This window comes from Gasterosteus aculeatus, chromosome 13 (genome assembly GCF_964276395.1).
Source record: "Gasterosteus aculeatus chromosome 13, fGasAcu3.hap1.1, whole genome shotgun sequence".
NCBI classification, from domain to species: Eukaryota; Metazoa; Chordata; class Actinopteri; order Perciformes; family Gasterosteidae; genus Gasterosteus; species Gasterosteus aculeatus.
This window is the reverse complement of record NC_135701.1, coordinates 17806611-17927609: the sequence shown is the minus strand read 5'-3', so window position 1 is coordinate 17927609 and position 120999 is coordinate 17806611. Positions and strand designations below refer to the sequence as shown.

The 120999-nt window shown below is 47.2% G+C and overlaps 5 protein-coding genes and 1 long non-coding RNA gene across 23 annotated transcripts; 2 read left to right on the top strand and 4 right to left on the bottom strand.

Moving 5' to 3' along the window:
* The first annotated feature begins 8828 nt into the window (after positions 1-8828).
* Positions 8829-20793, top strand: npffr1l2 (neuropeptide FF receptor 1 like 2). Its single transcript, XM_040196543.2, has 4 exons — positions 8829-9116; positions 17104-17457; positions 17788-17887; positions 18831-20793. The coding sequence occupies exons 2-4, from the start codon at positions 17118-17120 to the stop codon at positions 19837-19839; spliced, it is 1449 nt and encodes a 482-aa protein (XP_040052477.2). The 5' UTR covers positions 8829-9116; positions 17104-17117; the 3' UTR covers positions 19840-20793.
* A 5734-nt stretch (positions 20794-26527) lies between these two features.
* On the bottom strand, positions 26528-65463 carry tet3 (tet methylcytosine dioxygenase 3). 7 transcript variants are annotated; one of them, XM_040194851.2, is made up of 12 exons: positions 65286-65463; positions 61707-62539; positions 55368-55427; positions 40472-43346; positions 38662-38752; positions 35836-35929; positions 34958-35166; positions 34663-34813; positions 34458-34547; positions 33986-34123; positions 33475-33829; positions 26528-33320 (listed from the first exon to the last, which is right to left on the bottom strand). In XM_040194851.2, the coding sequence occupies exons 2-12, from the start codon at positions 62070-62072 to the stop codon at positions 31429-31431; spliced, it is 6321 nt and encodes a 2106-aa protein (XP_040050785.2). In that variant the 5' UTR covers positions 62073-62539; positions 65286-65463; the 3' UTR covers positions 26528-31428. The 7 variants fall into 7 exon arrangements, with proteins under 7 accessions (XP_040050785.2, XP_040050787.2, XP_040050789.2 ...); XM_040194853.2 differs by lacking the exons at positions 61707-62539; positions 65286-65463 and adding an exon at positions 59833-59993; XM_040194855.2 differs by lacking the exons at positions 61707-62539; positions 65286-65463 and adding an exon at positions 56067-56625.
* Positions 48799-51747, top strand: LOC120830298 (uncharacterized). The gene is made up of 2 exons (XR_005713894.2): positions 48799-50458; positions 50752-51747. It is a non-coding gene; the product is annotated as an uncharacterized LOC120830298 (long non-coding RNA).
* Positions 65464-66280: 817 nt separating the features above from the next.
* ap3m2 (adaptor related protein complex 3 subunit mu 2) lies at positions 66281-73045 on the bottom strand. 4 transcript variants are annotated; one of them, XM_040196032.2, is made up of 9 exons: positions 72912-73045; positions 71261-71553; positions 70990-71161; positions 70385-70522; positions 70044-70129; positions 69756-69889; positions 69422-69629; positions 69175-69319; positions 66281-67867 (listed from the first exon to the last, which is right to left on the bottom strand). In XM_040196032.2, the coding sequence occupies exons 2-9, from the start codon at positions 71531-71533 to the stop codon at positions 67767-67769; spliced, it is 1257 nt and encodes a 418-aa protein (XP_040051966.1). In that variant the 5' UTR covers positions 71534-71553; positions 72912-73045; the 3' UTR covers positions 66281-67766. The 4 variants fall into 4 exon arrangements, with proteins under 4 accessions (XP_040051966.1, XP_077943348.1, XP_040051967.1 ...); XM_078087222.1 differs by having other exon boundaries at positions 71261-71581; positions 72912-73006; XM_040196033.2 differs by having other exon boundaries at positions 72882-72985.
* Positions 73046-75042: 1997 nt separating this feature from the next.
* Positions 75043-98700, bottom strand: kat6a (K(lysine) acetyltransferase 6A). 2 transcript variants are annotated; one of them, XM_040195268.2, is made up of 17 exons: positions 98230-98700; positions 95240-96845; positions 88476-88584; positions 87723-87838; positions 87167-87248; positions 86894-87008; positions 86472-86785; positions 86140-86252; positions 85363-85478; positions 84807-84948; positions 83931-84092; positions 83423-83516; positions 83066-83297; positions 81957-82149; positions 81167-81874; positions 80829-81090; positions 75043-80728 (listed from the first exon to the last, which is right to left on the bottom strand). In XM_040195268.2, exons 2-17 carry the CDS (start codon positions 96017-96019, stop codon positions 77355-77357), a joined length of 6912 nt encoding a protein of 2303 aa, XP_040051202.2. In that variant the 5' UTR covers positions 96020-96845; positions 98230-98700; the 3' UTR covers positions 75043-77354. The 2 variants fall into 2 exon arrangements, with proteins under 2 accessions (XP_040051202.2, XP_077943346.1); XM_078087220.1 differs by having other exon boundaries at positions 80829-81087.
* A 10495-nt stretch (positions 98701-109195) lies between these two features.
* On the bottom strand, positions 109196-119427 carry cdca2 (cell division cycle associated 2). 8 transcript variants are annotated; one of them, XM_040196133.2, is made up of 15 exons: positions 118726-119427; positions 118419-118602; positions 117998-118134; positions 116565-116730; positions 116038-116192; positions 115461-115607; positions 114611-114740; positions 113784-114091; positions 113310-113361; positions 113124-113198; positions 112640-112782; positions 112378-112443; positions 112094-112165; positions 111041-111188; positions 109196-110884 (listed from the first exon to the last, which is right to left on the bottom strand). In XM_040196133.2, the coding sequence occupies exons 2-15, from the start codon at positions 118600-118602 to the stop codon at positions 110004-110006; spliced, it is 2664 nt and encodes an 887-aa protein (XP_040052067.2). In that variant the 5' UTR covers positions 118726-119427; the 3' UTR covers positions 109196-110003. The 8 variants fall into 8 exon arrangements, with proteins under 8 accessions (XP_040052067.2, XP_040052069.2, XP_040052068.2 ...); XM_040196135.2 differs by having other exon boundaries at positions 116059-116192; XM_040196134.2 differs by having other exon boundaries at positions 118800-119350.
* Between the last annotated feature and the right edge of the window lie 1572 nt (positions 119428-120999).

Here is a 120999-nt window from a genome sequence, read left to right as displayed (position 1 = left end):
GGCTGTCATGATAAAGTTGGGCGGGAGCTGCTGTTGGTTCAGTGGAAGTCACTCTTTGTTCTAAGCAGCTCACCTTTTATTCCCAACTTTCTTTTTTTACTTTCTACACCTGCTCTATGTTTCGCTGTGCCGAGGTCTCAAGACATTATAAACGACAGAATACAATGCGACAGCTTTATTTGGCACCAAAACCTAATTATGCCATTTTGTAGAAGTCTGTGTTTAAAGATAATTTTGATTGCTCTTTGCAAATTGCTAACCTTAAGGGAAAAGTTAATTAAATCACGGTAGTCAATGTAAAAGTAAAAAGCCTGTTGTTTAAAATGTATTTCTTTTGAATCACTACTTGGATGATGTGTTGTGCTAAGAAAACATCCTTTGCTCGCGGCAGAAGGAGACATTTGAATGTCACTTGCAGCTTTCTTGCAGAACTGAAACAGAATAGCAATCCTTTACTCCTAAAGACACAAGGCATCATTCAATTATTCCAGTAAACAGGAACTTCATTCAGGGGAGTGAAACATTTTTCTCCAGCGTTTTCATTGCTGTGCTTCATTGTCTTGTATTGTCATATGTAGCACATAAAAAACAAGCATTCCTAACCATTAGAAATTATTATCATAGGTACTCTTCAACTGTGAGTGACGGAATCTAAAACAAAAATCCAGAGAATCACATTGTATGATTTAAAATATATACAGTGCATCCGGAAAGTATTCACAGCGCTTCACTTTTTACACATTTTGTTATGTTACAACCTTATTCCAAAATGGATTAAATTCATTATTTTCCTCAACATTCTACACACAACAACCCACAATGACAAAGTGAAAACAGTTGTTAGCAATATTTTGCAAATCTGTTAAAAATAAAAAACGAAAACATCACATGTACATAAGTATTCACAGCCTTTGCCATGACACTCAAAATTTAGCTCAGGTGCATCCTGTTTCCACTGATCATCCTTCAGATGTTTGTGCACCTTGATTGGAGTCCACCTGTGCTAAATTCAGTTGATTGGACATGATTGAGGAAGGCACACACCCGTCTATATAAGGTATCACAGTTGACAGTGCACATCAGAGCATAAACCAAGCCATGAAGTCCGAGAAATTATCTGTAGACCGCCGAGACAGAATTGTATCCAGGCACAGAAAGATTTCTGCAGCATTGGAAGTCCCAATGAGCACAGTGGCCTCCATCATCCGGAAATGGAAGAACTTTGGAACCACCAGGGCTCTTCCTAGAGTTGGCCGCCCAGCCAGACTGAGCGATCGGGGGAGAAGGGCCTTAGTCAGGGAGGTGACCAGGAACCTGATGGTCACTCTGACAGAGCTCCAGCGTTGTTCTATGAAGAGAGGAGAACCTTCCAGAAGGACAACCATCTCTGCAGCACTCCACAAATCAGGCCTGTTTGGTAGAGTGGCCAGACGGAAGCCACTCCTCAGTAAAAAGCACATGACAGCCCACCTGAAGGACTCTCAGACCATGAGAAACTAAATTCTCTGGTCTGATGAAACAAAGATTGAACTCTTTGGCCTGAATGCCAAGCGTCGTGTCTGGAGGAAACCAGGCACTGCTCATCACCTGGCCAATACCATCCCTACAGTGAAGCATGGTGGTGGCAGCATCATGCTATGGGGATGTTTTTCAGCGGGAGGAACTGGGAGACTAGTCAGGATTGAGGGAAAGATGAATGCAGCAATGTACAGAGACATCCTCGATGAAAACATGCTCCAAAGCGCTCTGGACCTCAGACTGGGGCGACGGTTCATCTTCCAACAGGACCCAACGACCCGAAGCACACAGCCAAGATAACAAAGGAGTGGCTTCGGCACAACTCTGTGAATGTCCTTGAGTGTCCCAGGCGGAGCCCTGTCTTGAACCCGATTGAACATCTCTGGAGAGATCTGAAAATGGCTGTGCACCGACGCTCCCTATCCAACCTGATGGAACTTGAGAGGTTCTGCAAAGAAGAATGGGAGAACCTGCCCAGAAATAGGTGTGCCACGCTTGTGGAATCACACCCAAGAAGACTTGAGGCTGTAATTGCTGCCAAAGGTGCTTCAACAAAGTATTGAGCAAAGGCTGTGAATACTTTCTGTATGTACATGTGATGTTTTCGTTCTTTATTTTTAACAGATTTGCAAAAAACAGTTTTCCCTTTGTCATTACGGGTTGTTGTGTTGAATGTTGAGGAAAATAATGAATTTAATCCATTTTGGAATAAGGCTGTAACATAACAAAATGTGGAAAAATTGAAGCGCTGTAAATACTTCCAGGATGCACTGTATATTTTGCAGTTTATTGCATGACATAAGTATTGGAAAGTGTGAAAACCTACAAAATCGGCAGTGTATCAAATACTTGTTCTCCCCGCTGTAGACTTGAAACTTTGGAAAAAAGAATGTTTGAGACAAAGGGAAGTCACCTGTCGGTAAAGGCGAAAGTTCCCTTTACTCATCAGAACATGTTCAACAATGTTCTTTTTATTGAACAAACTGGAAATGCACTTTTAACATCATTGTGTTCATTGCACATCCTGGTAGAGATACTTCTCGTTCATTGGGACAAAAGCAAAGAACAAGCGCTTATCCAGTGGGCTTCCTTACCAGATACTTTTGTCTAAGATGTGAGCATAAAATCAATAATTTATTCACCATTACAATAATTAAAAAGCAAAAGCAGCATTCTTGTACATTTAATATCTTCAGGGTGTATTATCAAGACTGGGAGATACAGAGAAATGGATTTTGTTTTAGATGGTGGAATATATTCTAGCGTTGCTAGAACACCAGGTGTTCTAACAAACATTACACTATGAGGTTTTGTATAAATAATTATCACAAATGTCCATGGAAGTGAAACAAGAACAGCTGGAAACGTCTTAAGTTCAAAAGATCACCTTTCTTTAACGCAGCCTTTATAGGAAAAAGACAACAAAATGATTTTATTAAAATATCCCAATCCAAGACTTAAATCTCATATAATATTGATATAATGTAGATGTGCTTAATAAAAGAAAAGGAACTCTGTCAGATCCACCGGTTTTACCACAAATGTCCTGTTTTCGAGGGGCGGGAGTAGCGAAGGCTCAATGCAGTTTACTGTATCATAGGTTACTCTGACAATTTGCTGTGTATGAATCTGGAATATTTTACATTTTTGCAATTTCAGAATTTTATTTCAGAAAGCATAAAACATACCTCCATTAATGCTTTTCATTTTGGAATCACTGTCAACGTGGCATGTCCTAGTAAACCCGGGACAGGGCCACCGGTTTAGACGAAAAGGCTCTGTGAGAGGACTCAGCTGTGGGAGGACATATCTGTTGATCTTGTTGAGCCACGCGATTTGAGCTTTGGAGGAAATGTGTCCGCCAACACGCTGGAACCTTTAAGTGCGTATTGTTTCCGAGGGTTTCCTCTCCAAAAGGCTCATTTGATGGTCCATCTGCTGCGTTCAGCCAAGCGGCAAACAGATTCCAGATCCAGTCCAAACATCCCCGTGTGTCGACACCGTGCATATCAAGTGGATTCAGGCCTTTGACAACTGAACACTACTGAATGACATCGTCTGATGAAACATTTGTTTGTCGCAGTTTATCTTTTATTTAAATGAGGGATTAATGATGCCAGGTCGAGTTTACTCTGTTGACATTCAGATTAAGTTACTTTGTTCTTTGTTATAATGCAGCCAATGATAAAGACTTTCTTTTCAATTCAAGTATTTACATTTAAAAGAAAGAGAAGGTTATGCTGAACTACGATTTTCCTTTGTTTTGCTTCAAGCAGCTGTTATCTGTGAAGGGGTTTATATTCTATCCCATTTCTTTGTGTAAGTAAGGTGAGCAAAACATCAGAAACACCTCAATGCAATGAAGGCCAGTGCGGCAAAAACTGCTGGCTGCCATCTCAATAAAAGATATATAGTTCAATGAACTCTTTGATAGTGTCAATGAAATGTCTTATTTTTGAAAAGGTGGAGTTTATAGCGAAAATGTGTTTTCTGATGGGATTTGGGAAGTGTTCTAAATGTACTGACAATACATTTCTGGTCGTGTTCAGTGGCTGAATACAAGGACTAGTCTGGGTGTTTCATCTGGAGAATTACATCATATTTAAGTCCATCGTTACAATAATAAAAAGAGGATCTGAGATTTCAAAAGAAACAAGCTTTCAAAGCGGAAAAAAAAATGGTACAAGATTTTTATTGGCTGCCGCAAACACGTATCATGATAAAGCCTCAGATACTAAGAATAGTATGTTGTAAAGACAGCATCACCGTCCTACGAGTTGCCGTGTGGTGGGATCCCCTGACGTCCACAATCCGGATCCGTCTCTGAGCTCTACTTGCGCGAATTAAGCCCAATTGGACCTGTTTATTTTCTTGATGAGCAAAGCTGTGCCAGTAGTTTTGGTTGGCTGATTTAACTTCTGAGTGCTGAACGTAAAAGTATATGTAGCCCGCGGGGAGGCACCGCAGGGCCTCACCGGCAGGGACCTTCAGTAGCAGACGGCCACGGAACACAAGAGAGATTGGATCAAATCAGGTGCAAATCAGGCAACAGAACAGCACGTCTTAAACGACATATATACTTCCATTGGACGCCACACTGCGGGGAAGACGCCTCACTCGTCTGTTTTCGATGTTCTAAAGCGATGTTGCTGATGTCCTCACTCCATTTCCCTTCGCTTTCCTCCCAAGAACCCGTCTATTTACTCCCACCCACCTTCTCACTGGACGCTGGCCTGAACAAGCACTTCCTCGTAGACAGACTAAACTCTGGTGTGCATTATTCAAGCAATATGGTACGAGAGGCTGTACTTTATCGCCCAATAATGTAACAGTTCGGGGGTGTTGTTAGGCCCGACGCGCAGCGGGTTCAGCAAGTGCTACAAGGACTTCACACGCTCCTCGTTTGTCTGGGTTAACAGCTCGTGGAGGAGGGAACGGAGTTGAGAGTGTGATGGAAGAAGAAACAGCAGGTAAGGGCTGAAGGGGAGGCCTTGCTTTAACGAGCTTATCTCACCCCCTAATTCAGTTTGGGCCTTCAAAGTGCTGAGAGCCGCCGTCGCTGGGGGGGGGGCGGTTGTATTTTTTGACGGCTACCTGTGACAGCAATTGAAGGTTCCCCTTCAAGCCTGCCTTTGTTTCGGTGGCAGACTTGACTGCATGAGTAGACCGAGATTAACTCAACATTCTGCAACTGGAGCGTAGTCAAAGCCTCACGATGCCAGGAAGTTTTTATTTATGTTCTCTGCTTGTAGAGAAACAGACAAACATGTTTGAACGTGTATACGTTCTGAAGATGAGCCGAAATCTTGCTGAAACACATGAGCCAATAGGAGTATTATCATCAATAAAAATGAGTAATTAGGACATACATCTCTCAATTATGTACCGTGTCAGTTTCGACTTGCACTGTATGCAATAGAAATCAGAATGAGAAGAATTGTGAGTAAATACATACAGTCAAAAATGGGTTAGCATAGCACCCCAACGGGATTAATCAATCTCACAGGATTGAGTCATGAAATACAGATTACACGTTTGTGAGCGAATGTGAGTGAATGACATGCATTATGGTGATTGGTTACTTTGCTGGAGGCATTCCAAGGAAATTTACTGCTTCCAGATAACGTCAGTCCCCCCTCCGGACGATGAATACCCCGGTTTCTTAAGAGCCGATATGCCCTCACTTTATTTTGAGCCATAGTGTTTCATGTTGCTGTATAAGAAGCTGACCTTCTAACATATTTCTGGATCGGAGGGAAGGGTGACATTTTAATTGTATGAACTAAATATGTTTTGTAAATGCAAATCTGTTGGCGACAATGGAACATTGTTGAGCTTTGTGATCTTCTATCCAAAAGGCAGAGTCACGTTGTTTTTATACAAAAAAATTGGTTGGATAACCCCGCCCCCCTCACTGTGAAGAACGAGCACTGTTGCGTTGAGACGAGAGGTCCGGGGAAACGATAGAAACGCACACTTCCAAACTGGGCGAAACAGGGACCAGGACTATCAGACAAAACAAAAGCCGACCCAAGATTAACTAAAGAATCCACAAGGAGACGAAGGACACCTGGTTTAAATAGACTGGGGAGGTGCAGCTGATTGGACACAGCAGGAAACAATCAGGGACACACAGGGGAAAACACACCAGGGCAGGAAGTGAAGTTAACCCGGGGACACAAGAGGCAGGAAAATACAAAAGAAGACAGAAAACCAACCCACACCGTGACACGCGTTTGACATTTCCTCTGTGGCCGGCCCCGCAACAAAATACGTCTGACTACATAGCTCAATCAATATGAGAGGATGTTTATGCGGAACGAATCCGAGTGAAGTCACAACTTGAATCACATAAACAATATTCAATCGAGTAGAAACCTGGACCTCAGAGTGCAACCAGTTTTCTATATAATTAATCGCACCAGAGGTCTGGCGATTTCCCGAAAATCTACCGCCCCCCAAAAAAAACGTTTAACGGCCACGTGCAATGCTTTTACGATGGAGTTTGACTTCACAGCCCACAAACACGCTCGTCCTGTTCTTGGTCCTGTTGTGTCAAACAGGGGACCTCTATGATGTTGCAGATGCAATGGAAAAATAACACCATCCCTTATCTGTCAACCCTCATCCTATTCAGGGTTGCACGAGGGCCGGAGTCGATCTCAGCTGACAGGTTGCAGCAAAAGGTCGTCAGACTACCACAGGGCTGAGACTCAGAGACAACCATACACACTTATTTTCACTCCTGCAGGCAAGTCTGAAACGGCAGGAGGATAACGTGCAACCTTCACACGGAGGTGTCCGGATTAAACACTGCCCCGCTTTTACTTTGTAACTACCAGCGCTATTAAGGTCACCATACTAAACAACTAACACTATACCAATAAGGGGATGGGCCTTCAGCGTCACTGTATTACTAACTGGAAAACCATGATATTCAAGTTTTATACCTTTATCATTTCCATCCAGTCTGTGCACACCAGGTGTCCTTTGTGCTGGGGGCAAAGCACATTGCACAATGTCCCAAATTATCACCAGCATTCAGTGCGCTTCAAGCATTGCGAGTCCACCCCTGCGAGAACAATTTGGGTGGGAGCATTGTCCCCAAGAGCACAATCTCTCCCCCCCCCCCCCCCCCCCGTGCGTCTCTGCATGTGACAAACCGCCCTAATTAGCTCATCTCAAGCACCTGTGTCTGTCTAGCAGCAATCAGGGGTTGCTGTGGTGATGGCGACGGGTAAGTGGCAGGTCTTCTCATGGAATTTAAACCCGAGGTAAACATATAGATGTCTCCCAGACCAGGCGAGAGCTCTTTCTCCCGGCGCCTTTTTCTTTTGTTTTACTTTATAAAGTCAATACTTTTGTGGGAAATGTGTCAAAAGAGAAAAATGCGAGCGTGTTACACAGCCTACGTAGTTTGCTCTTCTCCACAGATTTGATAAATGAGAAAAATTGCGAATTGGATCTTTAAGTGGGATGTTTTGATGTTTGACCCGACTATCCATGTTGAAAAGACGCTGAATAACCAGAAAGGCTTCGGAATGGTACAAGGTCTGCAGCAGTCATTGAAGCAGTGGCTTTAAAGCAATGTTTTATGTAGCTTTGTTTGTTTAGTTTTGACTGCGTTAATTCTGCTGCTTATTTCTGCTTCAACAATCTCTGGATAACGTCTTTCCTGCTTGGTGCAAATATTCTCTGATCTTTTGTGTGTCTGCAAATGAGAACATATTCAAATTTCAGATTCTTATTACAAACTATTAGATCCCTTGCTGATTGTGTAGGTTTACCAAAGAAACAAACAGGCTATAATTGTTTCTAACTGAGAGACACCAAGTATAAAAGAGAATTTGGTTATATACGTTTTGGTTGTGTACCTTCTTGAGCAGGGGGACCCTGCGAGCGCTGCAGGGTTTGAAACCTCCACGGCGTAGTGTGTTTCCAACGGTTTGGTCCCAGCTGCCTTTAGATCATTAAGAAGTTCCTCCTGTGTCGTTCCGAGCTGACCCCTCACCTTTACCCCCCCCCGGGGCGAGATCTTGCGTGGAGCCCCAGGCCGGGGGGGGAGATTAAATGTCATTTCGTGTGCCATCCATTTCCAAATAATTGCACCAACAGTTGTCTCCTTCTCACTGAGCTGCTCGGCTATTTTCTCGTCGGCCATTCCAGCCTCGTGCAGGTCTTCACCCTTGGACAGCTCTTTGGTCCCACGGGGGGTTGGGATCTGATGGACAGATTCTATGGACCGGTCTCCTTCATCAGGCGACAGGTGGAGATTTGGAGTACTTTCTTTAAGCGAGAGGACTAATTGCCCGTCTGTGGGAGACAGAATCCTTGCTTGTTGTTTGAGGATCAAAAACTTATTTCCCACATTAACATGCAAATCAATATATCCAGGTTATATGGGATTTTCTTTCTTTTTCTTTTTAGATTCTGTGTTTCACAGTAAAATAAATCATTACAATTATTGACCGTTTTTCCAAATTGCAAAATCAGCAGGGGGTAAAATGATTATTCCTTCCACTGTACCCGAAACGGTAAACGGTTGTTTTCTTTTGATACGCGTCGTCTTTAAGCCACTTCAGAGCCTTTCCAGCATGTGTGACGGTGCTGGAAGTGCTGACGCGCCGCGACGTAACGGACCCTTCTAATAGAACTTTGTAATGTTTTGGTAACCTTCATCATCACGCGGTGGCGCGCATCCGCTGCGCGCTCCCCTTTGGACTGAGCCCCTACCAACACGCGCACATGCACGCGCGCCGTGGTCCTTTTAAGGAAGGTCTGAGCAGCTCATTTCCACAGCTTCACGCAGAGAGTAAAGCTGTTCCAGATGTCCCACCTGCCCCCCCCGTCGTGGAGACGGAGTGGAGCGCGCCTCCGTGCCGGCGGATCGCGGGTCTGACTCTGTGGTCGCAGTAAATGTTGTCTTTCAACTATATCCTAAACATTATTGGTAAAACTATACGAACTGGGTAAGTACTGGAGAAGCCGTGGACGACGCAGAACCTCGTGTTCATTTTTTTATTTATTCTTTAATTAGCTCATTTTTAATCGTCGCCTCTTGGCAGCAGCGCGCGTAAAGAGCATCTGACAGCAGCGAGGTAGGTCACTTCCACGCTCCTAAAGCCCCACTTTGTTGTCTTCTCTCATCAGCAGCATGTTGTCTTTGGTCTCTCATCCACACGCTGCATATGCTTTTCCTCAAACCAATTAAAGTGAAATAACTTTCGGGATATCTGGCGTCCAGCGGACCTGTTTTGTTGGACCAGTTGGACGCTTTTCTTTGTACAAAACGATCCCAAACCTGACGAAAGGGTATTTTAGAAGCTAACTTAATAAAGTCCGCCGCGTCTTTTCTCACCAAGCACCACTTGTTATTTAGCTATTTGTCCCATTTACGAAAACGGTGGCGGGTTTTTTAGGGAGTTTGGAGTGAGTGGAAAGCAGCCAGTTCTATATACAGTAGTTGGCTAAATGATTGATTTAAACATTGGTTTTAATGATCATGCTGTGCCAAAGCCGCTCCCTTCCTTCAGCACAACGCTTCATGCTTCAGATCTTCTACAAAAACAAGCAAGAAACTGACTGTGACGATGGACACAGTTTTATATTCGCTCCTCAGTATATTAGATTTGGAACAAAATAATGACCATGAGGTTTAATGGTTGACTTCCAGCTGCTATTTTGTAGTATTTGTATAAGCTCAGGTCCGTCTTTGTGGATGCCACCTGTGGAGCTTGTTTGTGCCTTCAGCCTTCCTTTTGAAGACTGACATTGTTTGCACTTTCACATCTTATTGGAAACAGGATGCGAAGACGACACATTTTCCTAATAAGCTGAATTTAAATAATAAGGTTCTTACGTTTACATTATTTAAAAGATGGGATTTAAAAAAAGGATTTGGCTAAATAGATGGATACTTTATTGATCCCTCAAGAGGGACATTTTGGAAATCCCACATTAGTTGGTATTCGGTGACATTTAAAGGTTTTAATTTTGAAAATGTGTGACTATGATCAGGACGTTGGTTAAAGCATTGAACTCAGTGCAAAGGGAAAATAACATTCTTATATTCTTCTTTTTTACACCAGAGCAATTTCTTAAAAGTGAGGCTCAAGGGTTTACAAGTGTTTGATGGACTCATGGCAGCTGTTTGTTTACGTCAATGAGGCATTGCTGTTTTATTGAGCATGTGACACATGTCACATGCTCAATGTTGATGTTGCACGTGTTGACACTTCGCTGTGGTTTACTCTGTGATGTAATGGCTGCAAAATCCCAATCCACGTTCGGCTTCGACAGACTCAGGAGATTCCAGCAGAGACGGATGTCTCTCACGAGACGCCGTCAGGTGACGGCTGACATTTAGTGAAGTTCAGCAGCTCCAGGATGTAACTCAACAAGAGATCCTCACTGTCCATCTTCAGTTTACGGGAAAAAGACACTTTTGCAAGTCAAATTCACAAATTCAATACTCTGTGCATGAAATTAGAGCGTAGATAAATGCTATTTCAGGGTGAACTGCTTCTACACTTTTTATATTGATCAGCCTCCACGTTGCCTCCTCCACCAGGCAGTGACAGCGTGAGCTGACTAATTGTGCACCCTGAAATGGATCATTTTCAGAGGAACCTCACGAGGTGACATGTGCCCTCCTGCGTCCACAGAGAGCGGAGAAACAAAGCCTTGTCACTGGCACTCCGGGAACTGTCTTCAAAGCCATTATTGGAGAAATCGCTGTCTGGACGGGCAAAGGACTTAATTAGCCCGCAGCCTTCCAGCCTCAGGCAGGTCGCCACCACCTTAAGCCGCTGCCCGGTAATCTTCACCAAGTCTGGCTGAACCTCGGCCCGCCAGCAACCAGGCTTCAATTGGGCCGAGTACTCGGTGGCAGACATGAATCTGTGATTGGACCCAACGTAGACAAAACTAGGTGGCGCAGCCGTATGAGTGTGAGCACATCTTCACTATCCCGGTAACTCGTTACCCTCGGTTTCCAGCTTCAGCGACTCCACTGTTGATTTCCATGCCGCAGGAGGGTAACTGTTTTGCTGACTAATCACCTGGCAACAAGCTTCTTGCCTCAACAGCGTCTAAAGTGTCAATATCCTCTGTGGCGGTCTCCATTTATAACCCCTGATTTGCAGAGCACCGACTGGAACAATTTTCTGACCCGCCCCTTTTGCTGATTGATCAAATGTTAAGATTCAAAGGTCTGGTCCATATGGAGTCTCAGCACAAACCTCCCTACGGGGGACACATTCTTTATTAACAAGCATAAAAAAAAGATTTTTTTAAAAAGCAGCACAATGAATAATCAGCAAATGACAATACAAATGCTGGATTCTTTTAAAAACCCTTTGAGATCTTACTAAAATTCCAAATTTGAATCTATTGTGTAAGAAACTGTTGACTTTCCAGATTAACTATGAGTTGTGATATAAAAATAATGTCCGCACACACACACACACACACACACACGCGTGCTAAAACGGTCAGGGTGACGCCTTGTTGAAAGGACCTGGCAACACCTTATGGCTCGTAACCATAGTAACCTGCGTGGGCAAGTCAAGAGAGGGCGGAAGAGATGCTGCTGACAGAGAAAAGGGTTGACTGAGCAGCAAGTCCCTCAAAGTGCCTGACACGTCCCTTTTATACTTTTAAACAACTTTCAATTAGTCCATCTTTGGGGACCGGTTGTGTGTCCACAGCAGGAACGCGCTGCTGAGGCTGACCAGTCCACGCCACCCGTAAAAAGGCTCCCAGTGCTGACAACGGAGCTTCAATGTCAGCCACAGACTCTCACTCTGCCCAGTTTCTAAGGGATTTGCACGACACCGGAGTTTAAAATAAAATAAAATATGCTTTCATGGTTATAAACCTAAAAGGGCTTTTTAAAGTCGTCCGCCTTTGGGATGCTTCATGTTAGAAGGCTTTGTTCTGGATGTTTGGAGTCGGAAATTAGATGGAAAAACTATTTAGATGTTCCCCGACTCCCCGGGTAGCGAGTCTGGACCGAGCAAGACAACATTTATTTGCCGCCTCCCTGTTGGCGTGATGCATGATTCCTTAAAGGAAATACGGTATGAAGCGAGTGAAGGCAATGTCACTTTGAAGTATGACTATGATATTCAACTAAGGAGAACGAAGACTCATGGACTTATTTTTCTATTCCTCTGGGTAACTTAGTTTAGGTAACAAGTTTTCTTCTTTTTTTCATTTATGAATTGCTGACTCTACAATCAATAACTTTGTTTGTTAAGACGTACATACAATCAGTGTAGGTCTTTCGGCGCCATTAACGTCATGCTTATCTTTTTCCTCCTGAATTTGACATTTCTATCCTCCCAAAGGGGGAGCTTTAATTAGTCTACCGCAGCGTCCTGCCTTTAGGTGGACACACGTGTAAGCGGCCGCTTTGAATATTAACGAGCGCACAAACGCCACATTAACATATTGCACTCCCTGACACCGTGGAGGCATGTTGCACCGGCGCTTTCAGAGAAGCACAAGCAACCATCAGGACTCTTTGATGAGCGGTGCCACCAGTGGATCGCAAGACATCGCAGTCGCAGCGCCGTCAGATGCCATGTAGCCACATGCTTTGTTTTAAGTCCACACTAATCAAGCGAAAAATTGTTCTCAGCGGACGTCTAGATCTTGTTATTACAGAAATAAGCTGGGCAAACAATCGTGACCGCTCAGCTTGAAACAAGAAGAAACCGAACTAAATACAGTAGTGAATGAGGACTTTTGGACCTTTGGGCCTGGGTCCACATGCAAAACCTACACTGTTGATCTTCAGTGGAGGTTTAATGTTTTTCATCGCCGTGGGTTGCTTCACGAGGTTCTTCATCTGATGGGCTCATGTGCATTTGAGAGCAACTTTTTGTGATGCAATGGCTGCAAAATCCCAATCCACATTCGACCTTGCAGCCCACTGTGCTGTTCGACAGACCCAGGAGACTCCAGCAGAGACGGATGTCTATCACGAGACGTCGTCAGGTGACGGCTGACATTTGGTTAAGTTCAGCAGCTCCAGGATGTAACTCAACAGGAGATCCTCACTGCCCATCTTCAGTTTACGGGAAAAAGACACTTTCGCAGAACCCATTCAGTAATTCAAGACTCATCAGATTAGAGAGTTTAGTGCTGCTTTTACACTTTTTGTATTTACCATCAACGTCGCCTCCTCTGCCACGTTGTGACAGCATGAGCTGACTAAGTGTAAGGAACTACGGTCTGTTGGAGGATCTCCTCCAGCCGCAGAAAGCCACAGCCTGTTGAAGAGGTGTCTAGTCCAACTCCCGCCACGACCTCTTTGGTCACTACGATTCCTTCTGGACCCAATTGGACCGAAGACAGCGGGCTGCATCCTAACATGAAGAGAACAGAAAAATGGACACTTTCTAACAAGAAGAGAGCTTTAATGAATCCACCTCAGCTTCAGGCCTCGATGTGCACATGTAAGCTACCACGTTGAATATTAACCAGCTCATAAACAGTACAAAAACATATCGGACCATCTGGCACTCTGCAGTCATTTTTCACCAGTGCTTTCACAGAAGTATAAGGGGCTGGCGAGCAATGCCACCTGTCGATTGTAATACGAGTCGTGTCTTACGTGTTCACATTCACACAGTTACGCTTTTTGAGATCTGAGGTCTGTTTTTACTGCACAGTAAAAGAGATGAAGAATTGTAATTCTTGCCCAGCGTCCTGGCTTTGAAATACAAAACCAGGACTACGGGCCAGAATTACAAATCCTCTATGAACATTTGGTCTGTTTCCTGATCCCTCATTCCTGCCACGTTCCCAAAAAAATAAAAGTGCAGCACAAACATTTTTCCACATGGAAAAAAACTCACTGTTTATGTCAATTATGTCGATTTTTAATGTCAAATACCATATAATGTGTCCTCGGCCCAGCCAGCAAATTCTTTCAACATTAGAGAGGTGTTAGGAGTTTCACAATTAGTGTTTCAATAAAATACTGGAAGTTAAACTGAACTGAACTATTGATCACGATGTTGGCTCTTGCCCTCCGTCAACACGAACCCACTTGATCCACATCTCTCTTTCCACCCTGGAACACACGGCTGCTCACTGCGATCAACTGCTGTTATTGCATTGCCTAAAGTGATAATTAGGAGTTGGTTGCTGTTAAAACGTCCTTTCGGGGTTTAGCTTTATTGACTTATGAATATGTGATTTTATTTAAGAATGTATGTCAATCATAAGCTAATACAAGCTGCTGGACAATGTGTGCACATTGAGCTGATTCAGTCTCCATGGAGATTCGCCCTTCCTCATTTGTGTCATTTATTTTTTCTTTTCATGTTCAGCGTCAGCCGGAGGAGATAAATCAAGACATCAAGTGGCTTTGTCGTGGTTTCTCTGGGCTTTATTTATTCGATTGCTTGTCTTTTTGGAATCCCGGACTCATGTCTCCTGTGTTTGTTTGACTTGTCTTAAATTGATGTCTTTCACCAAATCATATAGCTGCATAACTCTACTTATGTCTTGTCCCCCTTTTGAGTCCTTCCCCTCATGCCTCCTCTACAGAGGACAGGCTTACAAGTACAAAGCAGACCAAAGAGAGACTATAAATTCTTATATTTCTAAAAAATAAACAAAGCACTGTACTGTGAGGTAGCGGGAGATGAGCTGATTGCACCATTTACACATTCATTAGGATCCCGTTAGTTAATGCAGATACTCTTCTGTGGGTCTGTGTGTAACTGTACCAAAATAAAAAAGGCATTACCTGGGAAAAAAAAATATATAAAAGCATATAATATAAAACTCACAGCTGTACAGTATAAATTGTACACGCCATAATTTGATTAATTAAGAAGGAACATATTTATATTGTTGAGAGTTGATATCTGGTTACTATACAGTTGCGGACAAAAGTTTACATTCACTTGTAAAGAACATAAGTCTGATTTTTAGACATTGTCACAAAAAACATTCATGAAGTTTGGTTCTTTTACGACTTTATTATGGGTTGACAGAAAAAGTAACAAAATCTGCTGGGTCAAAAATATACATACTGCAGTGCTAATATTTGGTTACATGTCCCTTGGCCATTTCCACTTCACAGTTAGACGCTTTTGGTAGCCATCCACAAGCTTCTCGTTTAATCTTTGACCACTCCTCTTGACAGAATTGGTGCAGTTCAGTTAAATTTGATGGCTTTCTGACATGGACTTGTTTCTTCAGCGTTGTCCACATGTTCTCAATGGGATTTAAGTCAGGACTTTGGGAACGCCATTCTAAAACGCTAATGCACGGCAGCCTCTCAGTCCATGGAGATGCAAAACACGCTTGACTGTGGACACGGACACCTGTGTTCCAGCAGCTTCTAATTCTTGGCAGATCTGCTTTTTGGTGGTTCTCGGTTGACTCTTCACCCTCCTGACCAATTTTCTCTCAGCAGCAGGTGATTTTCTTCCTGGTCGTGGCAGTGACAAAACAGTGCCGTGCACTTTATACTCACAAACAATTGTTTGCACTGTTGCTCTTGGGACCTGCTGCTGCTTTGAAATGGCTCCAAGTGACCTCCTGACTTGTTCAAGTCAACGAGCCGCTTTTTCGGATCCATGCTGAGCTCCTTTTGACTTTCCCATTGTAGCGTTTGTGGGCGTTTGTCTCCAATGAGCCCTATTTAAATGGCCTCAGAGTCACCAGCTGTAGTCACTCATAAGCACTCACAAGAAGTTAAAAGGCCATGAGGCTCATTTCATTGATACAACTTTCTAAGTCAAGTCATTCATGTTGCTGTATGTATATTTGTGGCCCAGCAGATTTTGTCACTTTTTCTGTTAACCCATAATAAAGTCATAAAAGAACCAAACTTCATGAATGTTTTTTGTGAATCACTTCCAATCACTCTATCAGAGAAAAATCTGAGTTATTATTACACGTGCTTTACTCAGTGTTTAAAAAAAAACGGATCTAGACGTGAGTGTCTTCTAATCATACAGCGCTTTTTCTGGTATTATGTCTATTTAAGCGTCTTGTGACCTCTTTTGGGTTATGAGTGTTTGAGCCAACTGTACATTTCGTGAATATCAGCTCCCTACAAAAGAAAGTAATGATTCTTCGGCTTCTCCTCATCTTTTAGCCAGAGAAATTAGGCATGCATTTTATCAATATTGGCTCTTGATGTGCATCAAAGGGAAACATAAGCAGCTCTCTTCTGTACCAGCTTTAGTTTTTTTTCTAGATCTTCCTGAGGAATAATGATGACATCATATGTCGTGTCAAAAGGGAGAGCGTCTCTTCACCACTGATAGATTTTTCCATCATCTTCGCCACCGGCGAGTCAAAGCATTTAGACAAATGATCATCTAAAGTTACTCCTCGCAGCTCCATCACCGTCTGGTGTCACACAGAATTGTCACCGCTAATCAATTTCAATGGGGGGTCGAGGAAGTCAATTTCCGGCCTTTATTCACAAAATGCTTCGCTTGAAGCCCGCTGGAGCCTTCAATCAGCGGTTGTCATTGTCAAGTGTACGCGATATTGATTCTGGACTCTTGACAGCACCGCAAAAGGAAATCTATAACGTGTGACTAACCTGGCCCCCACATCTGTGAGGTGATTTGTTTTTGACTGCACTCTTTGCTCTCCAGCTGCTTGTAGCACCGCATCTCATTATGGTTGTAAGTGACCATTATATTCAGATTTCTTGTAGTCCACAGGTGCCCCAGACAATTATCTCTACATCGGTTGCACTGGTGCAGAAAAGCGAGAGGCCTGTGAACTCAACACGGGAGTGTCGATCATAATCATGATGCAGCACGTCAGGTCCGCTCTATTTAAACCCAACACAACAATTCCAACTCTATTTTGTTAAACTGATCTTTAACATAGAAAGTGGGAGGTGTGGAGGGTTTATTTACACACTTCCTTGAGAACTTTTTTTCTCATGTACTGATTTAAAAAACGTAATAAAGCAACTTTCTTATCTGTAAGACTTACTTTTGAACATGAACTCCATTCAGACCGTCGATTCAAAATAAATAATAATCACGTTTTGACCTCTGACCTCTCCTTCTCACTCTTTCATCTCCTCTGCAGTGTTCCTCTGAAGAATGGATGTTCTGGACAACATGGGCGAGGAATGGATGGAGTTGGAGGCGTCGGCCAACAAAGGGGCCATCATAAACGTCAGCCTCGGCTCCGCCAACGACACCAACATGACCTTTTTACCCTATTATCAGCACTCCCTGTACGTGGCCGCCAGCTACATCCTGGCCTACTTATTCATATTCCTGCTGTGTATGGTGGGCAACATCGTGGTGTGTCTGATTGTTTTGGAAAACCGTCGAATGCGCACGGTCACCAATCTCTTCATCCTCAACCTGGCCATCAGTGACCTACTGGTGGGCATCTTCTGCATCCCCACGACGCTGGTGGACAACCTCATCACAGGTAGTCCCCCCCTGTTTACTAAGTGTGCTACTGGCCGCTGTTTTACTTAATTAAATAGAGTGACTGATTTCAGCCCTGTTCTTACGCGGGCTTTGATGTCGACTGCGCTCATATTCTGTATGTAACTTTGTGACTTCTCTGCAGTTCCGTTTGCAAGAATATCTGTAGCTTTGAATATGTTCATTCCACATTAAGGTCACTCGGTGAAAAGTTAAGCAATCTTTTGAATTACTGGATTTATACAAATTTGAATAGATTGACAATGATGTTAATGTATTGCCACGAAGGACTCGCCTGAGTGCAACTCTAATGATTTTTTTTTTTCAACAGGTTGGCCCTTTTCCAACATTGTGTGCAAGATGAGCGGCTTTGTGCAGGGAATGTCTGTTTCCGCCTCGGTCTTCACTCTTGTGGCCATCGCTGTCGAAAGGTTAGAATTTGATTCGATTGGTTTTTTCTCTAATTACAACAGCATTTGCCTTAAAAAGTGGAATATTAACCATTTGGTGAAAAGTCAGTTAGTCCTGCATAAATAGCTGTTATGTTGTCTTCGCTACGGTGTAGCAACCGCAGCTATTCAACTAGCTAAACTCTTCCTCCTTCCTCCAAATGGCGAGTTGAGTCATAGTAAGCTTCTCAAGCTGTTTACTGTGGCTCTTTATATCATGTCACAGACAGAAGAGTGAAAACTGTAACAAACACAAGGTACAAAATTGTTTAGTCCTACGTAAACATATGTGAATAAAACGTTTTTAATTACAGTCATGAAATCCACTTTTACTGTAAATATGCATCTTAACTTTTACATTACAATTAAACCAATGAAATTATCAATTTACGACATTGCTTCTGCAGCATTTACTATGTGGATTGCCATTGATGACGAAAGCATGTTGGCTAATTCTACCTTCCCTACCCTCTTTCTCTAACCACTAACAGGAAACTAACTCCCGGAACTCCTTAGGCATGAAACATTTCAAAATAAAAGCTTGGACAAAATAAAAGCCTAATGCCTAAAAGGCAGCACATCTGTACAGATCCAAACTTTCTTATTAAAGTGGGGGTCACAAAATATCGTTCCGAGGGCCGCAAGTTTTTGAGATATTTCAGTCCAAAATCCCTCTGACTAGATCATAAGGTGGCGCAAAGTACCAAACGTTTGCTGATTGCAGCTTTTTACTAAGTATTTTCTCTCTTTACTTTTTCCCTTTTGATTTTTGGGAATTTTTAACACATGTATAATCTGTTAATCTGAGATGGGGGTTTGTCATGATCCTGAAGAAGAAATGAGTCCTAGTTATATTTTACATGTTGTTACTTTCCTTATCCATAGACATGTAGCTGACCTGTTGAACGGCTCTTATCCACCACAGGTTCCGCTGCATAGTGTTCCCTCTACACCCCAAGCCGAGCATCCTCGTTGCCAAGGCCGCCATCGTGTTGATCTGGGTGCTGGCGATCGGGATCATGTGTCCCGCGGCCGTGGCACTGACCGTGGACAGAGTCCCTTACCACATCATGGTGCACAACGGCGACTTCAACCAGACGTTCCCCCTGTACACCTGCTACGAAAACTTTGCCAACCCTCACATGAGAAAAGTCTACACGGCGGTTCTGTTTGCTCACATCTACCTGGTGCCGCTCACCGTCATCACGCTGATGTACGGCGGCATCGGAGGCAAACTGTGCTCTTCCGTGGTGGCCAACAGAGAGCCGCAGCTGGCCGACGTCGCGGCCCAGGCGAGGCGCAGAAGGCCCGGTCAGCCAATGATCTCCCAGAAGAAGGTCAGGGTGATAAAGATGCTCATCCTGGTGGCTTTGCTCTTCATGCTGTCCTGGCTGCCGCTGTGGACTCTCATGATGATGACTGACTACGCGGGCCTGGACAGGCAGCAGCTGGACCTTCTGACCAGCTACATTTTCCCCTTCGCCCACTGGCTGGCTTTCTCCAACTCCAGCGTCAACCCCATCATTTACGGCTACTACAACGAGAACTTCAAGAGGGGCTTCCAGGCCGTGTGCAAGACCAGGCCGATCTGTTGCCTCCCCCGGTGCGACCTGTGGAAGAGGATGGCCAGGAGGGGCCGGAAAAAACGGTCCGGGCCGGCGCCTCGCGGGGGCGCCGACTTCAGGGATGTCATTAGCAACTACAACCAGCTCATCATGGGGCTGAGGAATCGAGTCCACAACGTCAATGTGTCCACAGAAACGGCCGAGATAGACGGAAGCGGAAGGGCGGGCTGCGTGCTGGTCCATTCGGAGGGAACTCTTTCGGAGCAAGGGTTAGAAATGACGGTTGTGAATAAGAAAGGTGGCAGTGGGGAGGAGTCCGAAAAGGTCAGTTCAATGGCGGCCTCAGTGTGTCAAGCATGGGACAACTAAGTGTTCACAATACAAGCCAGAAACGAATAAGCAAAGCCATAGCATGTTAGATTGTGGCCTGAAGGAGGAGACTATTGTGAGATGTTTAATGTGGTCACTGTTTAGAGGTGGTTACACGTTTCAGCCCCGGTTCCTCTGCCTATCACGTACAGCACAGATAATCAGATAATGATGATCCCACTGGAGCGGGGGGTTATTCTAGATTTGTAACATATTCCAAAATGAAGTTGCCTGCATGTCATACATCTCATTTGGTGTCATGCTTATTTGGTGAATTGGTTCAGTCATATGCAATTAGTGTTAAAATGTCCATATTTTACTGTGACCATATTTTATTTGTCCATATTTATGGGGAAGACGTTGTACATAAGAGACATGTTGTGTTGACATTTTGAATGGCCCATCAAAATCCATTCACCGAGGTGATCGCAAATTAATTGTCGTTGGATTCACACTGTAAACCTAAAATGAAATACGAAACAACATGAAACACATTTGAATACGGCGGAAAAATAACGTACACCCAGGCGGGCTGTTGAAGGCAAACAATTTTTTCTCACATGACATCCCATCATCACCCATCCCATTTCAGCGCCCTTTCAATCGCAGGCCAGAGGCCACTGATGAGTGACGCCCCGCTGGCGTCTTTAAAAGCCTCCGCCGACACAAGACCCACATACTGATTGAACGGCCTCGGACATACCATCACTTCTGGGCGGCGTGCGGCTGTGTGCAGCTCTCTCAGCGTGTTGCTTATCACATTCCTGTTTGTTCCTGCTGTCACACTGCGCCGCCTCAGCAGGGAGGGAACCACCGAGTCGCGCTGTGCGGCCGCGTGCTTCTGCAACATTTGTTGTAATTTCGTCCTATTTTTTTTTTTTTACATTAGTGTTGAAATGATTCAACCAATAGACAAATTGTCGGACGGACGGAGAATAAACTGATCACAACTCAGTGTTGTTCAGTTGTGAAAAATTATAACTATTTGCGTTTCATCGGGTAAAGCAATTGTTTTTTGTACTTGCCAGTATTAAGCTACTAACTTAAGTATTTATTAAGTTGAATAAAGCACTGGGACTGTCCCTTAATGACCTTTTATAACTGTCACTCATCACGTCAAACTTTACTGTGAGCTCAAGAGATCCCAGGAAATGTGCATGTTCTTTCTCTCCTTAACAAGAAGGCCTATTTAAATAGGTAATGCATCACAGTAAATGTCTTTTCTTAGATTATCTTCTCAGCTGATACTCTGCACTACAACTAACCCAGACGAGAAGTGCAGGAGCAAAAACTGTTCTTAGTTGATGGCTCTGTGCAAGTAATATGATTGATATTGTAATATGAAAAAATCTAAAAATGTGCCTTTAACCAGTGTTTCCACTCTAGAAGAGTTGACCTTTGGTTCCTTTAGGGTCCATAACCAAAACTGAGATTTATTCAGCTTGTTTCATGCCTAACTTTGATGGATCATAACAGAACATTTTAGAATAGAAGCACGCCAAAAAAACAAGCTTCCTTTCTATTTACCACAGTTACTTCACCAGTGCTGCTCTGAAAAAGCATTAAAGCTACTGGACAACCACCTTAATACCAACTTCTCCCCGGAAAAGAGCTCACGTGGTCAAAATGCTACGTAAGCAAAAAGCACAACCTTTCTATTATTATGATTATTACACAGCTATTATTAGCTAGGAATCTCTGTCAGTACGTGGGTACGACCTTTGACTTTCTTAAAGCCCCTTCAACTTTTATCTATATTAGGTTTGGCTGTTGTACCGTTGGGCACCCAAGGACATGCGGTGTCAAATATGGAGACACGCAATTTTCATCCCATTTCTTTTAACCGTGCAACAGAACTCGGCCCGACCTGTCACAGGTCTATCTGGTGAATGGTTCGATGAAATGGTTCAAAAACTCCACCTTCTGTGAACTACCAATGATCCATTCTGCGGTGTTTCTCCAACACCCAACCTGGCATAGTTTCTGCGTGTGCACAGGCAGTTACGGCTGCAGAAAATAGCCTGCTTAAGCACTGCAGTCAGAGGCCCAATTACCAACAAGCAGCTACTCTCACTGTGTCTTCTCCAAGTAGTTCATTGAGGAGTAAAAAGTGCATTAACAAAACTGTGAATAGGAGGCATGATAACAATAGCGAGACAAAAAACGGCGCTACATACATCGATAATCCACAAGAGCCACAACCAAAGAATCGGATGTAATAATGGACACGGTCGTCAGAACAGTTGAAGTCTTTTGGATTTTTGCCACTTCGGGCATCTTTGTTGTTGATCTTCAATGGTGTGGTGTAACGTGAATGCGTTCGCGAGTTGTGGCAGCAATATTGTTGTTGTTGTTTTTTTCACTATATATTTGTTTGCCCTGCCTGGCAAGCATGATGACTATTTACGTATCCCAACAGGGAAAATCAGTTGCTCTACATGTGCTGTTTAGATTTGCATTGGAAATTGTATCGTGGCAGCTTCGTTGTCAAGGACAAAGGATGTTTGTGCCACAGTGGGTTGTAATTTACAGTTTTCATTTATTTGAATATGCTACTGGCATCAGAAGACTGTGCAAAAAGATTTATTTGAGAGAAATGGGACTAAACATGTGTTTCAGACTACCGTCTGACCATTTATTATTGTATTGTTGTTCTTTCTGCCTTTCTCTTGCTGTGTAACTAGATGTAACTTTGTCGTTTGGCACTTATGTGTTGTTTTTACTTTTCTACTATGAGGATTTTGTATTTTGTTCTAAAGCCCTCTAATTTTTGTTCAAATATCCATCCGTCATTTCAGCCACTTTTGTGAAAACCTGTTTGAGAAATGTATTAGAGAAGCAAAAAAACTTCTCTGTTCTGCTGCATACTCAAACAAACCAGTATTTACCTTTAACATACCGTGAAACTGCTTGTAAAATACTAAATATATCCGCAGCCTCATCAGTATTTTGGCATTATGCACTATCACATAGTATGCAGGTGTTTAACCAGCAATCAAATATTTAAGTTTGTGTTGCTGTACACGTCACAATCACTGCTTTTGTCTCAAGCTCATGGCATTTTATTTAAATTCAGTCAATGGTTTTTATCATCATCGCAATTGTCGACCTCATGAGGTCACCGACAAAAGCCTTTGTGAATCACCGTAGTCAGCAGGATTCATCCTACTCTGTATTATTAATTATACTACGCTATCGTGCCGTATCTATTTTTCGGGGGGGTTTCATGTCCACGCACACATGAATTGTTAATGTGTGTATCCGATTGTGTGCAGCAATCTGCAGCGTGTTAATATTCAATGTGTCCCCTATCTGTGTTTTCTTGTATACCTGTTCCTTTTTTTCCTGTGTGATGGTCAATAAATAAATGATGAAAGGCTTTTCTGTCCATGTTATTCTGAGCAGGTTCAGATTACTTAAAATAATTATTGGTCCTTTGTATCTCTGCCGAAAAAGCTTCATCAAAGCTCGCTGGAATATTCTCTCACTGAGGCTGGGCACATTCTCCATTAAAACATTGTTAGAAACAGAGAAATGTACATTTTCTGGTTGCACGAATATTAGCTGAATGCGCTGCTGTGCTTACGTTTTTAGACTTCAACAGTACACCTAAGCCATGTGGCCTTGTATAGCGCTGAGACGGCATCCAGCTGCAATCCGCAAGAGGATAAATGGACAGAAGCCAAAGAACACCTCATTATTTCACTTGCAATCTTATTTGCTGAAAACTGCTCACAGAACAAAGACGACATTATAGCACGATCAGTGGAGGACCGTCTCTGAGTAGCAGCAAGTAGACAATGGAAAGCTCTGCAGACATAACTGCCCGCGCACAGCGGTAAATTATACAATTACACTCCACCAAGGTTGCACAAGTCTTTCTTAAGGAAAGCGAGCCCGAGTAAACAGTGTTCACGAAAGTTATGTAAACTGCCGTAAAACGTGTTACGAATGCTGAAATCAACAGCATGACTCCTGTTTGCAGGCAACAGCGTGATTACTATGTGTACACTCCCTGTGACACTGCATCATTTCATGTCCGCCATGCTCTGCCAGCCAATATGCCACCGACTGTTTTGACCCCTCTCCCGCTGTTTTATCTGCATGAGGTAGAGGATAATGGGTACTGAACACTATAATTAACAATGTGTGGTAAAGTAGAGACACCTATTTGATAACATTAATTTTAAAATATGCCACAAACAAGTTTCTGGGTTTTTCCTCTGGCTCGACGGCTCTCAATGTGGCGGCGGCTTCCTCGGCAGGCGTGTAGGAGGCCCCTCGCAGGACCACCATGGTTACTGCCCTTCATCACTAACATTGTTGGTGACCTATTGGCATTCAAGTCGAGCCTTGACGTTGTGCAGATTGTGTGCAGGTGAATTCCCAATATAAGTGACCATTTCTGCATTTTGGTCATCCTAAACATCACTGCAAATTTGTACCTAATTTTTAAACGTTGTCTGTTTTTTATCTTTTCAATGACTGTTTTGTCTTTTATGTTTCAATCAATGTTCTTACATTTTTTTAAATCTCTGTGCTTGTTGCCTTGTTGCTTAAATGTGCTATACAGTTAAAATAGAAATGAAGGCTCATTATAGTGGTCTGCATTGGACTATGGTGTTTTGGTACAGTAACACTAATTAGGCTTTACATCGTGCACATGGAATTCAAAGAGAGACAATGCAATCTGCTTTCAGCTAATTGGAATGCACAAGATGAAATGCTTAATTGGCTTAGAACATAGTCGTTGGGTATTGGTCTCAGCGGCACATGAACAGTCGAACCTCATTATAAGACATAAAACCTACAATTCACAACCACCTCCCCATTTTAAACATTATGTAGTTGCAGTATTTTCAAACTAAATTATGACAAAAAGCCCAACATGTCTCTGTGTCTGTGAGACAAAAAGTACTTACATAAAACTTGACATGTCACAAGGAAGATATGATTTGTATCAATACATTTGATTACAATACCACATTTGCACTTTCCCTTTCTTCAAAATAAAGTCTGAATAGCAGAATGTCGTGCGTGTGTGCTCTCACGCCAGTGGAAACAGCGGTTGAGTGCTGGGTTAAATGCAAATGTCAAATTTAATGGATGTACCTGATGTTCACGTACGAGCATTGTAATACAGTTTATGTCTACAAACAAAACAAAAGAATCATTTAAAATGTGGTAAAAAAGGCTTGTGACTGTGTTTACGACAGTCAGGCGGGGTTCCCTCTGATCCATAAGTGACAAAGAAAAATGTCAGTTAGCTACCTGCTATTAAGTTAAGAGAAGCAGCCAGAAGGGATTTGCAAATTACTGTGTAATTACTGTGTAATTACTGTGTAAATACTGTGCAATCAGACCCATGAAAAAAAAAAAATGAAGTTGCACTCGGCTCGAGCGAAGGTCTGAAGCAGGCTGAGACAAAGGATCTCGTCCCGGTGTCACACCAGCGACCAGCACCACATCCAAAAATAATCTCAGTCCTTTTAATTTGGCAGACCGATGAACACAGGCGTTGGACCAGCGGCTCCCCGGCACGGAGGGCTGCACTGATGAAAGGGTGAAATATTTAGCAAGCTCGCCCCATTTGTGCCATCGGACCACGAGTAACAGAAACAGCAGAGAGGCAGAGAGGTACCAGGGGGGGGTTGGACTAGGAGCAGAGCAGCGAGGGCTCAGGCCGGCCCATCTGGACAGAGGTGACCGCCACGTCCTGCTGAGCTAAATGTCAATTTTCCAACAGCAATATGTGATTATAAGGAGCCACGATAACGCTCAGTACAAGAGGTGAAGTGCCGGCAGGAGCGTTGGCAGTCATTGCATTTGACCTTTTCCCGACTCTAGATTGAGAAAAGCAGAATGAGGTTTCTAAACCTTACAGCCGGCTCGGAAATATCTTAGTGCAAGTACAGTGTTTTGCAAGATAACTTTGGGAAAATTAATCACGATAAAACATCTTTTTTTTTTTTTTATTAGAAACTTTTGGATAATTATAGCATACAAAATGAAAATGACATAACATCCTGATTTGAAAACGTTTAAGATTTTTTATTGAAATTGCTTTTTTAAATGGATTGGAATTCAGATATTATGACTCATTATTGATTCTGAAAATAACGATTGGTCTGGAACTTTCATGTCCAATTCCCTTCATTCTACCTTTGCACACAAACAATGTTCATCTCAAACAATGTTTTATTAAATAAAACATAACGGATAAAAATATCCGTTATGTTTGTAACCAAAATGTCACTATAGTAACCTGTCATACATATATATATATATATATATATATATTCAGTGTGGCTGTAGAACCAGTTTATTCTGGTATGTTAGTATGTTTTCCAATTAAGGATGAAGCCTTAGTTGTCACCTGTTTCCATTAGGGAGAAATGCCTCTCCAGCTATTATAATGATATTATGATACAATTGTTGACAGAATAACATACGTTTTAAGCATTATTCACAATTGCAATTAGCGCAAAAAGCAGTAGTAGGATGACCTTGTTGAGATCATTAGAACTGTGTGATTTTATACCCACATGGAGCCGGAGGAAATAAATCCTTTTTCAAACCAATTTTCCGGAAAACGCAATGGTGGATTCCCCTTAACGCCAGTGAAACATGGAAGGGTGGCAAGTTGATCACCCAGTGTAATAACCCATTAAAATAAAATGAACCAAAGTTTTCACTTCAATGTTTTTATTTATCGCGCAACATAAAACAATATTGTGGTTTTTTTACCACATACACTATGTATTCACATAATACACCATACAGCTACAAAGAGAGAGAGACTGAACAAAAACACTTTTTTACATACTGCATCCTTGACATGAAAATAAAGAACCAAGAACAATCCTAACTCAAAAAGGAAAGTAGCTGCCAGTTGTGTAGGTTCATTTTTTTTTTTTCTTTAATACGGGCCGGGGTTCAAGTCTCCATCCCAAATTTGGAGAGTGTTCATTAAATTAGGTTTTCAGCAGACTTCTAAATGTGGGCCATACGCAGTGAGATGCATCTGTATATCTATGTTTGTGTGCGTGTGAGAAAGACTAAATATACACGTGTCAAGAATAGGAGAGCGGTTGAGTAAAGGAAGTGCGTGACCAGGGAAAGGAAGGGGGCAAAACACAACAGATATTCTTGTATTGTTCAAATATCTTCATCATTAAGTGTACAACTTGCTTAAAGATCATTTCAAGAGCCTATGATACCAAAAATGAAACCCAGGTAACAGTCGTCATACAATATGACTCTATATTTCATCGTTGTTTAAAGGAGCTCAAGTACAATACGGAGAGAATGTTAATAGATTGTAATGAACTGTTTGAGTGCCCGTTGAGTTGCATCGTAACAAAAGACTCCACAAAGTCAGCACCAGAGCAGCTTCTCATACTGCGAAACTGCTTGAATCAAAAGTGTATTTCTCTCGACTCTCGAAGAGCTCAGAAAATATTTGTGGTAATTATTTATCCCTCACATCTTTAGTCTTTTTACACAGTGAATTATTAGGTGTTAGCATCATAGCACCAGCTGACCGATCCCCCCCCGTCTTTAAACGAGCTTGGGAGGAGGCGCTTCTCATGAAGACCTCTCGTGAAGTTGGACATTTTAAGATGTGTCCTCAGCACCCGTTTACGCATTTGTGTGCGTGTGTGATGGGGTCCGTGCGTTATGCTTGAAGAGTAAAATGTGCCGTTACTGTACCAGTTCCGGGCCCAGCACCGGTCAAACCACTGTGAGCCATAATATGTGTATCACACGAGTAATTATTCCAAACCAAACACTCAAAGTTGTGTTCCGAAGGGGCGTCATGATTCTTAAGCCAAGTACATACTTACTATTATGAGTAGATAATCATAGATACATCTAAACAAGCAGGGAGTCTCTTACCTGATAGTCTAACACAACTGACAAAGATCGCTAAAAACATTCCCACCTCTGCCCGGCTTTAAACTTCACTCCTTTGGATCGGGGGCAAATTTGTAAAGGGCAGCTTTAATGGTATTAAGGGAATAGGGTAAATATTCTGGGAAATATAAGATGAGATGAGGCGATGTATACCCCTCTCATTTCCGTAAGTAGCCAGTTAGCTTAGCTCAGCGTGAAGGACTGGAAATAGGGGGCAGTGGTTAGTTTGGCTCTGAGCAAAGTGCTCGAGAAGCACTGCTGATGAATCCGCGCAAAAACCAAACGTTTTAGTCCATGTGCACACACCATCGTGGCAGGGCGCGGTCACTTCCTGCGGTCTCCGCTGGTTGCCTGGTTACGCGGACGGCCTATAGACTCGTAACCAGCGTAACCACCATGAAACCAAAGGTTGACTTGGTGAAGCGTTGGTTTTTGGACCGATGAATAAATGAAATGTACGGTGTTAGTGGGGTTTAGAGGTACTGGTGGGTGGGTTTTGTTGCCTGTTCACAGAGTCGGTCTACTTGCCCCCCCCCCACCCCATTTTGCGTCTTCATGCTAAGCTAAGCCAGCTAGCGGCTCGCTCCAACTTCCATTAAATCTTCTTGGGGAGTACCCTTCACTTATTTTGACTTTTGCCAGTAAGTATGTCAAGCTTGGTTCAATGTTACATTAATGAGCTGATGTATTTCTTAGTAGAAAGTGACAGGTCTCAGTTACATGCTGACAAGGGGTTACAGTACTTACAAAAGAAAAAACAGCAGTGTTACTAAGCACACATTTACACACAACACATTCGGGACCAGGTGTTGTTGAGGGCTGTCAGAGACTTCAAAATACCCCCTTGTCATTTATGGTTTATTTACTATCATCACAAGTTAAATAATCTTACCTAAATATTTTAATATTTACATTTTTATCTCTCTCTTGAGAAAAAAAACAAAACAAAAAAACTAAGCTTCAAGTTGTCAATAGTCGGCTCTTTCTTTTTGTTTAAAATCAAGATTAAAAGTGCTTTTATAAATCTTTTCTTCTCTATGTACAATTTGTATTAGCTATATAAAAAAAGATGAAAAAACAATAACATCAAAGACAATCATTATCATCATCACCATGTAGTAATAAATAAGAGTAGAAAAACCCAAAAGAAAACAGGTTAAAATGAGTGTGGAGATTTAGAGCACACAAAAGGACATAAGCATGATTTCTGCTGATTGTGACCAGTGTCTCTACAGCGCGAGGTAGAGAGCTGGAGACCTTCGGGAGAGGTATCGCGGTCCTACACCAAATGCCCGGGGCCTTGGACCAAACAACCACCGGGCAGCCAGGAGTCTGCCTCTATCCAATATTAGCCGCTCACTTTCATTTCTGACAGACGCCGCGAGGCAACCGTGTCCCCGCTCGAATACCACGAATCAAACAGCCCCACTGTCGACGCCCGATAACAACAAACGAGCGGCTCACAAGACTCTTTCCAGGCCGTCAAATAGTCTCTCTTTGGTTTTTCTCTTACACGCAACCATGTGTTTGAGTCCCTTTCACACACGCAAACCGAGAGATTCATTGACTCTTGCATTTGACGCCAAGTCCCAGGTCTCCACTTCTCCATTTCACTGTTGTCTATCTCTGTGAATAGGCTTACGGGCGATGCACTGAACTTACTGTGCTTTCTCTGCCCCGTACAGAGCGCCGTGTGAGACAAAACCCACATTTCCATAATAATTTGCAAAAAGCACCTTAAAATGAAACCGGTTGTGAGGCCCAGCGTCAGATCTGCCGCCGCGGGGCGGCTCCTTTGATTGACTGGCTCTGTGGAGACGGGGCGCCCGCAGAAGGACGCGTCTCTCTCCCTCTCTCTGCTCTAAGATGACAGCACCATGCAGAGGAAGGAGGGGGCCCTTCACAGTATATCAAGTGTAGCAGGAGAGCACCGGAGAGTGTGTGTGCGTGTGTGTCTACGTGAGGGTGTGTGTGTGTACTAGCACCAAAAGCACCGCTGTCCCAAACACCATTTCCCTCTGCACAACCCCAGGACGGGCTTCCAAAAGAGCACCCGCTCACATCCGCGCCGTGAGATCCACTACATCACAACGCCCATCCGCGGTCCGCTAACGGGCCTGAGATCCCCCTCTGCTGGCAGCGGCTTGTTGAAGTAGCGAGGAGAGGCTGCTGGTTGCCGGATGGAGCTCACGCGCTACACGGTTTGTTTGTACACACCACTTTGAAGCGGCAGCCACTGCTGCCCTCTAGAGTTTACACTGCGAGGTGCTCCCGCATACTTGAATGTAATAGGAAGATAAAGTGTGCCACCTGTTACCCATCTACGTGCCAGTTGCCGAACTGGGTGGAACGGCATTTGCAAATAGCGTCACTTATTTTTGTCCCCCAGCGGAGTGCCAGATATGTACAGTTTACAGGAGCACGTGACAGGATTTGTGAAGCAAATCTCTCGTCGCCGATGTCTTAAAGCAATAGAGCTCCTCATTCTGACACTCCACCTCGGGCAAAACAAATTCACTTGCTGATAATAGTCGAGCCGGGTTAGAGAGCACCTAAGTTCAGCATCAAGTGCCATGGAGAGTAGCGGAATGAAAATCAAACACAGCTGGAAGTTGAGCACCAGTCTGAAGGGGTACGGAGGAGGAGGAGCACGTCATCCGACGGCAACAGAGGCAGCTAAATCTTATCCAAATGTGTTTTAAGGGGCAACTGGAATTTTTTTGCCGGAAGGCTGAAGTTCACATTTTCCCAGGTAACGGGGAAATGTGAACGGATGCAAATACAAAGATACAGTATATGCAAATTCCATGCTATAGAAAATATAAAAATGGCTGTTGGAAGGCTTCGCTACAGTGATACTGTATTTTGTGTATAAGAAAGCAGGGCTGTTGGTCAACGTATTCGTGATCAGGAATAGTAATAAAACTAGAAAATAGAGCCCCAGGTTGACAATAATTGGAATTAACTTTTACAGAGGGCTTCTTGCCATAAAATCAAAGATACACATCTGTACATCTTTAAATAGAGATTGATATCTGAGACAAGCCCACTGAAAAACCCTTTTTTCAGATGCGTACATATGATTTCCATAATGTTGATTTGCTGTCTTACAAGGCCGATAATGGCTCCTCCTCTAAGTACAGCTGGAAGATTGACAACAACAAACAAATCAGAAACAAAAAAGGGTACACGTTTTCCAAACATGGAAAAGCAATTGTCTAAGTCTGACAGACTGATTGATTTAAAAAAAATATATATAACCAAAAACAATCACATCATTAATAATAACATTAATGAAAACAGCAATAATAAAAAACAAACAAGTCTTCATTATAATAATACCTGTAATAACAACATTGACAGTAACAATAGCAATCATAATAATAGCGCTAATAATAGCAATAATTAGAATCATTAAAATTCTATGAACAAGAAAAAGCAATGGAGATCCTCTACAGGGAAGAGAGAGGAAGAGCACCACAGGCAGTGTGTCTGAAGCCCAAACACCTGCCTGACATGAGGTAAAAAACAATAAAAATGTCCCCCCCCCCTCTATTGGACTGGAGGGGGCCAGGATGGAGAGACCAGACTGTGGGACGGCTGAGAGACATTCGCCCTGCTCTCTCCGCTGCACCGCTCTGTAGCCGTCAGTCTTTCTGTATCCGCGTGACCTCAGACAAAGTGGCTGTAGGGCCCAGTGAGGCGGGTGAAGGCATAGGGAGACGCAGTCACCGTGGTGGAGGTGTGCAGCGTGGGTGCTAACCGCGTCACTGGCCCCTCCCTCTTGTCTTTAGATTGTCCCGGTCCTGGACTGGCACCTGCCGCCGTAGCCCCCCACTTGCGTTTCTTCCCGAGGGCCTTGATCTCCTCCTGGGAGAGGCCAAGGAGAGCTGCTTCCTGCTGCCTCTCCAGTGCTCGCTCCGCCAGCAGCTTCATTTTAGCTTCCCAGACAGCCAGGCCGTGCATGGGCTGGTTGAGGTTCTTGTGCTGGTAGAAGACCAAGGAGATGCGGGTGGGGTGGGAGCGATCAGGCTTTCTGAGCGGAGTGGTAGCATGTAGTTCCCGACGGGCACATTCAATCAGGATGGACCCGTGGGCTGGTGCTACGGCTACACCACCAATGTTGGGATCCAGGAAGTTGTGCTCGCTGTCGGACCACTCCTCTTCGTCGTACTCCTCGCGGCCTTTGGTGCTCTCAACGTCACTCTCGGCTCGGTTGGGAGTCCAGCAGGCCTGATCTGACTGCTGCAGGGCATCAGGGAACAGGCGACCCTCGGGCGTAGGAGACGGGGAAATGCCCGCCATTGAACCTCCACCGGACTTCCAGGCCTTCTCTTGGAGCCCCAGAGGGGTGGAACACCGACTTTCCCCGGTCTTGGACCAGATCTTGTCTGCGTAGGCCCCTGCAGGATTGCTGTGCTTCAAACCAGGGCTATACGCCGCGGGCCCCATGGCCCAAGCATTTGGCTGAGGGCTAGGAGCAGGGCTGGCCCAGTGCCTGGGGGTGCCTGGGCCCGGGGTGCCTGGGCCCGGAGTGCCTGGGCCCGGAGTGCCTGGGCCCGGGGTGCCTGGGCCCGGGGTGCCTGGGCCCGGAGTGCCTGGGCCCGGGTGCGTTGTGACTGAGCTTGAGTGAGCGCTGCCAGGCTGCGGTGTACCTGTCTGAGGGGTGTTTGAGCGCGGGGTAGAGGGGCGCGTGGACCCTTGGTGCATGTTACCGGGGAACGCTGTCCCTAGGTGAGGTGATGGGGATGAAGAGGGAGGTACCTGGAGTGATGCCGAAGGAGCAGGGGAAGGATTTAGGGCATTTGAGCCTGGGTAGGATGTCCACTGCGCCGGGTAAGGAGAGGCCTGCCGCTGCTGGGGATGCTGGTGAAACTGCTGCTTGTCCGGGGTCAACAACGAGCCCTCGGGGCCTTGTTTTGGATGCAGATGGCCTTCCCAGTTGGTGGGAACGATACTTCCATTAAACTTATGCCCTTGCCAGGCTGCAGGCTGGGGGGTGTTGCTCGGTGTCTTGGCACCAGCCTGGCCGTGCGTTGTGCCTTCATAGACCGGCACGTCCATAGGCTCCTGTTTGATGACTGGGGTGCCTCTGTTGGACTGTTCGGAGCACACGGAGGAAGAACGGGACTGGTTGTGGTCTGCGTGCTGGGCGTAAGCGCTGAGGTTTGGTTGGTTGGCTTGCTCTGGGTGGCTGGGGAAGGACTGGGTCAGTCTGGCCTGAAGGCTTTGAATGTCAGGCTTCAAGTCAGCCTGGGCAACCTTGCCGCCTGCTTTGGGCGAAGAGCCATTTCGACCCTCGTAGGTCCTCAGCTTAGGGCGGAAAAGTGCATTGGGGGAGTAGTTGTAGTAGCCATAGTGCATCGCGGGCAGATTGTGGTGGTAACCGTTTACTGGGTCGGATGCAGAGGGCTGGCCAGTCGGGGGAAGGCCTCCCCTTGCATAGTAGGCAGGGTGCGGATAGATGTTGTTGAATGGGTCTGCTGCCTGCACACGGTATCCATCCATTGATCCATTGAACGGCTCTTTCTTGATGTTGGGCTTCACCTCTTGTTTTATAATTGCTGAATGTTTGAAAAAAAGGAAAAGTAAGTTAAAAACTATAACTCATTGAAGTTCTTAATTGTTTTTGTCTTCTGCTGTATTTGGGTTCCCGTGGTACATTTCAAATCATTTGCCTTGTCAAAGTACATTATGAGTCCAAAACAACCAACCAACCTTTATTGTCTTGGAGTTGAGGGGAACCTGTGATGCAGACCTCAGCCTTGACGATTGTTTTATCCGGTGTCGCTCCTGCCTGCTGCATGAGTTTATTTTTCTTCTTCTCCGAATTGGCCTTCTTGGCCTCCAGTCTGCGCTGTCGGCAGGACTTGGCAGGTTCGGGCAACTTGCGCACCTCACGGCGAAAAGCCTGAAGCACGTGGATGGCTTTCGTCTGCATCTTGAGACGCTGGGCCTCCTCACTGCCGAACTCATCAGTCTGGGAGATCCTATAAAGAGGCAACACATGGAGCTGCTCATCCTCTGGAATCTCCTTCACTGAACGGTTGTCCTCCTTAGTCAAAGTACATACCTTACAGAGAGAGAGAGAAGGAAAAGCAAGATGCAATGTAAACTGTTCCAAGCTACAAAACATCAACATTTTAAATCAAATAATACAGCCGTTATTCATCCTAAATACCCCCAAAACATAAAAGATGCGTTTTATCAGTATGGTGAGTGATCTTACCACTGTGCAACCATTGTAGAGGTTGTGCTGGTCCTTGTGAGCGTGGGCACAGAAGTCCATGCAAGCAGTGACTCCAGAGAAGGGCCGGCCTTCCTTCGAGCCCAGCCTGCACTCCGGAGCCTTCGACTCAGTCTCGCACTGAGGGAGAAAAAAATAACTTTTATTTTCTTACATTTCACTTCACAGGTGTGATCAGTTTAGTCAGTCAGTGTCAGAAGATTACGCTCTGGTTGAAATGGTGTCATTGTGAAAACATGATATGTAGATTGTTGTTGCAAATAATATGGAAGTAAAAGTCACACGTGAGTAATATTGACTTACATATTTTATTATGTGGATTCAGAATCTGTTAATCTGTCTGTCACTGACAGCTTTTATTTCTCCACTGTGCTGAACTCACAATGACCATTGTCCATAAGAATCATACCTTTTCAGTACTATTGCATTCCTACAAGTGGCCTTTGCAACAAACCTGGTTACTGTAGGCCTTTGGTGCGAGCTTCCGGTACAAAGGAGCCACCTCGGTTGCCAGATACTGTAGGTTATCCCTGAGTTTGTCCTCCTGACGAGCACAAACATACATCCCAGGTCAGAACAAAACACCAAAACAAAGAACTCCAACGGTACTTCATTTTAAACGTATTCCCATGTGATGCATACAAAAAGTAGCTCAGTACCTCTTCAGGGTGATCTCCTTGTAGTCTGAACTTGCGGGGTATTTTGCTCCGGGCGTATTTGCAGCCATTGAAGTACATACTCCAGGAGCAGCCAAAGGAGAAGGAAGCACCAGCAGACTCACTGTCCTTACCCTGACACGCGCAGGTACGACTGCAGGGGGAGACAGCGAGAGTGGTCTCAGCTTGGTGCATGTCTTACGTGTGACCCCAGCATTCTTTAACATGCATTCGCGTCTCACTGTGAGAGTGGGAACCACGAGCACCGTTCCCTAACAGCATCGGATCAGCTACTCACTCGTCGTTGAGGCCGCAGCGTCGGCTGGTGGGGTTGCCGTAGTTGGTGAGGGTGCCACTGAGCTCGTGGTACAGCTTGTCAGCCAAGGCCCTCGGGACACCTTCCCAGGCCATGATGAGGATGATGATGACAGCGTTGGCACAGTGGTGGCCCGCGCGATGACGCACCAGACACAGCAGCTTCTCTGTTTCGCTGCCTCGACGGATCACCTGACAGGAAACAGAGCTGGTCATTATTTTGGTTTTTTTCTTTCTTCCTGGGTTCCTCTAACCCTGGGAACGGGATAACAATCCTATTTTCTTTTTTTAAATATATTTTTAGCCAAAGAGAATCGTACTTAAAAGATATACTAGTGGACCAAGAATATACATCTCCAACACTTTTGTTCTGGATAATAAGCCTGATCTTATTCACACTCCCCAACTCTCTCTGCTTCTAACAAACAGCAACACTCCCACTCCCACAGTGGGTGAGCTGTTTTGAATCCATAAAGTCATTAGCAGGATGCGTCAGGGTGACACAGGAGGGGGCCTGACAGTCGTCACAGAGAGTGAGACCTCCTACTTGTTTAGTCGGGTTAGGTGACAAACTTGGCTTGATGTCTCTGCTGGACTTCTCGTTATACACACACACACACACACACACACATACTGCACTGGTGTTGATTGGCTGTCATTGTTTTCCTCTCTCTCACCTAAACACTGTCAGGCTCGGACTGAGTCGTTGCACGATATCACAATGTTCTTTTTTGAGTCATCGGTCGTTATTTCAACATGTCAACTCAACAAAGGAAGCAAAAGAGAAAACTTCAATGATACCTGCGCAGTTCTTAAAGAACTTTGAACATGGCAGATGTAATGTGAGGAGATGCTACTTACCCACTTGGCGATAGGACATCCTCGTGAGCTCTTTCCCTCTCTGCCTGTGTAAATCACCTTCTCAATCCGGATGGCATCCCCCTTCTCTCCATACCTGCAGAGGAGGAGAAAAACACTTCAGTTCTTTGTCTTGTCTGATTCCTGACTTTTGGGCTCCGGCACGGCAAGCTGAAACTCAGGTGTCCTGAACCTAAAACAGGCGGGGTTGTCTTTCCCTGTGGGTCGGGGGCCTAAAGGGGCCCGCGAGCTGACCACAAAGGGTTTGCTTATCGACTGATCAGACACTTTGCATCACTTCTAGCAGCTGCCTTTAAACAATGAACAGACCCCTGTCCAGCAGCACAGGTGCTCTGCAAACACATTCACCCCCAAAAGAAGATTAAAACAATACGCCTACATTGCTGTGTGGGAATCTGTATAAACTTTTAAAACATTAAACGTATGGGATTAGTAATTAACTTAATCAATGGAGTCTCTTTGTTGTCATTGGCCGTATTTTTGCCCGTGTTGCCCTGAGTCGCTGGTATTTGGGAGCCTTTGGGAGAAGCAGCGGATGTCGTTTCTGATAAAGACGGGCCGACCTCTGCAGCACTGGCTGCTGAGGAGTGTTCACAAGCCTCTGCTTGGATTCACACGAGCACGGCAGAGTAAACCAGAAGCCGCAAGCCGCCGACACAGTGCCAGCCGCCCTGTAACTCTGTGCTTGCGTTTGCTGTGTTGGGCAATAGCGGTGCTACAAGTATAGCGGCGTAACTGGTCGACTACATTTCCCAGTAGTGTGGTGGTAACGTCGCCTTCTAATGGGATCTCTTTTCGGTAGCTTTTATTAATTAAGTAGAACAGCAGCTCCCGCACGAGTATTTCTGGCTGATTTCTAAAGTCGCTGTTAGAATTAAGGGTCCATTGACAGATTAAGTTTAATGAAACTTCCTCAGCTCACTATTCTTTCCAAGCATCTTGCGCTACACCATGTTTTTGTGTCCACATGTGCCTCCAAAATGTAAATCCAGTTGTGTGAATGTGTCCTAGAGCACCTGCCTGAGCAAATACTGGAGTGTGAGGAGATTAAATAACAGTGGCCCTCACCCTCGGTGCGTGTGTGTGTGTGTGTGTTCTCGGCTCTGTTGGTAGAGAGTGGGGGGGGTGTATAGGAGGAAGACGAGATGTCAGAGGTTGCATTGAGATGGGGATAGGTCATAAGAACTTGCCGGGAGTTTGCTCACGGCTTAAATCAGTTCTCCTGCGTGCTTGATACGTGCCATTGTGAGAGCTTCAGCCCTGAGTAGATTCGGCGTGACAGTGAACAAAAGGGGCTCTTTCTGAATGGAAATCCCCCGAAGGTGGCTCAGAGATGGGAGGTGAGTGGGCTCTGTCACCACAGGGGTGGCCCGCTGGGGTCAGGGGTGGGCCAAGGGTCATTTAGGGACATTGGGGCCTTAACTTCTTATGTCATCTCTCAAACAAAAAAAAGGCGCATCCCCCCCCTCAGTCATCCTGTGCTCCTCTGGGGCTAATGGTCCTTTTGAAATCCAGCCTTTCAGCAAATAAAAGCTAAATTTGTGTCTGACTACAACATTCAGTCATGTTAACATGTAGAATAACACAATCAGGCATCTGGGTATAAGATGAGTGTTCACTCTTGGGGAACAAACAAGATATTGAGTCAACCAGGCTGCGTAAAGTAAAGCTGTATCCATAGAAATGGTAGAGCACAGTAGGAAGATGTTTTAGTAAGAAAGTCCAGCAATGATTCAAAGATGTGGTTATAAAAATAAAGCTAGACGACGTTCTGGTGTTTCCTCCTAAATTTAATAAATACTAATCCTATAAAGAGCAGCTAAACTCGGCCTGTCTTTTTATTACCACGTCTGCTGATGCATAGCAGACAAAGTAACAACAGATTATTGGATGGGTTTAGGGATCATCTCATCTGTTTTTCATTTAAAAAGAGAAAGTTCATATTTCTTCACCACCAATTTTATTTGTTAGATTAGATGTCATAAAAAGAGTTTCAGCTGTTTTTCAGCTGAGTATGTATGAACATTACTTGCATCTTGTAACACCAAATGGCAGCCTAACTGATGCTGAGGACATAATATAAAACTTTAGTAGATATTAGTAGACAACATATGCATCATCTTTCCTCCCGTGAGTCTCTCTTCCTCACTCTCTGTAATTGTATATATATATATATATATATATATATATATATATATATATATATATATACACTCCCTTATTTATCTCATTCCCTGCTATCATCTCCTGCCACCCTTGTTTTTCTGCCTCTGTTATGCTGATGATGCTGATGTTTCCTGTTTCTCCTGCTGGATTCTGGGTCACAGATTCCCTGGGTACAACATGAGCACAAAACGAAGGGAGGCGGAGGATGAAGAGGGGGAAGTATGAGCATGACGGGGATGAGTCTCCGTTCTGTGAGCAGAACAACCTAGAGCTGAACACTGAGCTGGACTTCAGGAGGAGCCCCCTCAACACTGCCCCGCCCCCCATCCCCCTATCCTCCTTCACCACACTAAACAACACCGTGTCTGCTGCGGAGACCTTCAGGTTTCCAGGATCCACTATCTCTCGGCACCTGAAGTGGGCCTCCATCATCAGCATCATGCTCTTGGATTGGTTTTCTTTTTGTGTTGTCCTTGTTTTGATTGTTTCATGTTGTATATTTTTCTTGATTATTTGTAAAAAAGAGACTGTATGTACAGTACGTGGAGAGCAAAGGACAAACCGTAGTAAAATTCCATGTTAGCCAATAAAGCTGATTCTGATACCGATGACTCTGAGGGAGGGGAAGAGGAAAAGACTCACCTGGTCTCCATCAGGTTTCGTATGGAGGCTACGGTGGGTCCTGATCCAAGGTGATTGTAGTACGGTCCTTCATCTTTCTCCAGGATTTGTTCTAGAGAAAGAGGCGGTAGAGGGTGAGGGAAAACACACGTAGCTAGTCTTAAAAAGACGCTATGGCCAATTCCACACTTAATTGTACATTATTATTCACAATAAACAATGAATGGTAATGGTAGTGTATATTCAGCCTGCTTTGTTGTTATGAGATAGTAGCAGACGTAATATCACATGTAGGTTTCATTTCTTATCCTACACAGAGGAAGTGAAGCAAAATGTGACTCACTTTATTTGCAAGGGCCATGATAACAGCTTTGATCATGTATCTTTTTTATGTGATCTTTTCAATTTGTAGAGCGACAATATCAAAGAGGATATTAACACTCAACTATGTCACCAAATGTCTTTTGCGGTGATTCAACATAGAATTTATAAATGTTTATTTGTATTTCTCTGACTCAGATCCTTATGTACTAGTGCCTGCACAGAGTCCCGCGTGAAGCCGATGATGGTAAATGTTTCATTTAAGTTGAACAGCTTAACAGCCCCTTGACTTCAGTGAAGAAGGAAGTGTCTTTGCTAGAAATCACATCTCACTTCTTGTAGAGTTTTGTAAAACATCAAAGATTGTCGTGTTTTCTGATGTGTTTCCTCAAAGACCTCCTCTCTGTGGCTGAAGCTAAATCATCTACGGCGAGCGTGGGACACACAAACACACACATGAACACGCAGACAGAGGGCTGAGACTGCAGGGTGTGGTGCTGGTCTGGAGCGTTTTGAGGTAGTGATGAATGACCGTGGGAGTGTTGTGAGGCAGTAGGGTGTGTCTGTTTGAGCATCTGTGTTTATGTTGTGTATGACTGCGTGTGTGTGTGTGTGTGCGTGTGTGTGCGTGTCTGTATTCAACCGTTGTCCTACACACGTCTATGGTCTTAACCCATGTCCTCTGACCATCAATCTGCGTGTGTGTGACACGGCTCCGTTGAATGTACCACACCGTAAACCACTTGCTTATATTGCAAGTAATGCAGAGTTGCTCTCGGTTCCGTACACAACACTTATTCCTCATACTGTGGCGCACACACTCTGGATAACCACATTATCTAAAAGCTCTGAATGTAAACACTTTACACTCTCTGCTGATCATCCACAGTGTGGACACACGGTCGGGGTTGTGCGTGTCTCCAGTTGAGAGGCAACATGAGGTCACATTCCCCTGTTGGTGGAGCGAGGCACCAGGGCGTGGCTCAGAGGCAGGAAGTGGAGGAGGCAAAATAAATTCTTGCATGGAAATTGTGTTGTGTGTGTGCTGTGCACATTGTGGCTGCATACTGTATCTGTTTGTGTAGGAGGAAGTCTAATTCCAGCGCAGGGTTACGCTACAGGGAGTTGACAGGGCAGTGCGGAACCAGGCTTTACTATAGAGACTTATTATCTGCTGGTCTCTGAGTAACACACAGCTAGCAAGTGTTTCACTGCAGCTGCTCTCTGCTTCAATGTTTAGGAACAGCAATGGTCTACTTACTAGATCTTAACCCTTCGTAACACTACTACTACTTACTACAGCAAGCTGAAGGACCATGGGACTAAACCCCTTTCTGCCTAATAAAGGCTCTGTTCTGCTTGCCTGGCAGACCCAATCACACACAAAAGGCTCCTTCTGCCACCAGTACCATTGTTCATGCCTGCTGCCTTTAGTGCCTCACACTGTTGCGGTCTGGATGGTCGCAGCCACACACCCTGGCAACACAAAAACACCAACACACTGACTTACCCACACAGGTGCAGGTAGGGAACTCTGCCTGCAGATCCTTCGAGGGAGTACTCAGCAAGGTCTTGGTGGGGGTGTCCAGGTAGCGCAGCGGAGACTCTAGGAAGCCTCTGAGAGATGGCGAAGCAGGCAGGCTGTCCTTTGTGGGTGTGTCCTCCTCAGAATAACATGTGGTGGAAAGTACTGCTATGTCACCCGAGGTCTCAATCTTCATGCGTTTGGGTAGCGGAGAACATGGCATGTTAAACGCGTCCTCTGACAGATGCTGCTTGTTCAGAATAGCCTGACGATGTAGTGAGATATCCCGCATAAAGCTTTCTGTGGACGCCTGGTTCAAGGTTGCTTCACTCTGGGACCCCGATTCATCCTTGCTGACTTCCATCTCCCGATCATCTGCATGAGGTGTCGAACTCGCTCGATTGGCGAGAATTAAGGGAGATGGTAGGGAGGTGGAAGATGACGTGAGACTGATGTCCTGAGTACTGGTCTCGGACTGAGTCCTCGGCTGAGGGGCTGTAGCACTGACCTCCTTTGGCTGAGTGGCACCTGCGTCTGGAGGCGAGTCCCCAAATTCAGCCTCAAACTGGCGGATCAAATCTTCGTACTTCGGGTCTATGTTGATGACGCCCTGTAATTGTGAGGCGCTGGATGGAAATGTGGGGGTCACAGGCGTGGTGGTGCTGGTGTTAACGGAGGCCACGCTCCCCACTCCCTCTGACTTAGCCTGAGCTACAGGGGCCGCAGGTTGGAGTAGAGGAGTGTTTTCTGACAAACCAGAAACATTGGAAGAGGGAGTCATTGAGGAGTTGGAGATGGATACCTGAGATTGGGCTGGGGCAGAGAGGCCTCCAGCAGCAGCCTGAGTGGAGTTACTGTGGAGGGGCAGAGAGGGGTGAGGACCTGGTTGCATGCTGGTCAGGGCTCTGTTCACCATGAGGGCTGATGGTTTTTGCACGGTGATCTGAATCGGCGGCAGGAAGGTTGGAAGGGAGGCTTTCTGCTTGGTCTTCTTGATGACTATCTGTTTAGGTTTGGGCAGCGGAGGGCCTGAAAGCATCCCACTCAGAGGTTTTATGACAGGAGATCCTTGACTGCTTTTCCTCTTCTTGGGTTCCTTGGGTTCCTGTTTCATGGCGAGATGTGGCAAACCTTCTGCGTTCACCTGGGGCCACCATTTTTTTAAGTTTTGACCAGCCATAGGGGCATGAGGGCCCGGTGCTCCAAATCCAGGGGAGTGGCTAGAGAAGAGGTTCCTCTTGTAGTGAAGGTGTTGTTGCAGAGCTGCCTGAGTGGATAGGCTGATGGCTGCTTGGCCAGGAGACAGGGGAGGGCCAGTGTAGTGCTGACCCTGCTGCTGACCGTTAACCATACCGTAATGTCCCATGGAGGGAATGTGATGGTAGTTCTCTCCAGAGTCCGGTTCTTGCTTTATCCTGGCCAATACTGGGTTGTCCTGGGCCTGGATACCTCCATTCTGGTTCAAGACGATTGGTTGTGTGACTGGGAGCTTGAAATGAGCGTGGCTGAACTTACCACTGGTGTCACCAAGCAGCTGCTTGAGCTCCGACATGGGGTCTGAGCTGCTGTGAGGGGCAGCAGCGTAGTGAGACTGAGGCTCGGACTTTTTAAGCATCCACGGGTTCCTCTGTTCAGAGCCTCTGTCTGAGCCTTGCTTCCACTGCTGGGGGTTAGAGCTGAAGCCTGGATGTTTTCCCTGACCTGGGAAGGGAGAGGTAGAGGACGGGAGAGGGGTAGCATGGGGTGGCTGGCCCTGGGATTGGGGCCTGTGGTGCTCACAGGAAAGTGAGCCCTGCTGAATGGTGTTTAGTCCTGGAGGGACAGATTGAGAGCGTGAGGAAGATGAGTGTGTGCTGGCCGAGGACAAGCCATTGCCATTGGAGGGTTGAGATGGGAGGTTCTGCGTATTGTGGTGGTGGTGGTGGAGGTTGCTGCTGTAGGAAAGTTGACCTGGTGAGCTGGCAGGTTGTGGACCAGTGCCAGACAACTGGGTCAGGGCTTCAATGGCAATGGCTGTCTGAAGACTTATGTTGTTTTCCTTGGCTATGGAGAGCACCTGGGGAGAGCAGGGAATCGGTGGTTTGGAACACGGCCCTTGGCTGAGATTAGGGCCTTGACTTCCCTGCTGGGGGTAAGAAGTAGACAGACGGTGGCCACCGTTCATCTGGCGGGGTTGCTGCAAATGGTTCGGTTGTAGGTGAGGCTGCAGGTGCGGGGGAGCATCGGCCATCTCGCGGGCACCTTGATCCTTATTGGCTGCAGACTTGATCTTCTTCTCAAGCCACTCAAGGTAGTCTGGACAGTCGGGCCCATCACAGTTGCAGTTAGGGGGCTTGGTTCCATGTTTGGCTTGGTTCAGTGCTGACTGTAGGGTGTTCAGGTCTTCTGGAGTTTGGCAGCTTCTCTCGGGAGCTTCCGCAGAGCCTTTGGCCTGTGACCCCTCAACATCCTTCTCCTTGGTGAACTTCTCATACAGCTGGGCTGTGTTAGGTCGCACGAGGCAGGACGAGGAGGATGGAGGCAGGGAACCAGCAATAGCAGAAAAAGCCACTAGATTGTGGGCATCCTCCATGTCTGCGTGGTGGACAGGTTTACCAGGGGTTGTGTCGGTGCTGCGGTTCCAACATGGTTGTTGGGTGTCACTGACCTTGCCATGTACTGACAACCAGCTCTGCCTTGGAGGCACGCTTCCTGCCCTCTGCTGCTCTGTTTCACTAGATGTCGAATCATCGTTAGGGTAGCGGCTCACCCCATTGGTCAGTTCCAGGCTCACAACGCCTTCCTGGAGGCGGTCATGTGACCCAATTTCCATCTGGCCTCCACTTCTGTGGCCATCCACTGAAGTGACTTCGCAAACAGTCTGAAAAACAAAGAGGGAGCGAGGTTAGTTAGATTATAAGAATCCAATCTGCACCAAAATGTAAACCCACATTATACACTGCGGATTAGTCATTCATTTTTGAAAATAATCCCCAGGCTCGGGGTAAATAATTGTAAATTAATTGCTTTTTTTTGTTTTTGTTTTATTGAATTGCAAGAAAATCTTGACCGGCAGATAAATAAGAACCATCAAAGTAATAACTGACTCCATTCCTTTCTGGCTGCTGCAGCCAGGGTTTCCTTCCCACCTCACACACACTATACATACATTACTGCAGGGCCGGGTCAGCAGGGCTGAGGAGAACCGCATTAAGTATTGCTCTCATAGCAGGCAAGTCTTTTGTCAAGCAAGTCGGGGGTCATGCAACATAGTTTCACTGGTTATAAATGGACACTGTGCTCCAGATCAGTTGGGTTATGCAAAGCAGGCAGTTGGTGTTGAAACTGGTCACCCTTCACATTGGGGGATGTTGTGTATGTGGGAGGTGAAGGCATAAAATACACACCGCGGAATGGATACAATAAATAAAATGCATGTGAGTTCAAGGGAAGTCCACTTCCACTAACTGTTTATATTCATGACTTACTCAGATGTACAAACCTTCTTCTTTTGTAGAGAAGAATCAACAGAGAAAAACTTTTTATTTACTCAGTCAATATTTTATTCCAAGAAACGCAATAGATAAGTGAAACAAATTGAGATATTTCAGAAAAGATTGTTATTCTTATCATTCAGCGTGAATATCTTTTATGGGCAAAAGCAGATTTTGATTAAGTGCTGAAATGGACTGTAGCTGAACACAGCGGTTCAGCCGAGTAGCTGAAACCCTGCAGTTACAGCCTGAATTAACTGGTGATATTATCACAAACCCAAGACATTTTCAACCCAAACAAGACCTTAAATGGCAAACATGAAATGAGCTGAAGTTCCAGAGACTTATATGTGATGCTAAGATAATCCACAATGGAAAGCCAGCTGCACACATACCGTACAGTGCTAGTTTGAAAAGGTCCTTTTTTGAACATTTCAGATGTTTGTTTGCAACAATAAGCACTGAAGTCTGGTTTTGTGGCTCTGCTCACTTGACTGTCTAGCAATCTAGAAGCAAAGCACAGCGTTGCCTTGAAATACACACCATTTAATAAAAAGTATTTAAAGGCAGCTAAATGAAATGCTAATAAAGGAGTCCAATCGCTCGCCGAGTGGTTGTATGCATTATAAAACTGCCCCTCTAACTTTAGACAAGCCGTGGACATAAATGTTCAGATGGGCAACTGAACATTTAAATATAAGGCGACTTACATGTCTTCTGTTACAAAGCGTCATGAGACACTGATGCAGCGAGTGAAGTAAAGAAATGTTCAGCGACTCTGCTTTCATATCGTTCCTCACTTGAGAAAAGATCTTCAGCTTTTCAGGAACGTAACAGGGGAAAATAAATATAACATCCCAAGACACCTCGTTAGGGGGCCATCGGCTGTGAGTGGGCCAACATGGGGCAGAAGTAAAGCCGTTGGGTCATTTGGCTCAAATCACCATATACATGTTTTTTATGCTGGAAAGGGAGCTATTTTACTGGAGTTTGGACGTACTGGACTCAATGATTAGGCCTGAAATACACTTTTGTTTTTTAAATGATGCAAATGATCTAAGTTTTATAGTAAAACAACTGAATTCCCCCCAATTGTATCACCTACTTTAAAGCTGAATCTATTAAATATTTGTCATTGCATTGCAGAATACAGTGTAACAGGAACTGTGGAAGTCACAAATAAGGGAGGGATTGTTCCTGTCTGTTTTTTTGTTGTAATGTGGGTAGATTTAAATGTCTTTGGAGGCAGTTGGTAATACTTATCAGGAGCTTATACATGCAGCCACATTTCTCACTTCCTCTTTGAGTCAGAATGGGGACAGTTACCACAAGTTACACTGAAAACTTCAAACACATCAATTGGACATGTGTCCTAATTACTAATAGTATTCAGGTTATTTTACTCAGCCAACTATGGTGTTTATATTCATGTGATTCCCAAAGTTTGTCTTATTAACAGTGTTCAGCCCTGGTTAACTTATTGCAGATTATTATCAAATGAGTCTAGAGAGGAACAGCAAACAAAGATAATCCAAGGGCAGCCTCACAAATCATTGACAGAGCTCATGTTGTGACTAAATAGTGTATTCCCGCATATCTAAAAGCCCCAGTGAGAATAAACAAAAATCAGACGCACTGTACAAATACATCTTTTGGTGGTTAGCCCGATAGATGGAAGTCAACAAACTGCATTAATAACCTTTCTAGTGTCAAAGTGAACAGAGCGCACACCCTGAATGGTACACTGGCCTTTACGTTAAAGGACACTTACATGCCCCTCGCAGAAGACAAAGCAGACAGAGAAATGGAGATAAAAATAATTCCTTACACAAACACAGTTTAACCTCGAGCAAGCCGAAGCTCCTTCCTGATTCAGGTGTTTGGGTGAAGAAAGAACATGGCTTCTGTTTGTGGATTTACCAGAGTCTGACAGTGGAAGTGAGCCTGACGTCCAGCTTCCCCATCATTTAAATATGATTGAAATGGGCCTTTTGAAGCAGCTAATTACTGGACAGGCAGTATGCTCAGGTCTTTTGAATCCACCTTCTGCGCCGGGTGTCTGTTGGGGGTCCCAAGAGGGAGGGAGGGGGGTGGTATTACTAAGAGACGGTGTGGGGTTGGAGGGGAAGGGTGCTGCAGTGAACAGCCGGCATGCAATACGTGAGAGGCCCCATGTCTGCACTATCAGCGGCATCAGACGGGAAAGAGGAAGGGGGAGGGTGGGGGACGGGGGGGGCACGGCAGTTACAAGACCTGCAGTGTGTTGAAACAGAGCGACTGCAACACTGCACAACATCCCACGGTCACGTACGTCGGTCGCATCGGCACTCTCTTTTCCTCTTTTTCTCACAGTTGCATGCAAAACGCTGCCGCCGCGGGTCACGTGGGTTTAAAGCGCACTCGGGACGAACCTTTACTCCACTTTGCAGATAACGAATAACGCCGCTGCAATAAGGATCCTCACATGATCGGCGCTTGGATTAACCCCGATTCACCTTTTGTGCATGCACCTGCAGCGCTGTGCACCTGTGTGTGTGCGTGTACCTGTACGGACCACGTGCTTTGACAAATATTAACACTGTGACAAAAGCCGACTCTGCTGCCAGAAGTGTACTCGTCCGTTACACACACACACACACACACACACACACACACACACACACACACACACGCGTACTACTACGTGCTTGCCACACACCAGAAAGTGCATCCGATAACAGAATCGCACCCAGCCGGATCAGATGTGGCACGACCCGGTTAAGAAGCCTTTTAACAGAGATAAGCCTTTCGCATTTCTGTTTAACGCCGACACTGCTAGAAACTAGAGGCGGCAAACAAAGCCTGTGTAGACGCCAGTGGTGGAGAGGGGGTTAAGTTCAGCTTGCGAGTAGACAGCTGAACCTAAATCCCAGATACACAACATCGCCCCCCCCCCCCCCCCACTCCCCCCGCTCCATCCCCTCCCCCCTCGCCCTCCCTGTCCGTCCTCCTTCTTCCCCCCACCCCTTCCTTTTGCTGCCGTGCCGAGCAGGAACATGAAGCAGAGCCCCTGACAATATGCAGCCGGCTGTGAGGCTGAGGACAGGCGGTGCACATACTCACGAGGTCTCAGGCGTCCAGGCGGAGCTGCCGGTCGGAGAGCGGAGAGCAGAAGAGGAGACAGAGGGGAGCATGAGACTTGCGTGCCGGCACGGCAGCCCGTAGAAGCAATCCGGACTTGCTGGCTTGTATTCCTGTTTATTCCTCCCGGCCGAAAATCCACGCCGCACACGCTCACGCGCACACAGACACACACACACTTCCCCCCAGCGCAGCGCGCACGTTTCTCATTTCTCTCTGGCCTCTTCTTATGGCCGACGCTTTCTGTTCTCTCCTTTTTCCTTTCTCATTATCTCTGTCTGCTCCTCCCTTCCCTTTTTCAATATCCTCTTTCTTTCTCTCGGCTGCACATGCAGTCGGCTTCTCTTCGCAGCCCCCACCTTCCCCTCTCTCTCTCTCCCTCCCTCCCTCGCTCGCTCCATTCCCCTCCCTCTCACGCAGCCTCTCCCTCCATCTCCCCTCTCTCTCTCTCTCTCTCTCAACGTGTGCAGAGCGAGAGGCCATTATCTGAGCCACAGCGGGCACGTACGATGGAATGGAGGAGTGTGCAGTGAGCAGAAACAGAGAGGGCTGTGGGGGGGGGGGGAGAGTCGCGAGCGGCGGCAGCCTAGGAAACAGCACAGTGCAGCAGAGCTCTTACCAATGAGAGAACCTCTCTACCCACACCCTTCGGCGCCGCTCGCTCTACGGCATTTTCATGTCGCTATCTGTACATGTATACACATGTGTGTGTGTGTGTGTGTTTGGTTCATCCGCAAAAGCCAAGCGCTGGCAACTTCGGCGATGACAGAGCCGCTCCGCTTTCGGGCGCGGGAGGCGAATGAACGGGCTAACCAGCGAATACACAATCTCGACTTGCGGCGGCATCAACGGGGAAAAAGGAGCTAAGAAAAGCCACGTAGTGTCTATGCCTGTTGATGCCTTCTGCAAACGGCCTCTGGTTTTCCACACGGAGGCTTCCGTCCAGTGTTCGGGCATCTAGATTCGACCGGGCCAAAGGAGAAGTCACCGATAACGGTCCTTCCATCTTCCATTTTTCTGCCCCGTCCAGAACCACAGCGAACGTCCGTCCGTCCCTCGATCGAAGCGAAAGGCTTTGATCTAATACCTGCGGCTGGTTACAGACTCTGTGGCAAGACTCCAAGCACAGGGAAAGAGAAACGGTCAGTAGATTGAGGCGGGAGGCGGCTCGCTGGCGGTCCGCTGGCCCTTCCTCCAAGGTCCAAAGGAGACGACGGGTAGGTGGGAGGATTTTCGACTGAAGGAAGCGGATGTTCGCCTGATATACAACCACTCCTCGACGCTCCGTAACGACGGCTCCCTCGCCTACGCGGGGGGAAGAAAATAAACGGAAGGACGACGGCGATGCCATTACAGCGAAGGTAAACGAGCGAGGGCGATGCGGAGGGAACGGTGGATGATACTTCGGCATCGGCAAGAAAAAGTAGCGGAATGAGGAGAGGGGGAATGGAAGAAGACACCGAGGAGAGGGAAGACAACAAGGGGGAGGACATCGGAGGAGAAAAGCCATTATGTGGCGGATTCTGCGAAGGGAGCGCCGATGACGATGAAGAAGAAGAAGAAGAAGAAGAAGAGGGCATAAGCGGCGAGAGGATCGGCAGGTTGCTGCCGAACGAAGACAGCTACCGAGTACCAATAATAAACCCGTCGCAGTTCGCTGAGGACGCGAGACTTCTGTCCTCTCCTGTCCATCAGAGAAGGTCCTCTCGTTACCCCCCCCCCCCCCTCACCGTTGTTCTGCCTCGGTGTCATTATCAGCGTCAACGTTTGTCACGATCGGCGGGTCTGTCCTCTCGCCCCCTCGCCGGCTGACCGGCCTGACCGGCGACTCCTCTCTTCTCTGGAACATCGCTGGAGTTTTGGGGCAGATCTAACCAGGAGGAGCAGGAGGGGGGCGGAGGGGTGGGTGGGGGGGGGGGGGGTTGGAGCGAAACATGGCCGTCTTCTCCCCATGCCGATCGCTGTCAGCTCCCGCTTGGTAGTTTTCTCTTCTATCACTGAGCGGCCGCGCCGCGCCATGGTCGGATCAACTTAAGCAGCCTCACCCGGTTTCTTCGCGATCGCTCATTTTCTCTGGCTTTCTCAATTTGCCTCTCGGTTTTAGTTTCCTGCGCCTTTTTCCGTTTCCATTCCAACACTTTGTGACGCACCCTGCTCTCTGGCCCTCTAAAATTGTACACTGGCCGCCTCTCTCTCTCTTACCACACGTATTCGAATACACACACACACACACACACACACACACACGCACAGATGAGCGTCAATCCCAAAGAGAAACACGGCGCAGCCTAAGCTGTCTAAGGGAAGGAGAGGAGAAGTAGAGCATTAGGTCACATGACCGAGGACTACCAATGAGCGGCGGGGAGAACAGTGAGCGAGAGAGGTAGGAAACACATGTGGCGATGACGTAGCTGCACCGTCATCGTCGTCATCAAGCCTCGGCGTCATTGCCGGCGTTGCCGGTGCCTCCACCGCTGGGTGGGCGGCGCGCGCGCGCGTGTGTGTGTGTGTGTGTGTCATCGCCTGCCCGCCCTCCACTATCACCGACAAGGCGCACCGACGGACGCTCCGACACGCGCTCTCTCATTCGCCCCGGCTCACTGGCGCTCGCTCCCCCCTCCTCCCCCCCCACCCCCCGGCTGCGATGACACGGCATTTCATGGCTCCGGAGAGCCTCGACTTAACCCATGAGTCGCTCGCTTTCCTTACGCTTAAAGAGAACTGCTGAGCACAAAACGGAGCATTTTACGCGTCAAAAAGATGCTGTCACTGGACATTCGCCGCTTCCAAGAGACCTCGGGCAGACCAGGCAGTCATCCCGCCTGAGTCTAATCCAAACCGGTCTGTGAGTGGATCACAACACGTGGCTGTGACGCCGTCACGACATTTAAACGAACATCAAGAGAAACACGAGCGAACATGTGACTGCTACTGGAAGCATGATTTGCGCTGATCATAAACCTCAACACGTGATGCAGGGGGCTAAACTACAGGCAGTAAATACACTATATGAGCCACAATTTACAGTAGTAGACTGATAAAACATTGAGCCATCTCAAGTGAAACATTGCTCGACGTCCCTGCTGTTTACCTCAGCTGTTTTGGCAGTTGGCCTGGATAATCTAGATAAGCCACAATGATGCCATTTGCCAAAGAGGGCCGTCCTGAAATACCAACAAACGTGTCACTTCTCATTCAGATAACGAGGGCGACGTGATTCCATCAGAGCTGGAAGGAAGACGCTCTGTAGCCACGTCCTGTTATAAACTGTGTTCACATCACGTAACACTGAGAACTGAAGAGAAAAACTCCTATAACAGTCGTAGCATCTTAACTTTTGAGAGAAAATGGAATGGAAAACATGAACAAGGCACTTACGGTAAACCTGAAGCCCGGCATTGAAAGTAGGAAAGTACTCGCGCTTCATCAAGTCAAACTGTTCAAATGAGTCCAAATGAGTTGTTTCACACCCTCGACTCTCTCTCTATTTCTCTCTCTCTCTATTTCTTTCCCTTCTTTGTCTCTTACTCACTGTTTTCAGCAGCACGGGGGGGAAAGGTCTTGCTTGTAGGAGGGATGACTGACAACAAAAGTCCATCCTCGACGGTGTGCGTTGGGTCGGCTCGCGCATGACTAAGTCTGAGTCATCTTTTTTTTTGCTTTTCTTCTCAGCATGACATAGAAAGCCTCGCACACCAAAACAAGCTTTTCAAAATATCACCAGCAGCACCAGTAGTCGGGAGGTCTGTTTTGCGTTGGAACGCGCCAACGGCGATGGAGAACCACAGCGTTCTGTTTCAAAGGTACCGTGGGAGAATTATTTTGTACGACAGTTGATGCGATTTCACAATTTCGGCGCTTTCGTCAGCCCTCATTAGCGCCACCGCTTTGGGCCATTTAAGGTGACAATCTTTCTCTTACTGCCATTAAAACAACTCCCATGGGCGCCACAGTCATGACACGAGGGTCCCCCCCCCCCCCCCCCACCCCACCTCTTCCTGTCAGCTGACTCCCCTGCTGCTCTCGCCTACCTCCATAAACCCCCACCTCCTCCCCCCCCAAACCCGCAATGCCCCGCAGTCCAACGGCATTAAGGTCATCTGATCTGACACACTTTATGACTCTCCTTCCCCCGTCTTTCATTTTGCTCTCTGTCGTTTTTTCCTTTAACGCACGCTGGCTTGTTTCAGGGCAAAGACACTGAACCAATGCACACACAGGCAGCAAATGTAGAGGCGATATATATATATATATTTTCCTCTGTGCACACACGCATGCTAGAATGCATACAGTATTGGATTGTTCACCGAGGGTCGCCGGGTTTGTTTGTGGGCGGGACCAGAGGCTGCAGGGCTGCACGGGGCACGTGATACTTAACAGAGCAGGAGCAACACAAACTGTTTCTACCTGGTCAAACAAATAAAGACTAATATAACGCTGGAAACTCTTATTATCGTGATTAGTTTGATATTATTAACACCAAGTTTTGTATTTTTGTGAGAGAAACTAGGCACAAAATGTGTTTTGTTTGGAAAATCCCTAACATCATGAAAGGGATATAAATGAATTTTGTATTTCTGTATCAAATGAAAATGAAAAAGAAAAAGGGTCCTTTCTACGAGTGTGTAGGTTCATGCAGAGTGAATAAATACACATCTATGAACCGTCTCATATTGTAATCACCGCCTTGTTACTTCAACCTTGCAGCTCCCTGTTGGGCTACTTCTCTCTTTGTCTTTGCTTTCATTGACATCTGCCCCCTCCATCTCCTTCCTCCACCCTCCACCGGCGACGCGCTGCCCGGCGGGACGGTGTTGAGTTCAGGGTGTGTTTGTGAGCAGGCCGTGTGTAGAGTATCCACTGAGTCATACCTCCTGACTTCTCGGCACGTGCAAGTCGGCACGAATAGCCCAGCTGGGGGAAGGCCTCCCCCCACCCACCCCCACCCACTCTTTCACTACTCCTCACAAAGGGAAAGGGAGGAGTGGTTGTGGAGGGAGGAGAGAGAGAGAGAGAGAGAAAAAAAAAAAGAAAGGTGGCGATGGGGGAGTGGGTGGAGCCTCTACAAAACAACGAGGAGGAGGAGGAGGAGGAGCAAGAGGAGGTGGGGGGGCGCTGTTTTCAAGAGGCAGCTCTTTGTGCCTGAGGTTAGGGGCATGAAAAAAAAAAGGAGAATAATGTAATCAATATATAGAGTAGGGTTTGGGGTCTGAGACAAAGGGGGAAGGGGGGGAAGCGACAGACGGAGGACGGATGCAAAGCAATTAAGTTTAAAAAGGTTCAAAAACAATACGGGCACATGGCGTTCTGCTTGTGTGCCAAGTCATGAAAAGAAGACGAGCAGTCCAATCTTATTGGACAATGATGTGACCATTAACAGAACGCCGGTGTCTCTAATACTGGGGCACTTTTCTGCTCAATGACAATGGGGTGACCTTTTGGAGATGATATTTTGGGGTTTGAAGGAGAAGTGGCTCAGACTTGAGAGAGATGCGAGGGCAACCTTCCTCGGCTCTGCACACTGGCTGCTTGCCAGCCTTGTCTCTCTCAGGATTTGGGCTAAGATTAGCTTCCCATATGTTCGAGTCAGGCAGAGCCGGACTTAAAGGGACAGCACAGAACGGTGCACCGTGAAGACCGTGTGGGGCTTCACATACAGAGAGCTGATTCCATGCCGTGTTATTCTAAACTACTACAAGTCGTACGCCGTGTCTGTCATGGTATGTCAGGAATGAACACGTGAATATACTTCAGGTGTTTCATGAATCGATATTTTCACATGCGTGTGATGAGAAGCCGGCACCAGCTGTGGCTCCGTGTTACGTAAAACCCGGCAGCGTCAGGCGGCAGCGGGATCCGGGATGGAAGTGTGCTGCCCACTGGGGAAACGGCAGCGCAGCCACCAGAGAGGTGAGAGTTAAAGAGCTCCAGCAACAGCTGAGCGCTCCTCCCCCTTCTCTTTCCATTCATTTTTAATTAACTGCGGCACCGGGCAGCCGGCAACCTCCCAAACGGCATCAAGCACAGGTGCCGGCGCCGATGCCGCCGAGCCGGCGGGCCGCGACGCGGCGTTTCCATGCAGGGCGTCGATCCGGACGCGCTCCGGCCGCGTCCACGTGCAGAGGCAAACATCTGCTTATAGTCAGTAATTACAGTGCAGAGCCTAGCGAGTCCCCGTGTATTAACGACCGCATGTTAGCCGGGTTCAAATGGCATATCTATTTTTACATAGTGGTGTTTTGGGGGTGTTTTTGTACAACCATTGAAGGAGATGACAACTAATTGCACTTCAAAGCATGATTCATTGGGCACTGGAGATATTTTAGACGGAAGGCTGTTCACATTGAGTTTAGCTCATATGATCAGTGCAATCGAGCTGCTAGAAAATTCTGTAAAGGAGAATAAAAATGTCTCTTTTCAACATCTAACAGAATTTCAGTTACAGTCAGATTCTGTCGACATGACTTCAAGATCCAAAACCCTGATAACTAAAAGAATTGTCGACTATATTTATGCCTATATATATATATATATATATTAGATCACTAGTTTTATTTCAAGGCACATGGGAAACAAAGCTGCAGTTCTTTACCGACTGAGTGGAAAGTACACTGAGCAAATACATCGAAAGCCAACGCTGAATGGAACAGGTGATGTCAAACCCTCCACTTCCTGAGTGTGTACTACATACCAAGCCACTTACTACACCAACACACACGCGTGCACGCACGCACATGTGGTGGCGGCTGCTTGGTCACGTGACCGACCTTGGATGCCGGACTTGAGTTAAAATTATAAGAATGAAGTCACCAGACGTTGGGTGTTGCCACAGAAACTGGGTCAGATGTTAACCCTTAGCCAGCGGGGACGGGGGGGGGGGGGGATTCCATGCAAATATATGATTACATACACATAGATACACATGTGATTAACGGTCGCTCCATCTGCCGTCACGCATGGTCTGAGCGTTTCTGCTCTGCTTTTGACGCTTTGCCGCCATCGCAGAGAAAGCGATCAGCATCTTGTCGACGTGCCTGGGGGACGTGCGGTCTGTCTGTCTTCTAACTTGTTGTGGTTGAACCTAAACTCTGTTTCCTGAGCAGCAACACTGAAACTAAGTGATAGAAAGTGCAGCCCGACTGTCGTGTGCTTGAGATTCCTCTCAAAAACTGATGTATGACCTGTTCCTCGTCCAAACTAAGTGTGCGTCTCACAGCACACACGCTCCATCCGGGACCCTGGACGTCACCCAAAGAGGAGCTTAGGAACCAGCGCGAAGGCCGACAACACAGACGTCTTAAACAAACTGCAGCTTTTCGCACGAAAGGACAGTTGAGCGATTCTTTTTTTTTCTCTCCCCCCCCCTTCAACTTCCCAGATGGTCGTATGCATGTTGCGGATGAAGAGCGTCTACGCGTGGACGCGGATTACAGCCGGCTTAGAGGTAAATCAGAGTGCGTCTCTGAGCTGAACCGATTGGTGACATTTGAAACTAACGTATGTTTCATCACTGCGATGGTGCCGGCGAGTCCAATCCGAGCCTCCTTTTCGTCTACTCGGAGACGCCGTCGCACCGGCCTGTCTGTTGCTCGCTAAATCTGTTTTCTGCACGAAGCCCCTGCCGCTCAAACTTCGTTTGCACACAAACACACGAGCGTGCCCCGACCCGGCGAGCCGCGGAACAGCAGCTCTCGCCGTCCACGTGCCGCAGGTTACTACGCCCGCCGATCAAGCGCCTACGCACGCGCGACCCACTAACTTCTACTCCCTTTACCTCGTTTGACTCCAAAACCCACTGGCCCCTCTGCCTCCTGAGCCGGCGCGAAGGCTTCCTCCTCCCTCCTCCCCTCTCCTCGTATCTACACATGCTTGGCTCCGGCACCAATCAGCGGGCAGCGTGGGGCGCTTTAAACCCAAGGATGCCGCCACATCCTCGCCGAGACGCCTATTACACCTTTATTCTGCCCCGCGGTGGCGTTTGGGGGTAAATAAAAAGAGAGAGCGGCAGATAGTCAGGTGACGACCCAGCGACAAAGCCCCCTTTTTTTCCCGTATGATGGGTACTAATGCTTAAACCCGGTAGCGTCACACACCATTAACAGAGCGTTTGAGGTATTCCACCAATGCACGCGCGCAAACACACAGGGAGGAAAGAGTCGTGCACTTTGGTTGTTGTTGACAACGGCCACCTTTACGCCACCTTTACGCCTCGCTGCACCACCGACCCTGCAGCTGGGAGTCAGAGCAACGCGGACGCAGGACACAAAAAAAACGGCGCTGTTTCTTACCTCGGCTGCCAGTTCAGGGTTTCCCGAGCTGCCTCGTCGGTTGTCTTCGAAATATTCCACCTGTATGGCCATTCAACAGAAGATGAGAGGAGGGGGGAGGGAGGGAGGGAGACAGAGAGAGAGAGAGATGGGAGGGGGTGAGAATAACAATCAATAGAATAATGCGACAAGGGGCCGTTTTGGAGAAGACTCGTCCCTACGGAGGGCAGGACCACCTCTTGTGCGCCTTTTTTTTCCCGTCGAAAAGCAGCGGTGCACGCGAACGCATTTCCTCTACCGTTGCGTCCGACCGGTGAGCCGGCACTTCCCTCTGCTGCCGGGACGGAGGATGGAGAGGCGGCGAAGCCCCGGCTCAATTTCCATGACACAATTATGTAACGTCTGCATCCTGACCTGACGCACAACAACGCGGCCCCCTGCGTAACGCCGTCTTTTTTAAAAGGGTAAATTGGCAAAAGCGCGTGAGTGGACGGGGCGCCTGAGAGCGGGACGCTAAGGACGGGAACGGCTCATCAAGCCAAACAACAGCATCTTGTCTACATGCCCCCCCCCACCCCCCCTCCCTGGATGCCTCAATGTTAAATGATGTGTTTTGTCTCTGGCTGTGTATCCCAGTCCCGCCAACCTAATCCCCCCCCCCCCGACCTCCCCCCCCTCCCCCCGTCAAACCTAAAATAGTCTGGAGTGATGAATATTTACCCTCTAAGCCTGTGAGCTGCCCTGGTTTGTACTCCTCCGTCCGCTGGCCGAATCCCCATCAGAAGACTCAGGCTTCCTCTTGTCCTCACCTCTGTCCCTTTATTCCTCTCGTCTCGCGCTGTCGTGCTCTCTCTCTCTCTCTCTCTCTCTCTCTCTCTCTCTCTCTCTCTCTCTCTCTCTCTCTCTACCTCTCCACTCTTCTTTCTCCGTCTCTCTCTCTCTCGTCTGTGTTCCGGCAGCCCATTCAGGAAGCCATCTTGTGTTTTTAATCTGGTTTTACATGAGCCCTCGTACACACGCGCGCTCTCTCTCTCTCTCTCTCGCTCGCTCTACCCCCCTCCCTCTCTCCTGCTCGTATGCCAATAGGTCTACCGCACACACACACACACACACACACACACGCAAGTTTTTTTTCTTTTCTACGCTGCGATCGCTATCACGCCTTCCTCCCACTTGTTCAGTTCTTTTTCTTTCGTCCCTTCTGCATACATGATGTAAAAGCACCGTCAACCACCTACTCCCCTCCCCCTCGCTCCCCCTCCCCCCTCGCTCTTTCTTCAAACAAATACAGAAATGTACACACAGAAATGCACACACACACACACACACACACACAGAGAGCTCGCCGGAGAGACGTCACGCTAGAGATAGCACACAAAGGCAGCGCGTCCACCAATCAGACGGCGGTGCCGGGCTCTGCTGCTAGGGTGAAATAGAAGGAGAGAGAGAGAGAGAGAGAGAGGGGGGAGGGAGAGAGAGAGAGAGAGAGAAATATAAGCTAGTAAAAAGAGGTTACCATAAAAAGAGAAAGGGAATGTGTCTTTGTGTGTGTGTGTGTGTGTGTGTGTGCGTGTGTGTGTGCGTGTGCAGCACCCTAAAAGAGAGGCTGACATAAAGGGACGGAGTGGAGACGGACGGGAGGTGTGTGTGTGTGTGTGTGTTGCGGAGGGGGGGGTTGACGGAGTGGGGGGGGGATGGGTCCTCTCTATGCCTGTCAATTATCTCCTCGAACTCGCCTTCCCTAAACAATGCCTGTGGTATGTGGTATCACTGAGCACCATCTGTGTCAGGGCTGCCTGCAATAACTGGACTGGACTGCACACACACACACACACACACACACACACACACACACACACACACACACACACACACACGGACCCTCACTAACAGCCTTACAACCACTGACAGGCAAAAAGGGCACAATTACACAGCAAAGCCCAGCATGTTGACCCAAAGACCCCCAGAAAACGAACACAGCGCCAGTGTACTGTGCAATTTCACAAGAAGAGGACACATTACAGGCACACAAAAAAAGATGACAGATCATCAGCTGGGGTCGGGTTTGTTCAGTGACATTGATCGCGAAGGCGTGCTCGTAAACGAACGCGATAACACCACCAATGACTGAATCGGGGACCTCCGAGAGCTCACGTGTGCAGACGGCGTGCAGGCGACACGCCGCTTACATTCTGACAGCAGCTTGCACCTTTCAAACTAGACGCCACGGCTTCGCGGGGTTTCGTGTGACCGGGTCCCGCCGCCTGGATGCATTTCTCCGCTTTCTTAACGCCGCCCTCTTCACTAATCAGGTGTCTTTTCAAAAAGGTTAAAAAAAAAAAAAAATCAAGATTAACATTTATCTATTTTGTTAAAACAGCAAAGTCTCCGGCGGCTGAATCAGTTACCGCCACGAGACGGGACAAAGTCAGCGAAAGTTCAGATGGAGACGAAGAGGACGCGGGGCAGACAGGGACACAGGAACAGGAGCGGAGGAGGTGGAGGGGAGGGGGGGGGGACACACACGAAAAGAGCGAGGCAGCCACACAGTGACGCAGCGAATGTGGTTTCTGAGGCTCTCGTACGGCTCGGGAAAGCCCCTCCGCTGACGTCAGAATGGGGCACGTGTGTGTGGGTGCGAGTGAGCGCGAGTGTGTGTGTGTGTGTTTATGTGTGAGCAGAGGCGTGTTTATGGTAAAAGCCGCTTGGCTTCCGCGGGCTTCGTTACCGGCGGCCGCGTCGCTTGAAGGCGGTCGCAGTAGCAGCCGATCCAGCAAAAGGGAGACGGATCATTTGGCTTGTTAGAAACGAAGGATCTTTCTGAGAGAAGAGGACGCAGAATCCAGAGGGAGAATCCGGCACCGTCGCTCATTCACCTAAAACCGCCCCCCTCCCCATTCAGACATCCACAGCCTTCAATGGACACAGAACATATTCCCACACGGACGCCAATCTGCTCCTCCACATAACGCCGAGGTGCACGGGCCTTCGTTGATAAAGCCGGTCCGCCCGGCTCTCCACACGGACTGTACGCCTCAGCGGTGAGCCCCCCCCCCAGCCCACCCCCCCTCAGGAGGGTTCCGACGGGCCACGGATTACGTTGCCATGGGAGAAAATGGAGGATGTTGCCTAGTTGCCAGGCAATACGGGACTCAGCTGCCACATCGATACGGGTCAGAGGGCAGCGATGGGGGGGGGGGGGGGGGGGGGCGTGGGGGAGGGATATTGATGGATGAATAGACGGAGGGACACTCAGTTAAGAGATTTCGGAGTTAAGCCCCCGAACATCTCCTCATGCCTTAACACACTACACTCACCGTTGTCGATAGCGGATCTTTGGTACTTTGGGAATGAAGCAGTAGATCGTTATCGCTCTGTACCAATATGTAATTAATGATAGAAGAAGGCTGAGAGAATCTCCTTTATGATCATTGTGTATCCGTATGACTACATAGCTTTTATCTTCTTTTCTGAAATAAATGTAATCGGAATAACCTTTGCTTCACTAGCGGCCATTATTGACTTTTGGGTGCTTTAATCAATAAGACATTTGACTGTGTGAGTAAACAGATTTGGCGAAACATACTGACAAAAAAAAGGCTTGCTTCTTTAGCAACATGAAACGACTGCAACTATGTCGCTTTAAAAATTCGAAGCACGCAACTGAACCAGCCACATATCATTAGCCATAAACAAAAAGTTGATGCTGGTATTCGGCCATAAACAAAACACCCCTGTGTCCCTCCAGCGGCCCGGAGGAGGCAGAGTGAAATTGGGGGGAAAAGGTCCGGCTGAGTAGGGGTAGAGTTCCCTCAGAGGTCGGGGGTTGTGAGATGTGGACGCTGTAAACGTTGACTAACCACCCGACACCAAGACAGTTTTGCCTAACTTTCTGTCACATGAACCCCAAATGCAATCAGGGTCTGTTCATGTAAATGTGAAATTGCGTCGCCGTAAACTGTTATCTTTTTGCAGCAGTTGCTGCCATTTAAGACGCGTCTCGCCAGAGAGGACAGGACGAGCTGAGGACCGTGTGCTTCTAAATCCTGATTTCCTGTTTGTGGCTAAACAAACTTTGTGCCTTTTCCTCTTGGCTTCCGCTCCACTCATCAACACCAGCACGTCCTGTCCTTGTCTGCTAAGACATCTGCATGTCCCATCTTCCCTTCTGGGCGCACAGCATGTGTCGAAGAAAAAAGCTTTGAGTTTGGTTAATTGAACAGAACGGCGAGTCTGGCGTTTACCTGGATGTTATTGACTACTGCAACATGACTTATGCAACATGACTTATAAATTAACCAGCGTTTTGCTGGGCTGTTTACCTGGTCTTTGTGGTGTTTTCAAAGCATAAGTTTTCAAATTATTTGCAAAACAGTGAATGAAAGAATTATATATTTTAACACGGAAATTACTGCATGGAAATGCTATGGCAGAAATGTTTCATTTCAGAAATATTGCAAAATATAAATATCATAAAGCTCCTGACCTTTTTAGTTCTTGGCATTACGAAGAAATATCAAACAGCCGCTTAGGCGTGACTTTGCGTTGGTGAGAAGCGGTTGTCAGTGGGAGGAAAGGCGGCCATGTGCTCGCTCTGCGCTCCGAGGAGCAGTAAAAGTCAGCTTCTCGTCATGCTTTACAAACCAAGTCTGGTTTTTCCTGCTTCTTCTACAACACCACATCTTCCCGTCCTCCTCTTTGACTTCCCAGCACAACCCCCGCCCTTAGGACGCTGATGCACGAACAAACACACAAAGCCCCACACACGCACGCACGCACACACACACACACACACACACACACACACACACACACACACACACACACACACAAGCACTTCCATTAACACATAAGTGCACACTCTTTAAAAAACGCACTCTTTCTCTATCTTCGCACACCCACACACACGAATAGGAGCCGGCCTGAGGTTAACCCCCGCCTTCATTCAGGGCTCCAGAGGTCAAAGGACAAAGCCCAGGCAACTGAAGGAATTCTCCACTGCTGCTGTTTGGTGGCCCTCACACTCTCTCAGCCATGCAAAACACACACAAACACTGTGCACTCAGTCTGTTCAAACACACCCAGACTGTTCCGCAGCTTTATCTCAGGGGGAATATTTAAGTTGGATCTATAAGCGGGAATAGAAGGTTATATCTGTATCCTCGGCACACATGCCGGACAAGTAAAATGCACTTCATGTGTTGATTACATTGAGGACATCTAAAAAATAGATGTGTTAGGTAGAGTGAGCGCCTCTTTCTGTCTAAGAATATATGTATAAATAGCCATTTTTTTATAAAATCACAATTGTCTGAATGACAGTCCTCAACCCAAAGACACGTACTTTACACTTAGTATTAATATAAAGGAGAGAAAAGTAGAAAATCACCACAGTGGAGAAGTTGGAACTTGTTTTGTGTAATTGCTATGTGCTTTTAGCCCTAAAAGATTACCCCATTCCATTTATGACATAAGTATTTCTCCCAATTAACAAATAAACACACCTCCAGAAGGCTTCTCACAATGTTAAAGGTTCAGTGACTGTCCCCAACTGTCACTAAAAGCATCCTGGCTTCATGCTGTTAGGTTTTGCAATAGATCAGACGAGTGTAACTCCACCATCAAGTTCAGCAACAATGAAGCTGCTCAGGCCATGTTTTTTTTCTTGTTTTTTTCCATAGTAATTCTATGACAAAGGAGCTTTCAACAGCAGCCATGCTTAATAATTGGATATTCTAATATTCCATTTGTTAAAATATAACCACTTGTTGTTAATCATGTTTGTAAATCACACATTATTGTGTAAAGTGCACTCTATGAATTTGTTTTATTTGGCAGAACAATCTGTTCATCTCTGTGAAACAAAAGTTAATGTTCACCTGCAGAAACCGGAGAGGTCAAATATTAACCTGCAAATTTAAACGCAAAAAGGAAATACAATTCCTACCAGTCCTTTGCCCTTTGAGTAAATGTACACACTTTGCATACATGGCACGTACGACAGACAGGCTTTTTAACCCGGCCTGAAGACAAACAGGTCTAGACTTGACAGATAAGGAATGCAATTAATAGCACCAGCAGCTAAAAAGCTTTATGCTATCTTTCTGAATGGACATCTCACACTAGAGGTTTGTGACCTCTGTAACGGTCTGTAATGAAACGACTGCAGCAAGAGGGTGAATGGATTCACCGCCTGCTGTCCTCTAGTTCTCTGCTCAACAGCTTCGAGCAAGGCACTACAACCACAACCAGCTGACTGAACTCACAATTGAAGTGGAATTGAATATGCATTGATATACATCAATGCATTATTCACATGAACAAGTGTAACTGTATGAAGGCCATCAGCACCACGCTCACCTCCCACTCCTCCCGTCTCCTCTTCAGCTGGTCACATTTGCGCATCTTGCAGATCTGCTTGCCCGTCTTGCGGTTCAAGCAGTTTGCGCAGCTCCCGCAGTTCTCTCTGCGGAGGCAGGGGCCGCAGTCGCCGCATTTCTTCCTCCTTTTCTTCTGGAGGTCAGCGGCGGTGTCCGGGGAGTCGTCGAAGGGGGAAAGAGAGAAGAGCCCCGCTTGCTGGTGTTCAGTCTCGATGTATCTGCTGAGAGGAGACGTCTTCTCTGAGGATGTCCTGTGCGAGTGGGGCGACCGAGCCTCCTCCGCCTCCGTGGGGAACGTGTCAATGTCCTCAGGTGGGGGACCGGTCCCTTTCCTTGCCCTGGGCATGGCGGCTGTCCTCACCTGTCTATTCTGTGTCTTAAATAGTTTGAAAACCAGTTTGAAAAAGTTTTTAAAAATGGAGCTTAAAAATCCAAACCATCCAAAAATACAATGAATTGTTGGCTGCAATTTTTGGGGGTCTTAAAAACAAAGTTTGCCAGGTAAAAACGTGTCTCGAAAGAATCAGTTCTATTGACTTTGTCTATTTAGATAATAAAAGCAGCTGGAGAAAGCCCCAACCCGTTTGACTACGGAGGCTGTTACCAGAGAGGTTATCTATATATTCTAGTCTGAGCCCTCCTGGGACAGCTTGATTATCATATTGTGTTCCTGGAGAATCCTGGTTGTAACTTGCAGTGTGGAGACCATCCTTGCCGGCTACCCTTTGGTATGGTAGATGGTCCACCACAGTCTGGGCAGCACAGCTGGAGCTTGGGGGGTCATGGCGGTGTCTGCACAGGCTGAGCACCAGTCTGAGAAGGCAAGGAGATAAGACTAAATGCCAGAAATAAAGCATGTCAGATGTGTCCCATACTAAGTTATTAAATGATTTTGCCAAAATGACCAAATGCAAGACTTCTTCATATTGCTAACTTTTCCAGAAGCAAAACAGGCCAAAGGCGAACACAGAAAGCAGTCACTGTGACATCAAGAATTCATCAGCACTTATCTTGTGAGTTCACGGACATCTATCTTTAACGGCAGACTTCAACAACAAATTAATTTGATTGGTTTGTGGGGTTGGTGGAATATGTTTATCTTCGTCCACTTCGGGCCTCACGGTAAGCTTGTTCTATGGTCATCTTTCTCCAACTATGTGATTAAGAAAGACCAATGTGATCGGAGGAGATTATTGGAAAAAACAAAACTCCATGTCCATTATATAATGAAAAGGGTAATAAGATCAACTAAGAAAAATAAAGCACTCGAAACTCACACAATGGACTATTAAAGGCAAAGGTTTACTGAAATACTTTCACAATACATAGGATTGAGCAGATATGATCGTGTCGGATGTCACTTCCCAACCGCCGTGTACTTGAAAGGTCGGTATAACCTGTTGGGTGGCATTACTTGATAATAGTGGATGCTTTGCCCTCGAGTTCAGTCCAACAATCCCTGATAGCTGTCTGGATACTGTCTGGTTTCCAAACACAGCCGTCAGTGCTGTGCATGCAGTTGGCTCATATCTGTGCAGGCCTACGTGAGCAGTTTAAGAAGATCCAAGTGTTTTAATGGCAGAACCCACATGGACGGGAGGCTTATGTCTCCCTGAAAGAAAGACCGGGGGTTGATAAGTAGATGCAAGGGATAGTTGTCTTTGTCTTGTGGTCACACGCTCCAGTCAACCTTCAATAAAGTGAATTGTGCTCAGAAAACCCAGCGTTTTTCTGCTTCAGCCTGGTTTCAAAGCCTGCACTGAATACTTCTTTTTTTTGTCATCAGCAATGCACAGGGCGGAAAAAAACACTATAAAATGTTCAGGCTACTTTAATTTACTTTAATATTACTCCATAGGCAGGTTTGAAAATGTAAACCTTTCAGCTCCTGCAGGGGCTTTCAAGCCATGAAAACAAGACTTAATTGTTGCTTATATCTGAGGTTATTTTGTTTCCTGCAAAGTAGCAAAACTGCAACTTTGCAGCGTATTGCAACTATTTCCCTAATATGCTGGGATGGAACCAATAGATTTACACCAGCCATCTAACAATAGCCGTAACATTTAAAATGTTGTGGTAACGTTAGCTTGTTTGCATCTTTGCTAGTAAGCTAACGTTAAGGCACAACTTGTTTTGACTTTTAACGTTAGCAGGACAGCACTTGTCTTATTACTATTTGGGGTTTTTTGTACATACATGTACAAGTAACATTTATACCAAACTTGTTAAGTTTGTAAACCTTGTTAAGTTCTGGATAAAAGAAAAGTACTGAATGGGGGCCCATCTTGAAGGCTAGCTTATTTAAAGTATTTTGCTACGTTAGCAGACGTTAGCAGTGCCTAGACCAGTCCAGCGGGACACTGCTTTGATAAATAGGTTACATAAGCCTGCAGGTAAAGTAAAAGAGGTTGAATGAACAACATAATCAACAAAGACACTAATGTCTTCGATACTTTATTGCTTGTTTTTTTTTGCCACTTTGCTAACTGCAAAAGTCAACCTCCGCTAAAGTTATCTGCGCGCAATAACATTGGCTAGCAACAAGCACGTGCTTTCATCACGTCGACCCCAGGTGAGGTGGGTGAGCTGTAACCAGGTGAGCTGTAGGTGAGATGTAGCTTAAATGTAGGTGAGTTGTAACTTCAGGTGAGATGCAGCTTAAATGTAGGTGAGTTGTAACTTCAGGTGAGATGTAGCTTAAATGTAGGTGAGTTGTAACTTCAGGTGAGCTGTACCTTAAATGTAGGTGAGTTGTAACTTCAGGTGAGCTGTACCTTAAATGTAGGTGAGTTGTAACTTCAGGTGAGCTGTAGCTTAAATGTAGGTGAGTTGTAACTTTAGGTGAGATGTAGCTTAAATGCAGGTGAGTTGTAACTTCAGGTGAGATGTAGCTTACATGCAGGTGAGTTGTAACTTCAGGTGAGATGTAGCTTAAATGCAGGTGAGTTGTAACTTCAGGTGAGATGTAGCTTACGTGTAGGTGAGTTGTAACTTCAGGTGAATAACATGAAGGTGGAATAAAAGTAATCCCCGCTGCCTCTGTTGTGACTTTCACTGTTCGTCCACGTGGTTAGCCACGGGGGTGTTGAGCCAGCTCACACCAATCAGATAAACACTAACAGGCATGTTAGATTTACATTAAGATAATCCTCATTACAGCACAATGCACAATACACATTAGGGCTGTGATAATTGCTTTAGGGGGCAAAAACAGCACTTTAACCAGGTGTGAAAACACACTTTGATTTACATCCACGCGACAACCTGGAACTGGCGCGGAGGTGCAATCGGTGGTTGTCCCGAATGTCCGAACGGTCTTTATATTTATATATTACATTACATTTATATTATATTAGTAAAATAATGAACAGCATCCATAATTCACACCCTTAGTCGTTTTACAGCGGTTTGATATAAAAGCCGAACGGTGAAATAATTCAGCACATAAACTGTTGTAAATCATAGTTGTGCAAAGAAATAAAGAAGAGTTAATAACTGACTCGACATCCATGGCTGCACAGGAAAAACACGCGCGTAATGTTGGAAAGAGACAACGTACCACCAGTGCGCTCTTTAAATGCCTCGATATTCCTCCACAGCTTCAGTCTTCACAAAAGGAAAATATACCGAACAAAAAGTACCATAATAACGTGAAGGGAGAATTTTAAAAAGATGCAACAAACATTTCCACTCAAGAGAGAATTAACTTGTGCTCCAACGTGGAGACGACGGGGTGAAAAGTTCTATCATCATGACATAACTGATCAATGGAGCCGGAGGTGAGAGAGGGAGGAGGTGGGGAGGGGGGAGGTGGGGGGGCGAGGACTGGAGAGAAGTTGTATCTTTTGGAGGGGTTCAAGTCATCAGTAAATTATGGAGTGGAGTCCTGCCAAGTGGATCAGAGGGTGGGGTTGGGGGTTGAGGGTTTTTTTTTTGGAGGGGGGGGGGCATTTTTGCTGTCATAAACTTATTAAAAAACTGCTCTTAAGATCTTTTAATGGCATTTTTAAAATGATTAACTCAATTCCTTAAAAGAGAGTTGTGACCGGAAGCCTGTGATGTCACGTGTGGGACATGAACCAGATGTTGTGACATCACAATGGGCCTCACTCCTGCGCACACATTTGGGTCACAAGAAGGGGAGCAGTGACCCCGGCTGACCGAGTTCAGGCACCTCGGACTATATACGCGTGCACAGCGCTGCTCAGCCCTGATCCACTACGCTCAGCTGCAGAGAAGGACTTATGGAGGCCTGTGCAAGTGAAAAGGATGGAGGTTTAGATGAAGAGATACTTCAAATACCCTTTTATAAAAAAATCTCTGAAGATGTAGAAATCAGACACAAACTTCATTGTGACCAGGCTGCTTTTCAGACGTTCTTAATGATAATTACTTATCTAAATAAAAAGGTTATGAATAGTCGACCCCCCAAATAATAAAACAAATTACAGTAAGGCTCAAAAAACGAAACAAAGAAAACCCATTAAATTATTTGGACCAGGAACCCCAGCATCTCCGTACCACACACGTTCAATGATTGTTGTTACCACTCGGTTATGACACATCAAATCTTTATTTTTTCACCAGTGTAACACTCCATTGGAGGCTGTTTAACAAACACGTAAACAAAAATGCTGTAAACACAAAATGCAAACCGTCAACATGTCTTCAGAGCCACCCGGCCACGATACCATAATGCATACCAATACATATCATAATAGTTTCATATGTCCGGTTTAATTTGAGATGTTTTAAATAGATATTAACACGCAGGAGTTTGATGCACTTGTGATGTCATTTGGGACCAAAGTTGACAGGATTCCAAATATCATTCTGCACGTCGAGATCAAAACCTGATCCAGTTTGGTCATAACATGGTTAAACAACAAGCTCCCAGACAGTTAAAGCTTTGAGGAGGAATTTAAATGGTAGTATGCAGAATCAAGGAGCACCAAGAAATTTACTTCAGCAAATGGATCCGTCATTTTGATGAATAAATCATTAAGGTAGAATAAAAAGGCTGAACATGTTTCAGAAATTCTCCCAGAAATGCCTGGAGGTAATAAATAGGTTAGTAACAAGCTGAAGTCACCTGCATTTAAAAAAGGAAATGTTAGAACCAGCAGACGGTAAAGTGCACGGCCGAGGACACTTCCAGTGTCACATGTCAGTGTGCGGACAAAGTCATCAGACTATTGAAACAAGAGAAAGAGAAAATAAAAACTGAACGAGAGGAGAGGAGGACGCATGAAATGAAATACAGTGACACCAGTTTCCATTGGTCCGTTGAACTGTGCAGCACATGACCATGTTCTACCAACCTTAGGAACACGATTTGTGGACAGAAAAGGACATTTTTGCTTTATTTTGCTAGAATATGCTCCTCAACTGATTTATATATACATTTTACTTTACATTCTAGGCTCCAACAGCATATTCATCAGATCACCTGCCGCTGGTTCCTTGTTTATGTACTAGTGTCCTGCAAGAGAAACGCTGTTGTTTTATCAAACATGGGATCCATACCGCTCACGCCATCTTAACTTACTAAAGGAGAAGCTTTCTTTCAATATGGTATTCGTCCCGTATCCACATCACCTCGTTTTGAGGGTGAAAACAGTGACAAGCACACACGTGTGTCCAGACAGACGTGCCATAGACGATGAAACGCGGGGGGGGGGGGGGGGGGATACCTACAGCTGGAACAGTGCAGCATCACAGTCGGGCTTGTTGATAGTTAAATTTGAAACGCTTGAGTGTCGAAAACGTCTCATTCAACTGCCCTGATTTTGGGCTCAAGATTAGAATTATCAGAGAAAGTCTCAGTCGAGGCGAGTTGGCTCGGCCTGAGGTTCAAACTCTCTCGACACTTTCACTTACAGTAAAGTTTCTACGTCCGTTATTTGCTGCTCCACGGAGCCTCCTTTTTGTTAAATCCTGAAATGCATATACTCAGGGAATGTACCAACTCCCCTTCCCCCCGTCACATCAGCCCTCAGTCTCGTGGTGGTTTGGTCCAGTGGTCACGGAGCAGGTGTCCTTATGTTCGCACCTGGAACTTGCCAGCCTTCGTCATGTACTTGATGCCTTTGAAAGGTTTATACTTCTCGCCGTACATGTCCAATCGATTCACCTTCAGCCCTGTTGGAGGACAAAAAATAATGCTTTTTCTTTTTAATTCTGTATAAAAAAAAAAAAAACTTTTTATTTACAGTTTGGGGTATGGTAATGATTAGCGGCGACATTCATTTTGAGGAAGTTTTATTTTTTATGCATCTCGGATTAAAGAAAAAAAACTTGATATTTCATCTCTTCAAATGCTAAAAAAATACGGCATTTTAATGAAATTTTCCAATTTCACTCAGTTTTCACTCACTCAGTGTTTATCTTAACTACCAAATATTCTATATTTTTTTGAAAATTAACCCTTTAAATTTTTACATATTAAAGCCAAACATCTTATGTTCTGTATACTAAATGCAAGGGGATTCTTTTACACGTTAATTATTAGCAACATCATTGATTTTGATGCATTGCATCAAACACTGCAGCGCATTAACGCATTGGGTGGTAACCAGGGCAACATCATTTATGAGAAAACAGCTCCACTCAGTGGAAAAAGGTAAAAACGACACCTCAGAAGGCCGACTCGGGATTAAAAGAATGCTGTGAACATTGTGTCCCTGGTGACGCACAAGGGTTAAAGACTCCAAAGCTTCTGGACTAAAAAACATGTTCAATGACATTCTAGGTAATATGTTTAATTACAATACGAGTAGATGAAATCCAGCATTCTGATTGGTTGAGAGTGAGTCACGGGGTGTGAATTATTCAGCGATAATGTACAGTACCTGTTCACATTGACCCGAGCGTATCACTGCGCACTCAAAGTAACAGGTTAGATTTTGCACGACCGTTACCTTAATGAAGCCTCATCACTATCATAACCTGCCAGTGGAGTAGTTTCTGGTGTCATGTGAGGAGGCGCTTTGGTGCATTTGGCGCCACCCAGCGGCCATCGAGTCACCGTGCTCACTGAGTGGGGCGGTCAGGCGTTTGTCAGCTGAGCAGCATGTGATAAAAGCTTTTCCTACATGTTGGGTTTGAGGGCAAATATTTCTCAATGCAAAACGGTAATATTAATAAAAACATGTCTCTGACTCACTGAATGAGCTGTGTGTGTGACAGCTTAGCAGAATTACCAGTTATCTCTTAAAAATATCTCTGTGACAACAAACTAGTCCAACAAGAAACCACAAGTGAAGGTATTTGGAAGGGGTGGAGTTTTCTCTTATGGAAAACACTTCTCTAAAGTAGCAGCAATAGTAACAACGCGGGGTAAGGTCACGGCTCCCCAGTATCAGTACGACGTGCAAAACTAGTTCCCACTAGTAAGAACTGGTGGGAAGCCCCGGTGATGGTGATGGGAAGACCGTGCGAGTGCTTACCTGAGATGGCCATCTGCTGGATCTTGAGCTGGATGTTGATGGTGGGGTTCTCATCGGGTTTGGAGGCCCCGGCCTGCAGGTTCATGCTGCCCTTCAGACTGGGAAGCTTCTGTGGGTTGATCTTGCCAACATCCCATGTCAACATCTAGCCCAAAAAAAACATTTTAGATGCCAATAAGGGATTTAAGGCTTTTTCCCACATACACATTACTGACTTTACTGACGCTCTGACTTTATTTTCAGGTACCTTTGTGACCGGATCAAACGTGTATGTTCCCTGGGAGGCGTTGAGGTTGGCGTTGAGGACGCCCCGGGGCAGCTGGCTGCTGACGAGGACCGCCTCCACCGCCTTGCCCATGGTCTGTTTGGGGCCCAGTGTCAAGTCAAAACGTCCTTGGGAGCTTCCCTCTCGGAAGGTGATGTTGTGCTTGACGTACACAGGGATCGCCACCAGGCTGAAACAGCAGCAGGCCGACAAACGGGGTCACGCGAGCCGGCGGAGAGGAACGCGTTGGGATACATTTTGTTTCGGGGAGCTTCTTTGCCGTTGATCGAATCATCCCGAATGAGAAAATACTGACTTCTGAGAGCTGACGTGGTACGAGAGCAGGCGGAAGTTTCCATCCGGAGGAATGAAGGAGAGGATCCTCTCCGCTTCCCAGCGCTTGAACCGGACACACGGGTGGAAGCTGACGTCATCCAGCAGCCGAGGGTTCTGGGAGAGAGGGGCGAAGTGCCGGGGGATTTTGAGGAATAAAGTCGAATAAAATGCATTGCTTTGGATGGCTTTTGTGAGTCTGACGCTGTGTGTCCATTGAGGACATTAAAAGAGTTTGTGAACTCATTGAAATAACATACAAGGAACTCACCATGAATGAAAGCGTGAGGTCGGGCATGCCTGTCAGTTTTACACAAGCATCAATAACTCCCTGAATTTCTGCTGTAATAGTGGAGCCTGAGGACGAGAGTTAGAGGTTGATGTAAGAATTTTAGAGAGAGACAAAACCCAAGAAATTAAGAAGGATTTTCTGATGCAGACAAGATTCATTGTGGAGTAAAGCTGCTGAGGTTCTATGCTTAAGGAAAGCATTTCTATTGCAAACATAAAATTGAATATGACCACATTTCATTTCAGTGTCCATTGAATAGGGCATGAAAGTAAGTGGCCAACCAATGAAGCGTTTGAACGGCAGGATGATCGGAACAATACCCGATTTATCGATGATGGCGTCGATCTCCTCCACTACGTCAAAATAGGCCTCATTGTTGGTGTATTTGACTCCGGTGCGTCGCCACGGCACCACTGACAGCTGGCCTGTGGGGAGCTGTTCGCCAACATTGGTGCTGCCTGAAAAACAGAAGTAGAGCAGATGTAAATAAAATAAGTCCTTTTATACGTAGCCCATTTATATAGTGTCACAAGAGTAAAACTGCAAACATTCTGCGTATGTATTTGATACTGAAAGAGATTTTTGAGAAATGGGCCTTTAAAGAATGCAAAGATGCTACACTGTACAGTTTGCAGGACTCTTTTAATAATCTTCTTGATTGGGTATCAAAAAAATGTAAAAATGGTTATCGCAATGAGACTTCCCCAATTGATTATCCACAATTACAAAGTTATGTTAATGCATAACTTATGTTTATGTCCTAAACTCCAGTAACTTGTCTAATCTGTCCAGCACCTCAATCACACGCACATTATATCTGACACCACTATCTTTATTTGACTTAACGATCAGAGTCTTTAGAAGACTACTGAATGCTTAAGGTGTCCTTTTTTGTTACGGGCCCCGTGGTGAACATGAACCGTACCTGTGATGGTGTTGACCATCGTGCGGAGAATAGTGGGAGGCTTTATGAGCTCTTTTAGGATGTTGGACTCTGTGGCCAGCGGAAAGCCATTGTCCAGCATCTCCTCCAGTAGTTCGTAAACCACCACCACGTTGTCCTTAATGGCGGCCTCTGTACACACTCCGAAATAGTCCTGCGAACAAAAACCACGGTTAGGATACGGGTATTTAAAATCAGATATTAATTATGAAACAACTTTTAACTAGCTAAAGAAATGCACGGCAGCCAGAACCTGGAAGGTGTCGACGACCCTGTGCAGAAACTCGATGACGAAAAGCGGCGGCACCTCACTCTGGATGACCGCCACGAAGTAGATGCGGTGGCGGAGCACGCTGATCAGGTAGTGGTGCGGCGTGGGTATCACCGGGGGGACGTTCTCCGGCTCAGAGGCGCGTTCCTGCGCCTCGAAGAAGTAGTCGCACACGGAGCGGCTGACGACGCTCTTCCAGTGCTTCTCCAGGAAAATGTCCCCGGAGGCGTTGATTAGGAACAGGCTGTGGATCATCGCGGCCGGAGGCGGAGAGGCTGGCGATGGAAAGCAGAGGAGTTCTTTCTGTCCATTTTGAGAGAGCCGGAACCAGTAAGAGGTCACGGGTTTAAACGGTGGTAATGCAGACATTGAATATACAAAACTTGTTATCAAGGAATCGCTTGGAAACATCAACATCAGTCAAAAACACTCACAAAACAAGTCCTGGGAGGAAAAGTACAGGTATTACTGATAACACATTTATATCAGCCCTGTTTCATCAAGTGTCCAGTCAGCCAGCATGCATTTTATCTTTGTGTCATTTACACCTGTGCTTTAGTACTTTAAGATGACAAGTCGTTACCGTATTATACACCCTTCAATAAAGTAGATTTGTATTCAAGCAGCTTTTAAAAACTTTGTTTGTGGAACAAGGCTCCAAAAACAGCTGAAACAAATGCATAACTTTAAATAGTTTTTAAAAATATTTATTATTGAGATTGTTAAATAATATATATATATATATATATATATATATATATATATATATATATATTTTTTTTTTAAAGTGAAAGCAATTCTCCAGTTCATGGGCAACCTGTAAACACAATGTACCTATTGTATATTTCATGTAGTTCATAGTATGTATACTATGTAAACACAATGTACCTATTGTATATTCCATGTAGTTCATAGTATGTGTACTCTGTAAACACAATGTACCTATTGTATATTTCATGTAGTCCATAGTACGTGTACTCTGTAAACACAACGTACCTACCTCATTTTTTATTATTTGTTACGTTACGTATTGCACACTATGTATTCTAATTTACAATCTAACATTTGAAAGGGTTAAAGATCCTGTCATGTCACTGACTAATTTAACTTTTAACTGTTAAATTTAAATGAGTAATTAAAAAACATCTAGATCTTACAATACAAGGGGAAAATAACGTATCCATATTTAACTTGCCACAGACCCAGTTTTCATTGAGCAGCTTCTTCTTCGGGTCGCTGGGAAATATGACACCGGAATATTCATTAAATATGCGACGACGCGATCAACTTCGGACCGGATGAAACTCGGCGCCACAAGAACCAGAATACGTGCCAGCTACACAACATGTATTAACAATATACGACGTCTAAACGCGTAACTAGCTAGCTAGCTAACTCCACTGTAGAGCCGTTTATTTAGGCCTCCGTCGCCATACGAGATGCTACATCAATGCCTCCTCCTGCTCCGCGGTCTCATGACAGAGGAGGAAAAGCCCCGTCACCCGCTACAGGGGATGGAAATACCTTAAAATAACGCAGCTGTTTTGACTGAGAACGCGCCACTTGCCCCCCTGGGGCAACGGGTCAATTGCACATGACTCACCGAAGACAAATATTAACGTTTTCGTCTCACCGTTCACCCTTTTTCCAATTGAAAGATTAAGCTGCCGTCGTCGCTTCCCGTTAGGTGGAACAGCGCTTGGTACAGAGAAGGATACGCTGCAGCGAACCAATCGGAATCCGGGGAGCTCGTGAGATCCCGCCCTCTTAATAGAGTTATAGGTCAATAATACGGAAGCTGGTGCCTTGAGACTTGGCTGTGATTGGTCCGTGGAAGAGAGGGGGGGCTTCGGTAAACACCAGTAAGACTGCCCGCTGATTGGCCTGAAGATGTGGCTGGTCTGACATTTTGTTTCCAGTATCAGATTTCATCTTGAGGAGATAAAACATATGGTTCAAAAACTTCTTCAAAAACTACACAGTAATTAATCGGTCAGGTTAAAATGAATTACTTATTTTGTTATGTACAGAGCCAATCTAATTGTAAATTGGCCCCCTAATCTAGTCATAATTAAATAGCAAGTAAATAGCCAAAATACCTTTGGATATTGATACTAAAGTATTTTATGAATGACACGAAAACACATGTTGAGCATTTTTCTTGTTGAAGACTTTTGTAATTGTTGTACAAGACCAGAGTGTGTTATTTGGACAACACAAAGACACAGTATGTAAATGAAACATGGCACTTTCAAAAAACTGTTGCGTTGTTGAAAATGAGCAACATTCAGTATTTCAAACAAATCATAATCAAACAGTAGTTCCTTATATAGTATATTGAACATATGTAGATAGTATTTACTTACTAATTTACTTCATATTGCAGTTCCACCTTCTTTCCAAGTGCGGCTCACACCTTTAAGACAAAGTCTAAGCACACATGCAAACAATGAGCGTTTGAGAAAACCGCCCCAGAGTGTCAATAAGTCAAATCTTTACTGTAAATATTGGTGAAACTCCCGGGCAAAGACACCAAACTAGGATATCGGAGCTTAGTTTGGCTCACAGCCTCATCCTTCAGAAACGTTCACAACGAAGCTCTTGACGAGTTCCGAGTGCTTTGACTTGCTGTGACAAGACGCAGTTCATCAGGCAAAGGTCACAGGACATTAATACAATTTGGAGATCTTAATCACTCTGACGCGCATGACATAGAAAATGCACAACCAAACATGTCCTTCAGCATATTGTGGCGACCGTAGCGACCTGATAAAACATTTTACATTAAATAGATGTGACAAATGGGACTCGTGTGTTCTGAGCTATTCCTTTGAAATAGAGATCAACTGTTCACAGCGCAGCAAAGTTCAGGGATTCACGTCGATGTATTTAGTTGAAAATGTCAGCGTGCTGGAAGATAAAACTCATTTCCACTCCATTCTTCTTAACTTGCCACGCTCACTTGTCTTTGGGGACATCTAGAGGACACTCAAAGCAATTCCATGTCAAAATGTTCACTATAAATGCTCGCCGACAATGGAGAAAAATGTATGAATTAGTGATGGAATGGAGCTTAGTAAAACCACATTTCTTTAAATATGGAATGCTTTATAGCAGGTAGGGGGCAACATCAAACAAGATGTGGCATCATTCTTTGGAAATTAGACTTAAAATGAAACATTCAATTTTTACTTTGGACAAAAATGTTGATATAGCAGCATTAAAAGACTGAAAAAAATATCAAGTTTGACCAGATGACAAATCTTGGTCCTACATTGAAACGTGTGGAAGTTGAAACGGTGTTGGTTATTTGACACAAGATGCTGTATTTGTGTTTTTGAACTGGTCTAAAATGGAAAGGCTTCTTTAGGAAAAACACGTGCGCACTTCTTCCACCAATAGGGGCTCAGCGGTGTGTGTGTGAGCCAATGATAGTCGGGTTGTTTGCTTGATTGTCAACGCGGTCACTCAAAAGTGATCAAACCACACGCATGCAGCTCTGATGAAACACATGAGCAAAAGTCAGTTTGAAGTTAGAAATACGTTTAAATTTAAAAACATTTGGTTTTGCAGGACTACTTCTACTTCATCATTTGTCCTGTATTTATCGTGAAAAACTCATTTCTTGTACTATAAAATAAATTCTAAAACTAATCAAAAGCTCCATTTGTTTTTTTGGAGTAAATCTGAAAGTAGCGGCCGGAGGTGAAGGCCCTGAAAAAAACCTATTCAGATTAAAGCTTAAAAAGCGCAAGGAAAACATGAATGGCTCAACATAATTTATTTTCATTTTATGTTAAAATGTACAGAGTTCTTTGAAAGTACTTGCTAAGAAAGAAACAAAAAAAAAACAGAATAAATGGAAATACATACAGGGAAAGAGTAGAGAGCCGAGGCCGCTGAGCGCAATCCATCCATCACTGTGTGCCCAGCCGTCCCTCCTCTTTATTCTGCGCTCTCTTAGCATACAACGCAACATGTACAATTACAAAGGATACAAAAAGGGAAGCGATATAAACAGACAGAAATATACTGAGCTCCTTTTTACATGCCTCTTAAATGTAAGGAAGTCTTCCTATACACACACAAGTAAAAAAAGAAAAAGAATGCCAAGTGACCTTTAGATATTTGGAGTCCTTTTTGTTTAAAATAGCATTAATATAACTACACAAAGATAGAAAAACTCTAGAGATGAGATGGAATGGAGAGGTTAAAGGCATCTTAAAGTCACTAAAAGTGAGTGGTAATTTTTTTAAATTTTGAATTTCTTAGTAATCATTACCCAAGAGGCGAGCTAAAAAATATGTATTGTTTTTTTTTTCCTGAAACAGAAGTGAAAAAAATGACAGTACCAATATCAATGTCAGAGTTTCCTTTTATATTATAGAAAAAACATTTTCTCTACAATAGCTTTTCTAAAGTCAAAAAGAGTCAGCTCGTGTCATAAAAGAAAGCTGCCCAGTCTGATAAAATTCAGAAAGAAAAAAACAATGCAAGTACAGAACAGAACAATACACACAACTAAAGTATGCAATGTCGGGTCTGTAAGAAAATGAAAACTCCTCTTTTGACTTTGAATACTGGTACGCGGAGCAACGAGGTCCACCGCCGGAACCGCCTCTGCCACCGCCCTCCCCACCCTCTTTTCATGTGAGCGCTAGATCAGGCATTCAGGCGCACCTTTTACAAAGGATAACTGTCTACCGCCATATTCTCTAGCCAATTGGAAGTGCAGAATTTTGCAGGGAAAAAAAAAAAAAATACAAAAAAGGGATGAAATACAGTCATGACAGAATACCCCGTTCAAAGTCCGACTCCTGGACCGGTTTCGGCCGCTAACACTGAAGAGGGGTCTGCTATAGCAGTTAGATGGAAATGGCACCGTTTGTTCGGCATTCCCCAAACTGCAATAATAGAAAAAAAAAGAGCGGGAAAAAAATATGAAAAAATGGCTGACCGTCCGTCAGTGGAGTGTGGACAAGAGCAGCGTAGCGTTGTTCTTTCCGCCGCGAGCTGCCGTTGGGCGACAGCTAGCCGGCGTCTGTGTGTGTGTATGTGTGCGTGTGTGTGTGCGTGTGCGCTCGATATCGGGAAGTACCAGAATATTTACATCTAAAACGGTTTTTCGGAGTGGTGGCAAACTGGGAAAAAAAAATAATAATAATGCTACTTGTTTTGTTTATGGACATTGAATAGACAGCTTGTCCCTCCCGTGTCTTTGCTGTTTTTGGTACGACGTCCCTTCGGGAAGACACACACTGCCCCCCCCCCCCCCCCCCACACACACACACCCTTCTGCTCCTCTGGAACGGAGTGTAAAGCCACAGGGATGTCTGGGTATTTCTGAGCGAGCGAGAGGGCGCTTCACCGGATCAGAAGGCCGCACATATAAAGACCAAAGCATATAAGAGGTCGGAGTGCACACGAGTATCTCAAAACGATAACAACAACAAAAATAAGATCCAACATTATGTTTAACAAAAAAATAGTCTGCCCCCAATGGTTTCATCGTCTCTTTTTTCAAGGTAAGGCTTCCTATGTCAATTAAAAGATTGTGTGCATGGTTGAATATATTCAGCTAACCGCTGCTTTTCGTTCGCAGTAAAGCGAAAGCGAGCTGCTCCCGTATCGTCCATCTCTGTGTGTCTTCGTCCTCCTTCCTGTCCCCTCCTCTCCCTCTCGTGAGGACGAGGAGCCTCCTGGACCCGTGTTGAAAAAAAAAGGAATAATCATCACATTACAGAGGGCCGTGCAGGCCTGGCCCGGATCAGCACGGCAGAGGTCCAAGTACACGCCCCCCGACCCGGCGGCCCGCTTGTTCCCGTACACAACCAGCTGGGCGGGCGGGAAGGGAAACAAGGCCCAGTTTCAAAAATTAAATAAAAAAAAAGGGAGGGACAAAATGACAACACAGAAAAACAGGAAACCCAAAGACCCTTTCCGTCTCCGACCCCCTGGCGCCCGCCGTGGCGCCGGTGAGGGTGATCGGGGGGGGGGGGGGGGGTAGTGGACATTCAGAGGACCGCGAGAATCAGCTCCGGCCTCGTGGCTCCTTTCTCGGTTTTTAATTGGCTGCTCATCTGCTCATGTAAGGTGACTGTTTCGGGACGCCGGTGTAGCTGTGATGGGAGGGGCCGGTGTACATCATGTTGCCATGGTGATTGGGCTGCATAGCCTGCTGCGGGTAACCCTGCCCTCCCATCATGCCCATCTGCATCTGCATGGGGTACTGAGCCGGCTGATTCATGTACGGGGGATTGCCGTGGTAACCACTGTTCATCATGGGCTGGGGCATTCTGTAACCGGCTGACATGGCATTGAGGGGGGCCATGTTCATGGAATTGTACGACGCCGGCGTGGGCATGAGGTTGGGCATCATGCCGCGCTGCACGGCCAGGGTGCGCGACGTGCCCTGCATGGACACGGCCCCCGAGCTGCGGCCGTAGAGCTGCTGCTGGTGCGGCGCCGGGGCCAGCTGCTGCGTGGCTTTGGACCGGATGGCGATATGGCTTTGGACTGTAGCCATCTGGCCCTGTAGCCGCTTGGTGTGCGGCGGGGGTCCCAGGCCGATGTTGGCGGTGGGCATGTTGCACTGGAGCTGCAGGGAGCCCAGATTCATGGAGCCGGAGCTGAGGTTGGGCGGGGTCATGGTGGGCTGGCCCTGAGCGAGGGAGGTGTGGGGTGAAGGGGCCAGCCCGGGGTTGGAGAGGGAAACGCTGGTGGCGTAGGAGGCGACCGAGGCCGATGGAGAGTAGGGCATGGCGTGGGGTTCCATGATGGTGTTGGTGAGCTGCTGGAGCTTTGCCAGGCTGAAGGTCGCCGAGGGCTGAGGGTAGCCCCCCGTGCCAAAGTCTGGACCCATGCGGTCGTACATGTGGCGGCCCCCTCCTCCACTCTCGGGGATCTCCATTATCATGGGTGTGGAGGCGAAGCCGTTACCCATGCTACACTGGGACAGGGCCTGCTGCTGCTGCCGTTGTTGTTGTTGTTGCTGCTGCTGCTGTTGTTGTTGTTGCTGTTGTTGTTGTTGTTGTTGTTGCTGCTGTTGTTGTTGTGCCGATTGGGGAGGATTAGGGGCTTGTTGCTGCTGAGAAACCTTTTTTTGGGACTGCTGCTGCTGCAGGTTGGTGCTGGGAGGCCTCTCGATCACCACACAGCTCTGAGGAGACTTAATGCCACAGCCGGGGGTGTTGGATGGCGGCGGCGGTGGGGGGGGCTGGGCCACAGCGCTGCCTACATTACTGGCACCCGGTCCGCTGTTGGGCCCCGTTTGCTGGATGAGGCTGCAGCTGCCCATTCCCGCCGAGGACGTGAGGCTGGGGGCCGGCACAAAAGAGCAGCTGTTGGACTGCGAGGACGACGGGGTGGCCGAGCTCGAGGAGGAGGAAGAGGCCGTGGTCGCCCCCGCGTGGTCTCCCCCTCTGTTCCCGGTCCCCCCACCTCCGCCCATGGTAGAGTCGTAGCTGCTGGGGTTGTCGTAGTTCTCTGTAGTGCTCTCTATGCTGCCGAGGTCACTGAAGCCGCTGTCCACCACCTGCTGCGAGTGGTCAGACACGGACGGCACGTCCATCATGGGCGACGTCTCCATGTTCTGCTGCGACGGGGCGGACAGCGAGCTGGGGTGTTCCGGCGTGATCTGGGTGTAGCCCCCGCCGGTTCCTCCACCACTTCCCGCTGCCCCAGTAGGGCCAGGCGTGCCTCCCCTCTGCCCCGCAGCCGTCGTGTCCATGATGCCCGAGGGCAGCCCCGGACTGTTCACCGAGCGCACCGATTGGCTGGGGAGAGGCGGCACTGTGGGATTAGGAAGGGGGCTGCTGTGCTGCGAGGCGCCACACTCCTCCACCAAGGCCAGCGCCTCGTCCTCGGCCTCCCCCGCGTGGCTGTAGCTCTGCAGGGTGCGGCAGGCGGCCAGGGTCTCCTCGCAGTCCTGGTAGGCGCCGTGGTGTGGCTGGGGCTCGGCCTCCTCGTCCTGGGCCTCCCCCTGGGTCAGGGACTGGACGGCCTGCATGGTCTCCAGGTCCAGCTCGTTGGAGTGGTGATGGGAGTGGTGCGGGTGGTGGTGGCCCAGCTCCTCTTTGAAGTCGGGATGCTGGCTGGGGTGGGAGTGTGGATGCGGGTGCTGCGGTTCCATCAACAGCGTGACGTCCTTGTCGTCCGGGTGCAGCGACTGGAGCTCCATTGGCTCAGAGGGACCCGTGACCGTTTCCACCGCCGCAGCCGCCGCCGCCGACTCCTCCTGCTCGCGGCGCCGCCTCTCCTCCTGCCGGGGGTCGGCCGAGGGGGGCCGACACTTGGCCTCCTGCGTTGTCGTCGTTGTCTCCTCCTCAGCCTCCTCCTCCTCTTCTTCCTCCTCCTCCTCTTCCTCCTCCTCCTCCTGCTTGCTGACGTCTCGGGTCACGCTGTTCTCCATGTCTAAAAAAGCCTCTCCAACTTGGGGTTCCTCTTTGACCGGAGGAGAGCTCGCACGGGAGGTGGGCTCCTCCTCTTCCTCGTCTTCGTCGTCGTCGTCATCATCATCTTCTTCCGAGTCCTGACCTTTTCTCTTCTTACTGTTGTTGTTGTTGTTGTTGTTGATGCTGCTGCTGCCGTTGCTCTTGTCCTCCAAGTGTCCGTCCCCCTCGTCGTCTGCGTCGTGGTCTTCGCTGCGCCTGCTTCCTGAACCCGGTGGAACGGATGCTCGCCTGTTGACGGTTCCGCCGCCGCTGACCACTCTGCCGCATTCCTCTTCCTCCCTCTCCTCGTCATCATCGTCCTCTTCCCTGTTACCCATATCTGTCTCCTGAGGCCGGGACTGTGGGGGGCGGGGCCCCGACAAGGACGAGGGGGACAGCAGGGCGCGGGGTGGTGGACGGCCGGGTTTGTCCTCCTTCCAGGCCTTTACAGCCTCCTCTTCCTCCTCCTCCTCCTCCTCTGGCTCGGAGGCAGGAGGAGGTTTAGGGGCAGGCTGTGGTGGGGGCCGGAGGGCGCGGTTCTTAGGCGGTCTCCCTCTCGGCCTTTTGGGCAGCTTCTGCTCGACAGGTTTGGGCCGATAGTCGTCGTCCTCCTCGGAGTCCTTGGGCTTGGCGTCTCGGTCGGTGGTGGTCCGGCAGACCCGCTTGCTGCTGCGGTCGTCTGTCTGGAGCGGCTGGAGACCTTTGTCCACCTGCTGCCCCGCCAGCCTTTGCCTCTCGGCCTCCTCCCGGGCCCGCTGCTCGTGCCAGCCCCGGGGCTTGCGGCCGGGCTTCATCTTGATTTTGGGGGGTGGCGGATCCCCACCTTGGGCCCGGCGGTCGGCAGCTGCTCTGCTGCCGGGTGGTCTCCCGGGGCCTCGTTTCTTCCAGTGCAGGGGTTTGCGGCTCTTTCCCTTGGGCCAGCCTTTCTTCTTCTTGACTGGGACCTCAAGGTTGTCCGCCTGGGTCCCTGATGGAGCTGCTGGCGGAGCTGCCACGGGCTTCAGCAAAGGTGTTCGCTCTGAGAGGAGGAGGTGGGGTAAAGGGGGGGCAAGGAGATAAGTGTTAAGATAAAGAAACCAATCCGCACAAAGTAATGCAAAGTTGGGCCTTTGGCTCACCGTCTTCCTCAGAGTCGGTGAGGTTGGAGTGCCGGGTCCTTTTAGGTGCAGGGTCAGACAGCCTCATGGCAGAGCGGGCTGGTGGGTAGCGGTGCAGTGGGTGTCCCAGGGGCGTCTCCTCCTCCAGCCGGGGCATGGGCCTCTCCGAGTCGGAGTCGACGAAAGGCTCGTCCAACACCTCGGTGGTTTCGGAGATCGTCTCGGTCACCACGCTGCTGTGAGGATGGCTGCGCTGACGAAAGTGCCGCTTCCTCAGCGGCTTCTGGATACAAATAGGGAAGGTTATTATGCGTTTTCTGACTTGATTAATTGATTGATTCCTGAGAGCGGTTTCTTACCTTGCATTTGAGCCCCAAGGCAGGCTTGGTGAGGACGGGTGGGGAGCCCGCCCTCCTCTCATCGTCATCTTCATCATCGTCATCCTCCTCCTCTTCTTCTTCACTGCTTTCACTGAAGCAGCTCTTCCGGATGGGAAGCGACTCAGTCAACCTGGAAACCATAGGTAGCTGGGCCAGCCCCACCCCGGCCCCGTCCATCAACCTGGGATTGGGGCCTCTCTTTTTTCTCGGGGGCCGCCCTCTTCGTGAGGGAACTATGGAGGGGTGTCTGCCCATGTCCAGTGAGTGAAAGGTCGTGGATTCTGCTCGTCTGTCCATGGAGAAAAGGGATGGGGGGCCAGTGGCGGAGCCTATGGTTTTTCCTCCCTCCGTTCTCCTGTTGCCTTTGTCATCCTCGTCCCCCGCCGGTCGGATCTTAGGTGGCCGCCCGACCCGCGCGCTGTCTTTCACCTTGCCCCAGGGCCAGTTTTTGGGTGGGCGCCCCCGCGGCCTGCGTTCCCCATTTGTCGGGGGAGGCGGGCGCGGTGGCTCCGGGGCAGGGGGTGGACAGCGAATGGGAGTGGAAGCCGGGGAACTTTGGTTCATGGGAAACCCCAGGAAGCACTTTCTTTCCTCTTCTTCCTCGTCATCCTCGTCCTCCTCCTCATCCCTCTTCTTCCCCTGCCGCTGGTGCCAGGACATGGCTGGGACCTTGTGACTTGGTTTGATCTACGAACAGGCAACGTAATCAATCAATAATAGTTTACCGTTGACGTCAATCTGTCGTCCTACACAAATTAAACGTATTTACCTCCTTGCGGATGTGTTCCTCTGGTTCGTCATCCTCCTCCTCCTCGTCATCGTCGCCATCAGAGACCACAGTGTTGGTTACGATGACGGGGGCCCAGCGGAGACACTCCGGGTCGACGTCCAGCTGCCGGGGCCGGGCCTTGAGACGAGTCATGTGGTTGGACACCAGCTTCTCCCTACGCACCAGGACCAGCCTGACCAAAGCACAAACAAACAAGTCTTTTACATGCCAGCATTAGGAGATGAGGAGAATCGGTCTGTGTGCACATGTGTGCATTCCCACCTGTGGTTTCTCTTTTGAATGCAACGACCATTGGGTATTGTATGTGTGTATACGCATGTAAAGGGTGACTGGGTCCATTTACATGATTATTTAATCCAAAGCTTTATAATATTGCCATTTGCCAAAGGTTCTCTGCTGCTGCCACAGACTTGTATCTAGGTTCAAATCACCAGTACATTAATCACTGAAGTACACTTAGCAGATTACACTTAAACAACTGACCAACTGTGCTTGCCTTTCTATTATACTGTTGCTGAAATTTAATATAAGTGTCAAATGTCTCAGGAGAGGGTCAATGTTACCGGCAGAACAAAGTGGGCCCAGATCCAGACTATCACGCCATTGTAATTAGAACTGTATTTAGTTACCAGGGTTTCTAATTGAAGTTTTAGCCTGTGTCAAGTAGTTAGGAGGATAGGTACCTTGCTGCAGCCCACGTTGAAAGTCAGTGGAATATAAAATACATCAGATTGTATTTATATGGTCACTGTGAGCAATGATCCTACTAGAGTGTACTTCAAACTGTACTTGCTTTGTTTACATGCGAGGTGGAACCTGGCTACAAGCCATAGTCTGTTTCCTCTGGATTAGTTACAAGAGCCTTTAATACTTTGTGACTGGAAACTGTTTGGCGATCAGATCGTTCTTCCTTTTCTCACAGCAAAATAGTGAGTTATATAGTGTGCTGCTGCAGAAGATAGAATATATGAAAAATAAATAATCTTTTGATTACTCTGCAATCGGCATGAACTTTCCTCTCTGCACCTATGGTGTGAATCACTGGCCCATTCCATGCGGTTCTAAATAACACGCGGCGTTTCTGTCACCTTTCTCCTCGCTGATCCAGCATGTTGAGACTGTGCAGGGAGGTGGTGATGTCCTGCGGGCAGATCCCGGTCAGTTTGCTCAGCTGTCGTATGGTGATCTGTCGGTCGCGGACGTCATGGAGACACTCCAGCACCACGCTGCGCCAGTACGCCATGTAGGATAGTCGACCCAGGTCGGACAGAGGCTTCTCTGGAGATCCGGGCTGGCCCTCGCGCTTGGACAATAAGTAGCCTGTAGGGAGAGACCCAGGACATTTAGTTTTTAATCAATTTATTCAGTTATTCACTTTGTGTATCAACAGATGCGTTTCCCAGTTATTGTTGTGGTGTAACTTGGCGTGCGTTTTGAGTCCTTACTGAAGTCGATGAGAAAGCGCCCGTAGCCCCGGCGCTGGTACTGTGGAAGAATCATGATGCATGACACGTTGTATTTCTGTTGACAGTGCTTCTCCTGGAGACGAGGGAACGAAAGCAGACACATTCCACAATTAGAAAACAAATATATGTATGGGGGGGAACTACACCACAGCGGAGGCCTGTGTGGGTGTGCGGCAGGGTGTTGATGGCGCCGCGTCCGCACGCTGGCTGCTGTGTTTTGGCAGCGAGGCGGCGTGTTAATGGGAGCACCTGCGACCGCTACGGAGGGGCAATGGAGCTCACGGCACCCAGTGTGCGTCTTGGACACATTTTGTATATTTGCAGGAATGCACCTGTGTGGAGTGATCCAATGCGTTTCAATTGCATTTGAATCACGTTCCCCCCCATGTTTTGCGGGTTGTAATTCATAGAGGCACGCGGTCCTTAAAAATGAGAGAGAGGCCCTGCACAATGCAGCACACGGATGTGTTCGGGAGCAATCCATTACCTTGGAGAAGTAGCCAACAAGGTGGCACCCTTTGTTGTCGTTCTGGGTCAGGACGTAGAAAAGGAAGGGCTCCACGTCATAGTAGAGGGTCTTGTGGTCCAGGAACAGCTTGGCCAGCAGACACAGGTTCTGACAGTAGATAGTGCTCACGTTCCCGTCCACCTGTTGTGGGATTAGAGAAAGAAATGGATCAGTTCGTAAAGTGACTACCGCCCATTTCTGGACACACCGCTGTCCAGAAGCACATCGTTAAGCTGCAGTTAGAGCACGGGGGGGGGGGGACAAAGGGAAGGTGGATGGAGGAGAAGTAATGATCTCGGAAGTGTCTCCGGAGACCCGACCGATGGAGAGGGTGAATGCGAGAAACAAGGAGCTCGGCAGCGTGCCAGTTACATCTGCTCTCCTCCGAGAGGGAATCGGGCGGCCCTGCTGCCTCGGCAGCCGCCCAGCGAAGGAATCTTCCACTGCGCTACGAGCGCGTCAGGAAGAGCTCGACTGTGCACGGGTGATTAGGAATTTAGTTACTTTCACTTGATCACAGAAACAACAATATGCCTCCCTGGTAGGTGGGAATGTCAATTTATCCCCATTAAGAATTGGATGGATCAACATTGTATATTCATGCAGTTGGAATCTATCATATTGCAGATATTCCCAGTCCTAACAAACACTCAGGGGGTCTCGTTAAAAGTCTGTAGAAAGTTTTTGTTGGTCTTTACTGTGACTATACAGAGCAATAGTGTAGAGCATGAGGTGAGCGTTCGAGTGAGTATACTAAGAGAAAGGAATCTGCAAAAGGACGGCGTCTGACGGCCCTGTGGTATGCGGGCTGGCTCTCTGTCACAAACGCATCATTCAGTCTGAACACTTCCTCACCTCGTAAACGGAGACATCTTCCTTCCTGTAGATCTCGTTAGCAGGGGGGTGGAACCAGTTGCACTTCTTCATGTGCTGGTAGAGGATGCTGCGGCTCTTCATGTAGCGAAGGCAGAACTCACACAAGTAGAGCTTGGGTAGTCTGGGAGGGGAGTGCGGTGCAGGAAGGAAACGTGAGTGGTGGTAAAAATAAAACCCCATCACAGCTGGAGGTGAAACCCCTGAAGCTGCTTGGGGTTCAGAGGATTTGTTGACTATCTTTCTAAGGCTTTTAGGCTGTTGCTCAGACTAAAGTGGGAAATAAGAATCTTAACTTTGGCTTTGGGAGTAAATTAAATTAGTGAGTAAATATTTGCCGGATAAATAAAAGAGATCAAACCCACAACAAATCAGAGCCACTTGCCTCCCTGGCTGGCCGGATTCCTGCTAAAGTAGGCGGACTGTAAACGTCCTTATAATTGAGCTCCGTTACACAGGTGTTCATTGCTATGCCGACACACCGGACTGGGAGCCAAGTACATCACGCTGTTGTGCTTCATCCAGGGAATTAGCTCACCTGCTGTACTCCTGGGGGTACGGAGACGAATACCACGTCTGGATTTCAAACTTGCCAAATTCGATGACCGACGGGCAGCGCATCTGAGGATCCGGTGGACCCGTCACCCCGACTTTCTGAAAGACCAGAGGAGAGGGGGAGGGCGAGGCATGGAAGGTCAGGTCAAAGGTTAAGTAGACTGATTATACACCAGGGCCTGGCGGATTGGGATCTTGCAATAAGGCGTGAAAGGCGTCAGGGTAGTGTCGTCGGTAACACGCGTTTTATACAATGGAAGATGGCGACCGAAGGCCACCTGATTCTCCGTACGGCAGAGGTCTGACGCGCTCCACCGCTCACACTGCCAATACTATACTTTATTAACCTTGTAGGGAAGTTATTGTCTCTAAATTACCCTCTATTATTTCCATCTATTAGTTATTTAACACGACCTTTGGACCACACTGAATCTGACACTCATCATCCTGCATCGGCGGTAACTGGCGGTTTTAAAGAAAGAAAGAAATCTTTTATTGTTATAATTAGCAATCAATACAGCTCATTGACTTTTGCACCCGCAAAAGTGCAGAGACATCCTGGAGACCTCGCCTGAGCCACAGGCTACAAGTTTTACGACCTGGGTGTTCATGACTCATAAAACCACGCCCCATAACTCCAGCCTGACAGACGCATTTAACAGCCCGCCCCCCCCCGTTGATGTCGCCGCCTCACTCTACAATGTGGCCCCTCTTCGGGGTCGTCCCGTATTTGGCCTTCGCGGTCTCTCTGTCTGCGTACCTGCAGTGCCAGCTCCTGGATGTGCCTGAACAGCTCAATGTCTTTTTCCGTCAGGTTCTCGTGGCCGGGCAGCTTCTCGTCTTCGTCGCGCCAGTCGCTGCCTTCTTGATTGTCTGGGGACAGAAAAGCAGAGTCGACATCAATTAAACCTTTATGAGAAGCGTGCAGGACGGAGTGCCAAGGTGTGTGCAATTTGTTTTTTATATTATATATATTGGCCAGTTAACAATAATCTTTTCTTTGTACTTTCATTGATTGTTTTCATTAGTCAACTGGGTGAAAATGCAATACGATGAAGCCCAAGGCGCTGAGGTGGTGAAGCTAAAGCTCACCTCTATCATCTCCTTCTCCTTTGCGACTGGCCTTCTTTCGGATGCGGCACTGCTGCGAGTAGTCCACCACTTCCTGCCGCGCCTTGCGTCCCTCGGGTGACGGCGTGAAGAACTTCGTGAGGGCGTCGATGAGGCCCTTGGTCTTGTTGTTGAAGCGCAGGCTGTCCTGCGACAGGTCGCCGTCGTCCCGCATCGAAAAAAGCAGCCGGTCGTCGCCGGGGTAACCCTCGCAGGAGGAGCTGGAGGAGGAGTTGGCCGAGGCCGAGCGCTTTCTCCTGCCACGCCGGCCCAGCTTCTTGAAGGGACGGCCCGGCCTGAGGAGAAAGACAGCGGCCCGTTTAGCACTAACGCGGACACTTGTGTGGGACAAATCCTATGGGACGAGATGTTGACACGTGACCCAGTGAGGCGTTCTCTTCTACCTGTTCTTGGGCCGCCCCAGCGGCGCGTTGTAGCGCCGTTTGATTTGTGCTGCCTTTTCGTGTAAAAGCCTCTTTCCCTTTTTCCTGGGTTGGCAGATTTGACAAATCCACATGCCTGGAGAGAAGGAGTCAAAAGCACAAGTTCACACACCCCGAGGTGGATCCGGGATGTACAGAGTACATTGCCGCTGAACGGTGGCGCATCGGGTGATTCACGAGACGTCACCTGGCGCGACTACGACGGGGGCTTTAAGGCAGCCGTCCTGTGCTTACCTTTCGGCATACGCGTGAGGGGGGGATCGCAGCACTCCATGTGGAAGCCTCGGTCACAGGAGTCACAGAACAACATGTTGTCCTGTACAGTTAACACACACACACACACAAAGTAGCATTATTTAAACGATTATTAGATGCGTTCCAGACTGAATGAGTCTCATTGGCACACATTGGTACAAATTAAAGCGACAGCATATTTTTCAAGTAGGTGTCACTTATCTAATAAGAGGTATAGGACACACTTTGTTTGGTGGTACATTTTTAAGAGGCTCCAATGCTCATCCTAGAGGTCCATTTTGATTAGATGAACATATTTACAGCCAACAACCAGGACTGGTTTAAGCAGCTCCCCCTCTTTCTCGTTTATGCCCCATCCTCAAAAGGAGGCATCTGATGCCTCTTGCTAATGTGAATGTTCCTCAATGTCAAACCTTCTCTACAAACATTATAATAAGAATGAGTAGAATAACTCCAACCCAGGACCGTCCATCAACAACTCTACTGGGCTCCTAAGCAGAGAAGAGAGTGCTGCCGTTCTCGCTCACGCACTCACCGCGTTCTTCCCTTGATCCTGACAGCTGCTGCAGGTCTTGCATTCGATGCACTGCCACCACAGAGCCTTAACTCGCGCCGTGAGCTCCGGGGAGAACTTGAGACAGGACGGGTGGCCTGCAGGTAGACAAGACACGCACAAGAACAAGCGCTTCAATGTCACACACTTCTTTCCGCCGCCGCTGACTGACAGCCGTGACCCACTTGCATCGTTGCTGGAGATGGGGGAAAAAATGAATAAATAAAAGGGCTCCTTGTGGAATTGAAAAAGGCCTCCCTGAATCAAACCTGGGTGCAAAGAGAGTGTTCAAACATAAATGACAATCTGTCAGATGTGCCTTTGCTGTTTGAAGAGCAGCAAGCGAGATGTTCGTGTCTGGGACACAAACCCACTGGAGGGAAAGGGTTGTACACAAGCTCTCCGCCATCACTAAACTACAGGAGAACCAATTTCTCTGGAAACAAACAATGGTGTCTGTATCTGTCAACTATTGTTTGTCTCGCTCAAATTTTTAAGCATGGCACCCTGAGCTCAAAAATGAGATGAAAGATGAAAGCGTGTCTGTAAAATGAAATCAAACACCACTTTGCTTATTTTCGGGTTTTTTAACTGATAATGTTTTACTTTATAGATCTTGTTTATTATGATCATGTCATATCTATACTTTGCAGAAAGCGGATGGATCCTCTTCTCTTGTAGTTGCTCGTACCACATTTTAACCAAAATTTCAAAAAGAATGAAAGCAGCACTCACCACTGTTGCCACAGTCGGCGCAGGAGATGAGCTCCTCCGGCCTCTTGTCGCGATTCTGCTCCTTGGTGCCCAAGCAGAAGCTGCAGATGGGGATGGGCTCCGCCACCGGCTGATGAGCGGAATGGGGGGGGGAGACCGTCAGTCAACTTAACAGCTTAGTTGTACAAATGAAAGCAACAAAGCGGCCTCGTGTGTCTTGAAGCCCCGAGGAGGAGAGCGCTGGCTTACTGCTCCCTCAAGGCATGTTTTAGAAACACATTTGGTTTAGTGCTGAAGATGAAATTAGTGTCAAAATGGAAGCATAAATCATTATACTCTGTGGTATTTAAAACTCACATGAATGCCATGTACTGACAAATAGTACCGAGATGTGATTTAAAAGAACAAATTGATAAACACAAAAGAATCTTAAGTTTGCTCCCGTTCAACCACATATATTAAGACTGTACTTGCTGGGTTAAATGAATGTGCAGCACACAGTCCTGCATTCCAAATGTCTAAATATTGGAGAGAGTTATCTCCCCCTCCTTTCCCCCCGCCCCAAACTCTGAACCGGGCGTGTTGCCAGGTTGAGGACACAGAACCTACACAAGCACAAGTTATGCTTTGCATTGTCCAACAACGATAAGAAAGGAGAGCTTGAGGTGAACCCAGTAATGACGCAGACTCTGTGCTCACTGACAAACAGCGACGGCTAGCCGTCGTTTCACTGAAATGTTGATCCAACGTTACTGACATTTGAATATAAACGTGTTTTTAAAAAAAATTCTTGAATCCAGTTTGCATGCCAATGTGTGTCACGGCTGCTGCTCTGGGTATCAAAATGGGAAGTAGGCGGGGTCACACCCACTAAAGTGAAAACAGACGTTCCACACCGGAGAGGCAATGAGAAGCCAGTATTTCAGATCAACATGTTCACTTATGATTATACTTTTTATGACTTCATAATATCCAATATCGCTTCTTTAAATGCACCCGTATCTGGAGGGTTTATCGCATGCAGGGTGCAAAAACTGTCATTTCATGAAGACAGTTAAAAGTACCATTCAAGGGAAGAGGTCAAGGTCACTTCTCAAGTACGCCATGTTGCTCAGAGAAAAGGGTAACGCGCGGCGTGGCGAGCCGCCTTTGTGTGCCAGCAGAGCACAGGCGGCGGCCACTGGAGGGGCTGCAGGGCTCAGTGGTCGACACCTGTTGTCCAACTGCCTCTGCGGGTTTAGCTGTATGTTCGAGCAGCGGGGAGGGAATTCACCGTGGCTTTTACAGACACGAGGGAGTCGTATCTTAGGGAGCGAGCTTTCTGTATACTATCTGTGATAATATATGACATCTTCTAAAAAGGCAAGTATATAATAAATGTATTGAAACATTTAAAAAGGAAGTCTATTCTGGTGACAAATACAATAAGGGAACATACTAATCCGTGCGTTTCATATCTACGAGAAATTCACCACCACAAAAAAAAAAAAAAACATCCTGCAGGAGGAACCCAGCCGAGGTCACACACCTGAGGTCAGACCGCGCAATTCAGCTCACGCAATGATTCATTCCAACATGGAAGGCAACAACAGAACGTTGAATGCAAGACGGTGCCACTACGGTACAACCGTGCAAATGCCCACGGCGCCTGCAGGTCCTGGCAGGGAGGAGACAGGGCCAGCAGCTTGATTTATTGGGTTCATTTCCTTCCGACTCTGGCTACTTCCAACACGTCTGCTCCCCCCACCCCCCTCCTCCTCCTCCTCCCAGCACAGCACAGAGCGAGCAAGGAGCAACACAAGGTACGGCGCGAGGGAGCAGAGGAAGAAAGAGGAGGGCTGTAAAGAAGGAGCGGTGAGGAGGGAGGGAGGCGAATGAGCGCAGACGGGTGCAGAGATGAAGATGGAGTCTTACGCCAGGACGGACGGACGTGCTCGCTCCATTTCACATTCTCACAGGTTAAAAGAGGTGTACAAAGAGGTGATCGTGTACCGGGTTGCATCGTCAACATTCAGAAAAACACACGAGCCGGATGCACAATGAAAAAAAAAAAGCCCCTCACTGGGCTGCGGGAACCAACCAACGTGAACACTGAAGAGAAATGGAAGTCGGCAGCAAGAAGGAAGAACGAGTGGGTGTCGGAAAAATAAGAATCCGGAGGGCAGGGGAGTGAAGGAAATGGCAAGTGTGAAGAAAGAGAAAAAAAAAAAATATATATATATATATATATTCTGCAGCAGCCGTCCTTTGAGCAGTCTGCATGCGACCAACACCTCAATCATTGTCGCTTAAGACCCTTCTCCGCTGGAGGAGGTCAACTGCTCCCGCTCGCCTTGTGACCGCTCAAGTAAACACGAGCAGAGAGAGCGCGCACACACACACACACGCGCTTCAGTTGCTAGCTGCCACTGTAAATTAATCCCTGACAGATACTCAAAATTGAAAAGCTAATCCTGCCTCCACGACAGGGATATTGGAAGAGCCAAACACAATCGTCAGATTCCTCAAGAGAGCAGTTTCAGCCTTTTCTACCTCAGCCAGCGTCAGCTGCCAGCACTGCGCTCTCACACACACACAGATCTTTTAAGAAATCTCCATCTACTTACTGTTGAGTGACATGGAGCACTCTGCACTTAAAATGTGTGTACTTGTGTATGTGTGCGTGGGCGTCTATTTTAAGCATGCGTGTTGCTGCTTTGGCATTCACCCCCCCCCTCTCCAACACCGTTCAGCAACAAACCGCTGTTCGCAGCCAAAAAGGCACACGCCTCTTAGCGGCTAGCTGCATCCAGTGGGCGGACTTGAAATGCCATTCAAACATGTCTTACAAGTTCCAGGTTCCTCCAGAAATACACAGACAGGTGATGCAACCCGAGTCTGACCGAGCGACACGCCCACTCCTGCTATGTGGAAGCACTCGAGCACGACATCATCGGCAAACACACGCCTTCCCCAGCGTGCTCCAGGGGTGGCCTAGTTTTGGCTTTGCTTTTCAAAGTTAACACTGGAGGAAACATGCGGCATTGTCGGAGACCTTGTGCAGAGAGGTAATTGGTTTAAAAAAAAAAATAAATAAATAAAGTGCTGGCCTGGTTTCCCCTTTAAATTGGCTTCTGTTGTCCAAATACAGGGGAAAGGAGAGTGAGACGGGAAGGGGAGAACAATGGAGCAAGGACGAAAGGATAGGGAGAAATGCAGGAGGAGGAGGGATAAAAGGCAACGGGAGAAAAGACGGAAAAAGCGTTGCTGTTGTCCTTGTCTCAAGTCAAGGATCTCATTAACATGGGAGCCCAACCTCAGCAACCCCCACCACGCTTCCCTTCTGGCCGCCCCCACCTCCAACACAGACCATTGATCACTGTTTAGAGCGCACCGTGCAGAGCAGACACAACACATACGTGTCGGCACCTCAGCGCGCCACTGCCACGTTTGCATTCAAGCGCGCCTTTTCAGGTGACATCAGGGGAGTCGACGTTCCAAAATCCCCAGAGCAACCCGCCTGGATGTCACTTGAGAAGCCACTGCCCCACGTTTCCTCACGTTGACAAACACAACAGCCCCGAGGCGGCATGCCTTTAGCCAAGCAGCATCATCATCATCATCATCATCCCTCCACAACCGTTAACGTCGAGGTTAGCCGGCGGGGCACGGCGCCAGATTGCTGCATCACAACGAAGCGGGGCCAGCTGGGGCGATGTTGACCGTACGCGAGACGTCACATGGACGCGGCGCTACGGCAGCTCGCAACCGCGCCAGTTCTCGCCCGTTCCCACAGTGGCCGATGGGGTCACATTGGAGCACGTTCAGCGAAAACAAGCTGCGGCGAGGCGCCCTGCACAACTTGGTTTCTTGGGGGGGGAAGAGAAATCATTATTTTGAAAGCTGAAAACGCATACACCAGACCCATGTCTTGTATGTGCCACGTAGTGTTTTTTCCGCCGCCATCCGGAAGACTGTCAGTGTAGCCCTCAAAGACTCTCCGTGCACCCGGTTAAAAATAACTGCGCGGGTTGCCCCAAAGCACATAGTCGATGTCCGGGGCCCTTCTCTATTCGTCGAGTGACCCCACATGACGTCTTCACCTCACCGCGAGCAGGGGGAATGTGAGTGATGTCAGAGAGACAGGTGGTACCGCGAAAGTGGGATCAATTACAGCAGATGACTGTATCCGTTATGGTGCATAATAAGCGATTACGTTTAACGCAGCCGCCGACAGCTGCAGTCTGGCCCGTCCCGGGGGTCAGCGGGACGTTTCGGAGGGAAATCACCACGGCCGCAACCTCGTCTACGAGCAGAGAGCGGTGTGCGTGCGCTCTCCACAAGCCACTTTCTCTTTTTTCACACGTCCTCACCGTGACACTGCACGTCGAGCTCGAGAACTCTGGTTAACCCCGCTCCAGCTGTTGAGGAGGGGGGCAACCGCGGGGCAGGGCGATCGTTCTCGCTTATTATGACAGGATGAACATCACACACACAACTATATACCCACACACACACAAAAGCTCAGCATCAAGCCCATCCCATCTAATGGCCGTAGCCTCATACTGCTAACTGGCGCCGAGGGAGGCTACGAGGTTTGCCATCCATATATCTATGACCCCTGGTTGACTTCACTCCCCCATTCAGCTCCCCCTTCGTGACCTGGCAATGGCACCCTATCAGGAGCGGGTGGGGGGTGGGGGGCAGAAATAGGGTCTGAGATCCAGTTTGAATAGAGTGCTCCGACGCAAACACCGGCGCGTTGGGTACACAAATCTCCCCGCAAATGGGGTCAAAGCCAGTGCTTAGCCATTTGTTTTGATCCCCACCGCCCCCACTCGCCTTTACTCACTCCCCCGCTCCCGCCTTTCCTTCGCTTAAACCCTAATTGTTGGCAATCAGGCAGGGCAGGTTTTCCCGCTCTTTGATGCATTGCGTTGCGAGCACACCGGTCCCGCACGGAGAAAACAAAACAACACACACAGACAAACACACACACACATGATTGAGCAGAAATAAGGTTACATCCTCTGGAGAGGAAATATATGAAAGGCTCGGTTTGAACGCCAGACACTGTTGTCAATTTTCCCACTTGCTGCACCAGCTTACCCGTGCCCCATAGAGCATGCGGATGAAACTCACAAACAAAAACAAGCAAACCTCCCCATTCGGGTCCCCGCGTTTAATCCAAAATCGCTGACCGGTGAATACGTTCTGCAACAAGATGCGCTTGATTGACCGTGCAACAATTCCCTCCCCTGCCGTGCCTTGGCTCCGTCTGAAGTCCCATGTAACAACAAACTTGCTGATGTACCGACATCGTTGTCACATTGAGCAGGGCGTTTCTTTGTGTTCTTCATTTGGCCCCCGTGAGGCCGATCGGTAGCTGAGTCAGAGGAAAAGGAGGAGGTTGATGTGGGTTCGTCTTAGGACGGGGCCATCTGTAGCCAAGCAGGTCACTGTGTTAGGCAGGACCCATGTGACTACAGCTTGCTCTCTAGGCTAATCCGACTCTGTGTGTGTGTGTGTGTAGGCGCCCATACCGGCAGCTTCTGTAGCCGCCCAGACTTGAACACACCCCACATAGAGGCCCGATAAAGCCGGGAGCCAGCCAAAACAGTGTTTAGGGCAGATCGGCTGGCTGTCTAGCAACCTGAGTGACAAAGACGGGCCACTAGGCCGCAACCTGCCCGCGTGCATTTCCAACGGGTTTATTTACATGCTGGTTCTGAGATGGTTGCAAATCTGTGGGCATCTAAAGAGGAGGATTCATGAAAAGCAAACCGCTGTGTGTCTGTCAGAATGATGGCAGTCTGTGCTTCTTTGCATGCAGTTGTATAGTTTTATCTGTGAGTGTGTGTGTGTACACATAGCTCTGGCCCTTAGAAGCAGAGGTTAGCAGCCGCCTGCTCTCTGTGATCAGGTTACAAAAGTGGGTGTGTTCCCGCTCTCCGCTGTCGCCTGCATGTCTGCCTCTCCCTCTCTTTCTCCAACTTCTTCCGTCTCTCCACGTCTCCCTCTCTGGTTAAGAAAGCCTGCAGCTTGCGTCATCCAGGCTCCTTCCTCTAGCGCCACTACAGACCGTCCAGCTCTTCCATGTCCGTGTTCCTCCCCTCTTTTCCTTTCTTCCCCCCCCCCACCACCACCCATCTCCTGCCAAGGAGCAGCCCTGCAGCTGGTTTGTTCTCCCTGCAGGGTGGGGTGACTCTCTCCCCTGACCTCCTCCTCTGCGAAAAACTGGCCGACCAGACGCCCACCCAGCATCTCTCGGGTGCGGCTCGCCTGGGCCGCGTCGCAGACACCTGGGAATCCGTCACATATTTACCCACTGCCCCCCGCTCTCTCTAAAACACGCAGAAAACATTCAACACACTGGGGCAGGATAGAAAAATCCTCAAGCTGTTCACAAAGTAAAAGAATACTTGCTGTAGTTCAATGAGGCCCCGTCGGCCCCGATATGTACAAGCACTGCGAAGGTTTCCCATATTGCCAGCTGATAGTTCTGAACTAATTGCAGTGTGCATCGGTTATTATGCAAGTCAAATAAATGTTGTGTGGATTGCAAAAAAAGTTTTTTTTTAATGTGCCTTTACCACCCCAGATCACACGCATTCATTCTGTTGCTCCATAAAGTTTAAACCGGGGAGCTGTGGTCGTTTTGACGGGATGTTCGTACTTTTTCGTGATGCCAAAAGCACTTCTTACTCTTCTTACGGGTGACTTCAGCCATCAGCAACATCCAAATGATAACGGTTGTATCCAAAACATAACTTTGTTTGTAACAGATGTACATGCAGAGGCCTTACCCGGTCTTTCTCGTGGGGCAACAACCGGACGGGGGGCAGCGATCCCAGAGACACCGTCCCGGTCCCGTCATCCAGGCAGCTACTGCGGCTGATGAGTTGGAACAGCGGCCCCTGCTTGGCCACGCGTCCATGGGCCACGGCCCTTTTCAGGGCCACCCTAAGGTGCTGGTGGAAGAGGCCGGAGCCCAGAGAGCCGCTGCTAGACAAGTAGCCCGCCACATCCGCCTGGCACTTGAGAAAGCGCTCAATGTTCTTTAAGCTGGAGCCACCGGGCTCGTGGAGCCCCTCCAGGGCCCGTTTCAGCAGCTTGTTCCAGTCGAGTCCCGGCCTCTTCCCAGAATGGGAGTGAGAACCACCGCTGCCACCGCCACCGCCACCGCCGCCACCGCCGCCGCCGACGCCACTGCTGCTGCTGCTGCTGCCACTGCTGTTGCTGCTGCTGCTACCACCAACACCACACCCGCTGCCACCGCCGCCTCCTCCTCCTCCTCCACCACCGCTTCTTTCAGAGCTGCTACTACCTTTGGACTTAGGCAGAGCGAAGCGCCCTGGGTTTTCAGGGTCCTTGTAGGAGTTTAGACCTTTGTTTGTGACCTTTAGGATGGTACCATCCTTGACGCTGAGCTCCAGCTGCTCCAAAATCGTTTTGCGATCCAGGCTGTGGGACATGGAGACCGCATTGCAAATGCGCTCCTCCGACGGTCGCTGCTTCTGCTTCTTCACCTTCTTGATGGCCTCTAGGATCCACTGGGTGTACATTGGGTTGGCCAGTTTCACCATGGCTTCCGTCCGGGCGGGTGCGGGGGCTTTGAGGCCTTACCGCAATGACCACGGACGAAGAAAAGAAAGAAAAGGAGGGGGGGGGGGGGGGGTGGACTGCGAGCCAAGGAAACACCTGGCCCTGCGCCGTAGCGCCGCCTCCTCTTTCTCTTTGCTCTCTCTGCGTACTACCCCTTGTCCTGGGCTCGTACAGAAAGTCCCTCAGAAGCTGAGTATGAGCAGCACGGTAATGAGCAGCTGACCATAGCACAAACCGCCTGAGACAACTCTCTGCCCCGGAAAATACAGTCCACCCACCTCCCACTCCCGGTCAGGTGAACGTCCCCGACGAGAAGCAAAGGGGAGGGGAGGGAGCAGCCGGTCAGTTCGCGAATCCCACAGCACACAATGTAGGGTAGAGTAGATCTTTGTGAAAAGAAGGGCTTTCAAAAAAACAAAAAAAAAAAGGTGTTCCCCACCTTTGCCTGTCCCAAAAAAAACCTATTCACCAAAAATACAAAACCTGTCAGTCAGGTTCCTGCTACTGGCAAACTAACCGATTCTCAATGCCGGCTGTTGGAGATGATAATGGTCTCCGAAAACACCAAGCGTGTGTGTTCGACGATAAAAAGAGACGGGCAATGCAGTAATTGCGTTTTCCGTAGATTTAAAAAATAAATAAAAAATTCCACAAGATCCACCGAGCTTCCACGTCGTCTTTACACGCTCGATGTCGCTCTGCTCTTCCAGCGGACTGAGCTCCGGGACGGGGACAGGTATCTCACCCCAGGGGAGAAGTCACAACCGATCACCTTCGTGCCTATTGCTCTTCGGAAGCGGACAAAGCCTGCACAGAAAAAGAACACACGCACACATATTAGGTGAGAGGTGAGCAAAACGGTTTCAATAAAAAAAAAGTGAGAAAGAAGTTATGTCTTTGTTATGGTTGGCAGTTTGAATATGATACAGATGACATCAGGGAGGACACAGCTTTAGAAGCAGCACTGACACGCCACACTTTTCCCACACAGAGATAAATAAACAAAGCCATGTGTGCCCATAGAGAGTGCCATGAGGATTCACCATGCACTACTATCAACCTGGAAACTGGAGGAAGAGGGAGAGGGGGGGGGTGTGTCCCCTTCCACCACACGACAGGTTGCTAATCACTTTTGTGAACAATCTCGTCCCAGCCAGAAGAACACAAACATCAACAACTACTAACAGGGAACGTTATGACCTGAACTTCTATTATGACCTGAACTTCTAGAAACACCGCACAAACGTGTCCCGATGATGGAAAGTATGGAGGTACGAAAAGGGTCAAAACAGCGTTCTAAAAACGTGCACTAGCAGGCGGACCATTGGCTAATTTAGAAGTGTTGCTATGGTAAACACGATGCAGTCAAAACACAGACCGTTAGCAAACATTAGCCGAGGAGCTAGCTCAACCCCCAAGCTTAATCCATTTCTGCATTGACAAACGGTTTCCTACGGTGCTGTTTACTCTCTCCGACGTGATGTGAGACAGCTAAGCGTCCGACAACAAGCACGAAACGAGGAGTTAGCCAGCGCTCCGGCTAAAGAGAAAGAATGGGGGGGGGACGTTTTCCCCCCCATTCGACCGATATTTCAGGCAACACTGACCACCACGCCGCAGCAAACACAGCGAAACAGCTCATTTCCAATGACATTCAGATTATAACGTGAGACCGCGGCCTTGTTGAAAAGGCACAATGCAACTTGCAGACCGCCATCTCGGCTAACGGGCAAGTGCAAAAAAAAAAAAAAAAATCATAGCCGCGGATTCTGCAGCACTAACGTTGCTGGCGCTCCGGCCTCCGTCTCGGCCGTTGGTGTGAGCGCGCGGCGCCGCTGCCCGCTGAGACGCGTCCCGTACGAGCGGTCTCCGCCTCGATGACTTCCTCCCTCCGCCAGCCGCCCTCCCACGTAACACTACAGCCCGCGGTGCGGAGAACACAAGGCCGCTGGAGCGGAGAAGCTAGGCCTCGGCTCCCCCCTTCCTAAGCCAAACCACCCCCCCCCCCGCCCTCCCACCACCCACCTCCGCGACCATCATCCCTCCGTACCCCCCTCTCCCCTCTACCTCTCGCGGTTCCCCGGGAAGCCCGAGCTGGTCCGGTTCTGGTTTCCGAGGGAAGCTCGCGAAAGGCAGACCGCGCAAAACAGAAATCGGACGTTCGCCCCATCCGGCTTCCGCTGCTACTCACCGGAATTTCCAGTCGAGCCGCCGCGGAGAAGGTGCCGAAACCGTGCGAAACGGAGACAACAACAAGCCCAAAAATGCAGCCACAGACCAGGGGTTCTAGAGCCGACGCCATCTTTGAGTGAAACAGGAGCACGGCTGGTGGGGGAGGGGGGAACGCTGAACCGTCAGGCAGGGCCAAGGGACCGTCTGCATGGTGCGAGGCGAAGATCCAGGGGAAGAAAAAACCCACTGCAAGGCGCGGGGGGCGGCGGCGTTGTGCTGTTGCTATGAGAGGGGTGTGGATATTGCCTGAGCGCATGAAATGGAAGAAAGGGACAGATGGTGGTGGTGTTGGGAGGGAGGGAAAAAAAAAGACAGGATAGGTGTTCTCGTGTTCTCTGCTGGAGTACAAACCAGGCCCACAGAAGGGGAGATTCAAGGGAGCGTCTGCATTTTTTCCCAGCAGTTTTAGAGAAAAGGGAGAAAATCAAAGCCAATGAGCGCGCCCGTTAGAGGGTATTTAAAGATCAAAGTGAGACACCCCTCCTCACTGCAGTCTGTTATAGCTGCCGGGTGTGTTTTCTTTAAGCTACAGAAGGGAACAGAGCCACGCCGATCCAGTCCCTGAGAGATGATCGGATGTTACAGTGCAGCTTTCTGGAGTATTACAGCACCTGATAAAGCATGTTATTGTCTATCAATGCAAAGTAGTCTGCTAATGCTCGTCAGACAGAGTGTTATCTTTCCGCCAAAGAAGATTATTATGTAAACTGTCTGCAGTCGATCCACCTTGTTACATTTTATCCCATGACAGCTGAGCCTAACACATTTTCCTCCTAATTTATGTTAGGAGAAATGTCTTCTTTTTTTTGTTTGTTTTTTACAGCTCTCAATGGAACATAAAACACAGCATCTGGTAACAGATGGGAGCAACATAATGCAAATGTATCTCTGTGAATCTGCAATTTGCTCATTCTAAAAGTAATTTGCACTTAAACTCTGCCTAATATAAGTTCTAGATACTTTTAGTCTGAGTATATGTGGACGATTAAAAACCACTCTGTGAATGCTGAGAATATTAATTCAGAGTTCTGCACGAGAATTGATAAAGTATCCTCCCATCACTTATGAATGTGCCTCGGGGGAAATTTGAACAACTTAACCACAGTTGCCTTTTTCACAAGTGCAACAATCAGAGGGACACCGGTTGTGCATCTTCAATTTCACCATCCTATGATACACAGGAACTTGTGTTGGAAATCTGGCAGCAATCTTCCTTTTCCATTACAGGCAAACATTGGAAGCTCCCAGGGTGGAAATGAAATTATCCGCAGCTTTGTGTCAAACGATGTGTACAGCAGTCCTGGGAGACAGATTATAGAGTGTCTTATAGGGAGCAATTAGACCGGAGGTTTTCCCATGTTAGAGGTGTCTTGTGAGAGGGTGACGTCCTGTCAGCGCAGTGGTGATGAAATAAAACCGGTAACGTCACACTTTACTCGCTGTTTGTCTTGCACTTCTAAGGGGACATATAAATCACATTCCAATGACGGGGTACTAATTATAATCAAGGGCAGTGTTATTACACAGATAAATAGTGTGAAGCAATAACACATGAGCGGCTATTAGTGCGCCTCCCGAGGACCCGCATATTACATTAGTGTGTACAGTAGGGCGGCGAACAGATGGACAATGCTCAGGAGGAGCTCACGCCGCATCCGTCGTTACCGGCCATGAATAAATAATGATGTGTGCCATGTTCCACGGCAGAGGCCGTGTTCTTCAACGCACAACAACAGAAACAAACTAACCGGGTGGGGCGCATGAGGGCGGAGGAGTGGGGAGTCATTTATTTGTAATTGGGATCAGATTGTATTGATTTTCTGTCAGACAAATCGGGCCAGAGGCACGATTTGAAGACCTGTACTTATTCAAAATGAGTGGTGTGAACTTGTATAGTAATTAGAGGAACGAGGGCCGGGGATATAAATGAGGGAACATTTATGTCATCTTAATTTACACACATTGTGATCACAGTTAAGTCATCTTTCATAATATTTTATAAATGTCCAAGGGATAACTTTTACAACGCACTTAATTGTGCACAATATAAAAGTAATGTATGCTGCATCAGTATATTCACGTAAACACAAAGCTGAAGCGACGAGCCCAGTAATAGTAAAAGAAAAATCCCTAAAGCCATTTAAAGCCATACATATTTAGAATGCCTAAAACGGGAATGCTAAGCATAAGAATAGTACGCCTTATTCCTCACCACTGCTGATATAAATCAAAAATAATATAATTCCTATAGTTTCATGACACTGATCTGGCAAATTAGTACAAATTCTGATAATCTGATAATTTGGCCATGGGAAAAATATTCAGGCCACAACCACAGATGGATGTTTTGGTATTAAGACCCATAGCTTGTATTCCATCTTTGGTGGAAAAAAAAGGAGACAAGTAATCGTTATCTTACTTGCATCCACTTAATCCTTCCTCTTGTAATTTATATTCTCCGAGCATCCACCTGCTATGTGAGCCCTCGGTACCGGTGTCCACCTGCCCCCTGCAACCCTCCACCCCCCAACACACACACACACACACATTCCACCTGATGCACAGCAGCTCCTCCTGCTCTCCGGGCCTGCTGTTGGGCCTGCTGGATCTTGCTCTGCTCCACTTCTTCCTGCCTCCAGTTTGAAAGCTGGACCTTTGCCAACCCAAATAAAATTACAGCATCCCTTCCGGTCAATTCACGCTTCGATTACCACGCCTGTTCAGTTGTTGGAGCCGTCGCTACCGTATTTTCGGATAGTTTGCATCCTTTTTGCAGGTACCCTGCTGTGAAGTGTAGTTAGAATCTGAGCGATTTCCCGGTTTCAGTTCCGTAAATAAAGTCTGTACATATTCTGTCCATCTGAGGGGACATTTTCCAAGTAAACGAACATATTCAATGTCAGCCCACAGTAAACCCCTGGCAACTTTGTGTACACATTTATTCTATATTCTCTCTCTAGCCGATGCCTTACTTTGTCAACAAAATAAGGAAATAGGAACTGGACACAGGATTGACAAGTGTTCCTTTGGGTGATGATGGGTGAGTTCTGCGCTCGGATAGCCGGGCGGGGTCCACGGCTGCTTTTTTTTTGTTTTTTGTCCGTGTGAAACTCGCGAGCTTCCTGCTGAGGCTGGCTGGCCGCCAAGTCCCCAAACACCCCTCTGCCCCGAACTCCAGCTCCTAACCCCTCCCTTCCTGAAAAGCGCTGAAACGCACAACGGAAATTTTCCAGGGCCTGTGCGCCAAAGAGCGCCCCCCCCCCCCCCCCCCCTCCATTCAGTGACCCCCGCCACCATCCAAACCCCCCCCACCCCCCACCCCCTCCTCCCAACAATCCCTCCCGCCGCTGCCTTGAATCCAAGAGGGACGGAGAGCAGCTGGAAGGTGAAGTGCAGCTTGCCGGCGCTGAGCTGAAGAGTCCAGCCGGGGGCCCCCTCCCGTCTGGAACCTCAATGAAAGCAACGCCTCCTTCACTCCAGCCCCAGAAGTGCCCAAGAGGGCCGTGGAGTACTCTTGTACACCAGACACAAGCGTCGGCGGGACAGAGGAGGGAAATGTGGAGAAGTACTCCGTTTGACAAATCAATTGTGCCGCCGTGGTTAACAGTCGCTTTAAGTGAATGCGCGTCTCAAGCGGGGGCCTCTGACTGGGCCATTGAGACGCACAAATAGCCCTGACTTTAACACCACCAAGCAGAGCGGAGGGAGAACGGGTCACGATGATGATCAATATACGTCTAGTTTAGTTTAGTTTGTCTAGTTTTCAAGGCGAGAGTCATGAGGTGGGTGCACTTACTCAGGTAGTCTCTCTGAGATCTGGATGTTGAGAGACACCCGATACCGTAAACTGTCGTAAAAACGTACAACACGCCTAAAGCCCAACAAATCACACAACTCTATAGTTGAGAATTCATTGATTGGATCGTATACTGAAAGATTTTTAAAAAGAAAAGAAAGGGGAAGTAGTTTGGGAGCCTTTGAAACATATAGATGAATATCAGTGGACTATCTGAAAGGAAGTCCATGGAACTCTGTTAATGGTGACAGTGATTACAATCTGTGATTTCAGTAATAAAATGCAGACGTTGGTCAAAGCTATGGCTCTGGTGACACAAGCCGTTGCTTTGCTTTATGACTCACCAACGCAGCCTGGCAGCATAATTCTTCTGGTTGTCGTCCCTACAAGCAGCAGTTAGAGGCAAAAAACACCTACAAACTAGACAAGTGGAGTAGACAACAATCTTAGTACTTATCCAACCCGATAAAGATGGGAGTGAAGATAATGAAAGGCTAAAGATGGCCAATGGCCCCGTCTTTTATTTAACTGTGCGTTGGTACTGGAGGTCTGTCGTGTTCACCCTGCTTAGACGGCATCAAAGCACTGCGTCGTATGAGGGGGAAAAGTGAATCTACAAAGACACAACTTCTACCCACAGCAGCCACATCACAAGACTCCTCGTTTGGCCTCCGGACCTCCCACATTACAGACCCCGGCCCCCCCGGCCCAAGCGCACGAGAGGTCTGCAGCGCTCGCAGAGCAGGATGCACCACAGACAACAATCCCGCCTCCGGGTCTCTCGCTCATGCACGCATTCCTGTGGCCTGGTGGAGGTGGGGGTAAAGGGACGGGCCGGGGGGGGTTGACTTAACCTCTGGAGCTCAACAGGCTTTGTCTACTCCACCCCCCCCCCCACCACCCCACCCCTTCCCTCCACCTCCATCTCCTACAGGCTACCCCCCCCCCCCCCCACACACACCTTTTTACCGAGCAGTCACTCACACAACGAGCTTTTTCCCAAACCAGGAACGGAGCGCGGAGGCCTCGCTGATCAACTCAACACTGAGAGTCAGGAGCGGCGTTTGCGTCCGTGATGCCTTAATTTCATCAATGTGAGCCATGCCGCGTGTATAAAGAGCCTTTCACTTTGCAGTCATTTATATTAATGAAAGCACTTTCACATTACTGCAGGGTAATGGGGACAAAAAGTGTACATTCCCATGAAGGATGAGCCCTCCACGGTGGCAGTAAATCGCATTACAGAGGCAGTAATGATCTGTTGTTATTATGTAAACTGTGTTGAATCAGTTATTCATTCAATACGGACCCTAATTGAATAATTAGATCCTTGTCTGTGTAAAGACATGCATGTTTGCCCCCCCCCCCCCCCCCCCCCTCCTCCTGCGCTAACCAGGAGGCAGCAGATGGAGCATGTTACGTAATCGCATTGACGTGAATTAACATCACAGATTATCCCCAGAGATGTGTAACAAAGTGACGTGCTTATACATATCACGCTGGAGGTGATAAACAGCGTCAGTCCTTCGGGATGACAGTATCTCCAGCAGCCGACGCTGACGGAGAGCCTGCCGGGTTTTTTTCATGTGGAGAAACACAACAGAAAATGCTGCTGAGAGTGATGATAATATTATGTGCCATTCATCAAGTTTTACGCCCCCCCCCCTCCCTCCGCCCCCGTTACACATTTCCTGACTCCGACAGGCATCAGCAGGGAGGGAGTGGAGGGTAAACTCGGGGTACAATTTTGAATAGCGTTTTTTTTTTACATGCAGGATACATTTCAATAAATGTTTTGGCTGATATACGGTACATGAAAAGTACCGTAGAGTGATACATCATTTATTGGTATTCTTTGTGTAGCTTCTAGAAGACATAGACACCCTTTAGCTTTTTGCCATTCTGAAATAGGTAAACCGTGCAATTGTGCACAATATGCACAATGGCATTTGGATATTAACAAAATGACATGTGCACGTTTTTCTTACTTGAATATTTAGACATGTGGCGTTATTTGGTCGGTGGGTCCAACAGATTTTGTGCAGTCTGTCATGGTTCCCAGAGTCCTCTTGGCTGATGCCCTGACTATAACTTCCATCAACGCTTATAGCTGCGAGCTGTTCATATTTCCTCGTCTAATTAAGATAAAAATCAAATTTTTGATCATTATTGCATGCTAGCCTTCTAAGCAACGCCTCATTATGAGCCACCATCTGTTTCTCTACTGGAATTGTAACTAATGTGCAAAAAAATAAATGAGTAAAAATGCAAAAGCACGGATGAACCTTTCAGCTCTGAGCATCGTGACAGGATCAAGTAACAGTCAGTCCTTTAGAGAGCGCTTTAGTGCCAGTGAACTTCCCTCTTTGAGGTCATCAGTCCAAGTAACTCAACTTAACCCCGCCTTTGCAGTCACCCCGGCCTGCCCCCCCGAGGCTGCGAGTCCTTCCCTGACCCACAGAATCACAACATCCCCTTTTACTGCAGCGGAGGCCTGGAAGTCATCACTGATACTGGCAACACACAGGGAGCTGTGAGGTCATCAATAATGACTCCATTTACTTAACGCAGACCAAACACCTGCTCGTTCATCATGGCTGACACATGTCAGCCTGACCAATTGCCCCCGAAGAGGAGCTGGCCAGCCGCCGCAGATCTTGATCAGGTCACCTCCGGCTCGTGGGGGGGGGGTGAGGGGCTTGAATGAGTAGATTGATACACAGTTAGGTGCTAATAGTTTCACAGTCGTGCCTGTAAATCCTGGGTGTTTCCTGCGTGTGTGCGTGGAGGTCAGAACTTCAAATTCTTTATTCCTCTCAGCATAATGTAATTGACTTTTTAGCGTTTCACGGGCTGTTTGTGCAGTGTTTATTATACATATCTATGATTCATTCCAAGAAAATGTGAAAGAATATGCCTTGTCCAGTGTGGCTTCTACTGCACTGGTTTTCTGACATTTTTAACATCTTGAATGAAAGCAAAACGGTGGGATTTCTACCCACGGGTTACTAATGAAAGGAATAAACACAGTACTGAAACCCATTGAATGCACGGGACTCCTACAGGTGCAGAGGTCCGTTGAATGATGAGACGATTTTGACAGAATGAATCATTTGTCTTTCCCGGTTACCATAACTTGACCAAGTGAAGACCAATGGACGACAACGCAGGGGCCGTCCACCGCCGCCTCCTTAATACCAGATGAGAGGGCATCTTCTGCAGGGAGGGTGGGGGAGTCTTGTTACAAGGAACATAGATGCGTCTCGGGAGGCTAGTGATGAAACAATGCAAGGGGGCGTGGTACAGGTGTCACTGTTACATCTTTAATGGTGGACGTTATCTTATCTGATGAGACGAGGGGTTCTGAAGCCACAGGCGAATGCATACACCGCTAACATGACTGGGGGGCAATTAGTCAAGATGATTAAATACAATTAAAAAACATAACATAACTTATCTCGACGGCATCTAACCATGAAAATAGCCATTTGTGGTTTATACACTAGAAGTGAATTTAAATTAGAGCACTCACTGCACTGAAACTGACTGAAAAAGCCAAAAGTCAAATCCTAAAGGCATCAGTTCTCACTTCTGCACCAAATTCCATTGCAATCCATCCAAAAAGCCATTGGCAAGCTCTGGACGGACCAAAATGCCCCTTCTTCTGTTCCTGTCCAACCTGCTGGGCGTAAGGACGTTATAAGCGCTATCATTATTAGTACCTTCCTTTAGTTTATAGCTCTTCTTAAGCTGAATCTCTGAGGTGCCTCTGCAGAGCGAGCAGCAGCAGCAGCTGCCTCCGGCTCCATGAAGGACGTAGCAGTTGAACGGAGGGTTGAGGATGGAGCCTCCCTTCAGGGATTCCTCTGACGACACCTTCGCCAAAGGACGAGAATGCCTCAGATTTCCAGGGTTCCGACTTCATTGAGCATTTATGCCTAAACCTGCAGCGCATCGCTGCCGTGTCTACTGAATACAGGGAGGGAGTGGGCATGGTACCTTTCCCAGCATGCACCATTCAGAAGGGAGGGCGAATACCCTGGTCGGGTCAACGGTACGATGGACGAGTACGGTGCTCACACAAAGGGTTAGCAACACGGACAGAGGGTACACGTGTTTTTGGGGAATGGAAACTCCTCTGAATTTGGGGAAAACGTGAACCCAGACCAGATTCTAACTCAGCAGGACATTCTTCATGCAGGGAGAAGTATCAAGTTCCCTTTATATCTTGTGCAGAGAAACTGCGAATTCTCTCATCCTTATGATAGTTAACACTCACAGCTTATTGATTTATGAGAAATAAAGGAATGAACTGAAATAAATGCCTACTGTTAATGCAAAGGCGTGTTAGGTGGCTCAAAGGCTTCATTTATTTTGCGCCGTCTGGGGTTTCCCAGCAAGATGGAATACGCTTGGAGAGTTGGGGCTTAATAGCTTTTCCTCATGGGCCGTTTTCGACATTGTATCAGTGAAGGCCGAATCGAGTTGGGACACGCTCAGACACGGAGGAGATTTGCACAGGTATGTCGCCGTGCAACCATACAATATGGGATTGATAACACAAGTTAATGCACTCATCTGTATTCTCGTCTATGGTGAATGTGTCCGCTTACAAACTGTCCTACAATACATCATAGTCCAAATGATCACGTCGCATCGATATGCGCATCGTTTTTTAGAAGTGAAAACACACAAGATTGTGGTGGAGACAATTGGTGGCTTCTTTCATCTGCGGCGTTGCAGCCGGAACACCAGCGGTGTTGTTAGCACCTGTGTCACAGAAGTCCTATTTAGCATAACTCCCGCTGCTGCCTGACACGGGCGGGACGTGATTAGTCGTATTTCTCCTCCGGTGTTTACAGATGAGGCATTAAAAAAAAAAAAAAAAAGAAGCCACTTTGCATTCGGACACATACGAAAACCAACGGCAGTCGCACGGCTCACTTTGTTGTCCTTAAAAGGATACAAGAGATATTTTTCTTTGTGTTCTTTCATATTTAAACGTGTGATATAAATGAGAAGTATTGCAGGTTAAATCCGTGGCAGGTGGATTGGAAGGTACATGGTGCGACAGTTTAGATAAATACCATCAATTGATGCATCGATGTTTAACCGATGTAACATTTCCACTAAAGCTTAAGAAAAGCACCTCGATGTGCTTTCAGCAAATTCCTACATTGACGTTCCTGTGTTGAAGGTCCTGTGAAGCCAGTAGCTCAAATTAAAAAAACAACATTCAATAATAAAGGTTGTTCAATGTTCTGCTGCAGTAAGAACGACACCTCTCCATGAGAATTTAGATATTTGCCCACCTATACCACAGAGCTAACCAATGATAGTTTGAAAAGCCGCTGTACGTTGAGTGGACCCTTGAAAGGCCGGGTGCGGGGAGGCGGCTGTTTGAAGCCGGTCTGAGCCGGCGGCGCAGCTGTGGCAAAGCACACACGCTGAGACAGAAAGACCGAGCCGAGAGGAGCCAGAGGATCCGCTGTTGTTGTCCCGCCTTTGTTTCCTTTGCCCTCCTCCCGCCGTCTTTTGCTCCATGGGAGAGCTGCGCGGGGCCTGCAGAGCGAGAACCTCAGAGCATCAATAATGGAGGAAAAAAAAAATTAAAAAAAGGGGGGGGGGCTGCCGGCATCGAGCACAGAAAAGAATGAGACGGTGGGACAACTTAATACCATTCAGCTACTAATTAACTAATTGAAAGACCAAAGTCTCCAAACCGGGGAGGACAAGTGACTGATTACGGCGCTTTGTGTCTGTGCAGAGGGAGCTCATCCGTTTTCCAACGAGGCCCACAGCGAGTGTGAAATCGTGTGGCTCAGGCCTGTATTTGTCAATGAGATCAATGCTCCCTCTTATTACCGGCGGCAACCAGGGCCCACGAGGGCCCGGGATTTATCGCCAACTTTTGTTCGCGCGTGGAAGGGTTTGACGGGCCGCCGGTGGTGAGTGGAGCCCGTGAGGTCAATCACATGAAGTTGTAAAATGAGACGTAAACCCACATTCATAAAAGGGCCCCCGAATGGAGGAAGACGGGGGAAACATGTAGAGCGGGGCGGCTTCAGTGGAAAGAAATGGACTCCATTTTAGTAAGTCCTCCTCTCCAGCTGTCAGCCCCGCTCCCCGTCCCAGGGGGGGTTGCCACGGTGACAGGAGGCCTGCATGTCTTGGGGGCGTCGTTTTGGTCAAAGGACCCCATTGTTCTTGTGTTAAGCCGTCTTCACTATGCCCGTCTGCCAGGGAAGGGGGCTTCACACCCCCCTCACACACACACACACACACACACACACACACACACACCTCGTATAGAGGTGCAGCAGCTTGACTGTGGACTCACAAAAAGAAAAAAAAGAAGCCCATTCAGGAAGTTACAGGTTGTAAAATCAGACGTTGAGACAAATGGCCGCTGTGGAGAAATGAAATGACGATGCTTTTACCAAATGATTCGCTCTCCTCACGATGGCAGCAGTCCCCGCGACTCTGATCTCCTCACAGATGTGAACTTGACGAATGTTGAAATGGCCGAGGGGCTGCAACGCCTCGGCTCCTCCAGCAGGGGGCAGAGGAGCCCCACGGCATCAGCCTGAGGAGGCAAAGTGGTGACGACGACCCTTCAGATTCATCCTCATCCTTCAAATTTTAGTACTTCAGAAAACCTCCCGTTTTCCTTCAGCCAAGTGTCTGGATGTAAAAAAAAATATTGATGACACTGTGACGGATGGATTACGGCCGCGCATCACTGCGGTGGCCCGTTTTCCAATGTGAGCAGTTTGAAACTCGTTGTGTTGGCGTTGCCTCCGCTTCTCTGACAGGCGGATGGAACCAGTGAGAAGCGGCTGATTTCCATCTCTTGACTGCTGGAATCGGGGGTCAGAGGTCCTTTCACTTGCAGACATTTGGCTGTGTGCTAAATGTAGACCAGGATGGTAATTTATGGAGCGACGCCTCCGTTTACGGCCAAAGGTCGCGGTTTATATGAAGGGGGGAAAAAAGCTGCCGTAAACCAGAACCGAACCGACCACACAGCTGGAATAGCACGCGTGTGGGGATTGTAGCCGTTTTTATTTCCCTGTTGAATTTCTTTTTAATGAGCTGAAATCATCCGTTTGAAATGAACACAATTTGATCAAATGATAGGTCTTTTACTGGGAACCAAGGCATTTAATCAGTATAAGAACAGCAAGGTACATCTTGACATTCCAGGGAAGTCACAGTGAACACAAGAACTGATTTATGTCGGTATAAAACAACGTGTAAAACAATTTCAATCTCCTTCACATTTTAAAAGCAATTCAATTAAAACATCAGATGATGCAATGGGATGGGGACCTCTTCTGGACATTTACCTGTATGTCAAGGTTTTAGATCTGGGGTGGTAAACAAACAAAACGAACCCCACTCCAGTAGCCACAAATAAACAGAATTGTTTGAGCGTATTAATTAGATTTTTGTATGTTTAAGACAATCACTCCCCCCCACGCCCCCTCCAATTACTATCCCATCATTATTATTCCTTCCTCCTGCTGCGTCTTGCATGACAGATGGTGGATGTCTTCGTCTATCTGCAATCGTAGATATCGACTCGGAGCTGCTTGAGCCAACGACTCTGGAGAGTGAGTCTCGACATGCAGTGCGATCACCAGCTGAGTGCTCGGGCATCGATCGGGAGGGGAGGGGGGGGGGGTCAGCGGAGATGATTGGGCTCAAGGGTTATTGACTGGCTACAAATGACTGGTCAGCTCTAATAATTCAAAGGGAACAAAGGCATCGATGTTCAAGGGAACACAAAACGATCCGCCGGCTCTTTGGGAAATGGTTTCAGCTAATCTGAAACAAACAGCATCAGTATGTATGAAGGAGTAACGTGTGTATGTGTGTGTGTGTGTGTGTGTACGTGTTGGCTATCCCGCTTTGTTATTAGTGCATGTAAAGTCTCACGAGGCGGCGTTTCCCTTGGGGAGGGCCGGTAGGACGGCTGGAGCAGCACTGAGCCGCCGGCCCCGGGTTTTCCGGCGGGACTCTTTATTGGAGTCGGGGGAGGTCCATGCCAGCCAAGCGAGGCCCACACTGCTGTTCCCGGCGCTGCCGTCGCCGCCGCCTTGCTCGGCGGCGCTCCGGTTCCTCAGGCTGCGGCGCACCGAGCGTTGCAGTCTGGCGGGCACCGGTTTGAACACGTCTTCAAAATTAAAGTCGGCCTGCCAGGGGGCGAGGTGGAAATCAGCGACGCCCGTCCCTTCCTGACCAACGGAGCTCGACTGGAGGTTCTCCTGCCGGCTCGCTGCCTGCTCTCCCTGCTCCGCCTCCGCCCTGTTCTCCCGCTCCCGTAGCGCCGCGGCGTCGACGGAGCCCCGGCGCGGCGTTCTCCGCCCCGACTGACTCAAAGTGTTGTCCGACTCTGCACCTGAAGCCGGGCAGTCGGCGCCGAGTGTCTCTGCAGGAATCACGGCATCGTGTTCGGCGTCGACCTTTCCCTGCTCCGGTTCGGAGCGGGTCAGCGGGGTTCTGCTCGACGCGTCTGGGTCGGTGGTGGTCTGCTCCTCACAGAGCTCCTCGGTGCTTCTGCCAGTCTGATCTAGGCTCTCCTCCCCGCGCAGGGCCTCATTAGGGACAGCAACCCTCCTCTTCTTCGCTCCATTCCGTTTGACCCTCGGCCCCGACTGCCTCCTGCCTTTCCTCAGCGGTTGTTTTTTACTGGAGTTGGGGGATGTGACCGGATCGCCGGAGAGCTTCTCCAAAGCGTTTGTTGCAGGGAGGTCGTCTGTTGCTGGAGGGTCGTCGGCACTTTGAGGGTTCGAGCCGGTCTCATGATTTGGGGCTGTAAGGGTGAGATGAAGAAAACGAAAACAGGGATATTCATTTCTACCGATCACTTCTGCCCTTACACTGTGTAAAGTGAACACACACACACACACACACACACACACACACACACACACACACACACACACACACACACACGTGCAGCTCTCACAGGGGATTTGCTGTGCTGCCTGAGACTGGAGGAGGGGCAACCTCTCAGTGATGGGGCTCAGGTTGGGGTTCTTGGAGGCGTAGGCCCGGGAGCCGTACAGGGAGCGGTCCACGTCCTTGTTCCACCGCCACTTCGCTGCAGAGTTCGTCTGCGGAAAGAGAACCGGCATCGTCGGGGAGGTTGGTATTGACGTGTGAGCGTAGACTGAAATGTAATAGCGCCTCACTACGTCATCCTCGATAAGTACATCAATTTAATGGGATTGTTTGCATGCAGGCTTTCTGTGGAGGACCGTGTAGGCGCCATGTCAGAAGCTGCGTATATTTGAATCCATCATCATAAATACATCATTAAAAAATGTACCTGTCTAAAAGGAGCAGAAGGCAGAATGACCCTACTCCACTTGATCGTGTCCAAATGTATTATGTACAGAGCCAGGCCTTTACGAGACGCACCCTTTCGTTTTCAGAGGGAATTGATTCCCATTGGGGTCGTCCTCAGATTACAAAGGTTCTGTGTAAGTGACACCTTCTGTTTTACCGCGGATCTCAAGAGTATTTACACACCTCTTTAATTAAACTTTCACCCGCATCTGGGGTCTGAAATGGCGAATAAAATCAAATTCACACTGAAACACGGCCCTGCCTGGGGACCAGCGGGAAAACAACTACAAAGAACACACAACAAGCTCTGCAGCGGCCCTGCTGCAACGCGAGCTACAGAAAGGCCAGCTACCGCTACTACAAGGCCAACAAGGCGTCTGAGGAATAAGGGAATTTATCGCTAATAACAAACTACCTGCAGTACTGGATACATACTGTGGTTAGTAAGAGGCACAAATCTGACTTTCCATTTGCCGCACTCAAAAGGGAGGGAGGGGGGGCCCACACACATTGTATACATAGTTCTCCCCAACTCGGGCAAGGTAAGATGCAGTCAGATTGCTATCAGCTCTGGGACTTTTCTTTCTGCCTGCCAGAAATAACATGTCTGCAGATGCCTCAATGGAGCAGAGTAAAGAGAAATCAAAGCGAGCAAACTCAGCCAACTCACCTTAATCCTCCCAGAGGCCGCCTTGGCAGCGGAGCGCGTCGACCTCTTCACAGGTTCACTCTCCTCGGGCAGCTGGTGGGAACACACAGTTGGCATGGAGATGGAGACACTGAATGATCGCCACACTTGCAAACACAAAGTTGATGTCCCTCGGATGTGATTTCGTTGAAATCCAGAGGAATTAAACAGCAGATTAAATTGGAGCATGTTATGACCCCCAAATTATTAAAAAAAAGACATGGCGTGTAAATAGAAATTTGCACGAGCTAATGGTGGTAGCAGACCTTTCTCTTTCGACCGGCGCAACCAGCTGGAGGCTCACTGCGAGCCGCCTGCTCTGGTCCTGGATGCTGCAGCAGGGGAGATTATGAAATCTCAGTTTATGAAATGAATTATTCACAGTAGGGGAATCTATCGAGGAAGGTAATAATCTGGTTATGAATGGAATAAAATGTGCAGCAACGTTGTAACACTAGATCTTGTGAACCCACAATGACCTATCCTATAGAAGTGGATCCGAAGACATGAGCTTTAATGATGGCAGACCTTTTTCCTTTGGTTTCTCGATCTGGCCGGAGCTTCCACCGGAGCTTCCACAGCGGCTTCATGATGGTTTTCCTTCTCTAGAAAGGGCGCCGGCTCATCCAGGGAATCCGCCGGGGAGATTGTGCTGGGACTGGTCTCAGACTCTGATGAAAAACGCACAATATTATGGCTGAAATTACATCTATTGAAGGACTGTCCGCTGTCTGTCATGGTTATTGATAACCAACACAGACATTGGTTTAATATTGCTGAATCCAAATGACAAAGGTCTTGTTGCCGTGGTTCAATATGTCCGTTTTTTGCACTTCCCCACACTCAATTATAATTGGGAAACTTGAGTTGTTTGAGCTCCACTTAAACCTAAATTCCATTCCAGTTGTATCTTGACACTCTCGATTCGGTCAGGAAACGGGAGCACATGAGATGAAGACAAAGTTAAGTGAAAATGAAAGGAAAAAAATGTGCAAGCATGATGGTATTTCACCTGTCAGAATCTGAGAAAGAAACTCCTCGTGGAAAGCAGCGTTTAAATTCACTGGCTGGTTTTCCAACGTGTATTCTGAAAAGTCAATAAATGGAAAGAGCGGTTAGCACTACAGAGTCCAACTGCATTCTACGGGAGACAATAGGCTATAACTGTCAGGTCAAACAAAGTATAATAATAATCAACCTGTGTCTCCCGTCTCTGCAGAGTCAATCTCCTCCATCAAAGGGAATGCAATCTACGAGAACAAAGAACCAAAACACAATGCTGAATGTGGTACACACTTAGTGTAGTGAACAGTTTGCCATATTCTGGAGGAAACATACAATTACTAAACAAGATACCTCATTTCAGAAATGCCTCCAGGTATAATCTAAAAGAATACTAAAGAATCATATTACTTTCACACGCACCAATGAACAGAAGACCAGATGCTTGTGAAAACATTGGACGTTTGCATCTGAGAGCAAATTAGACTTTTGTCCCCCAGCAGCCCTTGCAACATGTCATTGCCGGGTAAACGAGTAATTAATAACATTAATCATGGCCCTGATTTTGGGCATGGTGCGACACACTAACTAGGACCATGAATAATACTGTTTATTAACCCTGTGTTGACCCTTATTTGACATTGGTTCATGGTTATTTAAGAAACATTACCGTTCTTCCTCCGTCGCTGTCCTTGTCATCCTCTCCTGCTGACGCCACGCTGCGGTTGCGAGGCATCGCGAGGGTCGGCGACGCCCCGAACACGTCGAGGCCGCTGAGGTCCGGCCGTGCCTGTGTTGTTGTTCGTGGTTCACTCCTCTGTGGCGTCTTCAGCACCGAGCACAGCTGGAAGCTCCCACACGGCGTGGCCGCTCGGCCCGGCGTGCCCCCCTTCTTCAACGGCGTGCTGGGAGGCAGGTGCTTGTCAAAGAACTCAGGCGATAGCGGACCTCCGAAGCGCACGCTCTTTTTCTTTTCTCCTGCAAAGACGGGCAACCCTTCAATCGTTTACATTGGTCAGACCCTCATTACACAATGGAAGACTATGGCTATCAATACATTTATGGCTCAAGTTGAAGATACTGCTCGGCCAGTTAGACAAGCAAATAGCAGAAGAAAATTAAACTAGAAACAAATGCATGAGGAGATATGATTTACACAACTTTTATAGCTCAACTTGGAGGTTTTAATATACTGCATGTACAATTTAACGATACTAATTATCATGCAGTAAATATTTATCCAATAATTGAGAGGTTGCAGCTTATTGTACAACAGAAAATTCTCCCATGTTGGTCTTTTTTGTTTGGACCAACACTCCCCTCGCAGCTAAAACACATGATTTCTTGTGTCTTCCTAAAATAAGGGTAACTCTATCTCCTGGTGTTCAGCCTGGATACAGTGCACCAAGCGACCGCTCTACAGCAGCCTTAGCAGGGCTGAAGCGAGATAAAAGGTCAGTAGCTCTTGCACGGCCACAGAGAGCACTGTGTGTTTACCTGCGGGCTTCATCGCCAACAGAGAAGGAAAAGCGGCGATGTGGAAGAGGGAGGCCGCCCCCGCTGGTGGAGCGGCCGCACAATCATCGGGTGGTGGTCGGCCGAGGCTTTCAAGTTCAAAGAGATCGTCCTGTTGAGAGGGTTCATATGAGCCCCCCGTTCTGTTAAGAGTGGAGTTCAAGGGGCTTCACAGAGCTGGTGGTTCAACACGAGTTACCGTTAATGCAGGTTCAGTTTCATCTAATAAACTCACTGTAGGTTCCCCTTCTATTACTAGATTTTATACCTGAACCATCAGCACTGATCAAAGTGGCAAAAACGGCATTCATAATAGCTGGAATTGATCCATGTAGAAATGCACAGTTAGCATTAGCAGTAGCTTTACACAACAGCTACGGTTCATAAAAAGCTGTGAACCAGCAAATAGGAAAGTAGAGCGTTTTTTCCTCAAATGGAAGTAAGATGATGAGTGCTGAGGTAGAAAAAACAAGAACTTGGAAGTGGCATTTTATAACATTTCTAAAAAGGCTGCTTTCTGTTATGTGGCTGCAGTTAAGATGCATGTGATGGCGCCATGTTTGAGACGGAGGTGTTCTCACACTTACAAACCTAAAAATTGACTTGATTTCTTACGGAAATTGGTTTTGGTGTCAATTCAAATCTGCCTTTTCACAGGTCACCTGGTTCTAACGGTGTTTTCCGTGTGAAGTGTTAGTCATTCTGATGCTCACATCATCACAACGAGAAGGCATTTCAGTCATAGCAGAATCCCAAAAGTCCACATGAATTTCTCATGTGATCCACTCACTACTTCTGTGTGCACGTGTGCGTGTGTGTGTCTGGACCCGACCTGCTCGTCCATAGCAGGGGAACAAGTGTGGAGCTCAAGGTCGGTGTGAAGGGTCGGGGTTATGAGCACAGCGTGGTCCTCTTCCACAAGCTCACTGGATGGCAGCGGTCCTCGGGTCACAACCTGCTTCACTGCTTCTTCTTCTTCCTGCAGATGTGATCAAGGAAATCCCACCGTTTTATTCTGCTACACAGCACGGGAGCAAGAACACTACTACCAGGGATACAGGAAAGGATTTTTTAACAAACAGCTTTTTCAAACAAGACTAAAGTCTTCAAACTGGACATTGCATTTCCCGGAAAACAAGTAGAAGCTCTCAGTCAAAAGAAAAACAAAAAGATGTCATTATAAATAAATAAACCTCAATATGCAGCACTTAAATGAAACTTGGGTCGCATGAGAGGTTTCCTCCTATTTTGAATGCGTGCATTTAAAAAGTCCTGTAGCACAGAGATCCAACATTCATAGAGGAGTTAAAAATAAGAATAGGAAAGGATGCACCGGATGGGAAGTACATAGTACATTTAGTTCAATTATTAAGAGCAGTCACGGAAGTACATGGTCAGAGAAAGTGTACCTCCTGCTTGTTGAAACTCACGTGGAGGATAGGAGCGCTGGCCTCTCTAATCTCCACCTCACAGCCGTCGATTGGGGCCAGGCGCCCCCGCTTGCTGGGCATTGGCGTCATCGTTGGTGGGTGGTTCTCCTTTCCTCCATGATGGCTGTTCCTATCTGACGGAGGGAAAAAAAAAAACACCCATCGAAAAGTTATATAAACATACAAAAACAAATGGGACTTTGGGACCCCTCGGTTAAAGTGAGATTAAAGATCTCATATCAAATAAACAGATCATAAAGGCACTGCATGAAAAACAACTTTTGGAAGAAAAGAAAAAAACTTGATCAAAGCGATGGAGATAAACTCTCACCGCAGCAACAAAGCCCTCAGAAACCGGCCCATTTTAGAAGCTCAGAAGAATGTACTCATACTGTGCATCAATCTACAGCGAACGGTGCCTCCAGACATCACAAAGAAATCTCACTGGCATATCTCCTTTGTTAAGAAACAAAACTATTAATCTTGTGGCACGGAGGCGGCCTCACCAGACAGATAATCTCTTGTCTTGATGCATCCTCCAGTGTTGCTGTCCTGCCCTGGCATCGGATCACAGACCCCACTCTCTTCCACATCCATCAGGCTCTGGAAGGAGGCCATCTTCTGCCTCAGCGTGGAAGCGACCCGGGGAAGGAAGGGGCTACTTCTGACCAGCTGAGGGTTGAGAGAGCACAAACAAACATATCTGCTCAGTGATGCAGCTTGACAGGCTAAAGGCTTTTGAAATGACAGAATCACTGAGAGGCAGGACGTCTAACACAAACTGCTCACACACACACACAAACACACACAATATGGGGATATTACTTTTACAAATCGACTGTGCATCATCTAACAGCAGGTCTCATGCTTCGGATTAATCAGTCATTACTATTTAGACAAGATTAGGAATACATTTTACACAAAACGTATCCTTTTAAATGACATACTCATCACCTGCAGACTTGAGAATTTGTAGTTCTCTCGATAGTAGAAAATGCCAAAAGTCCAGAGAAACTTCTTAAACCACCTCTGCAGCATGATGCAATCCACTATCATAATATGCTCACTGTATTCCACATACGAATGCAGAGCTGCCATTTGAACCCTTTGCACAACCCATTGGTGCAAGAGAGCGGACTCGTGCCATTGGCTGCTCAATGCCCCCCTCTGCTCCTTCATTGGTCCTCAACATCCCATCCCATTCATTTTTGTCCAGTAGTCAGTAAAATGTATATGCATGATGAAAAACATGGAATGTTTCTCAAATGATCATGACTAAGAATATATTTTGATGAAATCTGAAACAGCATAAAAATATTAAGAAGTAAAGGCTTGTTCGTCTCTTGTTAGTCCAACTAAAGGAGACTGAAGCATTCTTTGGTTCGGGACATATTGAGCAGAGAATAATGCAGAACATTTTTTGAAATTGATGTTATTACGGAGTCAGCACATATGAACCAACACTAATATTTCCATTACAAAAGAAGCCAAGGAGAGACCAGCTTTTATGAAATACATAATGATTTGAGTGATACCGTCTATTCATTTGTATTATGTGGGAAGGCTACTTTCAAAGATCAAATGAGATACAGATTCAACTATCGAATACAACAGGCTCTCCTAAATTGGTCCTTGGAAAGCCACCAAATGCGCAATAAGATTGACTCCGATATGCTATTGATCAGAAAGCCCGTATGTGAATGTATACAGTAGACATAAGTGCAGCGATGGCAGTCCTCGTTTGCATTTGACAATGGACATTAGAAAGAAATATCTTTGCCTAAGGTGTGCCTCATCTTCAAGTACAGTATACTGTACATTTCATATTGATCACACAGCGCCAACCGAAAGCCTGCATACGGCCTCACACTTAAAAAAGGATGGAACAACTGTGCAACTATGCAGAAAATGCTCAAATGGATCCCGTGAAGGATCTCACCTCCAGAGTTTGGAAGGTAGAGGAGGTCTTCATCCTCTGTTGCGCCATGAAGCGGATGAGGGAGTTGGTCTCTGGGGAGCCGCGGGCACCAATGCTGGACTTCCGCCGTGACTTTATTTGTGCTAGACGAGATTTATCTGCAACAAGAGGAAGGAGAATGCATCTTCATTAGAAAAATGGCCAAATACAAACTTCCCCAGCAAGTTTCCGGCCTCTTATATCATGCATTTGTTGTGCTGATGACGGTTTTTGGTTGGACGCAGATTTAACACATGTTTACTTTTCGGATGGGTTTTAAATGCCAAATGATGCCGATTACGACGGACCCTAAAGTACACCGGCTGAACAAAGCGGTATGAATGCAAAGTAAATACTTATGTCAACGGAAAGCAAATGCAACTGCATTATAGAGTCTTCTCACCTTTGCCATTTGATAATGACGCTGGGGTGAAGCTCTTCACAGAGATGCCGAACTCACGAGGTGTGAGCTCGGAGAAATTCAAGGGGGCCGAGGTGTCATTTAAAACCGGAGGAGAGTCCTCTTCTGATGGGGACAACAGGTCATCGGCCTGATTTCCCTCGGCGTTCATCTCCGCGGTAGCCATCTGTGTAGACAATTAACTTGAATGAGGGAACATCGAATAACTCGAGAGCATCTTAACCACAGGAACATGTAACGAGTCGCTAACGTGAAAGACAACAGGGAGCCAATGACCGAGTCAACTCACCTTCGTTTAGTTTACACTTGTTGTAACAATCGGTCTAAACCTAATACGGAATGTCAGCAGGCTATATTACTTACGTCACACTTTGCCGTCAACTTAAAGTTGTCAAAGTGACGTTTCGCTGACTTTAGCAGCACGCTAGTAGAGTTAGCATCATCCCCAGTAGCACAAGTTAGCGATAGCTAGGTCACCGCTAAGACTCCCCTCAAGGGCCCTTACAGAATGAATAAGGACCAGAATAGTACGGTTTAACAACAGTGTAACAACTAAGGTGAACGTGAACACATTGCCAGAGAGGTAACTTTGTTATGGCCGACTATCACGGCCAAACAACGTTCATCGTTTCAAGCTAACGTTAATCAACACAAACGTTAGAGAGGGAGGGAGACAAAGATTCAAATTACGCTCCGTGCTAGAGCCGGCGGTGACGTATGGATCCCTCCGCGAAAAAACTCAACGTTTCCAAACAAACACTTAGACGATTTCAAAATACGCCACGCATTATTTTGTCTCGTTTCAAAACGTTTCAACGACGAGTGAAACGACATGAATCGTTCAAAAATAATGCCGATACTAACACAGGAACGGTATCGTTTGGAGGAACTAACTTCCGTATTTGAAAGAGAACGGAACTCGTTTAATATGAATTGGCCAATAGAAATTCCGGTAAGATACCACGTGGCCCCGGAAAGACCAGGCAGGCAGGCAGGCAGCCAGGTTGGATGAATGAATGAATGAAGAGATAGATAGATAGACAGACAGACAGACAGACAGATAGAAGTAGCTATCAGAATTTTCTTGCTGGAGGTTCTAGTTTCAACAGACTTAATCGAGCTGTAGTTTGTGATGATAATGTAATCAGCCTTATGTGACAGTATTTTCATTTGGTTAATATAATAGTTTGAAATAATTTAAAGCAAACTCAAAAATCCATCAATCAATAAGCCCAAACAGTTGGGAGAATTTGTGGTCTAGTCTTGGAAAGCTCTGCAAAGCCTGCCCACGCACGCCAGTCACAAGCAAACAGAGTTCCTTCTTTGGGAAGGTTTTGTGGCACAGCTGAGTACACTGAGATCAGATGCAACTGTGGGCCTCTTCCCACAGCTGGGACTGGGGACCACATGAAGCATGTGGCTTCTTCAATCGACGGAGGATGTTCATGTGCGGCAACAGGCTGGGCAAATAAAACAAGTCTAGACATTCACAGGTGAAATAAGCCTGAATGAATGAGTCCCTGCCCAAAAGGAGATGTCTAAAATTTAAATAAGGTAAAAGTCTTGTTGAATAAAAATGACCAACCCAATGATACATGTTGATACATTGCTTAGCATGCATTAACAGTCTTTACATTCTCAATTGTGAGTTATGAGGTTTCTGTATAGGCTTTTCAAACTTTCAAATGTACATTATCATTACGCTTCAATACCGTGGTATTGTTACATTAGCTATATTTCAAATGATCCTTCAGGATAACTTCATTTAAGGGGTAGAAGTACACATTAACACCACTCACCTTGTTCCAAATGTGTTGGTTTGAGCTCTCTTCAACTTTGATTTCAATTAACGGCCGCCATCATTAGGGTTGATATTGTCACAATATATTACTTCATTTGAGATATAGGAATTGGGGGCATTTTAAATGTTACGGCTTATTATTTGTCCTTTTTTGTATTTCACTACCACCACCATGAGCGGCACCCAAATCAGCACTTACAGCTGTTTATTTCACTTGCCTGCACTCTTGTGTCTTATGTAGCAAGCAGTTATCATGAAAATAAGTAAAGATCATTTTCACACCATTTTGTGATTTGTTACTTTATCTCCTCTTTAAAACAAATATGTGCATGCACATATATTTGGACCCAACCAACACTGTGCAAGTAGGCCTACCGTGGCTTCCTACACGTTGTGCATGTTCAAGAAGTCCTGTGGTCTTCTTCTCAAATTTTGGGGACATGATTAAAATGAGAAGAAATGAACGGTGAAAATTGAATCAGCGAGGGACAAGATAAGATCACCCATAATGCATCCCAAGATCTTTATTTCCTGGGATGAACTATGTGCACCCAGCATATGTAATGGAAGGTTCCAACTATTGGAAAGACAAGATGGTAAGCTAAATAAACCCAGCTAGGACCTAAGGCACCACCCGGCCTACTGCTGGCTGCATGATGTCTAAGGAAGAAGAAAAAGATGGATGACATAAGACCTCAGTGGGAGGCGGATGACTGTTTAGTACACACTTTCATTTTCAGACCTTTCTCTATTGTTCATTCC

Coding starts and splice junctions, on each gene's coding strand:
- npffr1l2 (XM_040196543.2), top strand. CDS start 17,118: ATGGATGTTCTGGACAACATGGGCGAGGAATGGATGGAGTTGGAGGCG. Junction 17,458..17,787: donor GGTGGACAACCTCATCACAG/GTAGTCCCCCCC, acceptor TTTTTTCAACAG/GTTGGCCCTTTTCCAACATT. Junction 17,888..18,830: donor GTGGCCATCGCTGTCGAAAG/GTTAGAATTTGA, acceptor TATCCACCACAG/GTTCCGCTGCATAGTGTTCC.
- tet3 (XM_040194851.2), bottom strand. CDS start 62,072: ATGCCCAGGGCAAGGAAAGGGACCGGTCCCCCACCTGAGGACATTGAC. Junction 35,930..38,661: donor CGAAACCTGATGGAGACCAG/GTGAGTCTTTTC, acceptor CCTCCTCTGCAG/GTATGGAGAGAAGGGGGATG. Junction 33,830..33,985: donor TCTACAATGGTTGCACAGTG/GTAAGATCACTC, acceptor TCTCTCTGTAAG/GTATGTACTTTGACTAAGGA.
- ap3m2 (XM_040196032.2), bottom strand. CDS start 71,533: ATGATCCACAGCCTGTTCCTAATCAACGCCTCCGGGGACATTTTCCTG. Junction 70,130..70,384: donor CGCCATCATCGATAAATCGG/GTATTGTTCCGA, acceptor TCTCGTCCTCAG/GCTCCACTATTACAGCAGAA. Junction 67,868..69,174: donor CCAGCAGATGGCCATCTCAG/GTAAGCACTCGC, acceptor GTCCTCCAACAG/GGCTGAAGGTGAATCGATTG.
- kat6a (XM_040195268.2), bottom strand. CDS start 96,019: ATGGTGAAACTGGCCAACCCAATGTACACCCAGTGGATCCTAGAGGCC. Junction 87,009..87,166: donor CCTCACGCGTATGCCGAAAG/GTAAGCACAGGA, acceptor CCTTCTCTCCAG/GCATGTGGATTTGTCAAATC. Junction 80,729..80,828: donor CACCGACTCTGAGGAAGACG/GTGAGCCAAAGG, acceptor TCCTCCTCTCAG/AGCGAACACCTTTGCTGAAG.
- cdca2 (XM_040196133.2), bottom strand. CDS start 118,602: ATGGCTACCGCGGAGATGAACGCCGAGGGAAATCAGGCCGATGACCTG. Junction 114,741..115,460: donor CCCCTGCTATGGACGAGCAG/GTCGGGTCCAGA, acceptor CCCTCTCAACAG/GACGATCTCTTTGAACTTGA. Junction 113,199..113,309: donor TGCAGAGACGGGAGACACAG/GTTGATTATTAT, acceptor TTGACTTTTCAG/AATACACGTTGGAAAACCAG.